The sequence below is a fragment of the Bos taurus genome, chromosome 20, assembly GCF_002263795.3.
Source record: "Bos taurus isolate L1 Dominette 01449 registration number 42190680 breed Hereford chromosome 20, ARS-UCD2.0, whole genome shotgun sequence".
NCBI lineage: Eukaryota > Metazoa > Chordata > Mammalia > Artiodactyla > Bovidae > Bos > Bos taurus.
Genome location: NC_037347.1, coordinates 62,974,010 through 63,118,188, shown reverse-complemented (window position 1 = coordinate 63,118,188; position 144,179 = coordinate 62,974,010). Strand labels below are relative to the sequence as shown.

The window sequence follows — 144,179 nt, the reverse complement described above, 5'->3', positions numbered from 1 at the left end:
ATCCCCTGGAGGAGGAAATGGCAACCCACTCCAGTATTTCTTCCTGAAGAATTCCTTGGACAGAGGAGCCTGGTGGGCTACAGTCCTTGGGTCTACAAAGAGTCGGACACAACTTAGTGACTAAACAACAACAATATAGTTTAATTTACACTTTGTGGTGGAGAAGCACAAATTCAAGGGGGCAGATTTCTATGAGATGGTACCTTGGATCCTGTATCAGTCAGCTTGGGCTGACATGACAGAATACCACAGACTGCGGGACTTATGCATTAGAAATTTATTTTCACACAGTTCTGGAGACTGGAACTCCAAGAATAAGGTGCAGTCAAGAACAGTGTCTGGTGAGGCTTCTCTTCTTGGCTTGCAAATAGCCCCCTTCTTCCTGGTCTCTTCTCTGTGCATGTATTCAGAGAGAAAAAGAGGCACTTCTGCATGTCTCTTCCTCTTCTTATGAAGACACCAGCCCTATCAGATCGGGGCCCCACTCTTACCTCATGAGAGCGTACTGAGTCGCTTCAGTCGTGTCCGACTCTTTGCAACCCTATATACTGTAACCCACTAGGCTCCTCTCTTTTTGTGATTCTCCAGGCAAGAATACTGGAGTGGGTTGCCATTCCCTTCTCCAGGGGATCTTCCTGACCCAGGGATTGAATCCAGGTCTCCCACATTCATTTAACCTTAATTACTTTCCCAAAGGCCCCATCTCCAAACAGTCACACTGAGAATCAGGACTTTAATATTTTAATCAAGAGAGAAAGAAAGAGGGACACAGTTCAGTCCAAAACAGATCCCAAAGGAGTCCTCAGACAATGCAGGTATACCCTGGCAAGTCCATACTTTCCTGTCCTAGAGGAAGCAAGTCTCTAGGTATAATGGAATTAAAAAAAAAAAAAGAAAGAAAGAAACATGCTTTTATTTACCAAATACATACAAAGTTTTCACCTCTGGGATGCTCTGTACAAGGTGCAGGGGAAGCAATGATGAGAAAATCAGACATGGTCCCAGCCTCTTAGATCTTCTGATCTGCTTATCACCCAAGTACTGGATAAGGATGTAGGGGGGAAAGTGGGCAGCTGCTATGATAATAATCCCATAGAGCTAGAACTTTCCAGGCACTTCCCTCTGTCTATGCCCACTTCACTTATTTCTCCCAAATTAATCAACCAAATAGCTGTTCCAGTCTACACACTCTCACCAGCAGGATTCAAAGGGTTCCCCTTGTTCACGTCAATATTTGATATTTTCCAGCTCTATAGCTTTCTGCAGCTGGATGGATGTCTTGACTTAATTTGCATTTCTTTGATGGCTAATGAGATTTCTTACAACCCATTAGCCTTCTCCTCCCCGAATTGCCTCTTTTTGTCCTTTGCCATATTTCTACTGGTTTCCTGCCCTTTTCTTGTTGATTTACGGGTAAATATTCTAGAAACTAATTATTTATCAATTGTGTCTTTTACAAATGTCTTCTCTCAGTCTGTTAACTCTGGCTATTATGTCGGGATAAAGTGCTGCCCCCCACCAAGGGAGTGTTACACATGCCTGTCCCATTGATAACAAACTTGGCCATATGACTTTTTTTGGCCAGTAAAATGTGAGCAAAGCTGATATGTGATCCTTTCAAGCAAAAGCTTCATGATCAGCATGGGGCTTCCCTGGTGGCTCAGTGGTAAAGAATCCACCTGCCAATACAGGAGACAGGGGTTCAATCCCTGGTCCAGGAAGATCCCGCCTGCCATGGAGCAATTAGGCTGGTGTGCTACAACTACGAGCCTGTGCTCTAGAACCGGGGAACCGCACTATTGACACAGGGACTCCACGTGTCACAACCACTGAAGCCTGAGAGCCTAGAGCTGGTGCTCAGGAGTGAGAGAAGCTACCACAATGAAAAGCCCGCAAACCACAGTTAGAAAGTAGCCCACGTTTGCCACAACTAGAGAAGAGCCTGCAAAGCAACGAACACCCAGCACAGCCAACAAATAAATAAATAGAATTTACAAAAAAACAGGGCTTCCCTGATAGCTCAGTTGGTAAAGAATCTGCCCGCAATGCAAGAGACCTGGGTTCAGTTCCTGGGCAAGATTCATGGCATGAAACTGCCATGCACTTTGCTCTCAGAGAGGAGCTGCTGCTTTGGATCCTGGAATGAAGCAGACTCATGGAGCAGATCCCCACCCACCCATCACCTCTGCATACATAAAACTTCGCTATTATAAGTCACAGTTTGGGTGGTTTGGTTTTGATGTTGACGTTATGGCAAAAGAGCTGAACAATTCGAAGACAGATACCTGGAAGTAAGGTGCCACTGTAATAAACCCAAGATACGTGCATGAGTCCTCAGGTGGAGTGGCATGTGGTCAAAAAAACAGACTTGATAGTAAAGGCTTTTTATGCAGGGGTGAAGCATTTGATAAAACCGTCACCTGAGATCATCTGGGAAGCAGAGAGCGGCACGAATGAACTTGTGGGTTTAGTGGGAAAGGAGAATGTTGGTAACGCTGGCTATTTGCTAATGGCTGTTTTTGACAAGGCACAGTAAGAAAGAAACAAGCTCATAGAAGAAATGGCCATTTTGCAGCAGAATCAAAAGAGTTTGGAGAGGCCATAAATTTCACGATTTGCAGATTAGAAAATAGAACTGCTTCTCATCTCTAACCAGTAAAAGATAAAACTGGGGAGGCCCTCAGCTACTAAACCCAGTTAAGACTCATTCTTGGGGCAATGATGAAATCAAGTAGCCTGGGCAGTGCACTGTTTAAGACTCTACCAGGGTAGAAATGCAGGGAGGAAATCAAGTCTTGTGAGGGAGCTACTCTTCATCCATCAGGGAAAGAAGTGATACAGGAAACCAAACTGAACAGTTCCATAAATGGAAACAAAAGCCATTTTGTTTAGAAATATGGAAGCATAATTGCTTTCTATTTCTGTGTAACAAGTGTCACAAGCATGGTTGCTTAAAACAACACACACTGTCTCACACTCCCCATGGGTCAGGAGTCTTGGCATGGGCTAGCTAGATCCTCCACTCAGGTCTGCATCAGGCTAAACCAAGGCTGGGGGCGCATCTCCAAACTCACTGGTTGTTGCCAGAAGTCAGTTAGCTGTGATTATATGACTAAGGCTCTCAAAGATTATCTACCATAGAGTTCTGCTGCACATCATTACCAAAAAAACAAAGGTAGAGGTAACTTTCATGAGGAGATGGCATATTCATTAACTTGATTGTAATTTTGATTTCACTGTATATGAAAGTGAAAATGTTAGTCACTCAGTCGTGTCTGACTCTTTGCTATCCTATGGACTGTAGCCCCCAAGGCTCCTCTGTCCGTGGGATTTCCCAGGCAAGAATTCTGGCGTGTAGTGCCATTCCCTTCTCCATGGGATCTTCCCAACCCAGGGATCAAACCTGGGTCTCCCTCATTGCAGGCAGATTCTTTACTGTCTGAGCCACTAGGGAAGCCCTAACCCCATGCGTATGTATATCAAATCATCATTTGTACACTTTCAGTTCAGTCCAGTCACTCAGTCATGTCCGACTCTTTGCAACCCCATGAATCGCAGCACGCCAGGCCTCCCTGTCCATCACCAACTCCTGGAGTCCACTCAAACTCATGTCCATCGAGTCAGTGATGCCATTCAGCCATCTCATCCTCTGTCGTCCCCTTCTCCTCCTGCCCCCAATCCCTCCCAGCATCAGAGTCTTTTCCAATGAGTCAACTCTTCGCATTAGGTGGCCAAAGTACTGGAGTTTCAGCTTTAGCATCAGTCCTTCCAATAAACACCCAGAACTGATCTCCTTTAGAATGGACTGGTTGGATCTCCTTGCAGTCCAAAGGACTCTCAAGAGTCTTCTCCAATACCACAGTTCAAAAACATCAATTCTTCAGTGCTCAGCTTTCTTTACAGTCCAATTCTCACATCCATGCATGACTACTGGAAAAACCATAGCCTTGACTAGACGGACTTTTGTTGGCAAAGTAATGTTTCTGCTTTTTAATATGCTGTCTAGGTTGGTCACAACTTTCCTTCCAAGGAGTAAGCATCTTTTAATTTCCTGGCTGCAATCACAATCTGCAGTGATTTTGGAGCCCAGAACAATAAAGTCTGACACTGTTTCCCACTTCTATTTCCCATGAAGTGATGGGACCGGATGCCTTGATCTTAGTTTTCTGAATGTTGAGCTTTCAGCCAACTTTTTCACTCTCCTCTTTCACTTTCATCAAGAGGCTTTTTAGTTCCTCTTCACTTTCTGCCACAAGGGTGGTGTCATCTGCATATCTGAGGTTATTGATATTTCTCCTGGCAATCTTGATTCCAGCTTGTGCTTCTTCCAGCCCAGCATTTCTCATGATGTACTCTGCATAGGAGTTAAATAAGCAGGGTGACAATATACAGCCTTGACATACTCCTTTTCCTATTTGGAACCAGTCTGTTGTTCCATGTCCAGTTCTAACTGTTGCTTCCTGACCTGCATATAGGTTTTTCAAGAGGTATTCCCATCTGGTATTCCCATCTCTTGAAGAATTTTCCACAGTTTATTGTGATCCACACAGTCAAAGGCTTTGGCATGGTCAATAAAGCAGAAATAGATGTTTTTCTGGTTGCTTTTGCTTTTTCAATGATCCAGTAGATGTTGGTAGTTTGATCTCTGGTTCCTCTGCCTTTTCTGAAACCAGCTTGAACATCTGGAAGTTCATGGTTCACATATTGCTGAAGCCTGGCTTGGAGAATTTTGATCATTACTTTTCTAGCATGTGAGATGAGTGCAATTGTGCAGTAATTTGAGCATTCTTTGGCATTGCCTTTCTTTGGGATTGGAATGAAAACTGACCTTTTCCGGTCCTGTGGCCACTGCTGAGTTTTCCAAATTGTACACTTTAGATATCCACAAAAATATGTAATTAAAAGGAAGCAAAACAAACAGTATGGCTAAAATAGAATACATGGGTAGATTTATCATTGGATAAAGAGAGTTATTATATTTTAAAGGCAGATAAAAATCCCCAGAGGACATGTTAGTCTTTGCTATGGGACCAACCATGCCAGAATATAGTGGCCTAAAACAGCGATTATTTGTTGAACCCACCATTCTGAGTTGGTGATGTGGGTTGGGCTCAACTGGTCAGTTCTTCTCATGGTTTCAGCTGGGCTCAGTCTGCATTTGTGATCAGCCACCAGGGGCTGCAACTGGGGCTTGCTGACTGTGGGCAGGGCCACCAGCAGCAGTGGGGATGGGGGCCACGTGTGTCTCCTCACCCACCAGGCTAGCCAGGGATGGTCACATGGCCGTGGTGGTGGGAGTCCCCAGAGCAGCGAAGCTCCAGCAGGCTGGTGCTTTTCAGTCTATGCTTCTGCCATGTTTGCACCATGCATATTCATAAATAACTTAGCATCAAAATAACTCAAACTAGAGGGCTTCCCAGGTGGCTCAGTAGTAAAGAACCACCCGCCAATACAAGAGACACAAAAATATGGGTTCAATCCCTGGGTCAGGAAGATCCCCTGGAGAAGGAAATGGCAACCCACTCCAGTCTTCTTGCCTGGAAAATCCCGTAGACAGAGGAGCCTGGTGGGCTACTGTCCATGGGGTTGCAAAGAGTTGGACATGACTGAGCAAACATACACAAAAAGTCAAACTAGGGCTCTCAGAAATAGAAGAAACAAAACACCACGACCATAGCTTTATCTTGAGTTTTTAATCTTCATATGGACAAAAGAATTAGGATTCAAATAGCATAATGAATAAGGTTACCAAATATCAAATTTTGTTTTCTACAGAGAATATGCATCCTTTTTCCATATCTTTGAAACATTTTCAAAACTTGATCATACTTCAAGGCCATAAAAGAAATCTCAGTAAATCTAAAATAAAGAAAAGGAAAAGTAAGTTGTATAGGCAATATTCTCTGGCCAAATGCAATAAAAGTAGAAATTAACAAAAGTATAAACAAGAGAATTCAAACCACATGGAAATTTAAGACTCTTTCCTAGATAATATGTGGGGTCTATAATTACAGACTATTTAAAAATAAAAATAACGACAAAATTATATATCAACGACTACAGACTGCTCTATATTAGAGATCAGCAAACTTTTTCTGTAAAGGACCACACAGTAAATATTTTAGGTTTTGTGGCCCATGGCTGTCTATCAAGTGTCAAGTCAAGTGTTAGTCATTCAGTCGTGTCTGACTCTTTGCAACCCCACAGACTTTAGCCGGCCAGGCTCCTCTGTGCATGGAATTCTCCAGGCAAGAGTACTGGAGTGGGTTGCCATTCCCTTCTCCAGAGGATCTTTCCAACCCAGGGATTGAACCTGGGTCCCCTGCATTGCAGGTGGATTCCTTAATGTCTGAACCACCAGGGAAACCCACGGATGTCTGTGTGTGCCAAGTCACACACAGACACACAGCTACTCAATTTTGCCATGGGAGTGTGAGCAGTCATATACAACACACAAATGAACAGATGTGGATGTGTTGAGTAGAACTTTATTTACAAAAACAGGCCGCAGGCTGGATTTGGCCCATAACCTTGGTTTACCAACCCCTGCCTTATATTATGGAGAAGGCAATGGCACCCCACTCCAGTATTCTTGCCTAGAAAAATCCCATGGACAGAGGAGCCTGGTACTGCAGTCCCTGGGGTCTCTGAGAGTTGGACACGACTGAGCGGCTTCGCTTTCACTTTTCTCTTTCATCATTGGAGAAGGAAATGGCAACCAACTCCAGTGTTCTTGCCTGGAGAATCCCAGGTATGGGGGAGCCTGGTGGGCTGCCATCTATGGGGTCGCACAGAGTTGGACATGACTGAAGTGACTTAGCAGCAGCAGCAGGTTTATATTAATTGTTAACCACTTAGAGAGCAATTCCTAACTTTATCTGTTTTTATTACTAAACACAAAGGAATAGAAATCAAGGAAGTAAGTAATGTACTCTAGAAACTAGAAAAATAAAATATCAAGAACAGCAAAACAGAGAAAGCAAGAATAAAAATATAACAGTAAAAATAGAAATTAATGAAATAGAAGACAGAAAAACAATATCATTGATAAATAAATCCAATATTTGAGAAGACCAACAAAACAAACTCCAAACACAGCTAATCAAGAAAAATGAGGCAGAAAGCACAAATACATATTGTTAAGTGTTAGAAAGAAATCACAGCCACAGATATAGAAAATACTTCTGATAATCATAAGCAAATTCTATAAATGATAGTATGGTAATAAACATTTAACTCTCAATGAAATAGTTAATTGTCTAGAAATAGTCTATGTACTGAAGACCTTGCTCTTTAAAGGGGAGCAAATCTGAACAGATCAATAATAAGAACAGGGCTAATGTTTCTCCAGCTTTTGCTGGTATCAGATACTCATTGGTTGTCTCAATTGGTACTGCCTCAGTTTATCTGCCCGTCAACTTTATGATGTAGATCCTGTCATTATGCCTGTTTGTTCAGATGAAGACAGAGAAGTCAAGAAAAATTAAGACACTTCACACCCTCCAATAACTGGAATTGGAGCACTTGACCCCGGCAGTTCAGTGACTGGCACCATTGTTACTTCTGCAGTGCAGAAGATATTGAATGTTATGTCAAAGAGCACCCCCCAAGGACACAGAGGGATACATGATTTCCCCAGCAGGCTACTGCAAACTCTTGAGCAACTGATAAAGTCTATGGGATTAAACGGGTTCAGAAAACAGCAAAGGAAGAAGTGTTCCATTTTAAGAAGCCTGAATCACATTAAATCAAGACATGACAAAGATAACTGCAAACCAAATCTCACAAACATAGACGCAGAAATCTTATTATATAAAATCTAGAAATACATTAAAATAATAATATTCCCTGAACACATATAATTTACAATAGGAATGTATAAATATTTCCTAGTGAGAACTAAATTCTGGACATAATACATTATATTAACAGATCAAGGAAGGAAAATGATTCTTTCTCAATAGGTGCCAAATTTAACCTCCTTTCTGATTTTTTTTTAATTTGGAAAACATAAGAGTAGACCCATACTTCTTTTTAAATGATTTCTTTTTAACCAACAGCCTGCATGCTGCTTACTGTTAAAATATCAGACTAGCATTTCTCAAACTATGATTTATATAATATTAGCTTCAAAAGAAAGAAATTCTTATTCTACTATTGAAAGAATTCTATATTTCAATGAATACAGAATATAATACATATTGTATTCCCATTTTGGAGTTTCAAAATGTACCTTACTGGAGTAAATCTAGAAGAATAGCAAAATAGCAAATAGATTCTGAAAGGTAGACATAAAAAAGCAGATTATAAATATTCAGTATTAAAAATCTGTGGTAACAGTAACTGAAGGAATAGACATAATAATACATTCCACAAGGAGTAAATACAAGATTGTAGCCTATGATAAATATACCATTTCAAAACAAGGAATAAAGATCAGATTATTCAATACAAAACAAATTAGAACAACTAGAAAAGAAATATATCAGACCTCAAGTTCACATACACACAAAAAAATGCCTGATGGCTTAGCTGTATGTCAAAATGAAATCATAAAGATTTAAGAAAACATAGATGGACTTCAAGTGTAAGCATGATTAAGTCTGCAACTCTGTTTCCTCCTCAAAATCATAAAACAACAAGCAGCATTACCAAGACAATGCATAAACTTCATTTTCAGTGAAATTTGAAGAACAATATAATCAATGAACTTTAAAATATGTGTAAACACTGGAGAATGCAGTTGAAACTGAGCAGAAGTTGCAGAGAGGAAGGAAAAGGAAAAGCACGGAGAATGGACAGGGTTCAGGGTGCAGCCAGAACTCAGAAAATGCCACCAGGACACACCTCCTGAGCAGAAAGGATTGATACCTCACTATAACAGGCATGTCCCTCATCTACAGCAGTTGTGAAAGATGGGGAGGTGGGCAGTCAGTTCAGTTCAGTCGCTCAGTCGTGTCCGACTCTTTGCGACCCCATGAACTGCAGCACACCAGGCCTCCCTGTCCATCACCAACTCCCAGAGTTTACCCAAACTCATGTCCATTGAGTCAGTGATGCCATTCAACCATCTCAACCTCTGTCATCCCCGTCTCCTCCCACCTTCAATCTTTTCCAGCATCAGGGCCTTTTGAAGTGATTCAGCTCTTCGCATCAGGTGGCCAAAGTATTGAAGTTTCAGCTTCAGCACCAGTCCTTCCAATGTCTATTCAGGACTGATTTCCTTTAGAATGAACTGGTTGGATCTCCTTGCAGTCCAAGGGACTCTCAAGAGTCTTCTCCAACACCACAGTTCAAAAGCATCAATTCTTTGGTGCTCAGCTTTTTTATGGTCCAACTCTCACATTTATACATGACTACTGGAAAAACCATAGCTTTGACTAGATGGACCTTTGTCAGTAAAGTAGCATCTCTTCTTTTTTAAGAGGCTGTCTAGGTTGGTCATAGCTTTTCTTCCAAAGAGCAAGCTTCTTTTAATTTCATGGCTGCGGTCACCATCTGCAGTGATTTTGGAACCCAAGAAAATAGTCTCTCATTGTTTCCATTGTTTCCTCATCTATTTGCCATGAAGTCATGGGACCAGATGCCATGATCTTCATTTTTTGAATGTTGAGATTTAAGCCAGCTTTTTCACTCTCCTCTTTCACTTTCATCAAGAGGCTCTTTAGTTCCTCTTTGCTTTCTGCCATAAGGGTGGTATCATCTGCACATCTGAGATTACTGATATTCCTCCATGCAATCTTGATTCCAGCTTATGCTTCATCCATATGCTACATCACATGATGTACTCTGCATTTAAGTTAAATAAGCAGGGTGACAATATACAGTCTTGACATACTCCTTTCCCAATTTGGAACCCGTTCATTGTTCCATGTCCGGTTCTAAATGTTGCTTCTTGACCTACATACAGATTTCTCGGGAGGCAGGTAAGGTGGTCTGGTATTCCCATCTCTTTCAGATTTTTCCACAGTTTATTGTGATCCACACAGTCAAAGGCTTCAGCATAGACAATGAAGCAGAACTAGATGTTTTTCTAGAATTCTCTTGCTTTTTCTATGACCCAACAGATGTTGGCAATTTGATCTCTGGGTCCTCTGCCTTTTCTAAATCCTGCTTGAACATCTGGAACTTCAAGGTTCATGTACTGTTGAAGCCTTGCTTGGAGAATTTTGAGCATTGCTTTGCCAGTATGTGAGATGAGTGCAATTTTATGGTAGTCTGAACGTTCCTTAGCATTGCCTTTCTTTGGGATTGGAATGAAAATTGACCTTTTCCAGTCCTGTATTCACTGCTGAGTTTTCCGAATTTGCTGGCATATTGATTGCAGCACTTTCATAGCATCATCTTTTAGGATTTGAAATAGCTCAACTGGAATTCCAGCACCTCCACTAACTTTGTTCGTTGTGATGTTTCCTAAGGCCCACTTGACTTTGCATTCCAGGATGTCTGGCTCTAGGTGAGTGATCGCACCATGATGGTTATCTGGGTCATGAAGATCTTTTTTGCATTGTTCTTCTGTGTATTATTGCCACCTCTTCTTAATACCTTCTGCTTCTGTTAGGTCCATACCATTTCTGTCCTTTATTGTGCCCATCTTTGCATGAAATTTTCCCTTGGTATCTAATTTTCTTGAATTTTCTTTCCCATTCTATTCTTTTCCTCTATTTCTTTGCAAGATCACTTAGGAAGGCTTTCTTATCTCTCCTTGCTCTTCTTTGGAACTTTGCTTTCAAATGAATATATCTTTCCTTTTCTCCTTTGCCTTTTGCTTCTCTTCTTTTCTCAGCTATATGTAAGCCCTCCTCAGACAGCCATTTTGCCTTTTTGCATTTCTTCTTTTGGGGATGATTTCTGGTCTCTACAAAGGAAGATCAGAAACACAGGAACCTAAAAAAGATGTGAGTATTCAACAGAAAGAAATAAAACACTAGCTAGTATACTCCAAAAAAGAATAAAGAAAAAATACTGAAAGGAACAGAAATGAGTTTAGATACTCTAGAAACTCAATAAGAAACATAAAGAATAATCATGAGAAACATGAGCATTAGAAAACAAAATTAGAGAAAAGCTTTTTCTGCTCTTATTAAAGAAAAAAATAATATATCTGAAAGATAGGTAAAGGAGAATAATCATATACAGAATTGAATCCTGAAAAAACCCAAAGCAATGATTAAAAAGTGAATATTTAATGATATAGTCCACAAAATGCTCATGAAATCTAAAAAGAATAATGTAATCTGCAAAATCAAAAGGGTACCAGGGAAAAAAATAGTTGACCTAGTGTGGTTAATACTACAGCTCAATCATAGTAAAACTTTTGGAGTTTAAAAGAAGAAAAAAAAAATCCAGACAAAAAAATCTGTCTGGCTTCAGATTTATTCACCATTAAACCCAAAGATAATGGACCAGCATTTATAAGATACTCATACAGAAAGTTCAACCTGTCCTTTGGGTATAAAGGGTAGGTTTGTGTTTAATTGCAAGAAATTATGGAATATTATTACCATGAGCCCTTTTCGAGAAAGTTGCTAGAGGATGAACTTCTGCCCATCCGACGAAGACCAGGAAAGCCACAGACAAAGAGCCTGGCAGTGGCGTTGGATTTATTTAACTGTAAAATAAGACTAAAGCAAATGTGTAGACTGGGGTCACAGAGCAGAAGTAGACGCCATATGCCACCATTGTGTAGGGATGACACAAAAACAAGACTAGGCTGCAGGCGATGAGAAGGTAAAAGGCACAGTAAGTTTGTCAATCACCTCATTTAAAACAGCCAAAAGACAGCAAAGGCATCACAGCTGACAAGTCAAGTGGTAGAAATATAAACATATCTCCTTACAAGGATAAATACTAAGATAGACGGGTGTGACTGACCAAAACTGGGTATGTGTGTGTATATGCAGTTACCCCATCGTGCCCAATTCTTTGCTACTCCATGGACTGTAGCCCACCAGGCTCCTCTGTCCATGGGATTCTCCAGGCCAGAATACTGGAGTGGGTTGCCATTTCCTTCTCCAGGGGATCTTCCCAACCCAGGGATCGAACCCAGGACTCCTGCATTACAGGTACATTCTTTACCATCTGAACTACCAGAGAAGTCTGATTAATAGAGGTAAACAAGCTTAACTCATCTATGATGAATGGAAGGAAGGGAGAGAGGGAGGGGGCAGGGGGAGGGAGGGGAAAGGGAGCGGGGAGGGGAAGCAACCAGATACCAAAAGCAAGACCCAATTCTAGGCTGTACACAAGAGCCATTCCAAAAACAAAATACTTTATAAAGACTGGGAAGTCTTTTGACTTTTGAATAAAATGTTTCCAAAACTCGAGTACAAACAAACAAACAAACCAAAAACAAGACTTGTGACCTTAATAGCACAAGACCACCATTTTGTATTTATAAAAAGACAAAAATGAGCACAATGGTACAATTTCACAGTACAGGTGTAACAGCCCTAAGCACACCCATCTGTCCTTGATACATAAAAAGGACAAGTAAATAAATAAATTACCGAAGACCAAAATAGTATAATTAGTAAAGTAATTAAGTGAATCATTAATAAATAAGTTTGGTTTGAAAAGTGAAAGTCGCTCAGTCGTGTATGACTCTTTGCAGTCCCATGGACTATACAATCCATGGAATTCTCCAGGCCAGAATACCAGAGTGGGTAGCCTTTCCCTTCTCCAGAGGATCTTTCCAACCCAGAGATCGAGCCCAGGTCTCCCACATTGCAGGCAGATTCTTTACCAGCTGAGCCACAAGGGAAGTCCAAGAATACTGGAGTGGGTAGCCAATCCCTTCTCCAGCGGATCTTTCTGACCCAGGAATTGAACTGGGGTCTCCTGCATTACAGGCAGATTCTTAACCAACTGAGCTATAAGGGAAGCCCAGAAAGTGAAAGTCGCTCAGTCATGTCCGACTCTTTGCAATCCCTTGGACTATACAGTCCATGGAATTCTCCAGGCCAGAATACTGGAGTGGGTAGCCTTTTCCTTCTCCAGGGGATCTTCCAAACCCAGGGATTAAACCCAGGTCTCCCACATTGCAAGCGGATTATTTACCAGCTAAACCACCAGGGAAGCCCAAGAATACTGGAGTGGGTAGCCAATCCCTTCTCCAGCAGATCTTTCTGACCCAGGAACCGAACCAGGGTCTCCTGCATTGCAGGTGGATTCTTTACCAACTGAGCTATCAGGGAAGCTTTTGTGTATACACAAATATATTCACACATACACTCTGAAAATAAAGAAAACACCTTCAATTGAAATGCCCATGAAATTATCATAAAAACTGGACTCATGCCAAAAACAAAATCTCCAGAAAACAAAAACAGGGAAGAAAACTTTCTATGATCACAGTGAAAGAAAGCCAGAAACTGAAAATCAAATCAAAACACACAAAATCTCTCCACCTAGAAGGGAAAAAAAGATACTCTTAAGTTCCCTTTGAGTCAAAGAAAGTGGACAAACTGAAATACATAACATCTGGAAAACAATAATGAAATGGTCAGAGGTAAAAATCCACAGGAAAGAGCTAAGCAAACTTAGCAGAAAACACTTACATTCTATCCATTAAAAGAGAAGAAGAAAAACAAAGGGAAGGAAACTAATGGATTAAGTGCCCAATTCACAAAGGTGGAGGGACACAAAGCAAGCTAAAGGGAAGTTAAATAAAGAATTATTTAAGAAAAAAGTAGAAAATAATAAGTTAGAAGACAGAAAAACAATAGAGAAAATAAATCTGCAAGCCAGTTTTGCTCAGAGAAGAGCTTCTGGTAGCTGAGTCATTTTTTATAGTAGTGCTTGGACTTAAATGTCTGCACAATGTTAAATGACCCTGCAGTACAGCAGGGAAGAGGAAGAATTTCCAATAGAGGGACTTGACAAATAGGGAAAGTCAAGCGAAAGCTTCCGGGGAGAAACCAGGGCAGGCCAGGGAGATAAAGAGAGGACTGGATTGCCTGGTATAATAAAGTGAGGCGGCTTTGTAGGGGCTTCCCCGGTGGCTCAGATGGTAAAGTGTCTGCAGTGTGGGAGACCCAGGTTCGATCCCTGGGTCAGGAAGATCCCCTGGAGAAGGAAATGGCAACCCACTCCAGTATTCTTGCCTGGAAAATCCCATGGACAGAGAAGCCTGGTGGGCTCCAGTCCATGAGGTCGCAAAGAGTCAGACACAAGCGAGTGACTTCACACACTTTCAGATGAGGAATGAGGGTTCTAAAGAGGAGAGGAAATGGGAAATATGAAAAGCAGAGAGAGAGAGAGATGGAGACAGACAGAGCAGTAACGATATAACAAGAGGGCTAAGGAACAATGTGGGTTTCCCCAATGGCTCAGTGGGTAAAGAATCAGCCTGCAGTACAGAAGACATAGTGGATGAGGTTTCCATCCCTGGTTGGGAAGATCGCCTGGAGAAGGAGATGGCTACCCACTCCAGTACTTCTTGCCTGAAAGGTTGGTCTGAGTTAAGGCTTCAGCATTTCTTACTTGAATTATCACATCGACTTCCTGGTTTCTCTGTCATTCACTATTCTGGGGCTTCCCAGGTGGTGCTAGTGGTAAAGAACCCACCCGCAATACAGGAGACATAGGAGACTCAGGTTCGATCCCTGGGTCGGGAAGATCCCCTGGAGGAGGAAATGGCAACCCACTCCAGTATTCTTGCCTGGGGAATCCCAAGGACAGAGGAGACCGGCATGCTAGAGTCCAGGAGGTCGGACAGAACTTAGTGACTAAACAACAACGACAAGGAATATTAAGTGTCTGGGGGACTCCGTTTCCTCCTGCTTTGTTGCTTGCTTGCTTCTTCCTCTTGGAGCGCACCCTTTAGTAACGCTGGAAAGCACACTCTGTTCTTGCACATCTGAAAATGTCCCCTTTTGGCACAGAATTCAACAGTTATTCTAGTGCAAAGTCACTTTCCCTCAGGACTTTCGAGGTGCTGCCCTATTTGTCTTCATATCCTGAGTGGAGCAGTTAGAAAGAAAGCAACAGATCGATTGGTACTAAAATGGATAGCGCTCCAAAACCACGTTGAATGAAAACTACAAGGCTCATAGTCATTTATAAGGTGTAACACATTTTATATCAAAAGAATCTGGAAAGGGACCCACCACTGGATCCTGGCGGCACTGGCCTTATGAGAATCTAGTCAAAATAGGTGCTAGTCTGCATATTGCCTGTGTATTTCTCAGTTTATCTTGCAAATACAATTTCCTCACAAATCCAAACAAACGTTTGAACAAAAATAAGAAAATAATATTTTAGAGGTCTTAAAACCAACACTAATCCCAAAAGTTTCAACAAAAATTTCCTTCCACTAGGAGCGCTGAAGAATGGATGCTTTTGAATTGTGGTGTTGGAGAAGACTCTTGAGAGTCTCTTGGACTGTAAGGAGATCCAACCAGTCCATCCTAAAGGAGATCAGTCCTGAATATTCATTGGAAGGACTGATGCTGAAGCTGAAACTCCAATACTTTGGCCACCTGATGCAAAGAACTGACTCACCAGAAAAGACCCTGATTCTGAGAAAGATTGAAGGCAGGAGAAAAAGGGGACAACAGAGGATGAGATGGTTGGATGACATCACTGACTCGATGGACGTGAAGTTGAGTAAGCTCCAGGAGTTGGTGATGATCAGGGAGGCCTGGTGTGCTGCAGTCCATGGGGTCGTAAAGAGTCAGACATGACTGAGAGACTGAACTGAACTGAACTGAGGAGCTCAATAAGTATGCAATACTATTTACTTCAGCTTGCTACTTTTATCACTTTTCACTTGATTTTTAAAACTGGAAGTTACTCAGTTGTGTGGTATGACTTGTCCTATGGTGATATTCTTCCTATTTCCTTACCACTTTTCCCCACAACATTTATTGAATATTCTTCCCCTTCCCTACTGATCAAAAACACCTTGTCATGGCATGTATCAAATTGAAAAAATATGTCATGCAGAACCCAGGCTTCCTGATTCCCAACCTGTTGATCATTCCACTACTTCACCAAGTTGTTACTAAATTACTTTTGATTTTTTAAATTTTTAACTTATATTAGAGTATAGCTGATTAATAATGTTGTGTGACTTTTGATTTAAACATTGTCTTTTTCTCAAGTTTTAAAGTATTTCACATTTCTAATACTCACTTTTGTTCTTGAACTTGAATCTATTTAGATTTTTAGCCTCTGCTTTGGGAGATGTTTTTCCAGGTTGTGGACAAGCAGTGGAGAGGAATGTTTGGGTTCATTTATTTATTCATTCAGCAAACATTCCTTGGGTCCTCAACAGGCTCCAAAGACACTTCCCAATGCTGGGGGACATTAGGAGACGAGAACAAGGAGCTACCTCTTGCTTTTTTTAGTTTGCCTTTTATTTTATTTCAAGGCATGTAGCCTTTCCCCAAGTCTTTGCTGTTTTATTCCTCACTCCTTCTACCCTATGGTCATGACTCTCCTGACGAGCATCTGATGATTCCTGCTCCTTGGTTTGGGAAGATGGGTAGTTTTGACATTTAGTGATTATTCCTTTGGTCCTCCCACTTCCCCAATAAGCTAACTTTATCCAAGAGTTCGCAAGACCAAAGCCTGTCCTGCTCCCAGGATGTAGCTCACTTTGTAGAAGTGGGGATCCATGGTGTTGATGCCGAAACCCCGTCCTTTTCCACCTCTACCTCCACAAAAACAAATATGATTGCTAAGGAGATCTACTGTGCGCTTTCCACAGAGGAAGTGTTCTCTGCAGCATAGATAACAGTCCAGGACCTTCTCCAGTTAGTTCTGATTTATCATACAAACTCCAGGCCTCCCGAATCACGTGGTTTCATGGAACTCTCTGTGGTCTCCTGGATCTATAAACCAATGAATAGATACTACACCTAACCACAGGAACCATCTCCACTTCTGCGGTGAGCGTCACATGGATGGGCAACATTTTTCATATAATAAGCCATCTAGAAGCAATAAGTGGCCAAAGCAAGGAGGAGACACTCTCCATTATAGCTTAACTCTTGCTTGGATGAACTCAACTCAGGGGAAAATAAGGCAATAGGGGATTTTACATTTGGATGAAGGACAAATCTAAAAAATTAGCACAAAATGTCGGTGAAGTCACTACACTTCCTTGAACAAGCAGGTTACCGTTTTCCTTCAAGATAAGGACTTTTTGCTTAATGGTACAGACATTGACTATGTGCATGACTGTCTGACTGATAAATAATATTGATACAACTTAATAAATATACAGATTTTATCCTGAAACAACCCCTGAAAAGAGAGCTTCCCAAGTGGGGCACCATAGCTCAGTGGCTTTTGGCAAATGGATTAAAGATGATTGTGGGATCTGGTTTCCCCAGTCCCAGGACTGAGTCCAGATCCCTCACCTCTGGCCATGGGCAGCAGCCTCTAGTTACCCCAGTGTTGGTACAAATGCTGTCATTTTCTGCACATACCATGATGTGAAAAGAGGTTATGAAGCACTGCTACAACATAAGGTAAGCTAAGGATATTCACATGAAAAAAGATCTTTATTACCCAGATAACCACAATGGTGTGATCACTCACCTAGAGCCAAACATCCTGGAGTGCAAAGTCAAGTGGGCCTTAGGAAGCATTGCTACAAACAAAGCTAGTGGAGATGATGGAATTACAGCAGAGCTATTTCAAATCCTAAAAGATGATGCTGTGAAAGTGCTGCACACAATATGCCAGCAAATTTGGAAAATTCAGCAGCGGCCACACGACTGGAAAAGGTCAGTTTTCATTTCAATCTCAAAGAGAGGAAATGTCAAAGAATGCTCAAACTACAGCACAATTGCACTTATCTCACACACTAGCAAAGTAATGCTCAAAATTCTCCAAGCCAGGCTTCAACAGTACATGAACCGAGAACTTCCAGATGTTCAAGCTGGATTTAGAAAAGGCAAAGGAACCAGAGATCAAATTGCCAGCATTTGCTGGATCATCAAAAAAGCAAAAGAGTTCCAGAAAAACATCTACTTCTGCCTTATTGACTACACCAAAGCCTTTGACTACGTGGATCACAACAAACTGTGGAAAAATCTGAAAGAGATGGGAATACCAGACCACCTTACCTGCCTCCTGAGAAATCTGCATGCAGATCAAGAAGCAACAGTTAGAACTGGACATGGAAAAACAGACTGGTTCTAAATCAGGAAAGGAGTACAACAAGTCTTTATATTGTCACCCTGCTTATTTAATTTACATACAGAGTACATCATGTGAAATGCCAGCTGGATGAAGCCCAAGCTGGAATCAAAATTGCACAGAGAAATATCAATAATCTCAGATATGCAGATGACACTTATGGTGAAAGTGAAGAGGAACTAATGAGCCTCTTGATGAAAGTGAAATAGGAGAGTGAAAAGGCTGGTTTAAAACTCAACATTCAGAAAACTAAGATCATGGCATCTGGTCCCATGATTTCATGGCAAATAGATAGGGAAACGATGGAAACAGTGACAGACTTTATTCTTGGAGGCTCCAAAATCACTGCAGATGGTGACTGCAGCCATGAAATTAAAAGATGCTTGCTCCTTGGAAGAAAAGCTATGACCAACCTAGACAGCATATTAAAAATCAGAGACATTACTTTACTGACAAAGGTCCATCTAGCCGAAGCTATGGTTTTTCCAGTAGTCATGTATGGATGTGAGAGTTGGACTATAAAGAAAGCTGAGCGCCAAAGAATTGATGCTTTTGAACTGTGGTGCTGGAGAAGACTCTTGAGAGTCCCTTGGACTGCAAGGAGATCCAACCAGTCAATCCTAAAGGAAATCAGTCCTGAATATTTTTTGGAAGGACTGATGCTGAAGCTGAAACTCCAATACTTTGGCTACCTGATGTGAAGAACTGAGTCACTGGAAAACACCCTGATGCTGGAAAGATGAAAGGCAGGAGGAAAAGGGGATGACAGAGGATGAGATGGTTGGATGGCATCACTAGCTCAATGGACATGAGTTTGAGCAAGCTCCAGGTGTTGGCGATGGACAGGGAAGCCCTGCGTGCTGCAGTCCATGGGGTCACAAAGAGTCAGACACTACTGAGCGACCAAACTGATCTGAAGGAAATTTACAGGTCAATTTCATAGAAAACAGAAATACTATTAAGCAAATTTCCAAAGGTTGGGACATTCCCTATGTATTAATACAATCAACTTCCCATTTTTCCTTCTCACAGTAGGTACTCTAAGAAGACTCCTATGTTAGATGGTCTGGGGCCTGGAGGTACAGTTGGATGACGCGCCCCGCCAACTCTTTGATGGGCGTTTGTTAGTCTTCCCATCACTCCTCCACGTGTCCTTTCTTCATTCAGTAAATGTCCACTCTCCCCTCCCCCCGTCCACTCTAACCATGTGTTTCAAGAAGGGGATGCCAATTGTTCACAGACCCCACCTCCTGTCTGTGCAGATGGGTCCACAGGGCATACCTAACCTGCAACAGCAAATCCAACGCTTCCCTCACAGATGGAGCCTGGTCACCAAGGCGGGAACATTTTTTGACAATAAAGTTTTTCTTAGTTAAGGTATGAGCCTTGATTCTTTTAGACATAACACTATTGCACACTTAATAGACTACTGTATAGTGTAAACATACCTTTTACACACACTGAGACACCAAAAAAATCATGCAACTCATCTTATTGCAGTATTCACTTTATTACGGTGGTCCGGAACCAAACCTGTAATATGTCCAAGCTACATCTGTGCTGATACAACACAGATAAAAGCCAAAATTGCTATACTGAGAGAAGGAAGACTGGCACAAAGGGATGTCTGATTCCAACTGCATGAAATGTCCAGAAGGTGAAAATCCATGGAGAAAGGAAGCAGATTGGTGGGTGCTGGAGGGTACAGGAGGGGAGAACAAGAGCCACAACTTAATGTACGAGGTTCCCTTTTAGGATGTTGAAATTGTTTTGGAACCAGATGAAGGTGATGGCTGCATAGCATTGTGAATATACTAAATGCCATGAAATCATTCACTTCTAAAACTTAATCCACAGTGATAGCCAAGGGGCAGGGGCAAGAGGGGCAGCAGTTTGCAAAGCCAATGAAAACTTCCAGGTGAGGGTGGTGGAGTGCTCTTCCTCTTGACTGTGGTAGTGAGGATCGTTGTTTAGTTGCTCAGTCGTGTTCAACAATTTATGACCCCATGGACCGTAGCCCATCAGGCTCCTCTGTCCATGGGATTTCCCAGGCAAGAATACTGGAGTGGGTTGCCATGTCCTTCTCCTGGGGATCTTCCCAATCCATGGATCAAACCTGCGTCTCCTATATCGGCAAAAATATTCTTTACCTCTGAGCCACCTGGGAAGCTGGTGGTAGTGATTATCAGATGTATGCACACGCATGCTCATACTTCAGTTGCATCTGACTCTTTGAGACCCTGTGACGGTAGCCCTCCAGGCTCCTCCGTCCATGGGATTCTCCAGGCAAGAATACTGGAGTGGATTGCCATGCCCTCCTCCAGGGGGTCTTCCCCACCCAGGGACTGAACCCACAGCTCTTACATCTCCTGCTTTGGTAGGCAGGTTCTTTACCACTAGCGCCACCTGGGAAAACCATCAGTTGTATATATTTGTCATCAATAGGTATATTTAAAAGGGGTGCATTTTATACTCCAATAAAATTCATTTGTAGTGAATTCACTTAAATAAGAAACATTTCACAGTAAATAGTTGCAATAATGTTGAATTTTTTTTCTTTAAAAAAAAAACACTTTTCCTAGTGTGGAGTTTCAGTTTGCATTTCATAATCTATAATATTCCTTTAAATAAAATTGTTGTTTAAATATTTAAATTTATGTAAAAAATTTAAATCAGGTATTGATTTTGCATATATTTTTGACAAAATGATATCACATTAGAATACGGTATTCTTCATCTGGTTTGATTTGAACATTTGCAAAACTTGTCCCCCAAAAAAACTTTCTTAAGTGAATTTCACATAAATTTTTTTAAAAAGGAAAAAATAAAAGCACCATCATCAATGACAACAGCAAAATTAAATCAGGCACCCAGCCATGAGCATGATGGTAGTCCTATGATGATACCCATGGCACAATCCCCATTCATGACCCCGCCTCACAGGGGTTCACATTTGTCTTTCCACACCTCTGCAGCTTCTCAAAAACTGTAGAAGCTTTGCAGAGTCTGATTCTGAAAAATATGGCAATTTATATGCATATAACCCTGCTACACTCCTTGTCACTTCCAAGGGGCTCAAGGATGTAGGAAATTTGTCCTTAAAGAGGGAGCTACAAAGGAAATGGAGAGGGTGTAGGTCCCAGAGAGAAGAGATACGTGTACACATGTAGCTGATTCACTTCACTGTACAGCAGAAACTAACACAACGCTGTAAAGCAACCATCAGATCAGATCAGATCAGATCAGTCGCTCAGTCGTGTCCGACTCTTTGCGACCCCATGAATGGCAGCACGCCAGGCCTCCCTGTCCAACACCAACTCCCGGAGTTCACCCAAACTCACGTCCATCGAGTCAGTGATGCCATCCAGCCATCTCATCCTCTGTTGTCCCCTTCTCCTCCTGCCCCCAATACCCCAATTTAAATAATTAACATTCACCCTCCTCTCACCAAAGAAAAAAAAAGAAAGACAATTGACTAGGAAAAACAAACCAGGATCCTTACTTCAGTACAGAAGAGCTCAAGCTTGTGTTCAACCAAAAAAAAAAAAAAGTGAAACTTATTTGTAGTCTAAATATTCAGGGAAAGGCCAGTGGAAAGCTTTGCAGAAAGAAGATACTGCCAGGCTGGCAGCATCCTAGGACCCACCATTTATCATTTCTTGATAATTTACATTTCCAGCCTGCTTTATGATCATTTATGTGCTGCTTGAAACTGGATGTGACAGTGGGTGATTTATTATTTTAAGGAAGGAAAGAAAGGCACAAAAAGGTCAGTGAGACTTGCTGAAACCGTAGACTGAGAACCAGAACTCAGAACCCTAAGCAGCAAGGTTCTGGGCCCCATTTGCCTTTCAGCAGCCAGGACCATCTGGGTGGTGATGTTTTTTGGAGCTGGCAGAGCTTTGTCACAGCACAGAACTTGGGGACACTAGATGCCCATGGGGATATCTCTTCCTTCTTATTTGCCAGCTTTCCCCTCAGCTGACCCATCCAGCAAACCGCTGTTGTTCAGTCACTCGGTCGTGTCTGACTCTTTGCGACCCCATGGACTGCAGCACGCCAGGCTTCCCTGTCCTTCACCATCTCCCGAATTTGCTCACACTGATGTCCATTGAGTTGATGATGCCATCCAACCATCTCATTCTCTGTTGCCCCCTTCTCTTCCTGTCCTCAGTCTTTCCTAGAATTAGGGTCTTTTCCAATGAGTCGGCAAACTGATACTAAGACAATTCTTCAACACCTCTTCCGGCAAGTCAGGCTTCCACAGGGACTGCCCAGGCCCTGTGCCCTCTAGCCCATCCTGACTTCCTCCAGCTGATGGTACGTCCCCCTCTCTTGACTTGGAGAGTACCCACTCACCTCTGCACCACACACCTCTGTTTGGCACCCTTCACATATGTCTGCCCATCTAGCCTCCTCCTGAAACCAGGAGAAACCCCATGGCACTCGCTATGGAACCAAGAACCTCATTAAATACTTGAGTAGCTGCTTCTCTCACATGACTGAAAAGCCATCGGAGTCTCAGCTCCAGCGAGCCCTCGAACAAGAGAAAGACAAAACAATCTTCCACCTCTGAAACAGACCTGACAGTTCAGCAGCCTTGATCCCCAACCCGCCTGTGATCAGCTCTACAACCCACCTGTGAGTGCAAATAAGACCTCCCCTTGGCTTCCCAAGAAGAAAAGGAAGTTTCTGATCTTTTAAACTATATCCAAATAGCTACCCCATGGACAGAGGAGCCTGGTGGGCTACAGTCCACAGGTCACAAGAGTTGGACCTGACTGAGCGACTAACACACACATATTATTTTCCTGCGTGTGGGTGCTTAGTCCTTCAGTTGTGTCCAACTCTTTTGCAACCCACAGGCTCCTCTGTCTGTGGGATTTTTAAGGCAAGAATACTGGAGCGGGTTGCCATTTCCTCTTCCCAAACCAGAGACCAAATCTGTATCTCCTGTGTCTCTGCATTGTAGTAGATTCTTTACTTGCCAAGCCATCAGGGAAGCCCCATTGTTTTCCGAGGGATACCAAAAAGAATGATTACCACCTGGGCGGCTGGAAACAACAGAAATTTTTTTTTTTGCTTGCAGACCTGGAGGCCAGAAGTCCAAAATGAAGGTGCCAGCAGGGTCGTGAGCTGACTAGAGATTCTGGAGAGATTCTTCTTTGCCCCTTCCTGGCATCTGATGATGTTGTCAGCAGCACTTAGCATCCCTTGGCTTTTAAATGCATCAGCCAGTGTCTGCCCCCGTCATCACATGACCTTCTCCCTGCATATCTGAGCACCCGCTTTCTCTTCTTATGAGGATCAGCCATTAGATACTCATATTCCGGCCCTGCTCCAGTATAACCTCATCATAACTAATTATAACGGCAAAAAATTCTATTTCCAAATAAGGTTACCTTCTGAGGCTGCAGGTGGACATGAACTGGGGTGGCAGGGGGGACACTATTCAACCCCATATAGAGGCGAAGGTAAGAGGAAGGAAAAATGTTTGGCATTAGGATTGACAGCAAGGTTGTTCCAGTTTCTATAACTTCATTTCCAGGGCTAAGAGCCCCCCAGGAGGACCCCCTGAAATCCTGAGTGACATCCTGGCCTTGGCTGTATCGTCCCTCTGTCCTTTGCTGTCCAGATGAGTGACTGCCTTGGGTCGCTGGCTTCCTTTTCCATCCTGAAGGAATTTCCAGCCCCTGCCTTCCTCCCCACAGTGCTCAGTTTGCAGACAGGTATTAAATCAGATTTTCACCTGGTTCATTACATCTGGGTGATTCTGAGCTACTGGGATTTTCAATTTGAAAGAAAATATTTTGATGCAGCAATGCCCACAGGACAGCTCTAGGATGAGGACACTTGGAGCATCCTGGGGAGCCGCAGAGTGTGGAGTGTGAACAGACACGCCCCCTAAAGCCCACCGTTGACTTGTTCCTTGGCCCATGGGGACATGTAGTTGTGTCTAAGAGTTATCATCAGAATTCTGGTGCTAAATGAGAAGCCTCAAAGGAAATGAAGCCATTCAAAATCTGTGTTGCCTCCCTCTGATTCGGTGCAGCTTGTTTTCATGCAAAGTTTACTAAGAGCGAAGAGGCAACACAGGGCCTTGTGTGCAAATCACAGACTTTACGGTATGATTCACAATGAGAGCCTTGACTGGCTGGCCCATGCTGTTCCAGAGGCTCCAGCTCTTTTTTACACTAATTGTCCTTAAGAGGATGGGCCATGGCATCTTTCATCCAGGGATTATTCTGGAGCAGACGCTCCCCACTGATGACATGACGCGGGACGTGCACAGGCGTCTTTTCCCAAGTCCCCCATCTTCTGATGACGCTGTCCTCAGTGTGATTCCCTCCTGTTCCTTACAGCTTTTAACAGACTTCCTGCCATAGTGCCTTGTGCCCAGAAGGGGTTTAGCAGATGGGGTACAATGAACAGAAGGAATAGGATGCGCTGGTGGGATTGTATTCACAACCAGAAAACCATATCAGCGCACCCTGTATTCAACAAACAGTAACAAGTGATGGGTTTCCAGCAGTGGAGAGGATGCTGAGAAAAGTGGGGTGTCACTAAGATGCAGGCTTCATCTCTCTCTCCTGTCTCTGGCCACCAACTCTTTCACAGTTTGTAGGGCCTCTCCTCCGGTGGTTCTGGGGGTGCCTACCAGAAGTGAATGCCTGGTGAGAGCCAGGAGAACAAGCCTCAAGCCCAGCTGCCAATGTGAGCAAGGCTAGATGAAAAAGAAGCTAAGCTATGCGGCCAAATAGATGGAGTCCAGACACAGGGCTCAAGGCAGATGCAAGGTAAGCCTGGAAGAACTTAAGAACTGCTCAAGAGCACACAGACCCCTGTTGTTATGGGTGGAGTGGGGCCCACCCCTTCCAAGTCATATGTTAGGTCCCAGCAACCAGTATCTCAGAATGTGACCTTATTCAGAGACAGGGTCTTTACAGAGGTAATCAAGTTAAAGTGATGTCACTGAAAAGTGAGTCATTCACTCAGTTGAGTCCAACTCTTGGAGATCCCTTGGACTGTAGCCCACCAAGCTCCTCTGTCCATGGGATTCTCCAGGCACAGGAATGGGTTGCCATGCCCTCCTCCAGGGGACCTTCCTGATCCAGGGATCAAATCCGTATCTTCTTCATTGCAGGCAGAGCAGATTCTTTACCATCTGAGACACCAGGGTGGCACTAATCCAATATGACTGACATCCCTATAAAAACAGGAAATTTGGACACAGAAACGCACAGAGGGGAGATGATGTGAACAGACAGGAAGAAGACAGCCATCTACAAACCCAGCACAGAAGCCTGGAGTACATCCTTCCCTTACAGCCCTCAGAAGGGACTAACCCTGCAGACACCTTGATATCAGAGACTGACCTCCAAAACTGTAGACTGATACTTTTCTGTTATTTAAGCCCCCAAGTCTGTGATACTCTTTTACATCAGTCCAGATAGATTAATACACCTACGATGACTGTTCCCATGATTCCTGCTCCACTGTAAGGCACGTGAGGTGCTTAAAGGGCCTTTGAAAATGGGATCCATGCCCAAGAAGCCTCCAACACACCCTTTGGTGGTGATGTCTTCAGCCTCCATCAGTGATGCTAATTTCAACCACATTTTATCTTAAGACATACAGTGCAACAAAAACTGCCTGGCAATTTGGCAATATCAACCAAATTTTGTTAAGTGTGACTATTTTTTGATCCAGCAATTCCATGTCCAAGAATCCAGAGAATTTTCCCCAAAAAGTACTGACCCAAGGGCTCGAAGACATGTGTGTGCACGTTTCCTGCAGCCTTTTTTTTGTCCCTTGCTCACTTTTTCTTGCCTTTTATTTGCAATAATTCAAACACCCAGAAAAGTGGCAGGAATGAAAATAGTATATAGAATGCTCATGCACCATTTACCCCGAGTCTCTGACTGATAACATTTTGCTTCATTTGTTTTATCATCTTTAACTCTCTCTGCCTCTCTCAACCCTTTGAACAAAGACTGCTTACATCATAGCCCTTTAATCCTAATTTCTTCTGTGTGTATTTCCTAAATGTAAGAATACTTACTGTCTTATATAATCACCACAGTTATCAATCTCCAGATGGAAACAGTATTTTTATCCAATCTGCTTAGTTCAGTTATATCAACTAACCCAAAAGTAACATCTGAGAATTTTTTCCTCCATTACAAAATCCAACCCAGCTCAGGTATTAGTTACTAGGATTCTTTAATTTCTTTCAATCTGTAATAGTCCCACAGCCATTCTTTGTCTTTTATGACATTGACACTTTTATGGAATGAATGTTTGTGTTCTCCTAAAATTCATTTGTTGAAATCCTGATCCCCAAGGTGATGGTATTAGGAAGGTGATTAGGTCATGAGGGTGGAGTGCTCATGAATAAGATTAGTGCCCTGATAAAGAGACTCTATCAGGTCAGAGCCTCCAGGAAACCAACAGGCTGGGGAGGCTGAGCTCACTTCCCACTAGGGAACCATCAGCCTCTGGCAGGCATAAGCATAGGACACACCCAAAGCTGGGGAGCATCTGGAGAGGGACCCCTGAAAGAGGAAGGAAACAAGGACCCAAAATACCAAGCTGGGAGGAAAACCCCAGGAAAGCAGCGTCTGCCTGCCTATGACATCTGGCGGCCAGGGCGCCTCTGTTGTAAACCTCAGTAGAAAGAATGATGCTTGGCAGGGGTCCTTGTAGAGGAATTGTACATAAATGGGTTTGATCTTCCTTTTAAATCCAGATAATGAAACATCTGTGTGGGAGGAGAGAGAGAGAAAGAAAGGGAGTGAGAGACAGTATGTTGGTTTCTGAAGCTGAAGTAACAGAAATTAGATGTTTAAATGCATTATTTAGAGTGACACAGTTAGGGGCAGAATGAAATACCTGATGTAGCTGTTGGGATGGGGAAGAAGGGAGAGCTGAATTCCCCCCAGGCCCCACCCCATCTCTCTCAGTAGGAAGCCAGTAGACGGTGTTCAGAACTGATAAATCAAGAGAGAGCCAGGTCAGTGCTTTGTTGAGAGACATAGAGGAACCACCAGGAGATTGAAACACAGAAACGCTTCAAAGCAGTTCTGTTTGAAGCATTCAACTATGGTGAAGGGGGGCCAAGCAAAGCACTGTCCCTTTTCATTATATGGCCCCCTGTACTATTTGGTTTCCTAATCCTGTGTTTGAAACCCATTTTTATATAGCAAAGGAGATGGAGGGAGAGAGAGAGAGAGCAAGAGGAACCTCATTTACTGCTGGTGGAAATGCAAACTGGTTCAGCCACTTTGGAAGACAGTTTGATGGGTTCTTAAAAAATTAAATACAATATCACTATACAATTCAGCAATCATGTTCTTTGGTATTTACCCAGATGAGTGGAAAGCTTATGCCCACACAAAAACTGGCACACAGATGTTTATGGAAGCCTTATTAATAACTGCCAAAATTAGGAGGCAACCAAGATGTCCTGCAGAAGCTGAATGGATAAATAAATCATGGTATATCCAAGACATATACCTGGATATGTATACATGAAATGGAATATTACTCACTCCATGAATAATGGACAATGGAATATTATCCAGCACTAACAAGAAATGAGCTATGAAGCCATGAAAGACATAGAGAAATGTTAAATGCATGTTAGTACATGAAAGAAACCAATCTGAAAAGGCTAAATACTGTATGATTCCAACTCTATAACATTCTGGAAAAGTCAGGTAAAAAGTAGTTGTCAGAAGTTGGGTGCTGCGGGTGAATAGGAAGGAATGAGTAGGTAGATCATAGCATATTTTTAAGGCAGTGAAAATATGGGAAATCTCTTTACCCTCCTGTCAATTTAGCTGCAAACTTAGAATTTCTCTTGAAGTCTTTAAAAATATTTTTAATGTATTATGCTGAAGATTCTAGGGATCAGGAATCAGACAGGGCACAATAGGAACAACTTTTTTCTGCTCCAGGATTTCTGGGACCTCGTCTGAGACACCTCAGAGTCTGGGTGTGATTTAATAACTGGGGACTGAAATCTTCTTGAGATATCTTCACTCATATGTCTCATTCAGTTCAGTTCAGTCGCTCAGTCATGTCTGACTCTTTGCAACCCCATGGACTGCAGCACACCAGGCCTCCCTGTCCATCACCAACTCCAGGAATCCACCCAAACTCATGTCCATCGAGTTGGTGATGCCATCCAGCCATCTCATCCTGTCATCCCCTTCTCCTCCTGCCCCCAATCCTTCCCAGCATCAGGGTCTTTTCCAATGAGTCAACTCTTCGCATGAGGTGGCCAAAGTATTGGAATTTCAGCTTCAACATCAGTCCTTCCAGTGAACACCCAGGACTGATCTCCTTTAGAATGGACTGGTTGGATCTCCTTGCAGTCCAAGTGACTCTCCAGAGTCTTCTCCAACACCACAGTTCAAAAGCATCAGTTTTTAGGCACTCAGCTTTCTTTATAGTCCAACTCTCACGTCCATACATGACTACTGGAAAAACCATAGCCTTGACTAGACGGACCTTTGTTGACAAAGTAATGTCTCTGCTTTTCAATATGCTGTCTAAGTTGGTCATAACCTTCCTTCCAAGGAGTAAGTGTCTTAATTTCATGGCTGCAATCACCATCTGCAGTGATTTTGGAGGCCCAAAAAATAAAGTCTGACACTATTTCCACTGTTTCCCCATCTATTTCCCATGAAGTGATGAGACCAGATGCCATGATCTTAGTTTTCTAAGTACATCATGAGAAACGCTGGGCTGGAAGATGCACAAGCTGGAATCAAGATTGCCAGGAGAAATATCAATAACCTCAGATATGCAGATGACGTCACCCTTATGGCAGAAAGTGAAGAGGAACTAAAAAGCCTCTTGATGAAAGTGAAAGAGGAGAGTGAAAAAGTTGGCTTAAAGCTCAACATTCAGAAAACTAAGATCATGGCATCTGGTCCCATCATTTCATGGCAAATAGGTATAGAGATATTGTTTCAAGGTAATGGATGGCAGTTACATCTACAAAGCTGTATTAATACTTTACTCCAAGCAGGGGGCAAAAGTATTCAGTGAGTGAGTGGATAAATAAATGAATGAGTCAAATATGAACTAACAGCCAAGACATGGAAATAACCTCATTACTTGGAATTGAGTGTTTTAATGTTATTCATTAAAATAGATTCTGTCTGTATTTGTGATATATGTGTGCTTGAAATTCACGGAGAAAATGAGCATTTTAATTACAAAGTGCTGAAATCATTAATAATTTAAAGATCATCATTCAGCATCCCTTTCTAAGCAAGTTCACTAGGCCCTTATAGACAAATCAGACAAGTGCAAGGGCACAGCTAAAGGGCAGGTATACGAGGAGGGAGGAAGGGACTGGGCCAGTTGTCCCCCTGTGCGTGGACACAGAAGAGTTTAACCCACCATACCAAGTGTAAGAGGGTGCTGTGGGAGAAGGGGAAGGACCAGGGGATTCACAGGGCCTGTGACTCCCGGGGGGTCTCAGGGTCTACTAAGAGACCATGGCCACATCCCCTGGTCTAGACAGCCTCCCCCATTTTACTGTTGAGGGCAGCCTGCCTTCTCCACCTCGATTCCTTTGTCTGCTTTGCTTTGTCAACTCAGAGGAAGACTCCTCTCCTCAATCCCTGTTAACTAAATCAAACCCACCTGTTGGGACCCCATAAAATGCCACATTCCCCCAAGAAGCAAAAAGGCCCCCAATCCCCGAGCCGAGTGCTGACTTCATGCCTCTGGGCTCCCCTGTCCTCTATACTCTCTGATAGGACAATGACCTTGTTCTCTTGTCTCTAAAGGATCATAAAGGCCCAGCATTCAAGCCTTACTTACTTGCTGAGTTGTCTCCATATTGGCTCCATCTCATCCACTCAGAGGCACCAGGAAGCACTCTGACTTGATGGTCTTCATGTCATCGAACTCAGGCCACAGAGTGGGTGACTTGTTCAAGGCCACGTGATCAGTGTGAAATACAGGTGAATCCTGGGGAGCCCACTTATTCCAGTGATGGCCAATCCCAAGGTCACCTGGAGTGAGGAGAGGTGGGTGGACACGCTGGGGAGGTCAGGCCGGTAACCTACATGAGGGCTCCTGTTTGGGGTCTGGTGGCTCAATAGTTATATCTGCCCAGTTAGAGACATGGACATCGCACTCCTTCCAAGAGCAGAATGAGCAATGAAATGAGGTCCACGAGGCCCTCTTGAGACCTCACAGAGACTGATTAGCCAAGGCAAAGCGCTCGCGACAGTTGTCAATTATAAAGCGGTTAGTTACACAGTACTTGCACCAAAAAACTACGTTTTCCCAATTTAAAAAACCACTTTAAAAACCACTAGTATGTAATCCACTATCATACTTAAGAAAAACTAGACACATTCCATCTGTCCCTTCAAAGTAAAAGTAACATTTTTAAAATGTATATGAAAGAAAGAGCCATGTTATACAGAGAGCTTCTGAATAAAGATAAATGGAAATGTTTTCATTATTACATGACTTTACTGCCCCAAATGAGATAATACATCATCCACTAAACTCTCCTATCTGTACACTTAAAACAGAATTTTCTAATCTGTTTAAAAGACTTACAAAAGAATATTTTGAATGGATTTTTGATTCCACAAGTTTTCAATTGCATAACTGGTAGATGTGATTTTTTTTTTAATTTTTCACCATGGACAGGAATTCAATTTCTGGAATTTATTGTAAAATGGAATTTTTATAAAACTTTGCCAAACATCCATTAATGCCTTAAACATGACTTTTCCTTCTTCATGTGAAGGAAAGATGATGTAAATGATAAAGAGGTATCCTTCAACTATAAATGAAAATAGATTAACAAAGCTGGCTCTATGGTAAATTACATATAAATAAGACAAGATCGAATTTTTTAAAACTCATTGACAAATTTGCAGAAGTTATGGCTTAAGAGCAGAAAATTTAATTATACTATCTGCCACTGAGGGGGAAAAAAACTATTATGTACATGTAAGTTTTCTCTTTTTCCTAGAAGTATCTTAATGGAATTTTAAACATATGAGTCCATAATTTTTTCTTCTTCATTGCAATTTTTATTTTTCACTTTTTTAAACATTTACTAACATAACCATATAGACAAAGTTCAATAAAGGAAAACTTTCACTGTCAAAAAAAAAATGAATCTCATGGTTTAGTAAGCAAAACCATTTGGATCTACCTATATTTGGAAAATCTCACTCTCAGCTACTACTGCTGCTAAGTCGTTTCAATCGTGTCCGACTCTGTGCAACCCCATAGATGGCAGTCCACCAGGCTCCCCCATCCCTGGGATTCTCCAGGCAAGAATACTGGAGTGGGCTGCCATTTCCTTCTCCAATGTATGAAAGTGAAAAGTGAAAGTGAAGTCACTCAGTCGTGTCCAACTCTTTGCAACCCTTTGCAACCCCATAGACTGCAGCCTACCAGGCTCCTCCATCCATGGGATTCTCCAGGCAAGAGTACTGGAGTGGGGTGCCATCGCCTTCTTCGCCCTCTCAGCTAAGACAACATTAAAATCCTTGTCAAAATAAACTGAACTTGGAATCTAGCCTTCAGATCACTGTATCACAACAAAGTAAACAAGATTTCTTTCATAATGAATATTTGATTATATTACTATTTTTAGAAGTTCTTTTTGCCTTTTCATACTGTTCATGGGGTTCCTGAGGCAAGGATAATGAAGTGGTTTGCCATTCCCTTCTCCAGTGGACCACGTTTTGTCAGAACTCTCCACCATGACCCATCCGTCTTGGGTGGCCCTACATGGCATGGCTCATTACTGCATTGAGTTACACAAGGCTGTGGACATGAGTCTGAGCAAACTCCAGGAGACAGTGAAGGACAGGGAAGCCTGCCATGCCGCAGTCCATGGACGCAGCTTAGCAACTGAACATCAATAAAGTTCTTAATGTACTCTAATGAGAGCAGAAAGAAATGGTCTAGAAAGTTTCACACCATTAATAAACAGGAATATGCTATTCTTAATATTACATATTTTGGCTCACTTTTAATTTCTATTTCATATATTTCACATACATGTATTGTCAGTGCCATCCAGGCAAAGCCACCAGAAATATACTTTGAATTTCTGGTAAACAAGTCATGTTTATTACTCATTGTGAGGAGAGAGACCATGCACTGTGGAGAACTGGGGGAGGTGGGATGGTCAGGAAGAGGGTGTTAGAAAGAACCACCTATAGGATTTGGGCTTTGATTTGGTGATCTGCATGAGGACCTAAGGGAGGGGTCCTCTTGAGATAGGATGCTCTTAGAGAGGACAGCAAACCTATGAGGGGCACCTCAACATAACTTGTCCAAGGAGACGGCCAACTAGAGTGCAGATGAAGATGTAACTGGTAAGAAAGCGATCACTCATGCTGTCCAGGAGGGGTCTGGGGCTTCCCAGGTGGCACTAGTGGTAAAGAATCCACCTGCCAATGCAGGAGACAAAAGAGATGTGGGTTCAATCCCTGGATCGGGAAGATCCCCTGGAGAAGGAAATGGCAGCCCACTCCAGTATTCCCAGGGACAGAGAAGCCTGGCAGGTTAAAGTCCATGGGATTGCAAAGAATCAGACACAACTTAGCAACTCAATAACAACAACCACCTCATTACCATGTGGAATCTTTCCATTTGGGATCAGAGTACAGCTCTCCATTTTTTAGGCTACGTTTCATGTTCTACTATGAAATTTTATGGATTTGTTCATCTGGGTTTTAACATTTTTTAGTTTTTGCATCAGTTAGCAATGTGTTCACTTGTGAGGTAGAGAAAATCTAAACACCAGTGACTATAACAAGTGAGGTTCTCCCTCCCTCTCGCCCCTGTCCTGTCCCCCCGCCCCTTCCTCCTTTCCACCTCCCTCCAACATGCCCAAGGCAGTCCAGGCCCAATGCCTTGCCCCAGGAAATCATCAAGGAACAGAGCATCTTCTGCTGTTTTTTCCACCATCCCCAGCAGGAAGCTTTCATGCTGTGACCACAAGAAGGCTGCTGTGCCTCCTAGCATCTTATCTGTCTCCCAGGCAGGAAGAAGGTGACATTCTCTTCTTATCTGGTAAGGAATGCCCTCCCATGGAATTCTGTACGTTTCTTGGAGCGTGTGACTGCTATCCCATGGGCAACCCTAGCTACAAAGTATGGTGGGAGAGCAATTTTTTTTTTTTTTTTTAGAATATTGCCAACAGAAACATAATTTGCGGTTGTTTAGTAAAGAAGGAAGGAGGCTGGCTATGCCCCTGGCATGGTGGCCACAAGTCTATTCTCAGGTACGTAATGTACTTCATTGCTATTATGAAGGAGATCATTTTTCTTCTATTGTAATCTCTAGCTACGTATTGCTAGCTAAAGAAAAATTAAAGCTCTTTATATACTCAGCTTACATTCAGCCTTTCTGCTAAACTAATTTATTGGTCTTCATCATTCACTAGGTGATTCCTTTGGTTTTTCAACTTGAGCAATTATAACATCTGAACATAATAACAGTTTTGTTTCTTCCTTTAAAGTTTTATTTCTTTTCTTGAATTGTAGCTAAGACATATAGGAGCAGTAACTACTTAAATTTTGTTATGTCACTAAGTAAGGGGACTCCTATGTAAGTAAGGGGGTATATGTTCTTTATTATTAGTTCAAGGAGCTTCCTTCTATTCTGTTTTCTCAGGGTTTATGTGGTGAATGAATATTTTTTGTGGGTGGGGGAGAGAGGTTAGCATCTATTATGAAAATCATGGAGGCTTGGGGTTTTTTCTTTTAATTTCAGGCAGTTAACCACACTGATTAATATTCTTTGTTGAAGCAACCCTAACTGGCTCAAGGTGTATTGTCCTATTAATAAACTGTAAAATTCAATTTGCTAATATTTTTATGGTTTCTGCATACACATTCATAAGTGTAATGAGCCTTTGGGATTTTTTATTCTTTCCTTGTGTAGTTTTGATAACATGTTTTCTACTAACTTCATAAAATGGGTTGGTAAGCATTCTTTCTCTTTTTTTAATATTTTTATTTATGTGACTATACCAGGTCTTCCCTGGGATCACAGAGTGTGAGCCACCGGATGGCTATGAAGTCTTTTTTCCATCTTTTTCTATACTCTAGAATAGTTTCCCCAAATCTAAGTTATCTTCTCCTTGACTGTTTGGTAGAACTCATTTATTGGGGTTTCTCTGGTAGCTCAGACAGTAAAGAATCCACCTGCAATGAGGGAAACCTGGGTTTGATCCCTGGGTCAGAAGATCCGTTGAAGGAGGGCATGGCAACCCACTCCAGTATTCTTGCCTGGAAAATCCCCATGGTCAGAGGTACCTGGCAGGCTACAGTCCCTGGGGTCACAAAGAGTCGGACACGACTGAGTGACTAAGCACAGCACACAGCACATCCATTAAGCAGTATGGACTTGGTTTTGTTGTTCAGTCACTAAGTCATGTCCGATCACTAAGTCATGTCTGACTCTGCAACTCCTCTTGCTTATTGATCTTTGTCTATCATTTCCACTTATGATTGTTTCACTACTTGTTCTTGGGTCAATCTTGATTATTTGTATCTTAGGAACTTTTCAGTATCAGCTACTGAAAGTATTAGTATAAAGATATTTAATTCTTTAAAATATTTTGAGTCAAAAATATTTACAACTATAGATCTTTTCTTGTTTCCTCATAATATTTATTTATATTTTTTCTTTTTTATTGATCATACCTGCCCAAAACTCACTGGTTTTCTTAATCACTTTAAATAACTTGCTTCTGTTTGTTGATTAATGCTACTGGACTTTCTGGGTTTCTACTTCATTAATTTGTGCTCTAATCTATATTATTTCCTTCCTTCTCTCTTTAGATTTGTTTTGCTGTTCTTTTTTTTTTTTTACAGCTAAGAAAGCTTAGATAATTTCTTTTCAATCTTTATTGTTTTCTAATAAATGCATTCCTAGCTTGAAATTCTCCTTTGAGTAACACTGTGGTTTTATCCCACAAGTTTATATGCACAGCTCGGGTAGTCATTTGCTTTTAAGTACTATAACTTCCATTTTGATTTTCTCATTAAAACATGAATTATTTAGAAGATATTTTTTAATCTCCCAATGCATTCAGGGGATGTTCTGTCCATCTTTTTGTGGGTGGTTGCTGTTTTTATTGCACTGCCCCCAAAAGAATGAAGACTCGATGACTTCAACTTGGGAAATTCACATTTCCTTTGTGGCGTAGGTCAATTTTAATAAATTTTTCTATGTATGTATTAAAAAGGAGCACACTCAGTTGGATGTAGAGTTAATTCCATTTTTCAAATCCTTGATATTCTAATTAGTTTTTCTTTTTCTTAATCTGTTCATTTTTGAGAATTTTGTTTCCTATGGCTGCCATAACAAATTACCACAAACTTAGTGGCTTTAAGGGCTTCCCTGGTGGCTCAGGAAGTAAAGAATCCACCTGCAGTGCAGGAGGCCCAGGTTCAATCCCTGGGTCGGGAAGATCCCCTGGAGAAGGGAATGGCAACCCACTCCAGTATTCTTGCCTGGGAAATCCCATGGACAGAGGAGCCTGGTGGGCTACAGTCCATGGGGTCACAAAGAGTCGGATATGACTGAGAGACTAACACTTTCACTAGTAGCTTTAAACAACAGAAATTCTTTTTTCTTTTTTAAAATGTATTTATTTTTAGTTGGAGGATAATTGCTTTACAATTCTGTGCTGGTTTCTGCCATACATCTGCATGAAGACAACAGAAATTTATTCTGTTGCAGTTCTGGAGACCAGAAGTCTGAAATCAAGGTGTCATCAGGATCTTGCTTCCTCCTGAGACCCTTGGTGACAATCCATTGTCTATGGCTTCCAGCTTCTGGGGGCTGCCCACCCTGGCTGGAGGCCACCTCACTTCAGTCTCTCCCTCCATCTTCATGTCGCCTCCGCCTCTGTGTCTCCAATTCCCCTCTGCTTCCTTCTTACAAAGACACTTGTGATGGCGTTGTGATGGTGCTTAGAGTCCACCTGGGTAATTCAGAAGGGTCTCATCTCAAGATTCTTCACTTTATTACACTTACAAAGACTCTTCGCGAGTAAGGTAGTATTTAGAGGCTCGAGGGATCAGTATGTAAGCATATCTTCAGGCCACAGTTCACAGTTCTCCCCATTACAAGAGCAGTGTGTTAACATCTCTTCAATTCTAGGTTAGTCAATTTCTTTTTCAAAGAAACTTAGCTGTAAATATTTCAAAGATGTGGCAAGATAATGGCCCTATTATCAGGTTACTTTAAGCCATAAGTAGACACTGGAATTTAAGAGGAGATAAGTCAAATTGATCCATGGACTATTAATTATACAAGAATAAGGCATGTATACAGGGCTTCCCAGGTGGCACCAGTGGTAAAGAACACGCCTGCCAATGCCGGAGACGTAAGAGACACAGGTTCGATCCCTGGCTTGGGAAGATTCCCCTGGAGGAGGGCACGGCAACCCACTCCAGTATTCTTGCTTGGGAATCCCATGGACAGAGGAGCCTGGCGGGGCTCCCGTCCATAAGGTCACAAAGAGTCGAACACAACTGAAGTGCCTTAGCACATGTGCTTGCAAGGTATGTATACAAAAATAATAAAACTTTTTTTGTATACGATAGGAAGGTATGTAAGCTTATCACCAGAAAATCCCTCAGTGTCTTTTAAAAGTAACTACTTCAGGAGCTTTCCTTATGTCTCAGTGATAAAGAACTCGCCTGCCAAAGCAAGGGACATGGGTGTGACCCCTGGCCTGGGAAAATCGCACATGCAGCAGGACAGCGAGGCCCTCGTCCAAAACTCCTGGGGCCTGTGCTCCACAACAAGAGCCACTGCCCCGAGCAGCCTCCGCGCACAGCAACTGAGAGTCCACAGGCAGTGAGGCCCCAGGACAGCTGTAAAGAAAAAGAAACAAAGGCATCTTTTAAAAAATAAAAACACTCCAATTTTTACTTGTTCAATAGGAACTAAAAAAGGCTAAATGAATTGAGGATGTTGACATGGGCGGCACTAACAACAAGAACAAAAAAGTTGTGGTAGTAGGTGTTTACAATGTCAAAGCTGTTATATTTCTTTGGTGCAACTTCACTTTTATTAATATGAATTGTCTGTCTCTGTCCTTAACACTTTTCATTTCGAGTTCTAATTTATCTGTATGAATATTGCTACATTCTCTTTTCAATTAATTCTAAAACTTTCAGAGTCGTTTTATTTCAGCCTTAGTTTTTATTTTATCTTTGCATCATCACAGCTGATAAAGTTGGGCCTCTCTCTGACCTTACAACATGTTTTTTTTCCCTTTGCCCCACTTTCTCTAAGCTCCTTTTGACCCTATCTTCCCCAGACCTGACTTCTGTTTACCCCTCTGCACACCCGAAGCCTTAGCTTCAGGTGTTTTCAAGTTCAATTACAACTCCCAAGGTAGATTTAGGTTCTAGGAAGAATGCCATTGTTGTTGTTTAGTTGCTAAGTCGTCTCAGACTCTTTGGCCACCCCATGGACTACGGCCTCCAGGCTCCTCTGACCATGCGATTCTCCAGGCAAGAATACTGGAATGGGTTTCCATTTCCTTCTTCAGGAGATCTTCCTGACCCAAGGGATCGAACCCACATCTCCTGCATTGTAGGCGGATTCCTTACCACGGGTGACCAAAGTCGTCCTGAAGAATGTCATAACTGCCCCCAAAGTACATAAGTTCTGAGAACTGTGTGAATGACCAGTTACTTTTCCATTTCGTCAGAACCCCACCATTATTTCCAAGGCTCTAGCAACAAAACCTCTGGCTTGATATTTCAAGTGTGCAAGCTATTTTTAAATGCATCTGGTCGCACTGTTCTTTTGTTAAAAAAATAATAATACTTTTTAAAACATCCTGTAGACACAGCCAAAAAACATACTTTGAAAGTTAGTTAGGAAAGGGATGTGATTTTAAGGGCAGCTAAAGAAAGGTGAACAAACCCAGTCATTTGAAATTGTTTTGTCATTCGCTGACTTTTTTTTTTTAAAACCAAGCTCAAGCAGAACTGATTCTGAAAAGGACAGAGTTACAGAAGGGCACCAGTGTGCCAGGGAGAGAGGGCCTCGGAGGCGGTGTGAGACCATCTCTCGGCCACCTGAGCAAATATTCTTGGCTCAATTAAGCTGCAGCTGCTGAGCTAGTAAAATCCACAAAAAGAAGGAACAGGGTGAATAAAGAGACAGCCATGAAAGAAGAAAGCGCAGCCAAGAGAATCTCCAGATAAGGCCAAGGCATTAGAGAGAAAAGGAATTTATAACCTAGAGAACAGACTTCGCTGAGGCTTCTCACATTTCTACTATCTGGGCTGGAATCATCTGGGTTCACATAAAAGGCTGCTGTGTCCCAGTCATCATTCATGTGTCTCTAAAAGGCACAAATTCCAGCATAGGCAATTTCGGTGGGAACTGAGCGATTTATTTACTGGAGTCTTGCTTACGACTGTTGTATCAGGCAAGAGAAAAGATCCGCTCACAGGGAAAGTGGGGGGCCGGCGTCCTCTTCCTACGACTCTGGAGGGGGTCTCTGCCGGACCCGAAATGAGAGCCAGTTATAAAACCTCGGCGAGGCCAAGGGCAGAGCCACTCAGCGAAGGAGGCCGTAAACCAGATGGAAAGATACCCTCGCCCCACGCTTTCCTGGAACGTAATCCTCAGGTCTGGGGTTTAAATCACTCTATGAACCAGTTTCCATTCCTGTAAGCAGGTGACCGGGCATCCACGAATTCAGAACTGCCAGACGAAAAAAAAATTGGTAAGGTGATGAGACCTACCCAGCGTCTTCACCTGAAGACCAGATGCCTCCGGGAGTGCGCTGAGGGATGAGAAGGGTTCAAGGAGGAGGACCGGTCCCGGGAGGGCTGTGGTCCCCACCTGTCACCCCCGCTCCCTGAATGGCCCAGGCAGGACCTTTCTGGGGGCCAGTATCCCCAGCTATGAGAACAAAAGAGAGCCCGCCTGCATTCCTTGCGCATGCGCAGCAGAGCAGCTGCTGCTTGCGATGCCCTGTCCATCTCACCCCTGAAACTCTTAGCTAGAGACAGAAAGGGAGCCAGGTAAGGGCTAGCAGTCTCCATCTTCAAGGAGCAAGAAGCTAAAGCCGCAAGGCGCCGCCCTTCCAGTGTGCTAGGTCCTTCAAACCTCCGTGAGAGGTGACTCCAGGGCACTAGGTTCTTCCAGCACATTCTCCACTCCTCTGCAGGAGGTGAAGCGGTCTCTGAGGGCTCTTCTTCTTTCTACACGTCCACACCCTCCTCCTTCCTGATCCCACCCAGGCAGTCAGGACCCAGGTGTGCTCACCTGCTTCCCTGACTACCCTCTGGCTCTGCCTCCCCTGGGGAAGCCGTGACCTCACCCCGACCTCAGGAAACCACCACCCACCTCCTTCCAATGGGACTCCTGTCCCGGGTCCCTGGAATCCACATCTGTCATTTGGATGATTAAGCAGTCATCCCCTTTCTAACAGAAGCCAGGTCTCCTTCCGAGGAACAGCCTCGCGCACCACCAGCCTCACCACGTGTGGTCGCAGCGGGTTGGCAAACACAGGTGCAGTGAGGTCCAGGGCTCCTCCTCCGGGAGGGACTCTCCCAGGGCTCTGGGGACACTGAGGAGAGTTAGGGACCTGTCTGCAGGGCAGGAATAGAAACACAGATGTAGAGGACAGACTTGCAGACACAGCGGAGGGGAAGAAGAGGGTGGGACAAACTGAGAGTGGCGTTGCCATATGTACACTAGCATGTGTAAAATGGCTAGCTAGGGGCACATAGTATCAGTAGTGTTAGTCGCTCAGTCGTGTCCACCTCTTTTCGACCCCATGGACTGTGGCCCACCAGGCTCCTCTGTCCATGGGATTCTCCAGGCAAGAACCTACAGGAGTGGGTTGCCATTCCCTTTTCCAAAGCTAGCAAGAAGCTGCTGTATAACACAGGGAGCCCAGCTCTGTGCTCTGTGATGACCTAGAGAGGTGGGATGGGGGTTGGGGGGTGGCAATGGTAGAGAGGCTCAGGAAGGAGGGGATATATGTATACATATGCTATGGTTTTTCCAGTGGTCATGTATGGATGTGAGAGTTGGACTAGAAAGAAAGCTGAGCACCAAAGAACTGATGCTTTTGAACTGTGGTGTTGGAGAAGACTCTTGAGAGTCCCTTGGACTGCAAGGAGATCCAACCAGTCCATTCTAAAGGAGATCAGTCCTGGGTGTTCATTGGAAGGACTGATGCTGAAGCTGAAACTCCAATACTTTGGCCACCTGATGTGAAGAGCTGACTCATTGGAAAAGACCCTGATGCTGGGAAAGACTGAAAGCAGGAGGAGAAGGGAACAACAGAGGATGAGATGGTTGGATCGCATCAGCAACGTGATGGAGATGAGTTTGAGTATGCTCTGGGAGTTGGTGATGGACAGGGAGGCCTGGCGTGCTGCACTCCATGGGGTCACAAAGAGTCGGACACAACTGAGCGACTGAACTGAACTGAACTGATAGCTGATTCACACTGTTGTAAAACAGAAACTAACACAACATTGTGAAGCAATTATACTCCAGCAAAAAATTAAAAAATACAAACCTCAGGAATGGATGCTCTCACAGTCCTAAAAGCCAGATATCTGACATCAAGGTGCCAAGCTCCCTCCAGAGGCTCTTGGAGAGGATCCCTGCTCGCCTCCTCCAGCATCTCGGGGCTGCCAGCATTCCTTGGCTTCTGGCTGCATCACTCCAGTCTCTGTCTCCTCACGGCTTTCTTCTCTGTGGTCCACCTTTTTCTCTTCTGCCTTTTACAAGGACATGTGTCACTGGACTTAGGGCCCATTCAAATAATCCAGAATGATCTGATCTCAAGATCAACTTAATGACATTAGCCATGACCCTTTTTCCAAATAAGGTCAGAGTCAGGGGTGCATGGATTAGCATTACCATCCGAGAGGCGGCCACTCAGCCCACCTCACCCAGTGCTCACCCTGTGCCTGGCCCTGTTCTCAATTCAATTTCGTCCTCCCAACCTGTTTATAACATAGGACTGCTACTGTCCCCATCTAACAGATGAGTAAGTCACGTTCCCGAGACAGCACGGAAGGGCAGACCCAGGATTCAGGTCCAAGCTGCCTGGTCCAGAGCCCACAGCATTAATCACCATGGACACCCCAGCCCTAGGGCAATGTGGGGGCCCTTTGCTGAGTGCCTTCTCTCCTCCCACTGTGTGTGAGTGTGTCACACCCTGTGTTCCTTCCAACCATAGAGGCGCTGGGGGATTGTTCTTTGCATTTTATAGGTGAGGAAATAGGACTTTGGGGTTGAAGACTCAAGCCACACAGCTGATGAGTGGCAACGTTAGGGCTTGAATCCATGTCCATCTGACAAGGAAGCTGTGCTCACGTTGACTGTTCTCATCAGGACTTTGTGTGACCACAGGCCAAGCTCCGTGGCTCGGCCTCCACAGGCCACTGAGGCTTGTGCATCCACCTGGGTGGGAAGAGGAGTGGGAGCAACACCTCTTCGCAAATGCTTGGCCCAGAGTCACACGCTGCTCTTCCTGTTCATGGTCTGCTGGCCAAAACTGGACCTGCCCTAGGGGGCCTGGGCCACTAGACAACGGGCCACCCCTCCACCACATGGAGTGGAACTGCTCACAAAACCTCCCAAATTCTCAGGGTTTGGGCACACAGTGGGCACTGGATAACTGTCAGTGAATAAATGAATGCATGAACAAATGATGTTAACCAGGGGAAAATGAAGGTGCCTCCACAGCTTGGCCAGCAGAGAGTGGGCAGGTGTAGCTCAAGGCACCGCTAGCCTATATGGCTATTTCCTGCAAATTCTTAAAAGGTGCCCCCTTCTTCAAGATTTCCGTTTATTAAAAAAAAAAACAAATAATCATAATACACAGATCTTTTTTAGAACAAGACAGTTTAGCGCCATCTGCTGTAGTGAAGTATCTGCACGGTCTGTGACGTGAGTGGCGCCTCCTTGGAACAGGCACCGCTGTGCAGTGCGCAACCTGCACGGCTGTACAGGGCAGCTCTGAATCTGACAGTGAGTTGACTGACCAGGCCAGTCAGGAAAGTGGTCCAGGGCTGCGAGGGGACCTCAGGAAAGACCACATGCAGCTGGGATCGACCCCTCATGCTTCAGCTGCTGGAGGAGAAAAGATACGGGGAGTGAAGCACAGGCTTCCTCCACTACCAGAGGGGCAAACATGTCTAATTTCCAGACACTATGGTCTGGAAATGGGCCAACCAGATGTGCCAAGGAGCAAAGAGATTCATGCTGGTGGGTTGTCAGCCCTGACTGGGCTCTGGTTCCAGGAGGGCAGCCTGGCCAGCGGATGACTCCCACCAGGTGGTACCATATTGGTCTCACAGGTTTGGTGGAGCAGTGGTAAAGAATCTTCCCACCAGCGTAGGAGACGCAAAAGATACAGGTCGATCCCTGGGTCGGGAAGATCCCTTGGAGGAGGGCATGGCAACCCACTCCAGTATTCTTGCCTGGAATATTCCATGGACAGAGAAGTCCATGGGGTCACAACACGCCAGACACGACTGGGCACCCACACAGGCTGCCAGAACAGTGCTGATGTGCCCATTTTGGAGATTCTTACTCATGTCAGACACAGGGCAAATTCAGGGTTCTGAGCTCACAAAGGGTCCCTGCTGATCCTTGGACTGGCGCCAAGTGTGTAGGTCTGTGGATTGGCTTTTGCCCATCTGTGTTCCAACTACATTGCTGCCTCTGGTCCTTAGCACCCAGGAGCAGCTGGGGTGGTGGCAGATGTCTTTTAGTCTGGTGTCCCTCAGTCTCCAGGTCATATGTCTGGCAGTCCTAAGAGGCGGCTGCACCCATGTCCTGCTAGGACTTTTCATATCATTGCCCCACACACTGTGTGACTTTAAAACATCCTCTCCCACTTCCATTAACATGGTGACATCACAGTCTTCTGAGTCAGTATTTTCCTTATGTTACTTTTTTTTTTTAATTTTAGATTCACAGCAAAATTGGGCTAAAACTACAGAACATTGCAGAGGATGAGATGGCTGGATGGCATCATGAACTCAATGTACATTAGTTTGAGCAAACTCTGGGAGATGGTGAAGGACAGGGAAGCCTGATGTGCTGCAGTCCAAGGGGTCACAAAGAGTCAGACACAACTGAGCGACTGAACAAGAGCAACAGAGCATTGCACATACTTCCTGCCCCCCCCCACCCCACACACAGAGCCTCCTTCACCATCAGTATCCATCTGGAAAATTATTATGCCCATTATTATATTTTTTCACAAAGGAAAAATAAAATCAACATCAAAGTACACCACAAATGGGTGCAGAAAATTATGAGAACCGCTAAGCATTTAGATCTTCACGACCAAGATAATCACAATGGTATGATCACTCACCTAGAGCCAGACATCCTGGAATGTGACATCAAGTGGGCCTTAGAAAACATCACTATGAACAAAGCTAGTGGAGGTGATGGAATTCCAGTTGAGCTATTTCAAATCCTGAAAGATGATGCTGTGAAAGTGCTGCACTCAATATGCAAGCAAATTTGGAAAACTCAGTAGTGGCCACAGGACCGAAAAAGGTCAGTTTTCATTCCAATCCCAAAGAAAGGTGATGCCAAAGAATGCTCAAACTATCGCACAACTGCACTCATCTCACATACTAGTAAAGTAATGCTCAAAATTCTCCAAGCCAGGCTTCAGCAATACATGAACTGTGAACTCCCAAATGTTCAAGCTGGTTTTAGAAAAGGCAGAGGAACCAGAGATCAAATTGCCAACATCTGCTGGATCATCAAAAAAAGCAAGAGAGTTCCAGAAAAACATCTATTTCTGCTTTATTGACTATGCCAAAGCCTTTGATTGTGTGGATCACAATAAACTGTGGGAAATTCTCAAAGAGATGGGACCAGACCACCTGACCTGCCTCCTGAGAAACCTGTATGCAGGTCAGGAAGCAACAGTTAGAACTGGACATGGAACAACAGACTGGTTCCAAATAGGAAAAGGAGTTCGTCAAGGCTGTATATTATCACCCTGCTTATTTCACTTCTATGCAGAGTACATCATGAGAAACGCTGGGCTGGAAGAAGCACAAGCTGGAATCAAGATTGCCAGAAGAAATATCAGTAACCTCAGATATGCAGATGACACCATCCTTATGGCAGAAAGTGAAGAGGAACTAAAGAGCCTCTTGATGAAAGTGAAAGAGGAAAGTGAAAAAGTTGGCTTAAAGCTCAACATTCAGAAAACTAAGATCATAGCATCTGGTCCCATCGCTTCATGGCAAACAGATGGGGCAACAGTGGAAACAGTGTCAGACTTCATTTATCTGGGCTCCAAAATCACTGCAGATGGTGACTGCAGCCATGAAATTAAAAGACACTTACTCCTTGGAAGGAAAGTTATGACCAACCTAGATAGCATATTCAAAAGCAGAGACATTACTTTGCCAACAAAGGTCCATCTAGTCAAGGCTATGGTTTTTCCAGTAGTCATGTATGGATATGAGAGTTGGACTGTGAAGAAAGCTGAGCGCCGAAGAATTGATGCTTTTGAACTGTGGTGTTGGAGAAGACTCTTGAGAGTCCCTTGGACTGCAAGGAGATCCAACCAGTCCATTCTAAAGGAGATCAGCCCTGGAATTTCTTTGGAGGGAATGATGCTAAAGCTGAAACTCCAGTACTTTGGCCCCCTCATGTGAAGAGTTGACTCATTGGAAAAGACTCTGCTGCTGGGAGGGATTGGGGGCAGGAGGAGAAGGGGACAACAGAGGATGAGATGGCTGGATGGCATCACCGACTCTATGGACGTGAGTCTGAGTGAACTCTGGGAGTTGGTGATGGAAAAGGAGGCCTGGCGTGCTGTGATTCATGGGGTCGCAAAGAGTCGGACACGACTGAGCGACTGAACTGAACTGAACTGAACTGAAGCACTTAGAATAACTCGCATAAACACACATGCACAATGGCTGGGACATAAGAATGAGATTCTTTATCAACTACTGGGCTCTTGGACAATTCAGGATTTGTCAAGATTCCCAGTTATATGGGAATACCTTGTGCACTGTCTCTGGGATAACTCAGGAGACTATCTGCAAACCTTCAGGTTGACATTTTTATAGAAGTAACAGTAAATCCAAAGGAAATCTTTTATGGCTGTACTTTCCTAGGTGAGTGTAGGAAAAGGGACAGATGCTCTCTGAGCCAGGAGACCACTCCTCTCCCCCGGCCTGGCCCCTGGGTTGTGGAGTAGAAAGCTGTGAGCGACACTGCGAGAGAGCACATCGAAGCTTGCAGAGATGAGCATCTAAAGAGTTCAAGACACAGAAGATGTGCTGTTCTACCGTATACTATAAAATCAGCACATTGAACATGACCACAAAGAAGTTATCATCCAAGCGTTACTGCATCCTCTGGGGAAGGGTTGCCTTCATAACCATCATTGACAAAGCACAGTAACACCTTGAGATTGCCGCTGGAAGCCAGTGTTCCTGGATGGCTGAAGGGACAATGTCCACTGTGTGTAATACAGCGTGGCCTTGGTTAGCGCCCCAGGAAAGCACACGGGCAAGGTGAACTGTGTTGTTTCAGTGTAAACAGGTTCCAAAGAGCCATGTACTGTGTGTGACAGCAAGGTGGGGGGTGTGAAATCATCAGGAACTGGTGCCTTGGACCATGAACACAATGTAGTTATGGTCCCTAGACTTGAACAGATAGAGTTGGTGCCTGGAGAGGAGGAAGCAGCTTCACGTGCACTGATTGGGAAAAAAAAAAAAAAGTTCCTCAGTATCTCTTCTCTGCATGATTCTAAACCTTCATTGATAAATCAATACACCTCAATGGAGCCATGCATTTTTTAAATATTTATTTATTTGGCTGTGTCAAGTCTTAGCTGTGGCATGCAGGCTCTTTGATGGCTGTGCATAGACTCTCAGGCTCTGGTGTGTGGGCTCAGGAGTTGTGAAGTCTGGGCTTAGTTGCATGTGAGATCTTAGTTCCCCACACAGGAATTGAACCCACGTCCCCTGCATTGCAAGGAGGATTCATAACCACTGGACCACCAGGGAAGTCCCCTCATGCATTTTTGAACACATGTTTCAATCGAACTGTTAACATGGCCAGAGGCCTCACAAAGACTATTTACCCCGGATCCCACACAAGCTAGGGGAGGCCTTGGTAAACACCACAGTAAATACCACTTGATGGGCTTGAGGAAAAGGAATTAATGGGCTCACAGATGAGAGCCTGGAGAACAAGAGCATACATCTTTGGAAAATAGACAATGTGATGATACAAATGAGATTTTTAAAAAATAATAATAAAGAACTGGAAAAAAAGAATTATAGTATGCTTTGCATTTAAGAACAGTTTTGTTGTCCCTACGTCTTATATTTTGGACAGAAGAGAAGAAAATCAGTTCTACACCTTGTCAGAAAAAAAAATACATTGAGATTTAGAAAGTATACACACAACTGGGACATTTTCTACTCCAATAATATATCACTAACCTAGACAACAAAACCAAGAGAGAGAGACATTAATAGAGGTTTAAACAAGTGTATCTCTCAGGCAGATCCTTTAATTCCTTTAATTTTACATTAGGATATAAAATTGCTCATTCTAATGGGTTCGTAAATGCCTAGTCCTTCCGAAGCCCCATTGACAAATACACAACACAGGCAGAGGGAAATATACTGTGGTTTCTGCTCCGGCTGTATTTCTGTTTCCTAATACCAATGATGAACTTGAAGCCTGGTGTTTGCATACAGATAGGTCTAGATCTCCATTTTGCTGCGGCTGTACAGTTAACATGTCACTGATGTGTTACTTCCCAGCCTCAAAACACAATTTAAAGACCACTTGATGGAGAGTGGAATTACAGCAACGTGCTTAAAGCGTTATGGCTGAGAGTCTTCCCAAAACTGCTGGCAATAGGGCAAGGTTCTATGGCACATAAAAGTCAATCCCACAGTCCTGAGCTGTGACAGCTCATGGGTTCTGACTCTTTTTTACACTTCTTCATGCCCCCCGCCATGGTACACTGCCACCATCCCTCCCTCCATCCAGTGACCGCCGGGGCCACCCACAGTGCACACAGCAACGCACAGGGCCTGCCTTCCAGCAGCTCAGAGACGACATAAGCCACTGGCAGAGAAGCAAGTGCAATACAAAGGGAACATGAGTGCATTCCTGTCACCATGAAAACACAGAGGAAGGAATGTCTGCCAGCTGGCTTCCCGATGGCTCAGTGGTAAAGTATCCGCCTGCCAATGCAGGAGACTCCGGAGATAGAGGTTCAATCCCTGGGTCAGGAAGATCCTCTGGAGTAGGAAATGGCAACCCACTCCAGCATTCTTGATTGGGAAATTGCACAGACAGAGGAGCCTGGCGGGCTACAGTCCATGGGGTCAGAAAGAGTTGGACAGGACTGAGCGACTGAGCACACACACATGCCCCTTTGAACCAAGCCTTGGTGAACACGAATTCAACCAGCAAACAATGAGATGGGGTATGAGAAACGGCATCCCCCACAGGTATAAAAGCACAGAGGTGCGTTTAAAAACAAAACTAACTCACAAATGCACAGCTTTCTCAGGAAACAGGGGCAGAGAGGCAGGTGGAGTGGCTGCATTGTAAGATGGGAAAGACCCTGGAAAGTCAGGGCCAGATGACAAGCGTCCTTCACTGTGAATCCAGGAGTTCACCGTGCAGGCAGTGGAGGGCCACTGAAGAGGCTTCGTGGGCTCCGTGGGTTAGCTGGTTGCTGCGGGTGGTGTTGCTTCCCCGTATAGGAAGCAGAGATGGCAAGTCATCTATGGAGCAGCAACATAGAGCATGACTGTGCTGGAGATAGGAAAGAGGTGAGGGGACCAGCTAAAGGCCACCCCTGGGCATGGGCACCAACCCCAAGTTCTAAGTGGAGGTGATAAAGATCCAGGGCTGGGAGTGATATTTAAGAAGAGCTTTCACCAAGGGCTTGGTGTCCAAATGAATGGGAGGAACAGGAGAGTGGAAAATGTCCACAAGTCTCTACCTTGAGTAAACAAACAAAACCTGTGTGCATGTTAGTCACTCAGTCATGTCCGACTCTTGGCTACACCATGGGCTGTAACCTGCCAGGCTCCTCTCCATGGGATTCTCCAGGCATGAATACTGGAGTAGGCTGCCATTTCCTCATCCAGGGGATCTTCCCAACCCAGGGTTAAAGCCTGAATTTCTTGCATTGGCAGGTGGATTCTTTACTGTTGAACCACTAAGCCCAGACCCAGACTTACAAATTCACAAGGAGAAATACAACTGTCACGTGGCCTAAATCCTGTTTCATGTGGCCATTGCAGTCTCTGCTGCGTAACCTGGGGAGAAAACTTATGAGTGGTTACTGGTGAGCAGGAGGTCAGGCCCTGTGACCCACGTGGTCTCCTGCATGGTGGGCACAGACTGGGGGTCTGATGTGCTCCAGCCTCCAACCTCCTACCTGGGCACCCTCACAGGCACTGTGAGCATTTGTCTCGCTCTGGTCTCCTTTCTCTGTTCTCCTCTGGACAAGGTTTCTATTGTCCCTCCCCATCAGATCACTTCCTAAATCCTACCGTTTCACACCAGCATCATCCCCGCTCCCTAGTGCCAGCAGAAATGGAGCCCAAACGCTGTGCTGAGGCTGTCTGGGGTCGGGCCACATCTCCCTTCCAGACTCGCTTCCTTCAATAAGATTGCACACGTCTGATGCACTACGGAGGGGTTAGCTGTGGTATCTGTCTCCTGCTCACTCCCGAGCCCAGGGTCCTCTTTGGTTGTAGTAGTGATGACTGCCTGCATCAGTTGAGCCCTTTCTCTGCACTAAGGGCTGCTGAATACCTATTGATCCATCTAGTCTTCAACCCTGGGGCATTACACAAGCCTTTGAATCCAGCCCTGAGCCTGGAGTCTACACTCTCAAAGATTCCACCATCTGTAACTTCCACGTCTGCGCAGCCCTTCCACAGTCCACATGGCACTATGTGAAATCAACACTCGAATAGGTCGGATTTCTACTGTGAAAAATCATGGATTAGAATCACGAAAGGTGGTGCTAGTGGTAAAGAACCTGTCTGCCAATGCAGGAGACATAAGAAAGGAGAGTTCGATCCCTGGGTAGGGAAGGTCCCCTGGAGAAGGAAATGGCAACCCACTCCAGAAAGCTTGCCTGGAAAATCCCATGGACGGAGGAGCCTGACGGACTACAGTGTACAGAGTCACAAACAGCCAGACACGACTGAAGCAACTTAGCACCCACTTAGCATCGAGACCCTTAAAATTAAATGCTTCAGTATTTTTAAAACCAGATACCTTCCTTTACAATAAAATGAGACTGTCAAGACTTCTTGCCTGATTCTAAAATCTGTATTTACTTTACACACATATCTTGGATATGTCAGATGGCATTTCTTTTCAAACACCCTGTCATTCAGACCATTCCTTCCCAGATCTCCAAAGCAGTCGGAATTGACAAGGTTTTACTGTGTGAAGTGATCTCCAGCTGTGGCATCAAGTAGGGTTAAGCATCTTAACTTCCGTTTGCCTTCTTGAGTGTAAAAGCTGGCTCTGCCACAAACTTGCTGAGTGATCTCCTTGTCATTGTTCAGTCACTGAATCGTGTCCGACTCTGCAACCCCATGGACTGCAGCATGCCAGGCTTCCCTGTTCCTCACTATCTCCCAGAGTTTGCTCAGATTCATGTCCATTGAGTCCGTGATACTATTCAACCATAACTTCTTTGACTCACATTTCTGCATCAGTTTCTGCATGGGTGATAATCATGACCATCCACCCATCATTGGTGAGGTCAGCTGATAACCTTGGTACAGAGGGGCAGAGAATAAATACTCAGTAAACACCGGCTGTCACTATTCTACACTATGTTCTAAAGACGTGGTTGAATATTTCATTTTTTTGGAATGAGATGTAAAACTGTCTTGGTTCAATTCTATTCAAGAAAATATAATAAATAAATATTAAAATGAGGTCAAATCACACACTTGTTTTGGATGGATGGCTAATCTTTGTTTTCTCCTGCATGGGTCTCTTGAGGACTTCCCTGATAGCTCAGTTGGTAAAGAATCCACCTGCAATGCAGGAGAACCTGGTTCAATTCCTGGGTTGGGAAGATCTGCTGCAGAAGGAATAGACTACCCACTCCAATATTCTTGGGCTTCCCTGGTGGCTCAGCTGGTAAAGAATCTGCAGGCAATGCGGGAGACCTGGGTTCGATCCCTGGGTTGAGAAGATCCCCTGGAGAAGGGAAAGGCTACCCAGTCCAGTATTCTGGCCTGGAGAATTCCTGTGGACTGGGTAATCCATGGGGTCTCTTGAAAGAAGGAACACCGTGCATCTGTGCCGTTAGCAGCAGCGCTGACTCACTACTAAAAGAGAGGAAAACTCGGGACTCTAAATTCTGAATCTTTCAGACAGTCTCACTATCTTCCAAACACTGCCCCCACATCTTGAGATACTTTAAAATCGATAAGAATAGATTTGGCAGCAGAAGCACATAGTATCTGAAAACAATAAGGTAAAATATACTTCCCATTCAACTTTTGGGACTCTGTGTATTACAGGTGGGTTTTTAGTTTTAGCTAACTTTCCCCCTCTTTCTTCCCTTTTTGCTCCAGTTGTTAGTATCCGAGGGTCAGAGAGAGTTCAGTTGCACAGAGGAGAAAGCGCTCAGTGCTGAATGGCTCTGTCAGGCTCCTGTATTTAAGGGGACAGAATTGCATATCACAGGAAAATGATTGTTCTGCTGCCTTTTCATTAACAATTTGTCTAAAAGGAGACAGATTTAACTGCTCCTGTTGAAACTGGGAAGCAACCAATTGAATGTGTTCCATAAGGATTATGTCATACTTCAAACATATGGTGAGCTACAAACACCAAGACGGTGCCTTTGGAAATACTGGTGAATTCCTTGTTATTTGGTGACTGTTTAATTGAGCGGCCATATATACTACTTTAAAAAAAAAGGAACTTGTCAGTATCTACACAATCTCACATGAAATATTGTAATGATTTTCTTTTATATATATATTTTTGGTCCCTGACACATCACAGAAAAATTTCTTTGGGAGACCTGTACAGAAGGTTATTAAGAAAACGGTAGCTACAAAAGGCATCCCAGGTCAGCATTATCCAGGGCTAGATCACACCCATGGCCTGAGGAAAACATAGGGTATTTTCAGCCATAGGAAAAGTCCCTTGGGACATTAGGAAGTCCGGCAGGACACCAGGCGATCCTTCCACAGACAGGACTGACAATGTCCCTGGGCCATGCACACTAAATGCTATCAAGAGCACAGGCCCTTCTATTCACGCCTGGAGAATCCCATGGACAGAGGAGCTTGGTGGGCTACAGTCCTTAGGGTCACAGAGTCGGACACGACTGAAGTGACTTAGCACACTCCCCATCATTGTGACAACCAAAAATGCCTCCTCCAATTTCCACAGTGTAGCACTGCTCAGGGAAAATCACTCCTACAGCAAGCCACGAGAAATGGCTTGCTAAGATCTAAACCATAAGATCCAGAGAGAAAAATCAAGAAGGTGGGAGGTGGGGTGCATTTATCTGGGATTCTGCCTCCTGCCAATCAAACAGCTCAGGCTCCACCCCCAAGCCCTTGCCCCGGGAGTCTCACAAGTCTCGGAACACAAGCAAACGTTCCTCTTAGCAAAGCCATCTCAGGACAAAACTCACATTTTATGTTCTAATTTCTTTGACATTCAATTTATGCTCTGCCCCACATACATCCCTACCATGGAGGTAAATTTACTTAGGACTCTCTGATGGCTCAGCAGGTAAAGAATCCACATGCAACACAGGAGATGCAGGTTCCATCCCCGGGTCAGGAAGATCCCCTGGAGCAGGGCAGGGCCACCCACTTCAATATTCTTGCCTGCAGAATCCCAAGGACAGAGGAGCCTGGCGGGTTGCAGTCCATGGGGTCACAAAGAGTCAGACGGGCCTGAAGTGGCTGAGCGTGCACTTGAAGATGAAAGGTGTCCACCTCAAAGGAGCAAAGCACAAAGCTGATGTGCTGTTACACCAGTGAGGGAACGATCCTTGGTCTTCTTGATGGTCCCCAAATAATCCCCAGCCTGGAGACACTCAGTCTGCCAACAACTGGCACTGATCCCGGATGGAACTTGAGTGTCTGTGCATTTTCACTTTGCGGTTGGCATCTCCCTTCCTGCTTTGCAGAATGCGCAGCCGCCTGGAGGTGGAACATAACTGCCACAGTTGCGGTAGCAGAACCAGGCTCTGTAACTTCCTCCACAGAGGCACCTCTAGTGTTCAGAGGAAACAAAGGGCCAATGAGGAGTTACATCAAGGAGAGAATTATCATAAAACACTCATCAGACACCAGTTATCTTACCCACGTGCTCTACACAGGACAGGGGCACTGGGCTGCCTTTCAGGGCTAAGTCCATGTGAGAAGGACCTTTAGAGGCCCTAATGCCAGCCATTTCTCCCTGCCCTCACGCATTAATATGCGTTTCTTGCACAATGATGTGTGCTGCTACTAATACTAAACACATGATAAAAACGGGACCCAGTCCCTACGTCTAAGCAGTGCCAATTGAGGCTGCTGATGCTGTAACAGAGATAAACACAGCATCCTCGAGAACATCGCGGGTAGGGCAGGGCCAGGGGTTGGCAGGAGGTAGTGATAACTTCCCCCCAAATAAAATGCCTGAGATCCTGAAATGATTGGGGCAAATGGGTGTCATATGCCTGAATGCCCGAGAACATTAAAAACTGGAAGCAAGTTTTGTGTCTAGACCGAGCTGAGTCTAGGAACCTATTTGATATGCAATTTTCTACTTAGCAGAGCAGGTACACAGAATTCAATTTGGGGGTGATCTGTATTCTATTCAGTTTCCACAATAGCATTCAAAGGTAGGCAGGGACAGGGGAATTTATCTTCCTGCAAATTCACTCCCTAGGGGTCCGCTGGCTCACAGCGGGTTTCAGTGCAAGCTAGGAGGATGGCAGAACAGACAACAGCAAGAAATTACAGCCACAAATCGCCCTGCGGGAGCCTCACTACCAAAGCCACTGGCTTCTGCCTGCTCCTGTAATTGCAGACCCCAAACTGCGGGAAAAGGGATAACTAACCTGGACCAAAAAAAAAACAAAAAACAAAAAGCCTCTTCCACTACCTACAGAGCTGGTGTTGCTCTAGTCTAGGGCAGAAAACCTTTTCTAACATATTTCCTTGAGCTAAAATATTACCATTTCATCACATTTTATCATTTCTAAAATTTGGAATGTGTTTTGCAAACAGCCCATTTTAAGCAATAGTATTTAGTTCTCATCATACCAAAAATACTGTTGTTTAACTGATAATGCATTTTACAATCAGTGATATCTGAGGATCTAGGAAAATCAGTAATTGCCATGAGTTAAGAAGTATCTTACAGAACAACTAGAAAAATAATACTGAATGGCTAAGTGTTGCTTCCCACATACATCCATGTCGTCAAGAGTTTTTCCAGCAACCTTGAGGTTCAACTTTTGGGATTTCCAGGGAACTATTAGACCTACCCTACACTTGGGCTTCCCAGATTGCTCAGTGATAAAGAATCTGCCTGCAGGTGCAGGAAACTCAGGTTCAATCTCTGGGTCGGGAAGATCCCCTTGAGGAAGAAATGGCAACCCACTCCAGTATTCTTGCCTGGAAAATCCCATGGACAGAGGAGGCCAGCAGGCTACAGTCCATGGGGTCGCAAAGAGTCGGATATGACTCAGCAACTAAAAAACAACAAAGCCTTCACTCAAGTCCTTGCAAGATAGACCTCCTGCCCAAGTTCTCCCCACCCCTCGAGGAATAGCCCATCTCTCATCAGTCAGAGGGCACACCAAGCAGAGACAGAGGGGTGGAGTTAAACCTCTGAGCTCAGCCCATGTCACATTCTTGATTTTAAGAAAGGAGTGCCCCAAGGCCACCACTGCCTTCTGCCTCTGTTGGGGCCCTGGGGACAGTGAGTCAGCATCCCTGCAGTGCTGCAGAAAGCTCAGCTGCCTCCTCATTCAGCAGCCCAGCTTCAGGAACGACCAGGCAAAATGGTCCATTTCTTGGAAACGCCTGACTGACAATGATCGTCTTGGAGAAAAGTATCCAGAGCCCAGGCATGATGTTGATCTGGTGCTGGGATGGAGCTAATAGCAGGGACTCACTCACCGCATGGTGGGGTCACCTGTTACCTTTCATCCTCTTGTTCATTCATCCTCCATGGCTATTAAATCTCAGACCTCGCATCTTGGGCCTCAGCATAACTCACTAAGAAAAATCAAAAACGATGCACTGTAGACATCTCTTTTCAAAGTCTTCATCCCAGGACTAGGCGGAAATTTTTTCCTTCTAACCAATCTAGGATTTTCATGAAAGTGTTAGCCACTCAGTCAAGTTGAACTCTTTGCAGCTCCATGGACTGTAGCTCGCTAGGCTCCTCTGTCCATGAGATTTCCCAGGCAAGAATACTGGAGCGGGTTGCTGTTCCCTTCTCCAGGGGGTCTTCCCAACCCAAGGACTGAATCCAGGTCTCCTGCATTGCAGGTAGATTCTTTACCGTCTGAGCCACCAGGGGATCCCAGGACTTTCATGAAAAGCAGCTAAATGCCGAACAAGGTTCAGAGAGCTTTAGAAAGGGCCAGAAACTTCCCCACCCATGGCCAACAACCTTGAAAAGGCCAGTGGTGACTTGAAAGCTGAGTCCATTTAAGGAGCTGTTAATAGCCTGAGCAGTAACACAGAAAAGCCAGGAAATATCCATTCTCCACGGGAGCCTGGCCAAGCTAGGCAACTGTCAAAACACCTACAGAAGCAACCTTTGAGGTGGGAAATGAGAGGAGAGCGATGAAAAAAACAGACGTTGTCAAGAAATACAGTTTTACTGAAAGAAAAAAGCTAAAGGGAAATACAAGGCTAATATTTGAGAGTGAGAAAAATATATGACTTCTCTGCTATTGTTTGGGAATTAAAAATTGGGAGACACAATAAACCTACATTAAGTTTTACAAACTTCGTTTTTAAAAATGTTGTTAATGGCATTGTTTACCAGACACCGTGAAAAGATGAAAGTCATCGTGTGCGAGTATATTCATGGGGAAAGATGCTGTTGCTGGTGTTCAGTCGCTCAGTCGTGTCTGACTCTTTGCAACCCCATGGACTGCAGCACGCCAGTATCTCCCGGAGTTTGTTCTAACTCATGTCCATTGAGTCGATGATGTCATCCAACCATCTCATTCTCTGTCACTGCCTTCTCCTCCCGCCTTCAATCTTTCCCAGCATCAGGGTCTTCTCCAATGTGTTGGCTCTCCGCATCAGGTGGCCAAAGTATTGGAGCTTCAGCTTCAGCATCAGTCCTTCCAATGAATATTCAGGGTTGATTTCCTTTAGGATGGATTGGTTGGATCTCCTTGCTGTCCAAGGGGCTCTCAAGAGTCTTCTCCAGCACCACAGCTTGAAAGCATCAATTCTTCGGTGCTCAGCCTTCTTTAAAGTCGGACGATAAAGGGAAAGATGGGATTCCAGAATAATGAAGAGGCCTGACTGTGTGTGGAAGGCAGCTACATGCTGAGTGCTCCAAGGCCCCAGAGAACCGCAGAAGAACAAGGCAGAAGGTGCGGGGGGACAAACGCCACCCACCACCTGGGAGCCCCCCGGTGGGTTGTCCCATGAATGAGCAACAAATGCCTGAGACTTAGACATCTGCTTGGCCAGCAGCTGGTGTGACCCGAACAAACACACAGCTCTCTCTACTGAGGCACCATCTTGACATGTCCCATGCTTCCTGGGCCCACATCTGTAAAACGGAAGTATTAATATTTACAGGTGTGTTGCTGTAATTGATGGGAAGGGGATGGGAATCTGAACCTGGAACATTACAAATTTTCAGTACAAGCTTGGATTTGGTTTCTTCCAAGGAATAGAGACAAAGACAGAGAACAGGAACTGCAATGAGGTAAATAAAATTTAACAGCATCACTAATAACAAGAAATAGCTTATTAGAAACAGATATAAGGGGGAAATAAAATGTTTACATATGGCCTTGTTCTATATAACGGGAGGCATTGTGTGTGTGTGTGTGTGTGTGTGTGCACATGTGCGTGTGCTTAGTCATGTCTGACTCTTTATAACCCCATGGACTACAGTCTGCCAGACTCCTCTGTCCATGGGATTCTCCAGGCAAGAATACTGGAGTGGGTTGCCATTCCCTTCTGCAGGGGATCTTCGCCACCCAGGGATTGAACCCAGGTCTTTTACGCCTCCTGCATTGGCAGGCGGATTCTTTACCACTGAGCCACCAGGGAAGCCCCACTGCTCTGTCATTAACTGAATAACCCAAACGCAACACCTGTACCTTTGAAGCTATCCACAGTTTCTCCCAGGTCTCAGAGAAACAAAATAAGACTTATACTTTCCATTTGAAGGAAAAGGTCATAAAGAAATGAAAACACCGAAGTCTGGGAGTATCTGGTCCAGCCATCTGATGAGCACATAAAATCTAGAAAATACGCATCAGTGAAGCAGACATCCACCATGTCTCCCCTCCCCCAGCACTATTTCCCTTCTTCAAGGCACAGAATCCTGAAGGCCTTTACAAAATTTTCCACCACTCAACTCTGTGGTTGAGAGCCTGACTCCACCCTCCCCGCCCCTCACTCAAGATCCATGCCTGCCTGGCTAAAGTCAAACAGATTATTGCATCCGCCAGCCATGGAGATTGATTTGCGCATGGATTTGGGAGCTGGGCCAGACCACGGAGTCTAGCCAGGGTATTAAGACTGCCTGGAATGGAAAGCGTGAGTTCAGTCCCCATCAGTATGCTACTGCAACAGCAAAGAGGGTGGCTACGAGCTCCAGCAAGCCTCTGAATTCTCAAAGGATTGCTCGAGTAAGATGAGGGCTGGGGTGCAGCGCGGGTGAAGTCCTCTCCACTGGGACTCCCACACAGTGTTGTCCTAACAAAGGGTAACTGTCCCGGTGTGCATGGAGTTACTCAAACCAGGAAGCAGTGATGGGAGAGGGAAGTGGGGTGACAGGAGCCTGCCACTTGCCAGGGGACTTTGACAGCAACCCTCCCCAGGTGCGCTGCAGGGGTTAAAAGGTGAAATCTCACCTCCCTAGTCTGTGCTTTATATTTGGGGGTTTCTTTTTCTGATGACAGGAAATAGCACGTGCTCATCGTATGTTTGTGTGCTTAGTCGCTCAGTCGTGTCCCACTCTGTGCAACCCCATGGACGGTAGCCAGCCCAGTAATTAGTAGATGTATACCCAGTAGCACTTTCTATACCTGTATCAATATATGTGACTTTTCTATGATCAAACGATCATTGCGTTTTAATGATCCAGAAGTAATGTGGGCTTGCAATACTGTGAAAATGTAAATTCATAATTGCTATTCATAAGTCCATGAGGTTGCAAAGAGTTGGACACAACTGAGCAACTAACACTAACTAACTAATTAATATAAGCATAACTCAACTTTTAATAATAATCTTCAGGCTCCTGATACTTTCCCTATAGTCTTTTTGCAGTATTTATTTATTTACTTGGCTTTGCCCAGTCTTAGTTGTGGCATGTGGGATCTAGTTCCCCAACCAGGGATTGGACCCAGAATCCCTGCATTGGGACTCTTAGCCACTGGACCACCAGGGAAGTCCCTTCCCTATAGCTTTTTCTTTCCTACCTACCTCCACGCAAAGCAAAATGCTTGGTTTCCTCATCTCTGTGCATAAAGGTGACATGTTTGGCTGAGGCAGTTGGATGACACAGACTAAGCTGGGCCAGTCACCCCCCTGAAGGACAGGAGTGTCTTCCGAATGCTGGGGTGTCGTTGGCCTGGGTGCTCCTAGAAGCAAGATGAAGCCACGGTACCTTTTGGTTGATGATGAGTGACGCTGCCTCTGGTCTCAGAGGACAGATCTCACTGCCCAGGGGTGAGGGATGGTCCTAAACCCACCAGTTGCAGGAAGTCTCTTTGTCCTCTAAAAGATGGAAGAAAGCCATGGGAGCATCACATCAATGCCCGAGGCCCAGCTTAGAAATGGGAATCTAGAACCTGCCCTGGACCCTGAGGATCTGATGTGAGTGGGGAAGGGGGCCCCTGGAGACATCACAGTGCCCCATGGGCAGGCAGGGGGGAACCCCATAAGCTGCACACCCTCTCTGCGCTGAAATAGCTGCAGTGTCCAGCTAGGTGCCCAATTCTCGCCACCATTATTTGACTCCATGAATACAAACTCCCTTTTAGAAAATGGGCTTCCCTGGTGGCTCACACAGAAAAGAACCTGCCCACAATGTAGAAGACACAGGTTGGATTCCTAGGTTGGGAAGATCCCCTGGAGAAACGCATGGCTACCCACTCCAGTATTCTTGCCTAGAGGAGACCATGGACAGAGGAGCCTGGTGGTCTACAGTCCAGGGGGTCCCAAAGAGTTGGATACGACTGAGTGACTAACACTTTACAATTCTAGAAAATACACTCATTTTTCTTTTAATTTCATGCCACATTTAACTGAGCCTGGAGGCCAGTGTGTGTTGGAGAGAAGTCAGACTGTCTGGATTCCAGCATCAATTCCATCACTGATTAGGTACAACACAGGCTGAGTTATCTAACACCTGTCCTGAGGTTTCCTCATCTGTAAACTGAGGATAAAATACATCTCTCAGAGACACTTTATTAAAATCAGGAAGAATACATTTTTTAATGCAGGCAAAAAACAACAGAATAAAACCACACATAAAGCTGAGAAAGTGAAGTGAAAGTTGTTCAGTCGTGTCCGACTCTTTGCGACCCCATGAATACAATCCATGGAATTCTCCTGGCCAGAATACTGGAGTGGTAGCCTTTCCCTTCTCCAGGGCATCTTTTCAACCCAGAGATCGAACCCAGGTCTCCGGCATTGCAGGTGGATTCTTTACCAGCTGAGCTTTAAGGGAAGTCCAAAAATATTGGAGTGGGTAGCCTATCCCTTCTCTAGGGGCTCTTCCAGACCCAGGAATCGAACCAGGATCTCCTGCACTGCAGGCAGATTCTTTATCAACTGAGCTATCAGGGAACCCCCAGCTATCAGGGGGCTCAGCTGGTAAAGAATCCATCTGTAAAATGGGAGACCTGGGTTCAACCCCTGGGTTGGGAAGATTCCCTAGAGAGGGGAACAGCTACCCACTCCAGTATTCTAGACTAGAGAATTCCATGGACTGTATAGTTCATGGGGTCCATAGGGTCGCAGAGTCAGGCACGACTGAGTGACTTTTACTAAACTTGAAGAAAAAAAAAAGGCTGAGGAGGTGCTCAGTAAATGGAGCTACTCTGAAAATGAAAGTATTTGCAGGGAAGCCAGGCACAGGGGCTTCCCCTATGGCTCAGCAGGTAGAGAATCCTCCTGCAAAGCAGGAAACACAGATTCAATCCTTGGGTGGGGAAGACTCCTGGGAAAAGGAAACGGCAACCCACTCCAGTATTCTTGCCTAGAAAATTCCATTGACAGAGGAGCCTGGTGGGCTACAGTCCAAAGTGTCCCTAAGAGTGGGACACAACTGAGCAACTACACACACACACACACACACACACGCACACGGGCATGTGAAGGTAGGAGGCAGTCACTTGAGAAGGGAGACCTCTTCTGGCCTAAGATGAGGGTGGCTCCAGAGCTGGCCAGCCCTTAGTTCAAGTCCACACTCTACTCACCAGCTGTGCAACCATCAGCCAGCAACTGAGCTTTTCTAAGTCTCTGGATCCTCATCTACAAAAGGTTTATCAAGAGTACCTACCCCTAGAGTACTAATGGAAACTATATCAGGCCATGCGTTTCAAAGTCTAACAACAAGTAGCAAAATGTTGATGGTGATTGAAGCTGGGTGATAAGCACATGGAGAATCATATTTTTGCTTTCCCTGTTGTACATTTGCAGTTATCCATAAGTTTTTTTTATTTTGTAACCAAGTACTTAGGACAGTCCTGGCACATAATCACATACATTATTATTAATAATATGCTTAATATCAACATCATTGCTTGTTGATCAGTCTCTAAGTTTTGTCCAACTCTTTGCAACCCCATGGACTGCAGCATACCAGGCTCCTCTATTCTCCACTATCTTCCAGAAGAAGTGAAGTTGCTCAGTCGTGTCTGACTCTTTGCGACCCCATGGACTGTAGCCTACCAGGCTCCTCTGTCCATGGGATTTTCCAGGCAATAGTACAGAAGTGGATTGTCATTTCCTTATCCAGGGGATCTTCCTGACCCAGGGATCAAACCCAGGTCTCCCGCATTGTAGACAGACACTTAACCATCTGAGCCATTTGCTCAAATTCATGTCCCTTGAGTCAGTGATGCTATCCAACCATCTCATCCTCTGCCACTCCTTTTTCCTTTTGCCTTCAATCTTTCCCAGAATCAGGGTCTTTTCCAATGAGTCAGCTCTTCGAATCAGATGGCCAAAGGATTGGAGTTCAGCATCAGTCCTTCCAATGAGTATTCAGGGTTGATTTCCTTTTAGGATTGACTGCTTTGATCTCCTTGCTGTCCAAGGGACTCTCAAGAGTCTTCTCCAGCACCACAATTCAAAAGCATCAATTCTTTGACGCTCAGCCTTCTTTATGGCCCAACTCTCACATCCATACATGACCACTGGGGAAAAACTGTTGCTTTGACTATACAGACTTTTGTCTGCAAAGTGATATTTCTGCTTTTAAATACCCATTCGCCCTTTTGTAATAATCAAAATAATTTCTAAGAGAGTCTTCCGTAAAAGAGAGATGCTTTTACACTCCACTCTTGGCATCTGGAAGATCATGGACCCCTTGAAGAATGTGATGAAATCTGTGGACCCACGTCCCATAAATAGGAAGTGCCCTGCTCCCTTGGTCACGAAGCCAGCCCAGGGAACCCCAGGGACTCCAGGGACCCAGGCTGACGATGGGGAAGGAACAGAATGGCAGTGACTCTCTGCCGTCTTGCACAGAGCTTCCTGGCTTCCCTGGGGCGACAGTGTATTGTGGGCTATCACTGAAGGAAGAAGGACTCAAATGATGGAGCAGCTCTCAGTAGGAGAACAGCCAATCTAACAGAGATAACAAGCAAGACTTGTCTCATCTGTATGGTTGCTATTTCTTTTCCTACCTCAGGACATTTATCTGAACGTATTTTCCTTTTCATTTCCAGTTAGCATATGAAAGAAGTTTTAGTGCCATAATTTTAGATATCTGAAAATTTGGTCTAACTGTATTAGCCATCACAGTCTTGGGTTGAATCTTCTCCACAGCAATAAATCTCAGAAAACAATAAAAGTAAGATGATGCAGTCTATCATTTCTGATTCCAATACTATTCCAGGTTTAACATATGGCTTTTATGTCTTTGTTAACATTTTTATCTAGCTTTGTGAAAAATAGATGAAAAAATATTTAACATGGTACAAAATGTAACCATGAAATAAAAGCTCTAGGTAAAGCCATAAGCAAGAATAATCAGCTAAAAAATACCTCTCAAGTTGAATAAAATAAAGTTTCAGCTGAACTATCGATTTTGAATACAATTACAGCCCCGTAGTTAGCAGGTCGTTCAGAAATAGATATTTTAGTGTTCTACTTTTCAAATTACAATGTGGAACTTCAAGCAATAAAGGGCAGTTTGAAGAAGTGAAAAGTCATAAAATGGGAAATGTAACATACCTAACATGAGCAAGGGGAAAGGAAAGTGTGCGGAGCGTTAAATGGGACTGGAATCACTGCAAAAATTTTAGGAACAGCAGTACCACCGATCAGCAACTCCCAAGACAGTGTATGGTAAGGAAGGCTGGATGAGTTAAGCTTAAGGAAAAAAGACTAAGTATTCAAATAAATGTTGAGAAGTAAACATAGACAGTGTTGGTTAAAATTAAAATCAGTGCTGTTAAATGGAATTATCAATAGTTAATTGCTATGACAACTGCAACTCCAGGATTAATTACATTATCTTAAAATTAAATTAAACACTCAAGAAAAGTTCATTAAAGTGATTATTTACACAATTTGGTAAACTTCTTGTCTAAATGGTACTCACTATGCTCCATGAAAAAAAAAAAGGCAAAGCTGAGCTCACAACATCAATAAAAAACACCTACAACCAACAAGGAAAAAAAAACTCAATGCACGCAGGAGAGTTAAAGATCCTGAAACAAACCTACCCGTGGCTCCAGAAGAAGACACCATATCTATCTCCGAAAGCAGTTTTTTTCTATAAATACCCTTAAAAAGATAGTCTGGAACAGAAGCTGTCAGTGTCTCCTTTATGAGATGTGCAGAAACACAAATGACAATTACAGTGACATAGACTCCTCTTCAACAGGATGAGATGTTGGAAGACAGAGGAATAATATTACTGAAGTGATGAAAAAATAATAACCTAGAAGTTTATCCTCTCAAGAGGAAAGGCAAAATAAAAAGATTCTCAGATAAATGTAGCTATTAGGATGAACTATTCAGATTCAAATATACCCATTTATGCAGAGTTCCAAAGAATAACAAGGAGAGATAAGAAAGCCTTCCTCAGTGATCAATGCAAAGAAATAGAAGAAAACAACAGAATGGGAAAGACTGGAGATCTGTTCAAAAAAATTAGAGATACCAAGGGAACATTTTATGCAAAGAAGGGCACAATAAAGGACAGAAATGGTATGGACCTAACAGAAGTAGAAGATATTAAGAGGTGGCAAGAATACACAGAAGAATTATACAAAAAAGATCTTCATGACCCAGATAACCACGACGGTGTGATCACTCACCTAGAACCAGACATCCTGGAATTCGAAGTCAAGTGGGCCTTAGGAAGCATCACTACGAACAAAGCTAATGGAAGTGATGGAATTCCAGTTGAGCTATTTCAAATCCTAAAAGATGATAACGTTAAAGTACTGAACTCAATATGCCAGCAAATTTGGAAAACTCAGCAGTGGCCACAGGACTGGAAAAGGTCAGTTTTCATTCCAAACCTAAAGAAAGGCAATGCCAAAGGATGTTCAAACTACTGCACAATTGCACTCATCTCACACACTAGCAAAGAAATGCTCAAAATTCTTCAAGCCAGGCTTCAACAGCATGTGAACCATGAACTTCCAGATGTTCAAACTGGATTTAGAAAAGGCAGAGGAAACAGAGATCAAATTGCCAACATCCGTTGGATCATCGAAAAAGCAAAGAGTTTCCAAAAAACATCTACTTCTGCTTTATTGACTACACCAAAGCCTTTGACTGTGTGAATCACAACAAACTGTGGAAAATTCTTAAAGAGATGGGAATACCAGACCACCTTACCTGCCTGCTGAGAAATCTGTATGCAGGTCAAGAAACAATAGTTAGAACTGGACATGGAACATCAGACTGGTTCCAAATCAGGAAAGGACTACATCAAGGCTATATATTGTCACCCTCCCTATTTAACTTATATGCAGAATACATCATGCAAAATGCTGGGCTGGATGAAGCACAAACTGGAATCAAGATTGCCAGGAGAAATTTCAATAACCTCAGATACGCAGATGATACTACCCTTATGGCAGAAAGCAAAGAAGAACTAAAGAGCCTCTTGATGAAAGTGAAAGAGGAAAGTGAAAAAGTTGGCTTAAAATTCAACATTCAAAAAACGAAGATCACGGCATCTGCTCCCATCACTTCATGGCAAATAGATGGGGAAACAATGGAAACAGTGAGAGACTTTTTTTTTTAATTTATTTAATTGGAGGCTAATTACTTTACAATATTGTAGTGGTTTTTGCCATACATTGACATGAATCATCCATGGGTGTACATGTGTCTCCCATCCTGAACCCACCTCCCACCTCCCTCCCCATCCCATCCCTCAGGGTCATCCCAGTGCACCGGACCTGAGTGCCCTGAGAGACTTTATTTGGGGGACTCCAAAATCACTGCTGATGACTACAGCCATGAAATTAAAAGCACTTGCTCCTTGGAAGAGAAATTATGACCAACCTAGACAGCATATTAAAAAGTAGAGACATCACTTTGCCAACAAAGGTCCATCTAGTCAAAGCTATGGTTTTTCCATAGTCACGTATGGATGTGAGAGTTGGACTATAAAGAAAACTGAACGCCACAGAATTGATGCTTTTGAATTTTGGAGAAGACTCCTGAGAGTCCCTTGGACTGCAAGGGGACCCAACCAGTCCATCCTAAAGGAAATCACCCTGAATGTTCATTGGAAAGACTAATGCTAAAGCTGAAACTCCAATCCTTTGGCCACCTGATGCAAAGAACTGACTCATGTGAAAAGACCCTGATGCTGAGAAAGATTGAGGGCAGGAGGAGAAGGGGACGACAGAGGATGAGATGATTGGATGGTATCACAGACTCAACAGACATGAGTTTGAGCAAGCTCTAGGAGTTGGTGATGAACAGGGAAGCCTGCCATGCTGCAGTCTATGGGATTACAAAGAGTCAGACACGACTGAGTAACTGAACGAAACTGTCTGGGATATAATCACAAAGCAACTGAAACTTACTAATATCTACTCTCATTTTCCTTTTCAAACCGCTAATGGACAAGTTCTTCTACTTCTGGGTAAAAACTCAGTCTCCTGAACTTTCTGGCCACTGTTAAATTAAAAACTTTAAAAAGACCTTAATCACAAAATAAAAGTTCAGTTCCACATTTTAAATATCCAGTCCCACATAAGCATCAAAATTCAAACCTTGATTCCAAGTTCAGGTTTCTTTTCCTTCTCCAGGTCAGGTTGCTGCAGTCAGGAGGGGAGCTGCCCTTTTTCTCTTTTTTCAGCTTGTGTTTCTTCTCCTGTTCATTAAATCCAGCTCTGAATCCTCTGGGTCAGGAAAGAAAGAAGAGGCAAGGAGACTAGGAAAGCGCTTCCTGACAAGTATGAGAGGTGAGCTAGCATCAGCACTCTCAGGGATCAGCACTGTCCACATCTGACTCTTTATCTCATGATGCATTATGGGCTGAATGTTGATGGCTCCCTAAAAATTCATATGTCAAAATCTTAGCCCTCAAGGGATGGTGTTGGGTGGGGCCGGGGGGGGGGTGGTCTTTGGTAGATGATTTCCTCTTGAGTGTGTAGCCCTCCTGAATGGGATTAGTGCCCTTATAAGTTATGACCAACCTAGATAGCATATTGAAAAGCAGAGACATTACTTTGCCAACAAAGGTCTGTCTAGTCAAGGCTATGGTTTTTCCAGTGGTCATGTATGATGTGAGAGTTGGACTGTGAAGAAAGCTGAGCATCAAAGAATTGATGCTTTTGAACTGTGGTGTTGGAGAAGACTCTTGAGAGTCCTTGGACTGCAAGGAGATCCAACCAGTCCGTCCTAAAGATCAGCCCTGGGTGTTCTTTGGAAGGAATGATGCTAAAGCTGAAACTCTGGTACTTTGGCCACCTCGTGCGAAGAGTTGACTCATTGGAAAACACTCTGATACTGGGAGGGATTGGGGGCAGGAGGAGAAGGGGACGACAGAGGATGAGATGGCTGGATGGCATCACTGACTTGATGGACATGAGTTTGAGTGAACTCCAGGAGTTAGTGATGGACAGGGAGGCCTGGCATGCTGCAATTCATGGGGTCACAAAGAGTCGGACACAACTGAGCTACTGAACTGAACTGAAGAAGAGACACAAGAGCTTTCTCACTCTTCCTGCCATATGACGATATACTAGAGAGACATTCATGAGATTGCAGGAAGTAAGATGTAAAATTCCAGTAGTGGGACAAGGACATCCCAGGAAAAGTGGGGGCACCATAGCAAGATCTGCAGACACTGACATTTGGAGGCTCCCCATGAACTGGCTATGTCCCCCACACAGTCACCATAAAGTCTCCAAGCCCCATCCAAGCACCCAGGGTCTCAGGTCCCTTTTCAGTGCGTCATTCTTTTTGGGGGGTGGGGAAAAAAATTGCTTTACCTATTTTTTTAAGTTATGAAAGCATGACAACACATTTACAGGAGACTTGGAAAATAAAAAACAAAGTTACATACAGTTCCACTATATATTACAATTATTTTTAAGTAGATAAATTAAGATTTTTAGCTGGAGTTTCAATATCCAACCCTCAAAAATTAACAGAATGAATATACAGAAAAGTAAAAGAATACAGTAGACCTGAAAAGCACTATGACCCAATTCAACATAATTAAGATTTATACAACTTTCACACAACAGTAGGATACAAATTCTATTCAGGTTCCCATAGACTATAAACTAGAAGACACTGGAACATATTCACAGACATAAAACAGGGTGCAAAAATTTCATGGTCTAAAGGTATTAAAATCATACAGAGTATGTTCTCTTGAGTGCTCCATTCTTAAAAGTGAGCCACCAGCCAGAGACCTCTAGACATATGAGGAAAGCCTCTTTATCACTCAGGTATTGCTGTAATAATCCCACATGGAAAATAACCACAAAATCTCAACTGACAATTAGGTAAGAAAAATAAATAAAACGCATTCCAATCAGAAAGGAAAAAGTAAAATTGTCTCCATTTTCAGACTGCATGATCTTATATAGAGATAATCCTAAAGACCACCAAAAAGTTGTTCAGTTCAGTTCAGTCGCTCAGTCTTTGCGACCCCATGAATCGCAGCATGCCAGGCCTCCCTGTCCATTACCAGCTCCTGGAGTTCACTCAGACTCACGCCCATCGAGTCAGTGATGCCATCCAGCCATCTCATCCTCTGTCGTCCCCTTCTCCTTCTGCCCCCAATCCCTCCCAGTATCAGGGTCTTTTCCAATGAGTCAACTCTTCACATGAGGTGGCCAAAGTACTGGAGTTTCAGCTTTAGCATCATTTCTTCCAAAGAACACCCAAGGCTGATCTCCTTCAGAATGGATTGGCTGGATCTCCTTGCAGTCCAAGGACTCTCAAGAGTCTTCTCCAACACCACAGTTCAAAAGCATCAATTCTTTGATGCTCAGCTTTCTTCACAGTCCAACTCTCACATCCATACATGACCGCTGGAAAAACCATAGTCTTGACTAGATGGACCTTTGTTGGCAAAGTAATGTCTCTGCTTTTCAATATGCTATCTAGGTTGGTCATAACTTTCCTTCCAAGGAGTAAGTGTCTTTTAATTTCATGGCTGCAGTCACCATCTGTTAGGATTAATAAATTCAAGTACAGTTGCAGGATACAAAATGAACAAATCAGTAATCAGTTGCACTTCTATACACTAACAACAAAATATCGGAAAAAGAATAAACAAAACAATAGTATTTATGATAGCATCAAAAACAATTAAACAATTAGGAATAAACTAACACCAAGAAGGTGTACACTGAAAAGTACAAGACTTAATGGAAGAAATTAAAGGAGACAGAAATAAACAGAAATATATCCTGTGCTCATGGATTGGAAGAACATTGTTAAAATAGCCACACTACCCAAAACAATCTATAGATTCAATGCAATCAAAATTCCAATGATAATTTTTATAGAAACAGAAAAAAAAATTGTATGGAACAACGGAAGACCCTGAATAGTCAGAGAAATCTTGAAAAACTGCAAGTTTCACACCTCTTGGTTTTTTAAACTTCATTACAAAGCCATAGTAATCAAAACTGGACACTGCTGGCATAAAAATATACATATAGACCGTGGAACAGAATCAATAGCCCAGAAATAAACCCATAGATAAACAGTCAACTAATATTCAACATGGAAACCAAGAACACTGATGAGGAAAGGATAGTTCCTTCAACAAATGGTGTTGGGAAAACTAGATAATCCCAAGCAGAAGAAAGAAATTGAATCTCTATCTTTTTCCACTTATAACAATTAACTCAAAATGGATTTTAAAGATTTAAATCTAGAGCTGAAACTGTAAGACTCCTAGAAGGGCGCTGGCGCGGGTGTAGAAATGGAGGCCCTGTGTGCTGTTGCTGGGAACCTAAGTTGGTACATTATGTAACCCAGTATGCAGATTCTTCAAAAATTAAAACTCAAATTATCATACGATCCAGCTATTCTAATTCTGGGTATAAATACACAGAAAATGGAATTGATATCCTTTTTTTGGAAAATACAGTTTTCAAACTGTATTTTCAAAGCTCACAGTTTTCAGGATGCCAGTTCCCTGACTGGGGAATGAACCTCGGCCCCAGCAGTGAAAGTGCCAAGTCCTAACCACTGAACCACAAGGGAATCCCCCAAATCAGTATTTTGATAAGGTGTTTGCACCCCCGTTTTCACTGAAGCATTGTTCACAACGGCCAAGATATGGAAACAACCTAAGAGTCTATGGATGAAAAGATAAAGATGCGAGAGACACACACACCATGGACTGCTAATCACCTATTAAAAAAGAAAACATCCTGTCTTCTGCAACAAAATGGATGGATGGACGGATGGATGGAACTTCACGGCATTATGCTAAATGAAGTAAGTCAGACCGAGAAAGACAAATATCGTCTGATCTCACTTACATGTGGAATCTAAAAAAGCAGAACTCACAGAAGTCAAGAGAAGGATGGAGGCTGCTAGGGGCTCGCTGGGGTGGGGGAAGTGAGAAGTTGGTCAAAGGGTACAAACTTCCAGTTATGAGTAAGTCCTGGGCCCCTAATGCACAGCGTGATGACTACAGTCAACTACACTTGACAGTATATACATGAAATTTGCTAAGAACGTAGATCTTAAACATTCTCGCCGTTTTTGGGGTGGGAGGTGAGAGGGAGGTTCAAGAGGGAGGGGACATACACATACCTGTGGCTGAATCATGTTGATGCATGGCAGAAGCCAACACAGTATTATAAAGCAATTATCCTCCAATTAAGAATAAATAACATTCTTAAATAGCAATTATGTGAGGTGATTGAGGTATTAATGAACCTCTTGCAGGCATCATTTTGCACATGTAGGTGTATCAAATCATCATGTTGTGCACCTTAAACTTACACAATGTGACATGTCAACTGCAACTCAATGAACCAGTGGAGGGGAGGGAGAAAAAACATAACATCTCAGTGGCTTACCCAAACAAATATCGAGAAGTTATCTGAGAGGTTTGACCTCATGGAAAATTGTAATAAAAGTTGGGGGAAAAAACTGGTTGAGAGTGTGAAAAGATAAGATCAGAGAGAGAGAGAGAGAAATGAAGAAACACAGAAAAGAGAGAAGAAAACAATTTCCAGGAGAAGGAGTGAAAAAATGCACAGGAAATGAAATATAATCACTGATATAATGTGTCTCACTTGTAAACAAGATTTACACAGCTAAAATTATGACAACACTAGATCTCCAAACCCATCCAACCCTGAATGTGGAGAAAAAGAGAATCACCACACACACACACACACACACACAGAGTGTGTTCAGCATTTTAAGGCGAGATATGAGAAAGGGAAACATGTTCATGTGATGATTGTATGATCATGTAACACAGCTAAGTCCTGCATTTTCATAATATAAATTCAACAGTAATAAAACTGTAATCTATGCTGAAAGTGAAGAAACAGCAGTAAAAGCATCCTATTTAGAGTTATGGAGGGAAATACATGAGAAAACAGTAAAAAGGGGTGGAAACTGTTTGCTGACGGAAGTGTCGGGGCTGGGAGGAGAGGGCGGCCTTTTTCAGCATAGCCTGTGATGGTTGGTTTTGTGTATTCACCTCACCTGGCTAAGGGATACTCACAGAGCCAGGAAAATATTGCTTCTAACGCGTCTGTGAGGGTGTCTCCAGAGCAGAGTCACTTTGGAACCGGTATACGGAGTAAAGAGGATGGTCCTCACCATGGCAGGTGGGCTTCATCTGAGATCCTGAACAAAACAAAAAGGTAAAGGGAAGGTGGATTCTGTCTCTCTCTGCTTGAGCTGAGACACCCGACTTCTCCGACCCTTGGACAAAGGCTCTCCCGGTGCTCCGGCTCTCTGACTTAGACTGGGACTGACCTTGTCCCACCATCATGACCACCGCCCCGGTCTCAGGCCTTGGGACGCAGCCTGAAATACACCATCTGCTTCCCTGGTTTTCGAGTTTGCAGAGACAGACAATGGGGTTTCTCAGCTGCTGTAACCACGCAAGTCAATTTCTCTGATAAATTTCCGCTTGGAGAAGACAATGGCAACCCACTCCAGTACTCTTGCCTGGAAAATCTCGTGGGCAGAGGAGCCTGGTGGGCTGCAGTCCACGGGGTCGCTGGGAGTCGGACACGACTGAGCGACTTCACTTTCACTTTTCACTTTCATGCATTGGAGAAGGAAATGGCAACCCACTCCAGTGTTCTTGCCTGGAGAATCCCAGGGACGGGGGAGCCTGGTGGGCTGCCATCTATGGGGTCGCACAGAGTCGGACACGACTGAAGCGACTTAGCAGCAGCAGCAGCAGCATACCAATGTACATCCTGTTGGTTCTATTTCTTCAGAGAACCCTGACTGATAGAGCAGAGCACAACAGTCTCCCCATTTTCTACTTCCCAATGGTCAAAGCAAGTCACGTGGTCAAGACCAGCTTCAGAGTGGGAGGAGCCTAAAAGGTTAGGGGTGAGGCAGGCTCATTCATTGGTCCATTCACATGATCAACGTACCCTGCTACCTTACTTTCTGCGGTTGTTAGAAGAAGTAAATGAAGAAATATCATGACAAGACTGAAAAAGTAGATACTCAAGACCTGAAGAATCTATACGGATGTCAAAGCTGAAATATCCTAGCTCAGCAGCCCCCAGACTTTGGAACCAGGAACCAGTTCTGTGGAAGACAAGTTTTTCCCTGGACCTGGGGAGGGGAGGTTTTCTGGATGGTTTAAGCACATCACATTTGATTGTACACTTAGGCTTCCCTAGTGGCTCAGAAGGTAAAGCGTCTGCCCACAATGCAGGAGACCTGGGTTTGATTCCTGGGTCCGGAAGATCCCCTGGAGAAGGAAATGGCAACCCACTCCAGTACTCTTGCCTGGAAAATTCCATGGATGGAGGAACCTGGTTGGCTACAGTCCATGGGGTCGCAAAGAGTCGGACATGACTGAACAACTTCACTTTTACTTTATTTCTGTTATTACATCAGCTCCACCTCAGATCATCACGCCTTAAATCCCAGAGATTGGAAAAACCCGTCCTGGGACACCTCTGGCCTCTTCTCTCCAGTTCCTTTGTTCCGCTGAACACTGCCCTTGAACTGTTTCAATATTCTGCGGTACCTTTCACCATAGAGAACTTTTCACTCTTCCTGTATTTTTGTGCTCTGAGGAATGCTTAGGTATCTAAGTAAGCTTAGGTTTTGACACTGGAAGGACCATACATGGATCTAAGCCAGGAGCTTATGAGCTTTTCTCTCTAGGATCCTGGAGGTGGGAGGGCAGGTGGGATGCAGCAGTGGAGGCATCTCTGCTTCAACAAGCACGAGTTTGTTTTATGTTTTATCTCCTGAGCCTCCAAAAATGATTTAACATGAACCAGATCGAAACCCCACTCACCTAAGTGCTGTCGTCGGTGCCAGGCTGTCAGGAGAAACAGGATCCTCCTGGAAATTCTCCCTGTGTTAATGGACAGGTACCATATATCACAAGATACAAAGAGCCCCAAGGAGACAGGCTCACAGAATCTCGGAGGATAAACAACTGCGAGTTTGGGGCAAAGGTCCTAGTTGCGAGCTTGTTTCTCCCATCTCTCTCAGTAACAGCCCTGCTACTTTAATTACAGGTTGTGGATGGTTACAGCAGGGCAGAGGGCAGAAAGGTTCCAGAGGTGCCTGTAGAGAGATGCGGGCCGCCGCCCACATAATACCTTAGCAGACTGGCTCCCTGCATCTGGGAGAATGAGGCCATCACTGGAGGTCAATAAAGTATTCTGTCCCAGGTTTCTGCAAGCCCCCTCACCACGTCATGTCAGGCAGGAACATGTGTGTAATTTGCAGGACCCAGTGCGGAAAGAAAATGCAAGGTGGGACTTCCCTGGTGGTCCAGCAGTTAAGAATCTGCCTTCCATTGCAGAGGATACGGGCTTGTTCCCTGGTCCGGGAACTAAGATCCCACGTGCCACCAGGGCATCTAAGCCTGAGTGGTCACAACAACTGCCAGGGCGCCACGACCAGAGAGAAGCCTGCACACTGCAACGAAAGACCTTGTGCACCACGACGAAGACTCGATGCAACCAAAAATGAATAAACATGAGTAAAAGGAAACACAAGGTTCCTTATGCAAAACTTTTAAGACAGCAACAGTGTTAAACCAAGCACAGAGTCCTTCTGAGCGGGGGACCCTGTACCACCCCCCCCCCCCCGCAGAGCCCTTCTAAGCGGGGGACCCTGTACCACCCCCGGGGGGTGGTGTCCCAGCAGCCAGCCCTGGTTTCCAGACCTCGGGAAGCCCGCTGCTAGTGAAAGGGAGGGTCAGAGTTTGCCGAGAAAGGGCTGAGAGACTGCTGAGAGACTCCCTTTCACAGAAACACGGTCAATCTATAACTTTGGTTTTCTTATCAAATAATTGCACAAAAATAGCGAGTGGATGTGAAAGCTAAACACTGCTTTAAAAGCCACCTTTTCTCCTCCTATATTCTAGAAAAAATAATCAAACCGCTGCTTCGTGTGCCCTGCAGAGGACGTGAAGGGCACAGAAGGACACACAGCCATCCAGCTTTCAGAATAAAACTTATCTCTTACGAAAGCCCTGTCTCCTCTGAAGGAAAGACTGGCATCTGTGAGAAGCTGGGACAGGCAATTCGGGAAGAAGGGGATGACTGCCCCAAAGAAGTTCCTAAAAACCTATGGAGGCACTGACTTGCTCAGACTGGAATGTATGTCAGCAATTCCGTTCTCATACAGCCCAATATCTAGGTACATTTTAAATTATAATGGAACACTTTATACATGTACATGAATCATAACCAAGAGCAGAGAGAAACATTAGCTGACCTTGAGTCACAGACACAACTTCAGAGCAGTTAACAGCTCAGTTCTGGCCTCAGAGACACTTTTCTCAAGTTCAATGTCTGTGACGTTGAGGGAGTTAAGCCTCAGTTTCCCAATCTGTCCCAATCCCACTCAGCTTTCCCGGTAGTAGCAGAATTGTTGTATGTGCTGTCAGTTGCTCAGTCGTGTCCGACTCTGCAACCCCAAGGGCTGTAGCCCTCCAGGCCCCTCTGTCCGTGGGATTCTCCAGGCAGGAATAATGGACTGGGTTGCCATTTCCTCCTCCAAGGGATCTTCCCATCCCAGGGATGGAACCCCTGTCTCTTGCATCTCCTGCATTGGCAGACGGATTCTTAACCACGGTGCCACCTGGGAAGCCTAGCAAGTGAGGATACAAGCAGGTGATAACAGGTGAGGATGCAAGGAGATGGTGAATGGAAAGCCCACCTACACCCTGGCACAGCGAAAACACCACATCAAATATATTTAGTCTCGTTATTGAGCCACGGATCCCACAAGGACGCTTGGTCTGATGCGAAGTGCTCAGGGGCTGAGTCTGGAGAAGAAACAGAACCCCAGGCCTGCAGCCTCCCCCACCCCACCCCAGGATGCTGCACTCTTGACTCCAGGGATGCACCTGAGTGTCCTGGTTTGAAACGTGCCCCTTGTCTGCAAGCAGCTCCTCTGTCTCAGCCCTGAGGAAGAAGCCCCGAGTCGGTGGCTCAGCCTGGCGCTGGGAGGGCACGTCCACTCAGGCTCCCCTGCTGTGTTATCTGCCCTCCCCTCAGTGCCCAACCTGGCCAGACTTCCCAAAACACAGTGACTGCAGCTGTCTGTTCACAGCCCCGTTCCTTCACCTTGGGCTGATGCTGAGGAGCATCCTTCCGGTGGACCCATCTGCTTCCTCTCGCATCACCAGCCCCATCCTCGGCCAGTCTCACTCCCAGCTGTGACTGTGAGGAGCTCACTTCTGCCTCCAGCTCTGCCCCAACCCCAAAACTCCCTGTCCTCTGCCTGCACTACCCGACCTGGGGCTGCTCAAACCTGCCGGTGGGATGTCTGCAATTCACAACTTCTACAAAGAGTACAGTTTAATCTAGAACTCTCTGCTTTCCTTTAGTCCATGTGGAAAATATTAAGTTAGATCCCTGTGACACTTGTTGTACCAAAATAAATCACAAGTGGGTCAAACATTTACATTTTTTTTAAAATTCATAAATATTGCTGAAGAAAATTCAGGCAAAGTCCCTTATGTTCTCAGAATAGGGGAGGACTTTTATGGATGATGCAAAATCCAAAAGCTATAAATAGGAGATTTTTTTAAATCTGGATAAAGAACATTAAAATTTTATGCACAGCAAAAAAGAAATCAGGACTGGTATATGTTTGTAGCACCATGACAAAAGGCTCCTATAAATCAGTAAGAAAAAGTGCAACAGCATAATATAAAAACGGGCAAAGGATATGAATAGACTTGTCACAGGGGGAAAAGTGTGCTAGTCACTCAGTCCTGTCCGACTCTTTGTGACCCCATGGACTGTAGCCCACCAGGCTCCTCTGTCCATGGAATTCTCCAGGCAAGAATAGTGGAGTGGGTTGCCATTTCCTTTCCCAGTGGATCTTCCCAATCCAGGGAAGAAAAAGTGGTTTTTAAAACCATGAAAAATAATCTCATCATTTAAAAATACAAATTAGAAACTACAATAGAATATTATTTTTTATTATCAACTTAGCAAAGTTAAAATCTTTTGTAGAATCCGTTGTGTTGGCAAGAGTGTAAGGAAAGAGGCATTCTTATAAATACTCTTCTATGCTCTGGGCTGGAGGTGTAAATGCGTACAGCCTCTCTGAGCAGCAGTTAGGCAGTCGTGATTAAAGTGTTAAAGTTCACGTACCCATCAACCCAGCATTTCCTTACACATCACTTACATTACACATCGCTTACACCGGATGGTCTGCTGTCAACTCTTCATCACCACCTTCTAAAGTCTCTGAATCATAAAAGAAAAGGGAGGGGCTACATCCCCCAGAAGCCCCTCCCAGGTTCTGACTTACTCCTCCAATGAGAAACCCTTGCAGATAAGAGAAGGGGAGGGGCCGCCACTGTTTTGCATTCACAGGTGGAACCAGGCTGGGGGACAGGGTGCCTGAGGCTTGCTCCTGGCGCCTCTTGAGAACCACCACCTTGCACTACAGTGTGAGGTCCCTGGTGAGGGTTTCTGGGAGCTTACAGCAGTTTCACGGTGAGCTTGTAAGGACCACCCACTCAAGGGCTTCAACCTGAGATTGCTTTTTGCATCTTCTCTAACCTTAGCTCCCTGGTGGCTTAGAGAGTAAAGAATATGCCTGCAGTGCAGGAGACCCAGGTTCAATCCTTGGGTCAGGAAGATCCGCTGGAGTTAAGGGAATGGCAACCCACTCCAGTATTCTTGCCTGGAGAATTCCATAGCCTGGCGGGCTAGAGTCCATGGGGTCGCAAAGAGTCGAATATGACTGAGACACTAACATTTACTTAATCTTCGCTGACCTGAGTGTGCCAAGGATGTGTAAGCCCTCACTCCCTTTATTAAAATCTTTAACAGCAAAACTACATGGACTGGTTTCTGTTTTCCTACTGACCCTGGTCTGACATATTTATCTTGAGAATGTATCCTACAGGCATACTCATAAATGTATACACAAAACATTATTTCTAATAACAAAAGACCTAAAATATATATATATATAAATAGTGGACAATTAAAAATATCGATGCATCTACACGACAGAGTGCCATTTCCAGTTTTAGGGGGTGAAAAGCACAGTGCTTCATGGGTCCATGTGTGCCAATCCGCAATGAAAAGAATTTCAAATTAGTTTATCTCGTCTGCTACCATTCGTGTAGTAAATACAAAGAAGATTGCCAGGTATACGTATACACAAGAAACCAGTGACCAAGGGTACCTTTAAGGAAAAATTAAAGAATCAGGAGTGGGAGGTAGAGCTGCTGCTGCTAAGTCGCATCCAACTCTGTGCGACCCCATAGATGGCAGCCCACCAGGCTCCCCTGTCCCTGGGATGCTCTAGGCAAGAACACTGGAGTGGGTTGCCATTTCCTTCTCCAATGCAGGAAACTGAAAAGTGAAAGTGAAGTCACTCAGTCGTGTCCGACTCTTTGCGACCCCATGGACTGCAGCCCACCAGGCTCCTCCACCCGTGGGATTTTCCAGGAAAGAGTACTGGAGTGGGGTGCCGTTGCCTTCTCCATAGGTAGAGCTATATTACCCCAAAGACATTTTCTTGAAAGACTCTTGAATATTCTATTATGTGCACATATTTCAAAAAATAAACTACTAATTAATCAGATGACATAATCATCATGAAAGGCCAGTGAGGAATCAACAAACTGGACAACATACTTTCTTCCCTTTTCCTCTCTTTCTGTTTTTCATTTTTCTTGAAATTTATAACGAATTGGAGATGAGGACTTTGACCTTCTTGTTAGACCATTTTAGAATAATGTCCATTCACTCTTGTGAGAATAATTTTCTACATCCGTTCACACTGTCTAACACTTTCTCCTTATACCCCAAAGATGAGGTAGAAACTGCATGGACACCTACATGCTCCCTGTTCTAACCCAACATAGGATTAGTACTTAAATTTCAAATCCATGCTCTTTACCTTGCTGAGCTGAAGTTCCTACTGTCGTTTGGTTGATAAATTTAAGAGACTGATTTCACTGCTCTAATATCTTACCTCTAATGAAAAAAGAATGAACAAAAAAAGAGGTACCTTGACTAGTTGGGAATAGAATCCACATTCTTTAAATTTTGTCACCATTCTCATCCTTGTCTAGAGACTGGACGACTGATGGATGCCTTCCATGGAATGGTGATAATTTGAATTCCAGTAACACTGAAACTGGGTTTCAAATCACGAGCCCTGAAAAATTCCAACTTCAAGTCACTCTTTACAGCTCCAGACCTATGATAAATATCTAATGTAATTCATCAGACAAATGATAGCTGGTATTTTAACTCTTCCTGAAACCATTTCTATTTCAGCAAAAACCTTTCTTCTTTTTTTAGACCCTTGTAATATTATGTATAATTGAAGTAATCATTGTTGTGTCATACTCAGTTTAAAAAATGGCCATTCAACAACGTATTCAAATATACACTTTTAAAATGATTATTATTGCTATTACTCATTTCTAGACATAATAAGATATTTCCTGGCTCTTTTTGACATTTCCACATAACAGAGCACTGGCTATGTTTTACTCTGGTTTATACACAGTGTCCCCTGTCTTCCCAGCTACACGTGTCAGTAACCCCACCTCCCTTTTCTTTACTTAAGCAGTTTTGAGCTGGGCTTCTCTCTCTTCTGAAAGCAAGAGTCCCAGTAGCTCTAACCCTGTCTGTCCACCTCTGCAGGGCCAAGAGATAGACAGCCTCACACGGCTCTCCTTTGAGTTATTCTGTTAATTCAGCTCCTGATCACACATCCCTTCCCAATACAGGTGGGGGGGGGGTGTTCTATATCTCAGGTCAGCGCTTCTTCCCCTATACCTGCTCTGCCTCCAGGCCCCCAAGGTCTGCCTCAGGTCCCCCCTCCGTCACCGCCCCCCGCAAACCCAGGTGACACTGCAAGAGACAGAGATCACGTCCAGGAAGCTTAAGGGAAAAGATGAATACAAGGCATTATGGGTTGAATTATGTGCCCGCCCGCTCCCCCCCCCCCCCCCGCCACACTCCAACCAGAAGATGCATTCAAGTCTGAACCCTAGCACCTGTAAATGAACCTTATTTGGAAATAGGGTCTTGGCGGACATGGATCAAGTCAAGATGAGGTCATTAGGGTAGCCCTCCTCCGATATGACTGGTGTCCTTATAAAGAGAGGAGAAGGAACTTCCCTGTGGTCCAGTGTTTAAGAATCTGCCTTCCCCAATGCAGGGAGTGTGGGTTCGGTCCCTGGTCAGGGAACTGATGTCACAGATGTCTCGGGGGCAAAAAAAAAACAAAACGTAAAACAGAAGCCATATTGTAATAAATTCAATAAAGACTTTAAAAATGGTCCACATAAAAAAAAAATCTTTAAAAATAAATAAATAAATAGAGGAGAAGAGACAGACGGAAGGCAGTGTGAAGAGACACAGAGAGCATGTGCGTTACAGCAGAGGCAGAGACTGGCGAGTCACAGCCCCATGCCAGGGACTGCCAGGGACAGCCACCCATCCCCTGGAGCCAGGAGAGGCGCCTGAACTGATTCCCTCCCTCAGAGACCTCGAAGAGAGCCAACCCAGCTGACACCTTGGCCTTGGGCTTCTGGCCTCCAGAACTCTGAAAGGCTACATTTCTGTTATTTTAAACCACTTAGTTTGTGGGCTTCCCTCATAGCTCAGTTGGTAAAGAATTCACCTGCAATGCAGGAGACCCTGGTTCAATTCCTGGGTTGGGAAGATCTGCTGGAGAAGGGATAGGCTACCCACTCCAGTATTCTTGGGCTTCCCTGGTGGCTCAGCTGGTAAAGAATCCACCTGCAATGTTGGGAGACCTGGGTTCGATCCCTGGGTTGGGGAAGATCCCCTGGAGAAGAGAAAGGCTTCCCACTCTAGTATTCTGGCCTGGAGAATTCCAGGGACTGTATAGCTCCTGGGGTCACAAAGAGTCAGACATGACTGAGCAACTTTCACTTTCACTTCCAGTTTGTGGTCATTTGTTACAGCAGCCACAGGAAACTCATGCATAAGGACGCTGGGTTGTCTTTGAGTTCGTCAAGGACAAGACTAGAGGAAGCCAGCCCCTTGTACCCTCCAGGCTTTGTCTCCAGCCCTTCCCCTCTATAGCTCGCTTTCTTCTTCCCTCTCTCACCAGAGGCCTTCCAGAGGGGCAAGACTGCTCGGTCAGCTCAACTCCAAGCTTCATCTCTCACGACTTCTGCCTCTAGAGGCTCTTTGGGTCAAGAGCCCCCTTTGACAATTAGCTGTGGGCAGAGGCGGGAGGGCCACACTTCACGGAAGGACTATTGAGAAAAACGTGGCCAAAGACAGCTTCCAGGAGACAGGGACAATGCTCTGACTGAAGACTACAATTCTGCCTTCTAACCTCATATGCCTGCATGCATGCTCACTCACTCAGTCCTGTCCGACTCTTTGTGACCCCATGGACTGTAGCCCGCCAGGCTCCCCTTGTCCATGGGATTTCTCAGGCAAGAATACTGGAGTGGATTGCCATTTCCTTCTCCAACCTCATATGCAATCTTTCCCCAAAGTTTCCTTCTTCTAGATTCTTCTCTCTGTCTCTGTCTGTCTCTGTCTCACACACACACACACACCTTACACAGCACACACACACACCTTTGAAATTTTCTGCTTTCTGAAGCATTGTTAGAGAGCAAACAACCTACCATACAACAGACAACCATGCAGTCTACTCCACAGAATGTGTTCAGCTAGTCGTAACTCCTATTATAACAACACACCAGTCTACATGCTAAGAGTTTTATTGATAACTTATTGGCAATGCACATGGTAAAACTTCCTTGCAAGCTCATTATTCACAAAGGTATACAACAGATATTCCTCAGGTCACTACACTTTGACCTTGCAAATGTCTGCAATCTGTAGGTGGTCATACCTTGCCCTGTGCTCCTGGCTTCCGGTTCCTGTTTAAGCTAAACAGGACCTGAGGATTCCCTGGTGACTCCGCCTTGTTGCTATCAACTGGTGGTGCCCATTTATTGAGGCATAAAGTGAATGGAACTGACATGCTGGATTTGAGGCCCCGACTGACTCTGATGACATATAACCCTTGCCTTCCTAGAGGTAGCTGAGTAGAGAAAAGTGAATGGTTATAAGAGAATCCATTACCACTACTGACAAATTAACCTAAAACATGTTCTTCCTATAGTCATTCAGCAGCATCACCTTTGAAGACAGAGGACAATGCAGTGATGGATGGGCATCCTCCAATATCAGCTCTACTTCTTTATCTAATGAAGGACAAGCTCCAATATATTGAATTAATCATATGACACAATCAAATTTTCTATGAGCATTTTGGAGATCTTTCCTACCCATATTATTGATTACATCAATTGAGATAGACTAGGTTATGCTGCAGTAATAAACACTCTCCGAAATCTCAACGACCGTAAACATCATTTTTCACCCTGCTTGTGACTATTATGGATTGGCTGGGACCCTGCTCCGTGTCATCAGTATTCAGGGACACAGGTTGGCAGACACTCTACCATCTGGAACATCACAGATGCTGTGGCAGAGGGAAGGGGGGTTGGCACATCATGCTTTAGCTCTTAAGGGACTCTGCCTAGACAAACACCAGGTCACATCTACTCACATCTGATTGGCCAAGGGAGCCACGTGACCATGCCAATCTTCAAGGGGTTGTGGAAGTACCATCTTAATGGCTGAAGAGTTCTAATGGTAATCTGCCTCTCTGGTGGCCAGTCAGCTCTGTTTTCTTCCTTTAGACAAAATTCACTTATTCCCTCCCCAAGAAGGACGTAAAGATCCCTGCAGTCACTGATCCAGCACCTCTGGGTGATGTACACTTGTCCCTTCATCCAAAGGTATATTAGGCTCTTCCAGCTGGTGTGAAAAAATATTGCCGACTTGGGACTTAAACAATAGAAGTTTATTTCACACAGCTCTGGAGGAGAGCTGTGGTGTCAGCAGGGTTAGCTGCCCGAGACTGATCGTATCAGCTTAGGACCTCACTTAACCTTAATTCCCTCTTTTAAAGTTCCTATCTCTGAGTGGAGTCTCCTTGGGTGTTAAGGCTACAACATTTGATTTGGGGGGACACAGCTTAGCCCATGACAGCAGGTGGTACACAGCAACTAAAGTGGTCCCGCATACGGCTTCTCTCTTTCTGGAGACTTACAAAACAAAAAGACACAGACACCCAATTTACAAAGAGAAACAAGGAACAGACAATACCAACAAATATTTCTCTTTGGAAAGAAGGAAAATAGGAGATATATAACAGACAGTGGTCTTCACCAGTCCTGAAATCCCCTGGACAAATATTGGGTTGGCCAAAAGTTTTGTTTTTTTGGCCAACCCAGTACTATGAGTCCCACCCTGGGGGTGGGGGACATCAGTCCCTGCATACGCTCCCTGCAAGAAGCCTCATTATCCCTCATCTTCCACAGGCCTTGGCTTCACACACGGGTCTTTGACCCATCTGAAGTAAGCATCAGGGAACATGCTCTGCTTGGGAGCCGTGTGGTTTACTCAGCCCACTTCCTGACCTAAACGTTTAGGGTCCAAGGGTCCTAAACAATTTTTATTTTAATCCAATTTTAATCTGGCCTGGTGATTCTTTTAGAAGTATACTTCTTGCAACAACTTCATCAGTCTTTTATCTATTTGATTCCAGAAAACTCCATGTGCCAACAGGCACAACCAGTTACTTTTAAGACCTGTCTTGGGACTTGCCTAGTACAGGGGGCATGGGTTTGATCCTTGGTTGGGGAATTAAGATCCCATATGGCATGGCCAAAATAAATAAATAAAAATAAATACTCTACAAGATGAAATAAACCTTGCAGAGGTTTTAATAATGGTGTGATAGCCAAGGAAATATCATTGGTTGAATGGTTTTTAACAGTAGGCACAGAGGTCACGCCCTGGGCTGCAAGACTCAGATTTAATTCCTTTTTATTACTAAGAGGTTTTCTCGATTTTATCTTCTGCTGTTTGGATTCTAAAAATCAGTCAGCTTTTTCAATATTCCAAAGCCTCAAATCTTCCATGAACTCCTGCTTGGAATCCAGCTAATTCTTTTCTGACCTTGTTTCTTACAATACTTTGTCAAGTGCAACCAATGGAAACCATGTCAGTAATACAGCTGACCCTTGAACAACACACATTTGAACTGCGCAGGTCCACTTATACTCAGGTATTTTTCAACAGTAAATGCTACAGTACTACACAATCCATGGTTGTCTAAGAGTCAACTGTATTGTCTTTCTGCATCTTTTTCTAGCTGTAAATTCATTAGGCATATAATCTGCCTTCCAAATAACTGTGGGCAACAGTTTCACCAAAATGTTTCCACCTGCATAACAAGGATTGTCATCTTTCCAGACGTCCTCACAGTTTCTTCACTGCCTACGACTTGTCCTTCAAGCCAATAACAAATTATCATTTTCCTGCTCTTAGCATCAAACTCCTGGTAGCAATTTCTGTTACAGTCAGAATAAGATAAACTATGCTACAGTAAGTAAAAGACCCACACTTTCACAGCTAGAAAATATAATTAGTTTTCTCATGTTACCTGTTCACTATGCATTGGCTTGGCCTGAGCGCCGAAGAATTGATGCTTTTGAACTGTGGTGTTGGAGAAGACTCTTGAGAGTCCCTTAGACTGCAAGGAGATCCAACCAGTCCATTCTGAAGGAGATCAGCCCTGGGTGTTCTTTGGAAGGAATGATGCTAAAGCTGAAACTCCAGTACTTTGGCCCCCTCATGCGAAGAGTTGACTCATTGGAAAAGACTCTGATGCTGGGAGGGATTGGGGGCAAGAGGAGAAGGGGACGACAGAGGATGAGATGGCTGGATGGCATCACTGACTTGATGGACATGAGTCTGAGTGAACTCCGGGAGTTGGTGATGGACAGGGAGGCCTGGCGTGCTGCGATTCATGGGGTCACAAAGAGTCAGACACGACTGAGTGACTGATCTGATCTGATCTGATGCAATGGCCAGTAGGGGGTGCAGAGCAGACACTGCTCCATGTCATTTTTGCTAAGAGATAGGGTCTGACAATGGAGAGGAAATGGCAACCCACTCCAGTATCCTTGCCTAGAGAATCCCACGGACAGAGGAGCCTGGTGGGTGCTGTCCATAGGGTCGCACAGAATCAGACACGACTGAAGTGACTTAGCATGCATGCATGCATTGGAGAAGGAAATGGCAACCCATTCCAGTATTTTTGCCTGGAGAATCCCAGGGACAGAGGAGCCTGGTGGGCTGCCGTCTATGGGGTCGCACAGAGTCGGACATGACTGAAGCGACTTAGTGGCAGCAGCAGCAGGGTTTGACAAACATAACACCATCTGGAACTGTTGTGGTAGAAATAAGTAAAAGCGAAAAAAGTGCTAGTCGCTCAGTCATGTCCGACCCTCTGGGACCACACAGGCTCCTCTGTCCGTGGAATTCTCCAGGTAGGAATACCAGAGTGGGTTGTCATTTCCTACTCCAGGAGACCTTCCCAACCCGGGGATTAAACCTGTGTCTCCTGCATTGCAGGCAGATTCTTTACCATCTGAGCAACCAGGCGAGTGTAATAATTGATGCACTAAATCCTAATGATTCTGTCCATATTTTATTGACCACATTGAATCCCATGGCCATACCTAATTTAGAGGAGCTGGGGAATTCCAACCCTACTATGTGCCTGGAAAAGTGAAAGTGTTAGTTGCTCAGTCGTGTCCATCTCTTTGAGACCCCATGGACTGTAGCCCACCAGGCAACTCTGTCCATGGGACTCTCCAGGCAAGAATACTGGAGTGGGCTGCCATTCCCTTCTCCAGGGGATCTTCCCGACCCAGGGACTAAACCTGCGTCTCCTGTACTGCAGGCAGATTCTTTACCATCTGAGCCACCAGGGAAGAAGACTGTGAAAATAAGTCAATAGCCCTTATGATTATCATACTCATTTTTTTAGATCACGACACGTGAGAATAAGCTCGAATAAACTTTCCAAAAGACTGCACACAAAAAGAAGACACCAGGATTTCCGTGGTGGCACAGTAGATAAGAATCTGCATGCCAGTGCAGGGGTCCTGGGTTAGATCCCTGGTCAAGACAGGATTCCACATGCCACAGAACGACTGAGCCCATGAGCCATAATTCCTAAGCCTGCAGGTTACAGCTACTGAGGCCCCATGCGCCTAGAGCCTGTGCTCAACAAGAGGAGCCAGCACAATGAGAAGCCCACTCACCACAAGCAAGAGTAGCCCCTGCTCGCCTAGAGAAAGCCCACGCAAAGCAACGAGGACCCAGCGCAGCCAAAACTTGAATAAATAAATTATATATTAAAAAAGAAGACACCAGTCTTCCTCTGTGGTTCTATATGCAAGAGAATACCTTAGGCCATCTCCCAGTCTTTAAAATGTAGTTTCCACTGGATTTTAAGAGATGATACGTGAAAAAAAAGAATTCTGTCTTCCAACAAAGTTGAAAAAAATGGATCGAAAGTTAAAATGGGTTTCTTCACTGCAGAACTTCTCAGGAGCATCTCATGGAATGAGAGGACCTTGAAACCCATTTGGAGAGAAAATGGCTTTCATTTCTAAGAATGTAAGGCAGTAAGTGAATTATCTGGGTTGTGTTTAAGTTTTGTTTCTCAGGTGAATTTATTCTAGGCTTGGTTATTTTTTGAGGATATGAGCCATGGAATCCAAAAAAAAAAAAAAATGACCTCCTACAGAAGGAGATCTCTGTGTTATGGAACCAGCTCTAGCATGTCAGAGCTTCGTGGTCTGTGTTTCCATGATTTTAGGAGGCTCCTGGCAGTTAACATAGGAAAATATTTTCATATATGTAGATAATTCTTCTAACACAGATTCTATTCTCTACTTCTATGCCTTAATCAGGAAAAGGGATGGAGTGGGTCTTCTCTTCTCAAGCTGCCCTTTTTTTGGAGTTCTTTTCCCATAAAGACTATCTTGTCATTCATATTCATGCCATTTACTCACCTAACAGCAGAAGAAAGCGTCCTCCAGATTCCATAAGGTCCATGGACCAGACCCAGACTCACTTGTGCCGCTTCACGGATTCCAGCCTGTTCCACACATCTTACCAACTGTCGCTAGACATTTCTTTGCTTTAGACCACAGTGTAACTTCCAAGCCCTGGTTTTCTGTTTGGAGGACAAGGAGGCTGTGTACCTGTTTACATCATTACCATTGTGTTTACAACTGGTTTTTGTCACAGAATTGCTTTACAATGTTGTGTTAGTTTCTCCTGTACAAGGAAATGAATCAGCTATATGTACACATATATACCCTCCCCTTGAGACCTCCCTCCCACTCAGTCCCATCCCACGTGGTTACAACTTTAGAAATGCAAGACTGATTATTATCTCCAGACACTAAACTGCATTGTGAGCAATTTTATGTGTGACACACTCTCAAGAAGGAGTCTGCTCGCTTGTTGTTCTCTTGCCTTATTTACTTCAAGAAGAACACTGGGAGTCTGCTCGAGAAGGATGATGCTCCGTGGTTATATCTTCTCTGGGAGCTGCAAACAAGACACCATCAGCCTGCCAAGCATATGCAGGGCTGTTCCAATGTGAAAGAGAAGCTTCGCTGATCAGTGAACAGAACAAACCACAGCTGCTAGTTTAGCTCTGGCTTGAATCAGAAGATACAACTTATCCCACCTCCAAGGGCTGATTAAAGCTCTGATTCACGCATGAACTACCCAGCCCATATGGGATGGGCCACTCAGCTCAAGCTAAAACTTTCTTAGAATTTTATAGAGTTCAGGAAGGCTTCCTTGGTGGCTCAGTGATAAAGAATCCACCTGTAATGCTGGAGACGAGGGTTCAGTCCCTGGGTCAGGAAGATCCCTTGGAGGAGGGCATGCCAACCCACTCCAGTACTCTTGCCTGGAAAACCCCATGGACTAAGGAGCCTGGTGGGCAATAGTCCACAAAGTTTGGGTCACAAAGAGTGGGACTGAAGTGACTGAGCACTTATGCAGAGTTCAGGAAAACTGCTTCTGATAACAACCCATTGCTGTTTTCTGATCATTACTTGAATAATGCCATTTAAAGCCATACTCTTTTCATCATCACATTATGACTTCAGCTCAGTTCAACTGCTGTCATGTCCAACTCTTTGCAACCCCACGGACTGCAGCATGCCAGATTTCCCTGTCCTTTACCAACTCCCAGAGCTTGCTCAAACTCATGTCCATTGAGTCAGTGATGCCATACAACCATCTCATCCTTTGTTGTCCCCTTCTCCTCTTGCCTTCAAGACCCTGATGCTGGGAAAGACTGAAGGCAGGGGAAAGACTGAAGGCGGTATGACTTGCTCAGAGGTAAAATTTGTAAAGCGCTGCTAAGTCATCCTCCCAGTCAGACTGCCTGTTCCATCTCCTTAAATGAAGTCTTAGTCTCTGGAAGTTCCCCGTCTGGGCATTAAAAAGCCCTCAGAACAACCGATTAAAATGTTTCCAGACTTCCTCACTAGGGTACCCCTAATAGAAGATAAGGAAGGTATCTGGAAGGAAACGCAGGAGGCATTTCTGAAAGGGTGCCAAATTCCTTTGAAGAAGTCCCTGTTTTGTCTTTTAAATGTAAATAATTCCTGTGCTATACTCCACAGATATTTATCCTTAATGTAATTGTAAATACAGACTGAAGTACTTATATCACTCATAGTTTGATAGGGGAAACAAACCACACCCATTATTTTAACTGAGAATTTAACATAAAAGCTTGATAACCAAGCACTGGTATGACCTAAAAAATGCAAATAGGGGACAGTGAGGTTCCCAGTCTAGTCAAAGCTATGGTTTTTCCAGTAGTCATGTATGGATGTGAGAGTTGGACTATAAAGAAAGCTGAGCACTGAAGACTTGATGCTTTTGAAATCTGGTGTTGGAGAAGACTCTTGAGAGTCCCTTGGACTGCAAGGAGATCAAACCAGTCCATCCTAAAGGAAATCAGTCCTGAATATTCATTGGAAGGGCTGAAACTCCAATCCTTTGGCCACCGGATGCGAAGAATTGACTCATTTGAAAAGACACTGATGCTGGGAAAGACTGAAGGCAGGAGGAGAAGGGGACGACAGAGGATGAGATGGTTGGATGGCATCACCGACTCAATGGACATGAGTTTGAGCAAACTCCAGGAGTTGGTGATGGACAGGGAGGCCTGGCATGCTGCAGCCCATGGGGCTGCAAAGAGTCAGACACAACGGAGCTGAACTGAACTGAGGTTCCCAGAGGTTGTAATGCAGAAAGCAACTAAACACCCCAGGGCTGGGAAACAAAAGGAAGAGGTTGGGATCATTAAACCCTAGAAGCAGAGAAGCGAGTCCCACGGGGGATGAAGGTCTCTGGGGTGGAGACACGAACAGCAGTGTGGGTGTTTCTAAGGGGATCAGTGAAACAGGTTGTGTGCACATGGGAAAAACTGCAGTTGTTATTACTGCAACATCGGATGCTGAGGGGTAAGGAACCATCAGCAGGCAGTCAGTCACTGGGTGGTCACTAACAGGAAAAAGCAGCAAGGAGGACCCTTCTTCCTCCTCCAGGCTAGCAGCCACCCTCTGGCACTCCCTTTTGGCAGTGCCTTAAAAGGAGCAGCTTGGAAACAGAGAGACTCAGGCTTCCCTTGTGGTTCAGCTGGTAAAGAATCTGCCTGCAATGTGGGAGACCTGGGTTCAATCCCTGGGTTGGGAAGATTCCCCTGGAGGAGGGAATGGCTACCCACTCCAGTATTCCGGCCTGGAGAATTCCATGGACTGTGTAGTGCATGGGGTCGCAAAGAGTCAGACACAACTGAGCAACTTTCACCCTGCAGACACTTAGCCCAACACCAGCACACTGACCACAGAAAGGTTGGGGGAGCTGAGAGACAACAGCTTCATCAACACAGTCCTTAATTTTTTTTCTCCAGTATCAGTTCTAGTTGAATTGATGCTCCAAGAAGATGTACCATATGGATTCATCCAATGGCTCTACATTGTTCAGTCACTCAGTTGTGTCTAACTCTTTGCAACCCCATGGACTGCAGCACGCCAATCTACCCTGTCCTTCACCATCTCCAGAGTTTACTCAAACTCATGTCCATTGAATCGGTAATGTCAACCAACCATCTCATCCTCTGTCATCCCCTTCTCCTCCTGCCTTCAATCTTTCCCAGCACCAGGGTCTTTTCCAATGAGTTGGCTCTTTGCATCAGGTGGCCAAAGTATTGGAGCTTCAGCGTCAGCATCAGTCCTTTCAACGCATATTCAGGGTTGATTTTCTTTAGGAATGACCGGTTTGACCTCCTTGTAGTTCAAGGGACTCTCAAGAGCCTTTTAATTTCATGGCTCTACACACTTCTGAGAAAACATCTCCTGAAACAGTTCTGAGAAACATGAGAGGCTTCCTTGGTGGCTCAGATGGTAAAGAATCCACCTGCAATGCCAAAGACCTGGGTTCTATCCCTGAGTTGGGAAGATTCCCTAGAGGAGGGCATGGCAACTCACTTCAGTATTGTTGCCTGGAGAATCCCCATGGACAGAGAGGCCTGGTGGGCTACAGCCCATGGTTGCAAAGAGTCAGACACAACTGAGCCACTAAGCCCATACACTTCTGAAAAAACATCTTAGAGACTTGACAACACACCAGCATTGCTATGACCAGTCTGGTGTGAATTAACTCATCAGGCGTTTAGGAAGGTCCAAGGGCCCTGTGTTCCCACTCCAGTCCAGCCACTTCTCTGTGACCGGGGGGCACACTTTCTCGGTTCTCTCATCTAACCTGAGGGTGTTTGATGAAATTTTCTTAAAGTCTGTTCCAATTTTATAATTACTGGAGATCGCTATGGAAAAGCTCATAAGCATGGTTTTTGTGAGAGCGGAGTCAAAAACAGTGAGATTTCTGAGATCCTGTGGACAAAGAGTGTCACCAGCCATTTCAGTAAACAAAGGATATTGCAGTCATCAAGCTGTCAGTCACTGCAGCCGCCTGACGGTGCACCCTGAGGGGAATTCAGGATGGAGATAAACAGGATACTGACCACAGATACTGAATGTGCACATCAGAGGAGTAATCGCAATGAGCCAGACTCCTGCCTCTTCCCTTACGTAGAAAAGCACTAAAATTGTTAACTTGAGATATCCGGGTTTTGTGATTAGCAGCTATCTTTTGATGTTCTACGAGGGTTGTTTTTATTTTTTCCACCAAAACTGTGTATCCTGGCTCCTCCCTTTCCTCTTTGGAGCCATCCTCAGAGATACCTGAGACACCACATTCCTGGCCACCGTCCTCAGTAATTTCCCAGATAAAACCTAACTGACAGCTTTTAGGCTGTGAATTTGTTTTCAGTCGACAGCACTCAGAAGTAACTTAGGGGTCCTGGGAGGAGGAGAACTTTGAAAAAAGGAGATGAGGCAGAAGGATGTGAAACAGGAATGAAAGAGCAATGAAGAGAAATCCGTAAGGATGTTGAGGGCAGAGCAGATGGAGCAGGAGTTGTTCAGTCACTAAGTCATGTCCGAATCTGCGACCCCATGGACTACAGCATGCCAGGCTTCCCTGTCCTTCACTATCTCCCAGAGCTTGCTCAAACGCATGTCCATTGAATCAACGATGCCATCCAACCATCTCATCTTCTGTCGTCTCCTTCTCCTCCTGCCTTCAATCTTTCCTGGCATCAGGATCTTTTCCAATGAGTCGACTCTTAGCATCAGGTGGCCAAAGTACTGGAGCTTCAGCTTCAGCATCAGTCGTTCCAATGAATATGCAGGGTTGACGATTGTTGGAGCAGGAGGGCACCTGATATCTCTGTGATTCTGATTACCTGCATTTTGCTCAGTGGCTCCTCTCAGGCTTTCCTGTGGTTTTGAAATGTAATCATTGTGAGCTCTACAATCCTGTGTGTCAGCAAGATAAAATGGGCACAAATCTCCGCTGGGGAAGGCAGCCTTTCTTCTGTGGTTGGGGATTAGAGTCCAAGGGTGGACACTTAATCGACTTCTCCTGCCAGGAACAGGAGCTCCACCCGTGGCAAAGGTCATGAGGAAGGAGGCTCGGCATATGCAAAGGCGGGATTGAGCCTCAGGAGTCCCCCTGGAAATTCTCAAGCATCTACCCCCAAAACCAGAGTCTGCCTACTTTCTGTTTTGTGCTCTCACCTACACCTCTGACTTTATGGGGGGCTGTCCCCCACTACCTCTCTCTGAAAAAAGTTAACTTTTTACAGCTCCAGTTAATAATTCCTGGGTGTGACAGTATTTCAACCTACAAACTCCTTTGGAAGTCCTCTAGCCTGCCTGAATAGGTTTTTCCGGCCACATGTGATTGTTCAGAGCCTCCCAACTGTGAGAGGCATGAGATGTTCTAAACTGTCTACATACAGATTCCTTTGAGCAGTTAAAAGATAGATTAGAAATTGTATTGGTGAAGGGTTTTTCACTTGTTGGGCCAATGTTTGCTGCTAAGTTTCTATATCTCTTACCTGCTGTGTCCCTGGCAGTGTATTGATTAATATAATTGGTGTAAGTAGTAGCTTTAATGTTTGTAACCTGGGACCCTTGAGTTAATTCTTTTTCTTGTTGTAGCCCACCACACCTTTGCCCTATAGGAATGCAACTTTATCTAATGCTTTTGGAGGGTGGCGCCTGACTAATCACCTTTAGAGAAAAATAAGTTTTCTGAAGAAAGGGTCTTAAAATGTTAACAGGCCTCCAGGCCAGAAGATGATGCAAATCACCTAAGCTTTTGCATATGATAAGTTTGCAGGAAGAAAGCCTGGCTTACTGCATGACTCTACCCTTTCCCCCATTATCCTCTATGCATAACTTAGGTATAAAAACTACTTTGGAAAATAAAGTGCGGGCCTTGTTCACCGAAACTTGGTCTCCCCATGTCGTTCTTTCTCTCACCTTCTGGCTGAATTATTCAGCCTCTTTTCTCCACTAAATTTTCTCACTGAGCTATCCTTATTTAACCACTCTTTATATCTTTAATTAACATTTAAATAAGTTGTTGTTTCCTGATCACCGATGCCGTCTCCCCTTCGAAACCCCTGACTCCACCGGGGCTGGACCCCGGCATTCTCCTCTCCACTTTTACAGTGGGGAAGGGAAGAGACCTGTATGTACTGCCATCTGCCACAGTGCGTTTCTTGACATCAAACTCCCTTCATAGAGATGAAATACCTTGTCCTTCTTGGCACGATGGTGGTATTTCAATGCATCGTATGTGTAATTCACTGCCTTGCAGAGGCAAGAACTGCTTCTGTTTGGGTCACAGAAAAAGCACTGAGTACCAAATATAGACAATGTTTGTGGCCAGACTTTGTGTGTGGTGTTGATGTCAACGTGTTTACAATTCTTCCTATAATTCTCCAGTGAATCTGGTTACAAATCACTTGGTAATTAAATACCCTCTTCAAGATATCATGGCTGATTTAATGAGGGCCAAACCCATCATAACAGATTGTTAATCTGAGCTGGTGAGTTTTTGTTTTTTTTTTTCCTTTGTTTCATTTTCAAAGATCTTTATTACAGTAAGATATTTGGTAATATTCTTTATTAGGCTGATAAGTTTTGAATTGCTTTTCATTTTAGTATCACATTAGTTCCTTTTTAATGGTTTTGCTAGAACTCAGAAGTCTCCCGAGTTTTAATAACCTCTCCTTTTCAGTACTTATAGTCATGGAATTAATTGCATAAAATCATGATCCTTCACTGAATGTGTCACTGGGCCAAAATAAGAAAATGCAACAGGAAGAATTAGACCTTGCAGAGTGATTGACGATTCATCTCACTACAGATTTTTCACTTTGAGACTTTCATTTGCTTTGCTGTATGTTGCACGATTTCCTTTTTTTTCACCTCTAAGTATATCCTTCAGACTGAAGAGTACTTTAGAATTCTCTGAACTGGGGGGTAATACAGTTAAACTTTTTGTTGATGTTTTAAACATAGGAAAGGACACGTTTTTATTCACCTAAGAATATTTTCTTTGTAACTGGTTTTGTTTAAAGGAGAGACAATGATAAGGTGAATTATAAGAAATCATCAAATTAGCAATTAGAAAATTTTCTTAGGATCATATTTTCATGTTCATCTTCCTTGATTCATGATGGTACCAAATCTCTTAAAAACAACTGTTACTTAAAGTCTTAAGGTGAGATCACCCTTGTTAAATCACAATTAATTACTTAAAGAACAAAATGTCAGCTATAACAGACTTGGAAACAACAGAAATTTTAAATTGCTTTATCTTGAAGTGAAGTGAAGTGAAAGTTGCTCAGTCATGTCCGACTCTTTGTGACCCCATGGACTATACAATACTAGAATTCTCCAGGCCAGAATACTGGAGTGGGTAGCCTTTCCCTTCTCCAGAGGATCGTCCCAACCCAGGGATCGAACCCAGCTCTCCTGCATTGTAGGCAGATTCTTTTCTGCTCAGCCACCAGGAAAGCCCTAAACCTAAATATAGTATGTATGTAAAAATAAAACATATTTTATTTTCTTCTAAAGCATCGGGTAACCATATGGCTTCACTGGTGAGTCTTATCAAATGTTTAAAGAAGAATTAATGTCAGTCCTTCACAAAATCTACCAAAAAAATAGAAGAGAAGGGAACATTTTCCAAACTCATTCTATGAGTCTAGCATTTCCATGGTACCAAAACCAGATAAAGACATCATAAGAAAAGAAAACCACAAATTATTCCTTATGGCTATAGGCATAAAACTCCTCAACAAAATACTAGGAAACGGAATCCAGGAACTAAAAACAAAGATCACAAGGTCACCTGAATAAAGAAAAACCATACGACAAAAGCTAGCACCATTCATCATAATATTCATTAAACTAGGAATAGAAGGAAGCTTTCTCATCCTGACAAATGATATCTACCCAAAAAGCCCACAGATAAAAGCATAGTTAATGCTGAAAGACTGAAAGCCTTCCCCTCTAAGACCAGGAACAACACAAGGACATCCACTCTCACCACTTCTCTTCAACATTGTACTGGACATTCTAACCAGGACAATTAGTCAAGAAAAAGAAATTAAAATATCCAGATTAGATGATATGATCTTGTACACAGAAAATCCTAAGGTATTCACAAGGACACAATCAGAGCTAACAGACAAGTTTAGAAAGGTTGCAAAGTACAAGATCAACTGCATTTCTATACACTAACAATGAACAATCTGAAAAGGAAATTAAGAAAACAATTCCATTTACAATAGCATAGAAAAGAAATATGGAGGAATACTCTTAAGAAGTGCAAGATTGAAACATGAAAAACTATAAAACATTGTTGAAAGAAGTTAAGATCTAAACCAGCACTGAGCCCACAGGTTCTAGAGCCCCCCATGCTACAACTAGGAAAAACCTGGGGGCTGCGAGGAAGAGCCCGCTCACCGCAAAGAGCCCACGAGCTGCAACTAAGATCCGACACAGCCAAATAGATAGTTTTTAGAAAAGAAGAGATAGTTCTCATGCTCCCTTCCCCTCCTTTTGTCCCTACACACCTGGAAAAAGGCAAGGCCATGTAGGCGCACAATGAGGAGGTGGCCTCCTACAGAAGAGTCCTCAAAAAAAAAAAAAAAAAAAAACAGTGAAAAGACAACCCACAGAATAGGAGAAAATAGTTACAAATTATACATCTGATAAAAGTCTAGTGCCTGCTTAGTCACTCAGTCGTGTCCGACTCTTTGCGACTCCATGGACTGTAGCCCGCTAGGCTCCTCTGTCCTTGGGATTCTCCAGGCAGAACACTGGAGTGGGTTGCCATTTCCTTCTCCAGGAATCTTCCCAATCCAGGGATCGAACCTGGGTCTCCCACACTGTGGGAGATTCTTTACCATCTGAGCCACCAGGGAATCAGCTATAACCCAATACAAAATAAAAAGGTTTTCTTTAATGTTAAAAAAAGAAATAATCAAAATAAAAAAGATTCTGTACATTAAAAATCCCAAAGAATCTACAAAGGAGCTATAACTAATAAGTGGGTTTAGCAAAGTCATGGTCAATATATATAAGTTGTACTTTTATGTACTAGTAATAAAAAAAAAATTGGAAACTGAGATCTTTAAAGCATTATTTACAATAGTACCCCAAAACATGAAATACTTAGGTACAAATCCAACAAGATCTGTGCAAGATCAGTACACCAGAATACTGATGAAAAATGTAAACACTTAAGCAAATGTGAGACATACTGTGTTCATGAACTGGAAGACTCAATATTGTTAAGACATCAATTCTCCCAAATTAATCTATATATTTAATGAAAATTCCTTCAAAATCCCAGTAGACTTTTTTGTAGAAATTGACAAGCTGATTCTAAAATTTACACAAAAAGCCAAAGGAACCACATGGCCAAAACAATTTTTACGAAAAATAAAGTTGAACCTTATAAAGCTGAAGTCCTCAGGACTATATGAAATTAAAGAAAGGACAGATACATAAATTAGTGGAAGAAAATACACAGTCCAGAAGAGACTCACATATATTTTGTCAATTGATTTTCAACATAAATGCAATGACAATTCAAAAGAGAAAGAACAATTTTTTCAACAAATGCTGCTGGAATAATTGAATGGCCTAATGCAAAGAAGGGCTTCCCTGGTGGCTCAGACAGTAAAGAATCTGCATGCAATGTGGAAGACCTGGGGTCGATCCCTGCATTGGAAGATCTGTTGACGGAGGGCATGGCAACCCACTCCAGTATTCTTACCTGGAGAATTCCACGGACAGAAGAGCCTGGCAAGCTACAATCCATGGGGTCGCAAAGAGTCAGACAGGACTGAGCCACTGAGCTACTAACACACACACACACACACACACACACACACACACACACACACGCAAAGAAATGGGCTTCCCTGGTAGCTGGGATGGTAAAGAATCTGCCTGCAATGCAGGAGACTTGGGTTCAATCCCTGGGTTGAGAAGATACCCTGGAGAAGGGAATGGCTACGCATTCCAGTATTCTTTCTTGAGAATTCCATGCACAGAAGAGCACTGGCGGGCTTCAGTCCACGGGGTCACAAAGAGTTGGACATGACTGAGCAACTAACACTTTCACACTTTCACATGCAAAGAAACAAGCTTTAATCCATACCTTACTCCACAATATTTAACCCAGAATAAATCACAGACCTTAACATAAGACCTAAAACTCTAACACATCTAAAAGCAAACATAGGAGGAAATCTTTGTGACTTTAGGAAAGATTTCTTAGATGTGACATGAAAGTACAACTCATAAAAGATTAAGTTGGACTTCACCAGAATTAAAAACTGCTTTGCAAAATATACTGCTAAGTGACGGAAAAAAGAAAAGCCACAGACTAGAAGAAAATATTGGCAAAACACACACATCTGATGAAACATGTCTCATATGTATTTGTATCCTAAATATATAAGGAACTATCAAAACTCAGTAATAAGTAAACAAACAACCCAATTTTAAAAACAGGCAAAATACCTGAATAGACACTTGATTAAAGAACTGATGTGTTATGGGTAGCAGCTAAGATTATGAAAAGATGCTCCCCATGACATCATTTAAAAAAATGCAAAATGATGCTCTAATAAGAAACCAATACAATATTACAAAGTAATTGGCCTCTAATTAAAATAAATAAATTTAATTTAAAAAAAAAAAAAAGAAACCAGTACAAACTTATTTGAACAAGGGGAGAAAACTCAGATAACCAAGTGCTGATGAGGACGGCAAGCTACCAGAACTCTCCAAAGCTGCCAGTGGGAACACGGACAATATTAATATGCGCACAGTCTGGCAGTTTCTTAAAACATAACATACACCCAGCAATTCTATTTCTAGGTATTTACCCAACTTCAACAAACAGTTGTGTTCAAAAAAGAAAACACTATGCAAATTTTTACACTGACTTTATTCATAATCACCAAGAACTGCAAAAAAAAATCCAAATGTTTTTCTACTGGTGAATGATAAAATCAGGTGTATCCCATACAACAGACCCCTACTCAGCAATCAAGATTAATAAACACACGACACAGATGAATCTCAAATGCATAATGCTAAGTCAAAGTAGCCAGACTCGAAGGTTTACATTCTGTATGTGTTCAGTCGCTCAGTTGTATCCCACTCTTTATGGCCCCATGGACTGTAGCCCACCAGCCTCCTCTGTCCATGGGATTCTCAAGGCAAGGATACTGGAGTGGGTTGCCACTTCCTACTTCAGAGGATCTTCCCAACCCAGGTATACAATCCACAGATGGAACCCACATCTCTTGTGTCTCCTGCATAGGCAGGTAGATTCTTTACCACTAGCACCACCTGAGAAGCCCTTACATCCTGTAAGGTTCCATCTACAGGATATTCTGGAAAATAGAGGGGCAGGAAATAGATGAGTGGCTGCCAGGGAGCGGGGGTTGGGAGAGGGTCTTACCACAGATGGGCACAAGGGAATTTTGTGGATAATGGGATTATTCTATATCTCATTGTGTGTAATTATGTGACCCGCATGTATTTGTCAAAACTAACAGCCCTGTAAACTAAAAAGGGTTTTCTTTTTCTGTAAATCATACTGCAAATTTTTATGCATGTAACTTTAATATTTTACCATTAACACCTTGAAACATTAGGTCAAAACATTCTGAAGAGTTCTTTTATATGGTATCATTACTGGCCTACCCTTGGAAGTTATTTCTATTTCCTTAGGCCAGAATATTGGTTTTTTCTGAACAAAGCATTGAAAACTGAAAGAAAAAAAAAAAATATCAAACCCACTTTGAAACTTTCTCCTGCTGTGGGGGAAAAATTGTAAATAGCAAATTGCCATCCTTCATCATTTCCCTCCATATACAAATCAAGCAGTAAGATCCTCCTCCTTGTCTTAATTCTAGCAATAGTTCATTTCTTCTGGGACAGAATTCATCATAGTCCGTCTAAATTATTTGCACGTTTGCTTAGCAGTTTGTAGGATTTGACCAATAGTCATATGGATAATTTGAAGTATTTGTTTGTTCCTATTACTCTAAACATAATCCACTGCATTCGGTATCAAAGTAATTCTTTATGCTTGAAAAAAAAAATCAGAACTTTCTGTTTTAATAGAAACTCTTTTTAAATAGATTCAAAATCCATGTCTTAAAAAGCATCAGGTAAAAACCTTAAGAGACAATCACCAAACTACTGAAGACACAAAACACTGACCTGTGAACCAAACAGTGAAACAGAATAAAATGTAAATCCACTGCGTACTTATCTCAGAGAACTGCTGAGCACTCAGGCTTTTTTCCTTCTCTCTGCCTAACTACTAAGTGGGTGGAAATGTTTTCCTTTCATTTACTGGAAACAAAAGTGATGCTGCGTCAGCAGACAGGCTACGAAACAAAACGTGAAGAAACAAGATGACACCCAGTTAAATGAGAACAAAACAAAACAAGAGGCTTCGTCACAACGTGAATGTCAAGATCAAAAACTGTATTTGGAAACATTAAAATGTGGAAGGAAAAGACCCTTTCAAGAACAGAAAGAGGACACAGCAAATGCCAGGTTCCAAGATGCCAGAGCCAAGGCAAAAAGTAAGATGACGGTGATGGTCCAAGGGAAGAGATTAAAAAAAAAATTATTACTTGGAATAGCACCACCTGGCAAGTCCACTACCCAGAAAGTGATTTGTAAATTGTAAATACAAGCAGAATCATGTGGTAAATGTGAAATCCATTGTTTTATTTTGGAATCCACCACTCCCCAAATACTTAAGATTTTTGCACTGAAATACTGTAAATGAAAAATTGTTCATAGGGGTAAAGCTTATCTCAATTAGCAATTATAGTAAGAAACATTTTTTCATTAGAAATTTCAAATTTAGACTCATTTAAATGGCAACCCACTCCAGTATTCTTGCCTGGAAAATCCCATGGACAGAGGAACCTAGTAGGCTGCAGTCCATGGGGTTGCAAAGAGTCTGACACGACTGAGTGACTTCACCTTCACTCTGGAAGAAATCAGCATTGTGAGAATTCTATAGTCACCAAACTATATACAGTTTATATATAAACGCACAAAGTTTTAAAAAACAGAATGGATAGCAAAATGTAATCCAACTTGGGCTTTTTTAATATACAGACAGCCAGGTGAGTTAACGGCTCTTAATGAACCCGTGTTAGAATAAAATATTGTCCAGGATAAAATATTATCCCTGCGGATGTTGGAGAAATTGTGTACGACAGGAGAGAGATGGCGATCTCCTGGCAGTGTGCAGACATTAGTCCTGAAAAGGGGAGGAAGGTCGACTCTGGAAACTGTAGACTGACCAAGGCTGGACCTCAGGAAAGAGGTGGGTGGAGGTGTAGGTACCCCAGCAAAAAGGAAGCAGAGATTCCTGCCACCTGTGAGTACACGGATGAATCCGGAGGACACCGTGTCAGCACAGAAAGACAGATACTGCATGTTTCCACTTTCGTAAGAAATTTAATAGAGGCAGACTCCCAGAGGCAGAGAGTAGAGAGGGGACTGCCAAGGGCTTGGTGGAGAGGTGAAGGCGAGACATATTCAATGGGTATAAAGTCTCAGTTGTATAGGATGAGTGAATTCTAGAAGTCTACTGCCCAAAACAGTGCCTAGGGTGAACAATTCAGTACTGTACACGTCAGTCTGTTAGAAGGGCAGACCTCAAGTGTTCTTCCCACCAAAACAACAACACAAAACACAGAAGAACCAGAGACAACCCTTGGAGGTGACGGATATGTTTATCACCTTGACTGTGGTGATGGTTCCACAGGTATGTACACATGTCCAAACTGTATACGTCAAAATGTCCTGTGTTTTGCTGGGGTGGAGAGGGTTGAATATCAACTAGACCTCGGTTAACCTGTTTTTTCTTAAAGAAAAATGTGAGAAAGCACATAATAAAAAAATAAAAACAGGAGAGACTGCAGGAGACACTGTGGATGGCTAGGAATGAACCTTGCCAGGGGAGTGAGTTTTCTTTCTTAACCAGGAAGCCAACACCACGGGGTGTGGGATAAAGGCAAACAGACCACTTCAGTAAGACGGCGGGGCGGGGGCCCAGCCTCCCCCGACACCTTCATTCACCCATTTATTCAACAAATACATATGGACCGACCACTGAAGACATGCCCAGACTGCCCTCCCAGCTGGGACACAGCGACAGAGCCCAGGTGGAAGTGACTCGGTTTCCGGAGGGGAGGTTTCAGGGTTCTGCCTCACTGGGAGGCTGTGCCTGCTCCCTTCACCCAGGGTGGATGCAAACACTGATGGCATGGCTGGCACAGCTGCCGGTGGTTCAGGGACAACCAGATGACGGATATGGAGATGAAGATCCTGCAGTCCCTTCAAATCCCCTGGCAGGTGGGCAAATCGAGCTCAATAAAAGATTTCAGAACGTATCTAAGGTTATTCATTGGCTTCACAAATGAAAACACACTTGGGTCACAAACACACACCAAAAAAATCCATACATCAACACAAAAGCCATAGGTATATACATGTGTCCCCTCCCTCCTGAACCCCCCTTCCACCTCCCTCCCCACAACATCCCTCCAAGTTGTCACAGAGCACCAGCTCTGGGGTCCGAGTCAGGAAGTAATGTATCCTCTAATTAAAATAAATTTAAAAAAAATGTTTTAACTCCATGAATGTGGTTTGTATAACTGGGGACAGATCATGACTAAGGAGCAAAACTAAAAAGTCCACATGAGTGAGAGTGTCGTGTGTTCAGCTAATTTGAAGATAAGGAAGGAGCCTGTTTTCTGCGCTGATCTGGCCATGCCTGGGGCCACGTCTGGGTCCAGCAGCCACGCTTAAGAAAGATCACACCAAATCTAGCTTCTGCAGAGGGCGGTAACCAGCCCAGGTTAATTTTTATCAAAAACAATGAGAATAGACGATAACCAGGACGGGAGACAATCCTTCAAATCTTTGAAGCTCCAGCTCATGGACAAAGTAGTGTTCAGGGTGGTTCCCAGGGTGTAAAATTAGACCAGTGTGTGGGACATGCCAGGGAACCAGGTTTCAGCCAGGTTTAAGAAAGGCATTTCTAACAGGGGTGTCCACGGTAAACGGGGCTTCCTGAAGGGCTGGGAGCCAACCTCCAGCCCCGGGGATCATCCCCTCGGGGCTCCCTAGACACAGAGGAAAGGCTTCAGACAGGAGTTATGGTTACTTAGAATCAATAACCTAAACGTTCCATTCAGCACTGTTCGTGTGTGACACTTGCTAATCTACCCAGGATGTCCTTTTTCAGACGGTACAAAAGAGAAAGCGACCAGGCCAGCTGGGCATGACCTGTTCTAGAAGTTAGCGGCCACCTCCCAGAGGTGGCAGGAAAGGACGGCGAGGATGGAGGGGAGAGGAGGGGCTGGACGTGACCTACAGTGACCAGGAGGGGGCAGGGAGGAAGGGGAGGGCTGGTACAGCAAAGGGAGGCTCTGTCCAGGCTGCCCGCTCTCCTCCTGGCCCACCAAGTCCACCGCCTCGCCCACCCGCCTCCTTTCTCCATCTCTAATTTTGGGGACCACTGGCCTAAAATCTCACAAATCGTATGTTTCTGACTTTCATTTTATGGTAAAGACATATAACAGGGGGGAAAGAAGGAAAAAACCTGAAGATGAAAAAAAAAAAACCACAAACAGTATGTAACCAACACAAACCACTGAAACTGAGTTCTCCATCTTCACAAAAGCTTGACTCTGACAGCCAGTAGATTTGCCCTGGAAGGTCCAGTTCTCCGATTTTCTGCTCTTATTTACCAGCGTGGCTTCCCAGCTGGCTCAGTGGTAAAGAATATGCCTGCCAATGCAGGAGATGAAGGAGACCACAGGTTTGATCCCTGGGTTGGGAAGATCCCCTGGAGCAGCAAATGGCAACCCACTCCAGTATTCTTGCCTGGAGAATCCTGTGGAGAAAGGAGTCTTGCAACAGCCTGGCCCACTTCGGTCCCACACTGCTGAGCCGTTCTCTCTCCAGTGTGCTCTAAAAAGTGGTGTCTGGTATGTGAATCAGAGCTAATCCATTTGCGTGAACTTGTAAAAAATAACTCTTCATTAAAAAGTTATGTATGGTAAAAATGCAAAAATGTATATATATTTTAAAATATGTAATGAAAGATGTCTTCCTTGTACATCAAGTTCCAAACGCCACCCACCCTCCTGAGACGCAAAAGCTAGTACCAGTTTCTCATATATTCATAGATTACTTCAGGTAGGGTACGCATGTGTGTCTGTGTGTGTGTTGGAGCGAGAAGGCACGTGTGAGTGTGTGAATGCCCCATGATGACATAAATAGAAGCAAACCATGCTGTTCCGCCTCCTGTTCATTACTCCTGACAACAGCCTGCACTGCAGCAATACCTGTTGCTCTAACACCAGTCAGCTGGCAGACCACTGGTGCAGAGAGGAGAGGATCACCTGGAAGTCATGCTGGTTCATATCGGATTTTCCTGCAAGGGGAGCGTAGCTTTGAATGATGAGAGTAGAACTGGAAGCTTCGGCTGGAAGGGACGTGGCTCTCAACGTGAAGCCCTTTCTGTTGTATTTCAAGAAACTGTAACAGCAGCGTCTGCAATGACCCGGGGCTTGTGCTGTCCCAGGCTGGTAGCAAGTAGAAGCCCTTTGGGGCTCATCGTGGCTCTACGCTTCCCCCAGAGCAGCGTTCCCATGCTGTTTGTATAAATTACTCTCCTCTGGGCAGTCTCCAGCGCCACAGAGCTGCCTGTCTGGGCGGCCCAGGGATCTCCCCAGGTACCAGTGATTCTTTCTATGGATGCTCTGGTTTCCAAGTTGCACCAACTGAGTAGTTTAGGTAAGACTGGGGTAAGGGCAGAGAGAAGCAAGGAATCTGACACGTCTCCATTACAAATTCATCTCTTTCAGCCTTACTAAAATTCAAATTTATATTAACATTCTCCTTAACAAAATATAAGTATCTTGTTTGTATATATACAAGCAAATATAATGCTTAAAAGCAGAGGTGCAAAAAAAAGGGGGGTTAAGTGATGAGGGGTACGGATAAGTTAGGAGTTTGGGATTAACAGATACACAGTATTGTATATAAAATAAATAAACAACAAGAACCTACTGTGTTGCACAGGGAATTATACTCAATATTTTGCAATCACCTATAAATAGAGGAAAAGAATCTGAAAATATATATATGTACAACTGAATCAGTTTGCTGTACACTTGAAACTAAAACACTATAAACCAACTATACTTCAATTATTTTTTTAAAAAAAAGAAATTTTAAGTGTGAAAAAATGTGCAAAAAAAGGGGTGGGGGTAGAGATTTGCCTGGAGGTTCGGGGGTTAAGACTTCGCCTTCCAATGCAGGGAGTGCAGATTTGATCCCTGGTCGTCGAGCTAAGATCCCACATACCTCATAGCCAAAAAACCAAAATGTAAAAAAGAAGCAATATTGTACCAAATTAAATAAAGACTTTAAAGTTGGTCCACTTGAAAATAAATAAAAATTTTAAATATATTATTTTCTTTTAAAAGATAAAGGATTAGAGCCTGGGACAAGGTCGGCGCAGGGGGAGGTAAAGGGAAGACAGGGAACCATCAGCCTCACTCGCCTCACGATTTTGCTGATTGCCAGCTACTCGGTATCGGCATTTCGCCTAATGTCCTGTGACTCACAGAGAAGGCAATGGCACCCCACTCTGGTACTCTTGCCTGGAGAGTCCCAGGGATAGGGGAGCCTGGTGGGCTGCCGTCTATGGGGTCGCACAGAGTCGGACACGACTGAAGCGACTTAGCAGCAGCAGACTGTGACTCACTGTCCCTTCTTCAGCTGTCACGCTCTGCATGGACAACACGACAAAGCTGTATTTATAGCAAACCCTACAAGATTTTATCACGCAAATGCATCCACCAAGTTTGGGATACAGATGGAGTTTCTGGGAAAATCATTTGACATTTGCATTCATTCGTAGGAAAAATAATTTGGCTGCCCAATTGCTCATCCTACAATATTAAAGAGAAGAAAAATCACTTGATTCCTCCCTCGCATCCTTGAATTGAAGCCAGTGATTGACGAGCTACTGTTTTATCCATCCTTCTCGGATAACGTTCACACTATAATATTAAGTTAGAAAAAGACATCTAATCTCCCTCACCTAGAAGAGCCAATGTATTTTTTGTCGTCGTTCACATTCAATTTGCATCAGTCCACAGGGTCACAAGTGGGACGATTCCAACACAATCGTAACTTGGTGTTTTTACAGGAACACTCCCCTCTAAAGGGAGACGGAGTCCTGCTCAAGGGGATCCTGGACCACTCAAGTTTTCTACCTGAACTATATTGTGTTACCTAGATGGAAATTTTCTTACATTTATACAAATATCCACTTCTTCCATCCAAGTATATAGTTTGTGGGATTCCCTGGTGGCTCAGCGGTAGAAAACTCTCCTGCCAAAGCAGAACACGTTGGTTCAATCCCTGGGTCAGGAAGATCCCCTGGAGAAGGAAATGGCAACCCACTCCAGTATTCTTGCCTGGCAAATCCCATGGACAGAGGAGCCTGGGGGGCTACAGTCCACGGGGTAGCAAAAGAATCGGACATGACGTATCAGCTAAATGACAACAATAACACAACTTGCAACATATTGGGGGAAAATTATTTCCTTGTGTTTAATACCCACTATGACAAGTGGTATTGTCAACCATCACAAAATAACCCTGTTCCTAAACGGAGTTCTTCAAGGAACCGACACTCAGTTGAATCCAATGAAGAGGGAGCTTGGACATCCCAGGGACAGTGACAGCTCCTCCAGCCAACCAGAGGTCGGTGGTTGAGGGCAGGCATCTGGTAGGAACTCCCACCCCCTAGGACCATGGCCAGCCCCCTGCACTGAGCCCTTGACCAGAGAGAAACCTGTCTCTTGTCTCTCACACCTCTCCAAGGTCCTCTGACCTCAACCTCTTGACCTGAGCTCCCACTTGGCAGTCCCCAATCCTCCTGTTCCTCAATTAAAATTTTCAACACAAAACTCTACAGCTCAGCTCCTATCTACCAGCCAGCTGTTCCAGATGCCAAACCTGGTCAGACAAGCTGGGGAAGGGTCGGGGGGTGGTTCCTGGTCTTCAGAAGGCTGCTCCTGGGACAAGGTCCCAAGGTCAGGCGATGTCAGAAGGGAGTGAGGTGTCATTAGTGTCCTGTTTCCACCAGAGGCTTCAGAAACAGTCCCCCGGGTTAATCAGTGCCCAGTGAACCTGACCACATTCTCTCCAGCTGAGGCCTTGATGGGTTGTAGATTCCAACCTCCTTCTCTGCTCCTGCACGTCTCCCAGCTGGAGGCCCTGGTACGTTTCTCTTTACTCGCCTGCACCCCAACACTTCAACTACCTTGTCAGCACATCCCAAGGTGGTTGTGTTTGGGATGCTGAGTTCTGTGGAGTTGTGCGACTCGCCTTCACAGCTGAAGCCTGACGCCTCCTAGACCCCCAGAGATTGGCAGACGGGACGCAGGCGGCCCTGCCAGGACTGGGGAACTCGTCATCAGCACAAGTCATCTCAGCACTCAGTCTGCTGGAGGACGGATCTCTTCTGCAACATCTCCACCCAGTGGCCAGCCTGCCTCAGCTCCAGCGTCTCTAGTGACCAGCGACTCACCAGGTCCTGAAAGGACTTCATCCTGAGCGTGAACTTCACATCTGTCCGGCTCCCACCCGATGACCCCAGTTCACACCTTGGAGCCACAGAACAGGTCGAACTGCAGAGAAGCAGCCAACTGTAGTAAGACCCTGAGCTCCCGAGGCGGGCTGTAACTGAGCAAGTTAATGATCTCTCACACACACACACACACACACACACACACACACTGGGGGGGGGTTGTAACTGAGCAACTTAATGATCACACACATATACATATACACACACCAGAGCAGTTTGTAACTGAGCAAGTTAATGATCTCACACACACGCACGCACACACACACACTGGGGGGGGTTGTAACTGAGCAACTTAATGATCACACACATATACATATACACACACCAGAGCAGTTTGTAACTGAGCAAGTTAATGATCTCACACACACACGCACGCACGCACGCACACACTGGAGTGGGTTGTAACAACAAGTTAATGAAAACTCACACACACACATACACACACACACACACACATACGCACACATACATACACACACACCAGAGCAGTTTGTAACTGAGCAAGTTAATGATCTCACACACACATATACCCACATAAACATACATACAACCGGAGCAGTTTGTAACTAAGTTAATGAACACACACACACACACACACACCCACCCACACACACACACACCCACCCACCCTTGGCTAAAAAGGAAAAATAAGTACAATGCCGCCTCCCTGAAGACGAGACCAGGACTCTCCCAGTGCATGGAAACCGCACGACCGTGTTGTCACTTTGCTTTCTGCTGCTGCTTGGCAACCCTACGAACTTTGAAGGATCTTTCCTCTGAACCATCTCTCACCCAAGGTAAATACCACAGCCTCATATTTTTTAATATAAATCTACTTATTTTTTGGCTGCACTGGGTCTTCGTTGCTGTGTGTGGGCTTTCTCTAAGCTATGGCCAGCAGGGGTTACTCCCTTGTTGCTGTGTGCAGCTTTCTCATAGAGGTAGTTTCTCCTGTGGCTCACAGGCCCCAGGCACGCAGGCTCATAGTCTTGGCACGTGGACTCCAGAGCTGTGACATACAGACTCAGCTGCCCCTTGGCATGTGGGATCTTCCCAGACCACGGGTCGAACGCGTGTCTCCTGCATTGGCAGGCGGATTCTTTATCACTGAGCCACCGGGGAAGCCCGCATCCCCACCTCTATGACTGTGCCTCTTTGGGTGTGTTCTCAAGACCCTTTACCACCCAGAATTCACTCTGCTTCTCAGAGCAGTTTCTTCTGTTCCTTTTTCTATTTCCAGTTCTATCACCCACATTAGTCGAGGGACAAACTGTGTTCAAAGCTTCCCCGCAGTGAGTGTCAGGAGGGGAGATCCAGAGAGAAGACCCCTCCCAGGGAGGCCGCCTTCACTAAGAGCGTCCACCCACAGCATCCAACCGACCGGGAGCTTACTCGGCCCCACTCATCAGGGCAGTGGGCTGGTTTCCCGCCCTTCCCGCGGGTTCCCAGGAGAGTCCTCTTGAAGCCAGGCTCCCTCCCACTTCCCTTCCTCGCTGGGGCTAAGAAAATGTTGGCTGGAGCCCAGACAGGTCTGGGAAGGGCTGGTGTGGCTCTTCTCAGCGCTGGCTGGTCTCAATCAGATCGGGCCACTCTGACGGATACCACAGAAAGGGGCTGAAACACCAAGCGCCTACTTCTCACTGTCCCAGAGGCTGGGGAGTCCAGGATCAAGGTGCTGGCTGATGTGGGGTCTGGTGGCGGCCCTCTTCCCACTGTGACCTTCTGTGGTGGACCGGGCGAGAGAGCACTCTGGGGTCTCTTTCATCAGGGCACAAATCCACCCTCATAACCTAAAGCCAAGGTCCCTCTTCCTGATGCCAACACACTTGGGGAGGTTAGGATTTCAACACAGGAAACAAACATGCAGCCCATAATAGCTCCTCTACGTGCTAAGAAGGGCAGTCCAAGGTGAGTTCTTCCCTTCCTTTCCCCAAGTCCTTTCCAAGCCTGAGAAATCATCTCTCCTCCAACAGAACTCCCCAGGGTCAAGGATACAGAGGAGATTCTGCTTCCCATGTCCCCAAGAACAAGATGCTCTCCTGGGATGTCGGCTGTGAAGGCCGGGCCCAAGGTCATAGACCCCGTGACTTGGTACCATTCCTAAACGCCACTCTAGGAGTGGGTGGGAGTTCCTGGGGGCTCGCCATCCCTCTAGGAACTCCAGACACGCCTTCCAACCTCGCCAGCAGGCTTCCCCCCTCACCCCTCCTGTCTCCATCAGACTGCTGAGGTTGCAAATATCACAGCACCCACGTGAAAGCAGCTTAAGAACAACATGGGTTTATCACTTAAGAAGGTAGCCTGAGGGCTTCCCTGGTGGCTCAGTGGTGAAGAATCTGTCTGCCAATTCAGGAGACACGGTTTGATCCCTGGGTCAGGAAGATCCCCTGGAGGGGGAAATGGCAATCCACTCCAGTACTCCTGCCTGGGAAATCCCAAGGACAAAGGCGCCTGGAGGGCTACAGTTCATAGGATCACAAGAGTCAGACAGGACTCAGCAACTCAACAACAACACGCTACAGCCCCAGTGGGGGACAAGACACACTACACAACCAAGGGATGTGCTTCTGGTCTGTCCGCTCTTCTGTCGAGACTTAAGGAGACTCCTGCCGTACGTTCTGCATACTCTGCCATACGCTCTGACGAATGTCCACAATATCCCACCCTCTCACCCCAGACACACTCGCTTCTTGTTACACCATCACACCGCTTATGTCTTCCAGAAAATTCATACATGGTAACATTCACTCACCTGTTTGTCTCTCTTCTAGAACATAAACCCCGTAAGATCTGGGGATTTGCACGTCACTCACCATTGAATCAGAGAAGTTTATTACACAGTAGACAGTCAATAAGCATTTGTTGAATGAATGATTCCCCACTTGCTGCTCATGAAAGTGAAGATTATCAAACTGATAGTATTTTTATCAGTTTAGTTAAAAATGCTAACCATCTCATTTGATCAAACCTCTCTTAAGATGGTTTGGTGTTCGGGTTTCAGGTGTAATATTACTGGGAGTTTAACTCCTTTCTGTGATACACGGGGATTGTGCGAGCCAACAGTCAATATTCATTTTTCAGATATGTGAGGTTTATCTACTAATATTCAAAGGTTTTCCTTGACGTGTCTTTAATCTAAATCAGTTAAATCTCTTCTCACAAATGAGAAATATTAAATAAATGGCTGCTTTCATAAAATAAAGAGGTGACCAGCAGAAATAATCTGCAGCTTCTGTGAACAAGCTTTTCTTTAGTGTCTGAAATAATAAACACCACTTACAGGCCTCAGACTCCATGCTGAGAGTTCTACAGATCGGTCTCCAGCCCCCTGTTCAGCATACCACTATCCAAACGACAGTGATGCTCAGGAAAGCAAGGCCCAGCCACTTGGACAAGGCCCTGCTGCTGCTGAATTGGGGCTCTGAAGCCAGGTCTGCCTTCGCAAAGTTCAGGATGGTTTATTTCACTATCAAATCATACCAACTATTCCACCACAGCATGTATCTTCTCTGAATACCATAGTTCATCAAATCTGAGACTCTGCCAACAGTGGCTGACATACAACTGTGCCATGAAGCGCCACACTGCCAATTAGGTTACAAAACACCATCAATTGGAAGGTATGTCACAATTCAAAAATGTTAAAATGTGTATGTATGTACACAGATTTACACACACATATATATCTTAGATTGCCAAAATACAGTAACCCAACAGCCTTGCAACAAGTTATTCCAAAAAAAGTGTTATAAAATATAACACTTCTCTAAACCTTTAGAAAACTAATCTTGTCCTCAAGCACAGAAAGAAAGGGAAAAAAAGAGTGATAAATCTAAAGTATGAATACAGTTACAGGAAACAGCAAGTTGCATTTACAATACATTCCCTCTTTAAAAATTACTTCTTGTCATCTGTGGCGTCAAATCACATCCTTGACAATGTGCAGAGCTGCTAGTGTCTTTCCCAGCCATCAACGTGAGCAGAGCCTACTCGAATCTTCTCACATCCAAGTAGCACCGTTGTTAGCATACACCGTGAAAGGGGGCTTTTCATCTACCTGCTGGCCTCAACTTCTGCTTATTTTCTCCAAAAGTCAGGGAAAGTAATTGTCATTTCTCATTCCACAGCGGTGAAAAATACAATCTCTGCTGAAGACACAGCCTTAAAGTCTCTAGAAGATCAAAGACTCCAACACCTCAGAAAACTCTGGGTAGAGCCTGTACGGGAACAACCGACAAGAAGTGCACAGATCTTCAGGGCCTCCCATCTCCTCCCCTGAAAGAGCGCGCGTCGTAGGCCCACACGGTGTCTATCCCCTCCCCCGTGACCTGTGCCGGGGTCCAGTGCGGGAAGGGGAACCGGCAAGCAATGACCCGCGCGTCGTCCTGAAGCTCGAGCTCGAGCTTCTTCTCCAGCTGCGCCATCTGTGGAGAATGACAGCCATCATTTCAGGGAGTGGGGATCACAGGAAGGGGGGGTCACAGAAGGGGGGTCACAGGAAGGGGGGACACAGGAAGGGGGGTCACAGGAAGGGCCCTTCAGTGTCCTTCTGTACTGTCTCCCTGAAAATATCTGCGCCAGATTATTGACTGTAAAACAGAGCACTCCTGGGCGACAAGCCACCAAAATACAGAAGTCACGTGAACCACCGTTTTAAAACTATTTTCTATCATCAAATATAAAATCTGTCATTTTTAGCAAATGTGTATCACAGATTTCCACTTTCCTAACTAAAGAAACATGGAATTAGACCATGAAAAAAAATACACATTCTACCAAATTGAAATATGATCAAACATTCCACAATTCTTTTAAAAAGATATCCATAATACCCCAATAATTAATTTCTTTATAGTCAACATAACTTATGAAAAGTAAAATTCTGTTACGTATCACTTATACATAACTTTATAAGTAATCTATTTGTGAGGAGTTTTACTGTTTACTGCAAGTACTGACACTGTGATTATATTAGCAAATTAACAGCTGCTTAAAATTTTATCTTCAGGTCCTAAAAATATATTACCAGCTTCACCTCTTAAATATATTTTTCTCTATTCTTTATTTTCAAATAATTTCACATCTACAGAAAGGGTACAAGAATAGAGCAAGAACACTGCTGTACTCCTGCACCCGGGCTCACCAGTTTCCAGTTTGTCACAGCTGCTTTATCTGACTTGCTCTACGCCCCCCTCTCTCAGAACACTTTTTCTAAACCATCTGAGAACACGCTGCCCACAACATGCCCCTTTACTCCCTGGTACTTCAGTGTTTTCTGAGAAAGAGCCTCAGCACAGTTATCAAATTCAGGAAACTTAACACTGTATCCCAACAACAATCATCCCAACAGCACCCGATCAAATGCCCTAGGAATGTCCTCCACACTCTCCCCTAGTCCAGGGTCGCGCAGTGCACAGAGTTGTAATGGTTCCTTGGTTTCCTTGAATCTGGAACAATCTCTCGCCTTTCTTCGTCTGTCATGACAATAACCTCCTTTAAGAACACAGGCCAGTCGACTTGAAGCAGTTGATCAAATATATACTCCTGTATATGGTCAATGATTGTAATGGTGTAACGGGAAGATACAAGAGGGAGTTTTGCCCGGACCATGAAAGATCGAGTAAGACAGCTGGTCCAGAGCCCTCTGGTTACTGCTGATAGACCTAGTCCAGTAAGAGCACACTGAGTGATCTGTCTGCAAAATCTTCGCTGGCCCTTGGAACGAGCCTTCCTAGCGTCGTCAGATGAAATGGTCACGAAATGCTGCCCAAAGGACAGTCGAATTTATGACCATGAGTAGGCCCTGTTGACTGCAAACTGGCATTTGCCATCTACCTCTACAAGGGTTAAATCACATGCTGCTGCAGCTGCTGACCACCAACATCCCCTGAAAGGAGTTCAGGGTGGACAGCAGAAAGGCATTCTGTGCTTGGGAAAAACTGACAGGAAATGCCTTCAGAGACAGGTGTCTTCAGGAGCTGATTTCATGAGCCCAATTCTTGCACCTCCTCATATCTAAAAAAGCACAAAAATCCTTCGTGGTGATGACTGTCTCTTGTGACCAGCAGAAACCTTCTGCAAAAAAGCCTATGTGCTTGACTGTAAGTATTCCTCCTTCACCAAAATCACATAAATACTACCCTATCCCTCTGCCTCTTTGGAGCAGTTTCTCAGAGCTATCTGAGGGGCTGTCTCCCAGGCTACAGTCCTCATTTTGCCCCCAAATAAAATTTTAACTCAAAAAAGCAGCACACGGGCGAGTCCCCCTGGTGCCTGCTTGTGATGAGCGGCATGTGCGTCCGTGGCAACGACCCAGCACAGGGGTTGTGAACTTCACACACTCGACAGTCCTGACCCCGTGGGGTCCTTCTGCTTTGAGGGTAACACACCACTCGGCTAAGGAGGCATCTCAGCGTCTCCACACTGTGGTTACTATTCCTCCTTCAAAATGAACAAGATACTGTGGGCAGACACCTTGAAAAGATGTAAATGTCGTTACTCGTCTAACTGGCCCCCACTGAGTGCTCCATCTTGATGACTCTGCCTGAGTCAATTTCATACCCAGGTTGAAAGCAGCAACTTGCCAGACCCATCCTTTCTTTCAGATCAATAGTCAGAATCTCAAGGAAGAGCGTTCCCCTGTCTCCATCACTGCAAGCATGAACTCCTGGATTCATCAACGGGTTACGATCCGCTGTCGTCCTCATTTCTTCTAACGCTCAAGTTGTCCGGTTTGTCATCCGGAGCCCCTCAAGCTGGCTTCTCTCCTGTGCATGTGCCCCAACCAAACCTTCTGAGCACTTCCTCACATTCACACTCGACTAAATGTTCCAGGCTTTCACATCTTCCCTTCCCAGGCCCGGGATCAGCCACTTCTCAAACGTTCCTGGTTCCTCTGAGAAGTGATGTTTAGAAACCAAGACCTGTGCAAAAGCTACTCTCTTTAAAAGTAATCAAGCAGGACTTCCGTGGTGGCTCAGGTCCAGCAAGGCTTTGGCCCCTTCCCGGATGATCTCAGTCCCCCCTTGGCTTCAGCTCCTGGGCGCGGATGCCTCAACAAGCCCCCTACCTTGAGCCCACACCTCCGGGCATCAGCCATTGCCCACTTGACATGCCTACATGTGTCAACCCACATGTGTCCCAGACTGTACATGCCAGATAGGACTCTGCCTGCCCATCCAGGGGACACGGGTTTTGATCCCTGGTCCAGGAAGATTCCACAGGCCACAGAGCAACTAAGCCCATGCACCACAACTACTGCGCCTGTGAGCTGTAACAGCTGAAGCTTGCGCACCTAGAGCCTGTGCTCACAACAGGGGAAGTCAGTGCAATGAGAAGCCTGTGCGCTCCAACTAGAGAGCAGCCCCGCTCACCGCAACTAGAGAAAGCCCAAGCACAGCAGTGGAGGCCCGGCACAGACAAACATTAATTAAAGTAATCTGTTAAATTAAGATGAACAAATTTTCTATGACAGTTTGATTCCTCACCTGTGTCTTTAAAAAGCAGTTTGGAAAAAAACTCCTCTACATGACCTGTGGCTGGAGTGAGCCAAACTTCTGATTCTTTATTAGAATCAATACTGAGGTAACAATGAATAAATTCCACTAAGGATGGAATATTTTTATTCTTATAACAGCTAGTAAAAGATTACTCTTTATTTTTTGTGTGTGTGTATAATAAAGTTTTATTAAAGTATAAAGGAGATAGAGAAAGCTTTTGACATAGGTATCAGAAGCGGACAGAAAGAGTACCCCTCTGCTAGTCTTCAGCTGGATATTATATAGTCAGTAGACAAGTGAAGTCGCTCAGTCGTGTCTGACTCTTTACGACCCGCGGACTGTAGCCCACCAGGCTCCTCCGTCCATGGGATTCTCCAGGCAAGAATACTGGAGTGGGTTGCCATTTCCTTCTCCAAAAAGATAACTCTTTTACAAAAAAAAAAAAAAAAAGCAAAAATTTTGTTCCTTGAGGGAAAAATTAAATAAGCAAAGAATAAGACAATATGTGTTCTTCCAAAATGTCAGGGGTTTCTTATGCTAATTTTGTTCATAAAAAGGACAACTGTAAATTATTCAGATTACTATTCTTTTCTCTTTTACAGACCTTTTATTTCCAAATGACTGTCATATGCTAAGTCAAGATAAACCTATGAATGAAAGGCTCTATTTCAATCATAAGAAATTAACGGACTAAATTACACATAAATATGCAACAAACCTGGGTCTTGATATCTTACACAAAGAGAAGCCGTGATGTGTCATCTCTGCCTAATCAAACTCAAAGTAATTCATACAATTATACGTTTCAAAGTGACATGAACTCATCCTATTTTAATTACCTCTTCAAAACTTGAAACATAAGCTGAAACCAGCTAAAGGCACAAGACAACAGCCAGGTCCGTCCGTAGCTCTGAGCCACTGGGTCACTCCACCTCCCTTTTCTCCGCCCCAACTCCTCTGTGTCCTTTGCTGGGGGCCGCGCATGTGTTTGAGGCCAGGGCTCAGGTCCAGCAAGGCTTCGGCCCCTCCCTGGGTGATCTCAGCCCCCTACGGCTTCAGCTCCTGGGCGCCGATGCCCCACAAGCCCCCTACCTTGAGCCCAGACCTCCGGGCACTGCCCGCCTGACATGCCTACACGTGTCACCCCACACGTGTCCCAGACTGTGTGTGTCATGAGGAATTCCTGATCCCCCCACCCTACCCCTACCCAGTCTGCCTGCAGCTTCCCAGCTCAGCAGACTCCAGCAGCTCAGGTCAGGCACTGGGGGGGGCCCCCCACTGGATCTGCCAGCTCACCCTGTTGTTCCTGTACTCATCGAGCTTCCAGAGTCTCACCACCTGTCACCAGCTTCTCCACCCTGGCACTGGCTTCCCCCACTGATGGCCTGGATGCCCGCAAGAGCTCAGACCCGTCTCCCAGCATCTCCCCCACTCTCTGCTCCCCACGGCAGGCCCTGTCTGTCCCACCTGGACCCCATAACTCTCCCCCGCCACCCCTGCTCACCCCCTCCCACCACGACCACCCCCTCGCTGCTTCTGGACCCACAGGCACATACCCCTCAGCACCTTTCCTTTCGCAGTGGCTGTTCCTCGACCTGGAGCACTCTTCCAGACATGGCCGCACGGCTGCCCCTCACTTCCAATGTCCCATCTTCGAAGACAGTCTCCCTCTCCCGCTTTGGTGAGCCCACGGCACTGACCCCCTTACTGTACCACACAGTCCTCGCTGCCGTCTCACTGAATACCTGCTCTCCCAACTAGCACGCAAATACCTTGGGGCAGGGATGTTTCCTTTTTTCTCTTTATTCACTGAAGTACTTGAACAGGGTCTGATGCTTAGTGGACCCTGAGTAAACACTTGTTTAATGAATGACTGAATGCAGGATTCATGGTCATGAATCCTGTTTCTTTATCAGAACACTATGACACTATTTTCACTCATGGATTCATAACAGAATCCGTAACTAAAATTAAATGAGTCATCCTTTGAAGTTATGAAACTTAATAGCCCACGGGCAGAGTGTACTTAACGCGCATGTTTACACCATATTCATCCATTCGTTTAACAAATGTTTCCTAGGTGATCACTCTGAGCCAGGAGCTGGGAGTCTGGCAGAGCTCAACAGGTCTGCCCTGTTCCTGAGCTCACAGTGCAGTGCACACAGCCAATGCCACCAAAGCCATCACATGAGGAGAAGTGCAGTCACATGTCCACAGGGAAGGGAACAAGCTTTAGAAATCGTGGTGTCGGGGCTCATCACACAGGGCAACCAAGGATGGCTTCTTGGAGGAAGAGACATCTGACCTGAGTGGTCAGCAGACGTTTGCTAACCAGGCCCAGAGTTGGGGGCACTGGAGTCTTGGGGAGGATATGGCCCCACACAGTGTGGTCCAGGAGCCAAGAGGAGGGCAGGGCCAGTGCGCAGAGAGCTGGGGGCAGCCAGGTACCAAGGCCAGATGGAAGGCTGGGCCTTATCATCACTGGTTTAAAGCACAATGAAGTCACCGGAGGGTTTGCAACAAGGACGCGACCGATCTGTCCCACCCTCCTGGCAGCTAAGTTCACGGTGAACGTGAAAGTCTTTCAGTCCTGTCTGACTCTTTGTGACCCCATGGACTGCACAGTCCACTGAATTCTCCAGGCCAGAATACTGGAGTGGGTAGCTGTTTCCTTCTCCAGGGGATCTTCCCAATCCAGGGATCGAACCCAGTCTCCCACATTGCAGGCAGTTTTTACCAACTAAGCCACAAGGGAAGCCCAAGAATACTGGAGCGGATAGCCTATCCCTTCTCCAGCACATCTTCCTGAGCCAGGAATTGAACCAGGGTCTCCTGCATTGCAGGCGGATTCTTTACCGATTGAGCTATGAGGGAAGCCCCAGATATTAAACTGCTAAGGACAGATACTACACTTGATCTTAGCCAAAAGGCCGAGAAGCGATCTCCCATCCAGGCACTGGTCTACCAGGTCCACTGGCACTCTCACTCCTGCTACTCTGGACGCACACGCATGATGCAGGCTCAGGCCACTGTAAGCCGAGTGCTGCTGCGCTAAACTGTGAAGAACCACCAGTCTGGCACCGGAAATGCAAGGCTGTAAGGGACTCCCAGTCCGGCACCAGAAACGCAGAGCTGTGAGGGATGACCAGTCCAGCAGGAGAGGGAGGCCACGTAACACCAGGGTCTCGCCCTCTGACACTCCCAATGCCGCCTCCGGCTTCTCATGGCCCACATGCGCCCCAGTGGCCACAGGAAACCCTGCCATGCTGGCTCTGTCCAGCCACCAAGCCCCTACCGGGACACCGGCTAGTGAGTGGAGAAGTAAAATACGTTCTAACAGGAGATGGCATAATGAGCCCAGACAGCCTAAAAGAATTTCCCAGGAACCTAAGGACCCCAAGGGCTGACCTGGCAGCCCCTGGCAGCCCCCTCCCTCCTCTCACTGTTTCCATGCAGGCAAGGCCTGGGGAGGGCGGAAAACAGGGACCTCCACCAGGGAAACCGAGCCTCTCAGACCCACCGAGGCCATCTGAGCCTCAGCACCCTGCTCCGTCCCCCTGCGTGGAGAACTCCAAGTTGGCTGAATCCCTCTCGTGCCAGGAGACGTGGGCACTTTGTGCATTTCAGCTGCTTCCTTCTTCCTGAGAATGGTGAAATGCTGCAAGTGCCTTATTTAAGGTTTCTCTGTGTACAGAAGAATGGCTCATAATCACAAAAGTATTTATCAAAATAACACTCTTCCCTTGGATGAACAGTTCCCAAAACTGACTACACTTCAAATGTGGTGAGAAGCCCAAGGAGCTGGAGCCAGGAGAAGGCCAGTGCTGCCCCCTGCTGGGACAGCACCTCAGGGCCTCTCAAGACAGCGCAAAACATATGTCAGCTTTCTATTTGTATAAAGCATGGATTTTAAATTAAGGTTCTTTGCCTCAAAATGCCAATTATCCCAAAAGAATGCTCAAACTTCACAATAAGTAGGAAAAAAACCCATCAGATTCCATAGCAATTCTGATACCAAATACGTTTTTAGGTGTTTTTTTTAATGATCAAAGATCATGCCTTTCTACTTCTTTTCATTTTTATAACAAAAGTATAGACAACCAGGTTTCATCTTCATGTTAGGCTTGCTGAGAATTATGAACATACAGAATCCTATCACTTTCAAGAGTATTTAACAAAAGCACTTCTAAATACTTTTTTTAAAAACGAGAGAAAAATGCATTTTATGGAAAACTCGAATAGAAAAAAATTTCTCCAGCATGAGATATCTTAAGGAAAAATTAAGATATGAATAAGAAAGCATAACAACAAAAAAAGTCCATTTTTTAAAAAATAAAAACCGTTATCACTTACTTAGTGGCATTTTGGCAAACAACCGAAATCTGCCAGGATTACTATGCCTACAATTATAGAGCTTGAAAAGTGGAGGAGGATTTCTTTCTACAGTCAGTAAACCAACAATTACAACGAAAGCCTCGCATTCTGGTCATCTTTCCAAAGGCTAAATTGTGGACCATTTGCAGTCCAGTGCTGCAGCATTTTTACTTTCCAAAGTACAGAGTCAGAATTCAATACAAATCAGCCAACTGAGGTCAACAGAAACTACTCAAGGCTTGTGTGTGCATGCTAAGTCGCTTCAGTTGTGTCCAACTCTTTGTGACTCCATGGACAATAAATTGCCACACTCCTCTGTCCACGGAATTCCCCGAACAAAAATAATGGAGCGGGTAGTCGTTCTCTTCTCTAGGGGATCTTCCCGACCCAGGGATTGAACCTGCATTGCACACACATTCTTTACCACTGAGCCATCAGGGAAGGCCCCTCGCGTTAACTTTCCCAAGTGATTTCAGCTGGATATAATAAGTGAGCAACTGTGAAAACCCACATTAGACACCAGGAGCTCATAAAGCAGTTTTCAGACTCAAATTGTTAGGGCTTAGGTAGATCACTGAGACCTTCATCTAAAGCAGAACTTTTAAACGACAAGACTGAATCTTTTATGATTAAACTATCAAGGCCCTCAAGTACTTTGTTAAACCAATGATCTGTCATTCTGCACACGGGGGAGCAGGCCAGAAGCCCCCTCCTAACCTAGAAAAAGACACTTGGGTGGCAGGAAGGGCATACTCACCATCTGGGGCACACCAAAGATAACAACATTTGAGTACTGCGAAAAAGTGACCTGAAGAGAAGGGAGAAAACAATTCATAGATTAATTCTGGAAAGTCAAACATCAGCTTAAGCTTTATTTCGGAATGAATAGCAATTTCCCATTTCAAAAAATAGTTGGTTTTCCAGAAAGAGACTCACAGACTTAGAAAACGAACTTCTGGTTGCCACCGGGGAGGGACAGTTAGGGAGTTTGGGATGGACGTGTACCTAGTGCTATATTTAAAGTGGATATCCAACAAGGACCTACTGTGCTGCACAAGGACTTCTGCTCAATGTTACGTGGCAGCCTGGATGGGAGGGGAGTCTGGAGGGAAATGGACACATGTCTATGTATGACTGAGTCCCTCTGCTGTCCACCTGAAACTATCACAACATTGTTAATCGTCGGCCATGGTTGTTATTCAGTCGCTAAGCTGTCTGACTCTTTGTGACCCCGTGGACTGCAGCATGCCTGTCCTTCACTACCTCCCAGAGTTTGCTCAAACTCATGTCCATGGGGTTGGTGATGCCAACCAACCATCTCATCCTGTGTTGCCCCCTTGTCTTCTGGCCTTCAGTCTTTTCCAGCATATATACCCCAATACAAAATAGAAAGTTCAAAAAAATAGTGGGTTGTCACAAACAGTGGCCCTTTTTAAGATTTCCCGTATTAATACTTTCACCCGTGTTAGCGCATCTGTTACAGTTTTCCAGAAGTTTCCACAGAAGCTATCCCAGCTCATCCTCACAGCCACTCCACACAGGGCCACCCAGATTGATGGTCAGAAAAGCAGGGACTCACCAGTGACCACCGGTGGTCACCCTGGTAGACTGGGCCATCTGCACCCCGGCCCACTTTCTACTCTGCTCTACACAAAACAAGCTTAGCAAGAATTCGAGGTTTTTCAGAACCACCTGTTTCTCCTATGGAGTCATCCTTAGAATTCTGGTCCCCCTCCTCTTCTCTAAAACACTTAAGTAAAAATGGCAATAAAATGGTCTTTAGTTGGAAAACTGGGGGGAAAAGTGCTTCGCCAGTCAAAATTCTTATTACCCAATAAAAGTTTTATTTACTCTATAGAGAGATCATTTACGTATATATGGAATAAAAAACAATGCAAACAAAACTCAAGTGAATTTTTATAAGCTACTGATGACACTATTACAAAGGAAAATTCTTATTTAAGAAAAAGCATTTTATGGAGCATTCCTAAAGCAAAATTACCAGGCACTTTTTAGAAAACAAGTAAACTTGGAAATATCTTATACTTTTTGAAGACGCAAAGGAGCATCACAGCACGGTTGGCGGGTCCTTTCCTTTCTCCTGCACTACTTCTGTCTCTCCCTAGGTATATATACACATACACACATGTACCCACACACACTCACATTAGCGTGCACACACTCACATATACACACACACATAAACACACATACAAACTCAGACGCACAGTCTCAAACACACTCAGACACACATATTCATATGCGCATATAAATACACTCACACACACAAAACTATTTACCAAGAATGACATTAACAAGTTAATGCCTATATGACAATGTACAAGACTTACAAATGAGATAAAAAAATCTTTATCACTGCATAATAAAGAGAAATGAGAACATTTTAAATTGAGTAAATAAAGCCTTAGAAGTCACATGACCTGTAAAGTTATAAACCTTAAGTTTCTACTCTAACATAGGGCTGATTTGTAAAATCTATCAATTTAAAAGCTGTTCACATTTCATAATGCCGAAATATACACTTCAACTCTCTATTTTAATTCAGTTTTCAGTCATACTAATCAAAAATCATAAAGTTTGGGGGTGGAGTGCTCTAGCATGTCCTCAGCCATACGTACCTTCCACAAGTCTGAGATGTAAAATCTGGCAGATGCCTGCACCCCTTCCCGCCGAGCGCGGTACCTGGAGTACCAGACGAGCCAGGGGTTCAACTCATAACCCACAGCTGTGAACCCTTCCTTTGCAGCTGCGATCACCTGCGGGGAGAGGCTGTGCTCAAGATCAGAAAAAGACATGAAAACTCCCTACTTATGTTGTTACTGTTGTTGAGTCCCTACATCATGTCCAACTTTTTGCAAACCCATGGACGCTGGCCTGCCAGGCTCCTCTGTCCATGGGATTTTCCAGGCAAGAATACTGGAGTGGGTCACCCTTTCCTCCTCCAAGGGATCTTCCCAACCCAGGGATTGAACCCACAAGAAGCAGAATTAATTCAATACGAACTAAAGGGTTTTACAGAAAATTATTCAATACTAATGGAAGACTGAAATTTTTTTTCCCCAAAATACTGATTTTTTTTTTTCCCTAGGAGTCACCCTTGGAAAAAAATGTAAAATAGTCAAACTACATGACTTAACATGTTTCTGTTGGCCTAAGTTTTTTCATGAACAATTTCATAATCATCAATCAATTGTTGCTTTTTACCAGACATCCAGAGCACTTTCCCCTTTAAGAACAATTAATCTGAGAAAAATAAATTCCAAAGTCCTGCTGAAGGACTTAGTAGTTCAGCCAAGAAAACACAAAATTAAATGAACACTTTATTAGGCTATCAATTTAACAAGGCTTTGCATAAGCCTCATAAGAAATGTGAAACAGAAATTTTAAAACATAAAACCCCAAAAAACGTAAACCTTAAAACGTCTTCGAGTAACTCACAATACGTCCGTCACCACTACCGATGTCCACCAGGGGTCCTCTCCTGCATTCCAACATTTTCACAACGTTTTCGATCTGTTTCGTAGTGGCGGGTACAAATGGCAAACAAATTCTTCGGAGGGCTGGTGTTACAAATGGTGTGGCCACAGCATACACAGCCACCAGCGTCCCCCCAACAATGCCAGTAAATAAGACCCCCCAACTGCTTTTCTTCAAACTGTTGGCTTCAAGACTTGCAGGTGGAACACATTCTGATGGCCTTCCTTCTTCAAGTGTTGCTAGGTGTGTCCCTGGGTTGAGAGCAGGAAAAGATTTATGAAACATCAAAATCAGAAATCCAACAAATAAACTCGTGCTTTTTAAAGGCTAATTTTGCTCAATACAATTAGAATTACAAATGTAGAATTCCACAATGAGTTCTAGAGTCTATCAACTAGAGTGTTTAACAGAAAATTATTCAATACTAATGGAAGACTGAAATCTTTTCTTTCCAACATACTGATTTTTCCCCCTAGGAGTCATCCCCAGAAAATAATGTGTTCAAATCTATTTATGAATCAGTATCCAGTATGAATCAGTACCCATGGCATCACCGACTCAATGGACATGAGCTTGAACAAACTCCAGGAGATAATGACGGACAGGGGAGTCCGCTGTTCTGCAGTTCTTGGGGTCACAAAGACTTGGACACGACTTAGCAACTAAACAACAATCCATTAATACAAATATTAACCATGTACTCTGTACTTTTGTGGTTCAGAACAAAACTCCATAATAAGCATAAAAATGTCTAATCATTATCCTATTTCAAATAGGAAGAAAGTATTCTACATCAAAATTGGTCAGGCATCAAAAATCCAGTGGTACAAATTCAATTCTGAAGTTAACAGAGGAGACAAAATTTTACTAAAAATCTTAGTCATGGTAATAAGCAGATATTTAAGGCAGATCGTAAAGGACAAATATATACTCATTTCAGTGCTATCACAGTACAGAATAAAACAAACTCCAATCACTGATTACCGAGGGAATAAATGGTACCTTAAACATCCTCCTGAGTTTTATGCTTCAGAATGGATTCGTAATAGGATCTCACATTTTTTACGATGAAATTTATTTGAAATTAATTCTGAAATGGATTAATGATGGGCAGAGCACAGAGGGTAAGGGCACAGATGCAGAGCCTACCGAGGTCGGACCCTGGCTCCACTCCTTACTAACAGCGGTGACCCTTCACCTCTCGGAACCTCAGTCTCCTCATCTGTAAAGTGGGGATCACGGGATCATTGTGAGGATGAGACAAGGGGATACAGGAAGAGCATGCACAACAGCGCGCAGCACTGAACCCCACGGGAACGAGACCACCCTGCCCTGAACCAGCTCTCGATCTAGCTGAGGCGCTAAAACCAAAACCACAGGAATCTGCAGACAAACGGAGTAAGAGGAAGGGGCACAGAATAGTCTCATCATTTGAAGACGTTTCTGTTCAAAAGGTCACTGTGTTTAGTCTCCTACTGCTGTGGTAAGAAATTACCATAAACTAGGCCAGTTAAAAACGATACACACTTATTAAAAGCACAGTTCTGGAGGTCAGATTCTGAAACAGGGTGGGCATACCTGTCCCTTCTGGAAGCCCTGGGGTAGGACAGGCTGCCCGCACTCCTCGGCCAGTGGCCCCAGGCCAGTCCAGCCACCGGCTCCACAAGACACCTCCTCTGACACCCCTGCTCCCCTCTCCTTCTTAAAAAAGGAATCCTTTCCTTGGGAGTACACTGGGCCACCCAGACAGGCCAGGATAAGCCTCCCATCTTGAAGTCCTTCACTCAACCACATCCGCCCAGTGGCTCAGGCAGCGTCCTCACAGGTGCTGGGATTAAGAGATGGACTTCTGCTTACCATCCCAGTGTGTGCACGCTCACCGAGCCATATCTAACTCTTTGCGACCCCACGGACTGCAGTCCACCAGGCTCCTCGATCCATGGAATTTTCCAGGCAAGAATACTGGAGTAGGTGCCATTTCCTCCTCCAGGGGATCTTCCCGACACAGGGATCGAACCCGCATCTCCTGCATTGGCAGGCGGGCTCTTTACCCGAGCCACCCAGAGAAGCCCATGAGATGTGGTAATGTGTCACAACTGAAGTGAGGCCCAAACGTGGACACAGGACACACCGGAAGCCCACGGCTGACCCACCTCAGCATCTCCCGTTCAGCGTGGCTTTGTTATTGAAGGCTGAGGTCCCCTAAAGTGAGTTTTACAACTGGTGTCATGGCAGAAGACCAACTCAGAAACAGTAACAGAAGTCTACTCGTGCTGCCAGTGATGGAGGTCAAAGTTCAGAAAAATGATGGTGTTTGATAGAAAGCAGGAGTTTTAAGTACATTCCCATTCATACTTTTCAGCATTGCGCGGAGGAACTTAACATGCCAACGGAAGATTTGCTTTTTTTCTTTTTTTAAAGGCAGGCACATCTGCCTTGCCTCGTATGAAAAAGTCCTTCTGCAGGTGTTTCAACTGTAGAGGACAGTGATCAGAAAGATCTCACATAGCTCTGGAGTCTCAGAACTTAAGAGTTGTGTAGCACGAGATGAGTTGCTGGGGCTTTCCTAGTAGCTCAGTTGGTAAAGAATCTGCCTGCAGTGCAGGAGACCGGGCTTCGATTCCTGGATTGGGAAGATCCCCTGAAGAAGGAAATGGCAACCCACTCCAGTACTCTTGCCTGGAGCATCCCATGGACAAAGGAGCCTGGTGGGCTACAGTCCATGGGGTCACAAAGAGTTGGAGATGACTGAGCGACTGAGCACTCAGTAAGCATGGGCCTCCACAGTCACAAGAGCCAATTCCTTAAATCCATCACCAGTCAAATTTAGAACTTCTTCATTACTTCCATAGGATGAACCCTTATGCTTCAGCCATTACCCTCATCCTCCCCGCCCCCTCTAGCCCTAAGCAAACACAAATCTTTGTCTCTAAAGAAAGCAGACTTTCCTGCTGTATAATACTGGGAGCTCAACTCGATACTCGATACGATACGATACTCGGTACTTAAGACAACCTACAAGGGTGGGATGGGATGGGGCGGGGTGTGAAGTTCAAGAGGGAGGGGACATACATATGTCTGACTCTTTGCGACCCCATGGTCTATAGAGTCCATGGAATTCTCCAGGCCAGAATACTGGAGTAAGTAGCCTTTGCCTTCTCCAAGAGATCCTCCCAACCCAGGGATCGAACCCAGGCCTCCCGCATTGCAGGCGAATTCTTTACCAGCTGAGGCTGGAAACCCACAACAAATCAATTTAAGCCTACAAATGATTAGGTCGTAATCAGCGCTCGTTAGAAAAAAGCAGCTGGAGGGATTCAGAGGACCTGGGACTTCGCTAGGGTTGCCAGAAAAAAACTTTCAGAAGCAGCACAACTCCGGGCTTCAGGGGGTGGAAATTCAGTGCAAGGCCAGGTCCATTTTCTTCTTAGGAGCTGCGTAACTCTGGGCTAGTTACCGAAGTATCAGTGCAAAATTAAACACAGCTTGCCAAAGGTCAGGCACGGTTCTCCCTGAACCCGTAAAGACAGACGCTATTACTCCGAGAAGGCAATGGCACCCCACTCCAGTCCACTCCAGTACTCTTGCCTGGAAAATCCCATGGACGGAGGAGCCTGGAAAGCTGCAGTCCATGGGGTCGCACGACTAAGCGACCTCACTTTCACTTTTCACTTTCATGCACTGGAGGAGATGGCAGCCCACTCCAGTGTTCTTGCCTGGAGAATCCCAGGGACGGGGGAGCCTGGTGAGCTACTGTCTATGGGGTCGCACAGAGTCGGATGACACGACTGAAGTGACTTAGCAGCAGCAGTGTTATTACTGCCATTGCTGCAGACAGGTCACTTCCCCAAAGACGCAGCTAGAAAAAGAAGCGGAGCTGTGATTCCCCAACCGGGACAGCGGGACTCCAGGGCCCACATCTCGGAATATCGTGCCAAACTGAGTTATTCGCCGTAAGGCGCTAGAGAACAGCTCCGGGCGGTCAGAAACCAGGGCCAAACACAAGCACGCACCGCAGGCGCGAGCACTGAGCACCGAACGCCAGGCCGCGAGCCCGGAAACCGGCCCCGCGGATCCCCGCCCCGCCGCGTCCAACTCGGACGGGCTGCTTTGGAGACTAACCGCGAGTCCCACGCCGGGACCGACGCCGCCCCCGCGCCCCAAAAGAGCCCGCCGCCCCCGGCGGGCCTCACCTCCTCCTCCATCCATCGCGAGATTTCCGGCAGTTAGAAAACCGGAAGTGGACTCTACCACCTTCCCAGAGCCGGGAGAGGAACGAGGGAGAAAATAATGTTCTAAGTAAATGAGCTCCTCGTTGGGGAACACTATCAAGAAACAGTCAATATTAAAGCTTTAATGAATGTATAATTTACATCTATTCCTGGCTTTTGGATTTTAAAGTTCCCGTCCGTGTCTTCAAACTTCCACCCCCCCCCCACAGCTTCCTGGATGATAGAAGTTTCCGAAGGCCGTTGCTTCCAGAAGGTACTGTCTGGCGTTAAACTAGTCTCAAGTGAGAAATAGGTCTCGGGCGGCCTGCACTGCGCCTGCGCGAGCTCTTGCGCCCTCCCGCGAGAGGAAGGCGGGCTCTGGGTTCCGGCGTGGTCTCCGCTGGTTGAGGGAGTGTAACTCTTGCTGCCGCATCATGGCTTCCGTGGGGACCCTCGCCTTCGATGAATATGGCCGTCCTTTCCTCATCATCAAGGATCAGGACCGCAAGTCTCGTCTTATGGGACTTGAGGCCCTCAAGGTAACGGGCCCGGGACGCACTGGCGGTGGGATGAGGGGAGGCGGCCGAAGCCGGTGGTTCTGCGCCTGCGCAATGTCTGAGGGGTTCTGCCATGTGCTCCAGGGGGAGCTTGAGGGAGCCCCCTCTGGTCTCCAGTCCCTCGCCCCGCGCCCGGGAAAAATCGACGTATAAGCCTTTAGTCTCATTTGGGGGTTCAGGTGTCCCGCGGGCGCTCTTCAGAGTTGGGTGGGGAGGCTTGAATTCTCAGGCGGTGAAGGCGCGTCCCCACTGGTTTCTCCAACCTGCAGGCATTCCAAACAGTGTTTTCGTCAGTAGGATGCAGGGGGGTGTTCTCAGGTCACCTGGCCGGTTAGGACGCTGTCGGTGTCCCTGCAACGACCTCAAAGGAAATGAGAGTCATTTTCGTCGTGGCGTCCTAAAGGTTTAGCCATTGACAGCATAATTTCATTTTTGAGTTCCTTTATACATGGCGTGTTCTGGGTGTGGTCTCGTAAAAGTGAAAAACGTACACTTTTAAGGAAGAAAATACAACTGTAAGAGTGAAAAGTGGTCACCAGTAACCGTAGTACAAGGCAGTGTGTGACCTGAATCACCAGCTTTGGGAGGGCGTGCGTGCTGGTAAAAAGTCAGAGAGGGTCCTTAATACTTTGGGTAGAGGATTGGCTGTCCCGGGATGGAGCACTGTGGTGAACGGGAGAGAGCTAGCTGCTAGGGAGAGGAACAGCAAAAGCAGGAGAACGCGTGGTACCTTGGAGGAGGAGGCAGAGTCTGGTTTTAGCAACATAGTCTAAGTTGCAGGGGTTCACACAGGTGGAAGTTCTTGAGTGCCTTGACATGACCATGTTATCCTCAGGGATGGGAGGGAGCCCGTTGAAGGGCGTTTGGACAGAATAACAATTTAAGTAGAACTGTACCTGAGGAGGTGGCATTTGGGGTGGAATCCATGAAGTTGGTGTGTATGACCGTGTCATCAGGTCTGAGGTGCCCCTTAGTGTCTTGAGGTTTTACTTAAATTAAGTGCTACAGGTCTGTCCTGGGCTGTTTGACTTAGAGCGAGTTACACCTCCTTTCCCAGTGGGGGCAATACATCCCTGTCAAGCGGAGGACAAGAATTAAATGGGGTAACTTAAGTGGTCACCCAGCCTTTGACCAGTGGTAGGTACTCAAGCCACTTGGGTTACGTGTTCAGTTCTGTTTTTCATGGGAAGCAACCAGCAGAGAAACTAACACCCAATACATGCACCCAAAATGCCAGTATAACAGAAGCCACAGGTGGTTTTGCCTCTGCCACATCTTTGTGATCCTCGGTCTCTTGAGACAGGTCTTAGAGAGAAATGTGGCCCCAGAGCTAGTAAAGAACAGGACCAGGGTTCATACCCGCCTTGCCTGACTCTGCAGCCAGTGGTCTAAAGCCTGCTCCGCGGCCTTGGGGGCTGATCCTGCTTTGTTGTGGGGTCTGTCCTGTACAGGATGCATAGCAGCACCTGGCCTCCACCCTCTGCAGTCCCCTCCCTGATTGTGATAACCAGGGATGTCTCCAGGCATTGCCACATGTCACCTGGGGGCACATTGGCCCCTGGTTAAGAACCCCCTGTTTGCGGTCATTATTGTTTACATATTTCATCATGTAGACCTATCAGTCAAAGGTGTATTTTAAGAATAACCAGTATTTTTACAAACCTAGTGAACTTTGTGTCTCGTTAACCTGTGAGACGGGGTGACAAGGGAAGGCTGCACAGAACATTGCATTTGAACTGCTTTGTAAACTGGTCAGGATTTAATGAGCGGAGGTCTTCAGTGCATCAATGCTTCAGGGGTCAGAGGGCATGTTGGGGAGCAGGCCTTGGCCGCCCTCACTGGCACAGAGCGAGGTCTCAGACTTTGAAGAAAACCTGGAGCTTACAGACCTGAGAGTCGGAGTACTGGTGACTCATTTAAGGGCAGGGGACTGAGGAAAACAACACATTCAGAAAAATGGATGGCTTGGCTGGATGGAGGATGAATGTGAAGGATTGGTGAATGAGAGACCTTGGAAATCTCTATGGTGTAGTGGATCAGTTAGGTCGTTGACGGCAGGAATAGGAAGACAGGAAACGAAGTATTTGGAGGGAATATGAGCGTAATTATGTACGGAAAGGGAAAAGGATGCATTTGGGCTTCTGTTATTTTCAGGATTGACCCCCTTGGTGGGCGATTCTTGGTTGTGGGTTGTGTACTGACTGGACCTTTGGGGAGAGGAGTGTGCAGTAAACCATGGTGTGACAGTTAAGGGTGTTGTGTGTTGACGGCTGGACTCCTCACGTGGAGTTAGCTTCGTACGGTCCTGCACGGCCTCTCAGGTCAGACTGTCCCTGCTCTTGGCTATAAAACGGGCCCGGAGAACCTGCCTCATTAGATGTGTTGAGGGTTATAGAGAGAACACAGAGCACTTGGTTCTGTTGTTTTACACAAGAATTGTCTTCTAACACTAGGAGTTGTGCAGTTTTCACAGGTAGATGTGGACCTGTCTGCTGCCTTTTCTAGAGAATAGAAGCTGTGTCATAAGTGAGTTTTACAGCCATTAGTTATATGTTGTTAACTTAAAATTATGTCTAACTTGAATATGGGTTTTTTCTTTTTCATTTAGTCTCATATAATGGCAGCAAAGGCTGTAGCAAATACAATGAAAACATCGCTTGGACCAAATGGTAAGAGACTTAACATTCTGTGTTTTTCAGGAAAGTTGTATAACATAAAATAGTCAATTCAACCTGTTTACAGAAAGTTAGGAGACAGAGGAGGGCATCCTCCCCCTAATATGGTCAGATGTTTAGGGTGTGTCCCAGACCTTCAGCACAGTTAAAGTCATCATGCTACATCCAAATTTAGGTCGGGTGTTTTTTCCACTTAACATAATTTCATTAGCATTTTCCAAATCATAGCTATTGTCTTTTGCAACATTATATTTTGTGATATTACATTTAGTGATGCTCCATAATTATTATTTTTTTTTTTACAACTTCTCTGGTTTTAGACATCATTAAATTGTCCCAATGTTTTGCTTTAAATTAGCCAATCTAAAAAGGTATTCATGGAGATATTCCTTCATGTATGTTGAATTATTTGTAATAAGCTCGTAGATAGGTACTGGGTCAAGAAGTCAGGGTAACTGTTTTATAGATTTACTGTAGGTTCTTTTTTTTTTTTTTTACCCTCCTTTTAAACACATTTGTCTCTTAGGGCTTGATAAGATGATGGTGGATAAAGATGGTGACGTGACCGTGACCAATGACGGCGCCACCATCTTAAGCATGATGGACGTTGACCACCAGATCGCCAAGCTGATGGTTGAACTGTCCAAATCACAGGATGATGAGATCGGAGATGGAACCACAGGAGTGGTTGGTAAGAAAAGGCAAAATGTGCTTTCTCATTTGAGAGGAGTTATTTAGTATTAAGGGCTTTCTTGGTTGCTCAGACATTAAAGAATCCACCTGCAGTTCAGAAGACCCGGATTTGATCCTTGGATCGGGAAGATCCCCTGAGAAAGAGAATGGCTACCCAATCCAGTATTCGTGCCTGGAGAATTCCATGGGCAGAGGAGCCTGATGGGCTACAGTCTGTGGGCTCGCAAAGAATGTTACAAGCCTAACACACTTGCTGAATGTTTATTCTGAATCTCATCATGGGGAAACAGTGTGACAAATCCATGTGGAAGGACATGATACAAGACAAATGGCCCAGGCGCTTCAAAAGGGTCAATCAATATAAAAGAACAGGAAGGGGGTGGGGAGTCGAGTTAGGCAGCTCAAGTAGATTCAGGGAGCTCAAGAGAAGCGACAGCAGCTCTAATATGTGAAACCTGGGTGGGTGCCAGATTTCTTTTTCCCAGCTCTGAAGGATGTTTGGGACATGTGGGGTCATTTGTGGGTCGTGTATTAGTATCTTACCAATGTCAAGATTTCCTGAGTGTGACAGTTTTGTTACAGCGATGGAGGAAACTGTGCCTGTCCTTAGGAGCTGAATGTTAAAATATTCAGGAGTGACATGTCTGATTTTTGCAACTAATTTTCAAACCGTTGAACAGAAAAAGCAAGCGTACGTAAAGAAAACAAATGCAACAAAATATTAATAAGTAAACTAGTATTTATTATATTACTCTTGAAATTTGTTTTCAATGTTTGAAATTTTTTTAAGTTTGGGAGGATTGATGAGATGAATATCTTTAGTATTATTTTTTCTGCATTTGAAATTTGAATTAATTTATTCAGCAAATATCTTATACATTCATTGGGAACCAAACACTGTTCTGAATGTACTTGGAGTGCAGCAGCATTCAAACTTATTTTTGTGATGTTAAAATGAGAGGGGAAGGCAACAGGTTGTGGGAGGGATAGTAAACAAATTCTATTTAATACTGTATAATGCCAGCATAAATTTCACTGAATAGAAATCCTTGGCCTAGGAAACAGGAAGTTTTTTTCCCTTATAAAAATGTTTGTGTTACGTTCTTTGCGTCCTGTACGTCACTGAGAGTTGAGCACCTATCTGTGAGGGGTACCTGTTAGAACCAAAACATGGGGCTCCCATTTTTAGGGATGGCCTCCACCTCTGAGACCCTTTCAGCTTAAATCTGGAGCCTTGGTGTTCCCAGCGCAGCACCTCATGTGTTTGAGTTCCAGCGGGTCCCTGAGCCGGGTGTGCTGTCTCGTCCACAGTGCTGGCTGGCGCCCTGTTGGAAGAGGCTGAGCAGCTGCTGGACCGCGGCATTCACCCCATCAGGATCGCCGACGGCTACGAGCAGGCCGCCCGCATCGCTATCGAGCACCTGGACAAGATCAGCGACAGTGTCCTTGTCGACATGAAGAACACTGAGCCCCTGATCCAGACGGCGAAGACCACGCTGGGCTCCAAAGTGTGCGTGTGCAGTGCGGGGCCGCGGGGCGCGTCCGTGCGGGAGGCAGTGTGCTGTGTGCTGGGTCTTAAAGGCAGCAGAATTACCACGGTGGCTTCATACCAATTTAATGAGCTCCCTTCTGGTTTTGTTACTCGGGTTTACTTTCTCTTTACTGCAGATATAAACATAGGCATTTTGTAGTTTTGTTAGAGGCTGGATTTCCAGGTTTGGTTAAGTCCCCTTGATAGTTTTTGTAAGCTATACAGTTCTTTATTTCTCAGGATAGGCTAGGGTGGTAGGTCTTACGAGTGGGAAGTACCCATTTTTTCTAACAGTTTTCACCATTTCTTTACTAGGAAGCATTTTAATGGAGAGATTCTTCTCCTTATTCATTCAACAAGGAACAAATAATCCAGAATTTTAGTTGAGTATGACGGGGCAGGCTTGAAATTGTCTTAAACTGGCTGTTGCTAACATTTACATAGTGCTCATTACTTGCCAGGCCTAGAGCTGAGTCTTGGGGACACAAGACAGCTCTTGTCCCCTGGAGACTCAGCCATGGGACACACTCACCTTGAACAACAGTGGAGACTTAGGGGCTCTTGTTAAAATGTAGTATAAAAATCTAATGTAAGGTACCTTATTGTACGGTTTGTCTTCAGTTGAGTTCAGTTCAGTCGCTCAGTCGTGTCCGACTCTTCGTGACCCCATGAATCTCGAAGCATGCAGGCCTCCCTGTCCATCACCAATTCCCGGAGTTCACCCAGACTCAGGTCCATCGAGTCAGTGATGCCATCCAGCCATCTCATCCTCTGTCGTCCCCTACTCCTCTTGCCCCCAATCCCTCCTAGCATCAGAGTCTTTTCCAATGAGTCAGCTCTTCACATGACGTGGCCAAAGTACTGGAGTTTCAGCTTTAGCATCATTTGATCTTCAGAATGGACTGGTTGGATCTCCTTGCACTCCAAGGGACTCTCAAGAGTCTTCTCCAACACCACAGTTCAAAAGCATCAATTCTTTGGCACTCAGCCTTCTTCACAGTCCAACTCTCACATCCATACATGACCACAGGAAAAACCATAGCCTTGACTAGACGAACCTTTGTTGGCAAAGTAATGTCTCTGCTTTTGAATATGCTATCTAGGTTGGTCATAACTTTCCTTCCAAGGAGTAAGCGTCTTTTAATTTCATGGCTGCAGTCACCATCTGCAGTGATTTTGGAGCCCCCCAAAAGAAAGTCTGACACTGTTTCCACTGTTTCCCCATCTATTTCCCATGAAGTGATGGGACCACATGCCATAATCTTAGTTTTTTGAATGTTGAGCTTTAAGCCAACTTTTTCACTCTCCACTTTCACTTTCATCAAGAGGCTTTTGAGTTCCTCTTGACTTTCTGCCATAAGAGTGGTGTCATCTGCATATCTGAGGTTATTGATATTTCTCCCGGCCATCTTGATTCCAGCTTGTGTTTCTTCCAGCCCAGTGTTTCTCATGATGTACTCTGCATATAAGTTAAATAAGCAGGGTGACAATCTACAGCCTTGACATACTCCTTTTCCTATTTGGAACCAGTCTGTTGTTCCATGTCCAGTTCTAACTGTTGCTTCTTGACCTGCATAGAAATTTGTCAAGAGGCAGGTCAGGTGGTCTGGTATTCCCATCTCTTGAAGAATTTCCACAGTTTATTGTGATCCACACAGTCAAAGGCTTTGGCATAGTCAATAAAGCAGAAATAGATGTTTTTCTGGAACTCTCTTGCTTTTTCCATGATCCAGCAGATGTTGGCAATTTGATCTCTGGTTCCTCTGCCTTTTCTAAAACCAGCTTCAACATCTGGAAGTTCACGGTTCACATATTGCTGAAACCTGGCTTGGAGAATTTTGAGCATTACTTTACTAGCATGTGAGATGAGTGCAATTGTGCGGTAGTTTGAGCATTCTTTGGCATTGCCTTTCTTTAGGATTGGAATGAAAACTGACCTTCTCCAGTCCTGTGGCCAATGCTGAGTTTTCCAAATTTGCTGGCATATTGAGTGCAGCACTTTCACAGCATCAACTTTCAGGATTTGGAATAGCTCAACTGGAATTCCATCACCTCCACTAGCTTTGTTCGTAGTGATGCTTTCTAAGGCCCACTTGACTTCACATTCCAGGATGTCTGGCTCTAGGTCAGTGACCACACCATCGTGATTATCTGGGTCATGAAGCTCTTTTTTGTACAGTTCTTCTGTGTATTCTTTCCACCTCTTCTTAATATCTTCTGCTTCTGTTAGGTCCATACCATTTCTGTCCTTTATCGAGCCCGTCTTTGCATGAAATGTTCCCTTGGTATCTCTAATTTTCTTGAAGAGATCTCTAGTCTTTCCCATTCTGTTGTTTTCCTCTATTTCTTTGCATTGATCACTGAGGAAGGCTTTCTTATCTCTGGCTATTCTTTGGAACTGTGCATTCAGATGTTTATATCTTTCCTTTTCTCCTTTGCTTTTTGCTTCTCTTCTTTTCACAGCTATTTGTAAGGCCTCCCCAGACAGCCATTTTGCTTTTTTGCATTTCTTTTCCATGGGGATGGTCTTGATCCCTGTCTCCTGTACAGTGTCACGAACCTCATTCCATAGTTCATCAGGCACTCTATCAGATCTAGGCCCTTAAATCTATTTCTCACTTCCATTGTATAATCATAAGGGATTTGATTTAGGTCATACCTGAATGGTCTAGTGGTTTTCCCTACTTTCTTCAATTTAAGTCTGAATTTGGTAATAAGGAGTTCATGGTCTGAGCCACAGTTCAGCTCCTGGTCTTGTTTTTGTTGACTGTATAGAGCTTCTCCATCTTTGCCCGCAAAGAATATAATCAGTCTGATTTCGGTGTTGACCATCTGGTGATGTCCATGTGTAGAGTCTTCTCTTGTGTTGTTGGAAGAGGGTGTTTGCTATGACCCGTGCATTTTCTTGGCAAAACTCTTAGTCTTTGCCCTGCTTCATTGCATATTCCAAGGCCAAATTTGCCTGTTACTCCAGGTGTTTCTTGACTTCCTACTTTTGCATTCCAGTCCCCTATAATGAAAAGGACATCTTTTTTGGGTGTTAGTTCTAAAAGGTCTTGTAGGTCTTCATAGAACCATTCAACTTCAGCTTCTTCACCGTTACTGATTGGGGCATAGACTTGGATTACTGTGATACTGAATGGTTTGCCTTGGAAACGAACAAAGATCATTCTGTCATTTTTGAGATTGTATCCAGGTACTGCATTTTGGACTCTTTTGTTGACCATGATGGCTACTCCATTTCTTCTGAGGGATTCCTGCCACAGTAATAGATATAATGGTCATCTGAGTTAAATTCACCCATCCATTCCATTTTAGGTTTGTCTTAATCCACATCAATTCGGGAAGTATTTAAATTTGTGCCCTAAAGGATGACATGGGCTCAACTAAGAGGACAGGGCAAGTGCAGCAGAGACGCCTGCTTCCTTCTGTCCTCCATGGTGCCAGCTGTCCCCTTGTCGCAGGTCTGAGCCGAGACCACTCCTCGGCAGGGGTGACTGCCCGGGGTGGCCTTTATTGCAAGTACAGCACTCTGGTTCTCCTGGAAAGAAGGCGTTACCCTTTCTTGAAATGCACACATTCTGTGTTACTGCTTTCTAGGTTGACTCAGCTTTATTTGCAAGTCTTTAGAAAACTCAGGTATGCGTAGATCTTTTCTATAGACGTTCAAATGGACCAACAAGGGCCTGATACACTCAATAAAGGTGAAACATTGTTGGTCAGTTACTTAGGACACACAAGATTTGTGGTTTCTTGGCTATGTTTTCCAGGTAACTTAGGATTCCAGGCACTGTATTTGGAGGGCTGCAGTTGCCTTGTGATTTTTTCAGAATCAGATGTGAATTATCAAGCAGTCTCTTCAAATGTTAAGTGGTGCACTTCCCATAGATAAGATTGGCTTCTCCTCGGTGGGTTCATCTCTTTGCTGTTCTGTTTTGGCTTGAAAGTGTTAGTGGTATTACAGAGTAGTGGTCTTGGTAAATTTTTGGTTCTTGGCATACGTTAGTGGTCTCTTCATGTACATTCATAATGGAAGAAAATAGTACATTTCAGTTATTAACAATTTCTTTCCCATCCCAGTTTATGATTCCCTTTGGGGTCCCTGGACCTGGGTAAAGCGACCCTTCCCAGACTGTTGAAAGTACAGGTAGTGGTTACATTCTTCCCTGGGGACCCTGAACATGGTTAGTTCTGTAACATACCTGTGGGTCACACTGTCGTGTCATCTGAGTTTTGCAGCACGTGTTCTTTCTGGCTGCAGTCACTGTTGAGTAGACATGAAAGGTCAGTGTTGTGTCCCCCCTCAGGGTTAACAGCTGTCACCGGCAAATGGCCGAGATCGCTGTGAACGCTGTCCTCACTGTGGCCGACATGCAGCGCAGGGACGTTGACTTCGAGCTCATCAAGGTAGAAGGCAAGGTGGGCGGGCGGCTGGAGGACACCAAGCTGATCAAGGGCGTGATCGTGGACAAGGACTTCAGTCACCCGCAGATGCCCAAGGTGAGCCGTGCCTCCATGGCATCGGGCTTTTCCCTCTTGAGCCCTCCACGTAGTTCATACGTTTCTGTCTCTTCCTGCAGCAAGTGGAAGATGCTAAGATTGCAATCCTCACGTGTCCATTTGAGCCACCGAAACCAAAGACGAAGCATAAGCTGGATGTGACATCTGTGGAAGATTTTAAAGCCCTTCAGAAGTACGAAAAGGAGAAGTTTGAAGAGATGATCCGGCAGGTGCGCCTTAAGACAGCTCCTAGTGAGATTTAAACTAACTAGAGCTGACAGAACATAGCCACTTGTGTATTTCTTTCTCTTTTCTGTACTTTAATGCTCCCACCTACACACCCAACTATGTTTCTCGCCTTGGTTTCAACCTTTTTTCCAATAGAAGAACACAAAAAATACTTTTGTTAACGTGATTGTGGCATTTCTTTCCCAGATTAAAGAAACTGGTGCTAACCTAGCTGTTTGCCAGTGGGGCTTTGACGATGAAGCGAATCATTTACTTCTCCAGAATGACCTGCCGGCGGTTCGCTGGGTCGGAGGACCTGAAATTGAGGTAGGAGGCTACCTGCAAGGAGACTGCGCGCAGGGCTTGAGCTCACGGAGCACCTCTGCTCGAAGCCCTTGTGACCTCGCCCTGCTGTGGTTCCCACACCGTGCTGAGGCTCCACAGACCAGAGGCTGAGTCGCAAGGGGGGAAATGCTAGAATCTTTCTTGCTGTTTGTGCATGTGTTTGTGGTGTTCCATGGCATTTTCAGGTGCTTTCCTTTCTCACTGCTGTCTGGTTGGCCTTCTGAAGTGGCAGGCTGGTTGTGCGCTTCAGTGTCAGCCTCATAAACATTCAGAGCTGCCCAGACATGGTCTGTGGCCCCACAGACACAGCCTAGTTGGTCCTCATGGGCGCGGGAGGGGAAGGGGGAGAGCTGAGAGTGTGTTCAGGGTCATAGTGGCAGGTCGCCCGCTCTTCAGAACCTTGTTCCCTAAGCAAGGCGTTGGGCTGGACCTTGATTCTTAGGCTGCACCGGACATTGGTTCTAGGGAGCATGGCGGTCGTGGGTTACGTTTGGCTCATCTGTGGTCTGGTGTTGAGAGTTCCCTGCTCACCACGCTGGTCTTTCCATTCCTCCCGTCAGTTGATCGCCATCGCCACAGGTGGCCGCATTGTCCCTCGGTTCTCCGAGCTCACAGCTGAGAAGCTGGGCTTTGCGGGTCTTGTGAAAGAGATCTCGTTTGGGACCACCAAAGACAAGATGCTGGTCATCGAGCAGTGTAAGAACTCCAGAGCCGTCACCATTTTCATCAGAGGAGGAAATAAGATGGTAAGGACTCACTCACTTGTCCTGCATTTTTTCTGATTCTGGAATGTGATTGGGCTTTTCACATAATGTATTTAGCTGGGACACTTGAAGAAGGACAGGGTCATCTTTCTCGGAGAAGCAGGGACACCTCAGGAATTCCCTAGCAGTCCAGTGTTAGGACTCTGCTCTTGCACTGCTAGGGCTTGGACTCGATCTCTGGTCAGGGAACTAAGATCCCTCGAGCCATGCAGTGCGGGCCTCTCCCCCACCGGCCCAGCCCCGCCCCCACCCCCCAACCCCCCCCCAAATAAAAACCAAGGTCGCGTCACAGTGTAGAACCCTGAAGACCACGTTCCACTGTTGGGCCCACAGGACACACTTGCCTTTCCTCAGTCTCAGGTAGAAACCGGGACCTGAGAGAGCATGGGTGTGCTCTCCACTCCCCAGGGATGGGCTTCTGGCGCATCACGATGAGTAAGACTCATTGTAAGACTGTTGCTTTGTTGTTTTTGTTTGACCCCCTTCACCACTTGGTCATATGTCCTGGAGTGAGTCCTAGGCTGCCCGGTATTGTGGGAGTTTTTTCCCTAAGTACATTACAGGGAGGAAAAGTAGAATGAAGATAGAACCATTAACTTGGGCAGCGTTGCTTTCCCAGATCATCGAGGAAGCCAAGCGTTCCCTTCACGACGCTCTCTGTGTCATCCGCAACCTCATCCGGGACAACCGCGTGGTGTATGGCGGGGGCGCCGCGGAGATCTCCTGCGCCCTGGCGGTCAGCCAGGAGGCCGACAAGGTGAGGCCTCTGACCTCAGTGTGTGACTGACCACATGGTGTGTGGCGGGAGCTGGACTCCGGGCCTTTGCTCTGAGCTGATCTTTGTGCCTGAAGATGTGGATGTGGGTTACCACAGGCCAGCGTGTGTCAGCCTTTTTCACACTGCAGCCTTGGCACAGATCTCTGCACGCTTAGTGTTACCTGGAATTGAGAATTGCTTAGACGTTGTAACTAAAGGTGCGGCGGGAAGACTGGCTTTCTTGACTTCCGACGTGTACCTTCTGCATTCTCGCCCTGTAGCAGCACTCATGTGACAGCCTGTTCTGAGGACTCGTCCTGAGTTAGCTTGTCCAAGGGTGTCATTCTGTAATGTCCCCAGAGAGCTGCTGGGGGTGCTGTCAAGTACGCTGACGTAACCCTGTGCCCTCGCAGTGCCCGACCCTGGAGCAGTATGCCATGCGCGCCTTCGCCGACGCACTGGAGGTCATCCCCATGGCGCTGGCCGAGAACAGCGGCATGAACCCCATCCAGACCATGACCGAGGTCCGGGCCAGACAAGTGAAGGAGGTGAACCCCGCCCTTGGGATCGACTGTCTGCACAAGGGGACCAATGGTGAGGCGCTGGGCGCGGTCTGACCTAAGCTGGGGAGTTACTTGCCGCATAGCGTGTACCGTGAACTGGTCCTGGCTTTTTAAATTTTTGAACACGCTTCGGGTACCCAGGTCCTGAATTTTAGTGTTTGATATAGTTACCTGGGGAATTGTTAGGATGCTGGTCTTAGCAAGCTACAACAAAAAACTGCAGTGCAGTATTTATTCCAAAGGTGATTTCCAGTGTAGAAAATCATTCCCATCTCATTTCTTTTACATAAATGTCTGTCAGTGTGGGTTCTGAATGTCATATAAAACAGCTCTGAAATTGACTTTCAGTTTACCGCTGATCTGTGGGCGCGTCCCGTAAATCACAGGGTGTTTTATAAACGGAGTGTGTGCTGTGCTTCTGTAGCACGTCTGTCACTCATCGCTGAGAAGGGCGCAGCCCTAGCATGTGAGATGGGGGTCTGGTGAATCCCCAGATCATACTAGTTGGGCCATCTCTGGGGTTCAGTCTCAATCCTGACCACAGAATCTGATGGCTTATTTTTTTACTCAGAACTACAGGTGTGTTCTGGATTTTAGGTTAACAACCTAAGGATTTAGTAACAGCAGCAATTTTTTGTCAGACAATTTACATTGCTTTAATTTGAATGTCTGGGTTTTTGCTGAAGGAACTTTACATATCAGGCACCGTCTAATCTCACTTACTTCGGGCTTACTAACTGACAGCATAGGGAACTTTGTGGGGTGAGAAGTCACTGAATGATTCCCTCTTTAGCAAGTCACTGAGAAACTCACCCTGTCATTGAAGAGGGCGCCCTGTCCTCCACAGTGCTCCAGTAACCAGGCCCACATTCCAGAACGTCCTGGGAAGTAATGAAATTGTATTCTTCTGAAAACATAACCGAGACTAGTGGCTTTCAAAGTTGTATGTCTTTTAAGTTTTACTCTGATTCATAAATGGGAACAAGGTATTAATAATAACGGGCTTCCCTGGTGGCTCAAACAGAAAACCTGGGTTCAATCCCTGGGTTGGGAACATTCCCTGGAGGGAGGGTATGGCTGCCTACTCCATTATTCTTGCCTGGAGAATCACCAGGGACAGAGGAGCCTGGCGCGTTACAGTCCGTGGGGTCCCAAAGAGTCGGACACGACTGAGCGACTTTCACTTTCCATTAATGATAGGAGTATGCTGTTTTAGAAGAATGAATTTGTGTTTTTCAGATATGAAACATCAACACGTCATAGAAACTTTGATCGGCAAAAAGCAACAGATCTCTCTTGCAACACAAATGGTTAGAATGATTTTGAAGATTGACGACATCCGTAAGCCTGGAGAATCTGAAGAGTAAAGAGAGAATTTATAGAGTAAAATGAGGAGTAAGATCCACTACTGTGACTAAATAAATGGGTGTCTTGTGCTGCATCTACAGCTATTTATTGTTACGTCCCGTATCAGACACTGTAGTAGATGCTGTGACAACAGTAGCTGTTTGGTAACCATAGTTTCACTTGTTCAGAGACATGAAAGTGTAGAGGTATGATCTTACAAGGTTTTGTATTTGTTATATTAAAGGGAACTCTAAACAGCCTTTATATTCTGCTATTTAAGTTAAACATTCACTATAACATTCATCAAATGCCTTAATTGAAGGGGTTTGAGTTGAAATTTTTTTTTTTAATGTAGGACCTGTTTTTAACAGTTTTAAACGTTTGGGTTTGTTCTCAAGATTTACTTTAACATTGAGGAATATGGGCTTGGTCCTATTAAATTTATTTAAGTGCTGCATCTGTCTAAGTGGGTGAATCTTTGTGGAGACCCTTCAGAGATGAGTATCCAGCACACGACTGTGGGCTGTGTTCTGTGCTGTTCGGTTATACTGACTGGGGTGTTCCCACAGTGCTGAGTAGACCAGCATTAATGGTGTGATCTTCACACCGCCCCCTGGCGTTATCCTGGCCTGACTCCACCCAGAGCCCTGGCCAGCGTCATGCAGAGAAGGCCCGGGTGGGCACAGACTGGCGCCCCCTCAGGTGCTTAGAAGGTCATTCAGAAGCCAGTTGGGGTTTTCGCCAGGGAACGAAACAAGTGAAGGTTAGAGTGAAACAGAAACAAAGGGTCGAGTGGAAGGAAACACCTTGCGGTTGCCATGTGTGTAGGTTGGTATTGAATTAGTTCTACTCACTGGGGGTTTGATCCCTGGGTCTGGGAGATCCCCTGGAGGAGGAAATGGCAACCCACTCCATTCTCGCCTGGAGAATCCCCATGGATAGAGGAGCCTGGCGGGCCACGGCAAATCGACGTGACTTGGCAACTAAACAGTACTGGCTCACAGTGGCATAGCCCTTGGCAGAGGCCAGGCTGTGTTCCAAGCGCTTCACCTGTTACCACCCTGTGATGGAGAAAGGCTTCTTACTGTTCACATCTTACAAATGGCCTCACTGGCCAGCGTCTTCTGGCCAGCAGTCAGTGGAGTGGGGTCAGACCCTGGCCGACTTCTCTGGGGTCCCCTCTCCCTGTGCTTTTCTGCCCCCTGCTGGCTTGTGTTTGCTTTTCTAAAAGCATGCTGCTTAGAAGATGTGATGATGAAGTGCACTCTTGTGCCACCAGGGGAGAGGGTTTGGAGCTGTCAGTTTCTCCTGGGAACCTGGACCTGGCCCGTCTTAACTGTTGGGTTGTTGTGTTTGCTCCATGTTAATGCATTGGTGGTTTCGTTAGGAAACTTAGCAGGGAGTGCTAACATCATTCTTCCTGGTGAACATACAATCTAGTATGTATCTCATCATGAAATGGTCTCTGAAGTGGCTCGATTGTAATTTACTACCTATTGTGTGCAGCGTCAGAATGCACCGATTTCAAGTTTGGTTTCAGTGCAGACACAGACCCAGTCTGTCTTGACCTAGTCGTCTGGATGAGTTGATTTACAAGGGCGGATTTCAGCCTGTGAAGAACATCCAGCAGCTTGCTTTGAACCAGAGTCTCTTATGTGAAGTGGTTTGTGGTTGAATGAAGACTAAACCACTCCTCAAAGGGAACCACGGACGTTCTGGAGGGTTTTGGTTGAAAGAAACTACGTGGTTGATGAACAGACTCTTAGATGTGTTGCTCACATGCTTTTGATTCTTTCCAGGAAAAGCACCTCTTCTAGGTACCACATTGCCCTTTACCTTCCAGTTCCAAATGGCTTGTTTACATCCCTTGTGCTTTGGCTGACCCCCATCTCATGCCTGAAGAAGGAGATGGCAACCCACTGCAATATTCTTGCTTGGAGAATTCCGTGGACAGACGAGCCTGGTGGGCTGCTGTCCGTGGGCTCGCACAGTGAGACACGACTGAAGCGATGTAGCATGCATGCATGCATAGGAGAAGGAGATGGCAACCCATTTCAGTGTTCTTACCTGGAGAATCCCAGGGACAGAGGAGCCTGGTGGGCTGCCATCTATGGGATCACACAGAGTTGGACACCACTGAAGCAACTTAGCAGTAGCAGCAGCAACATCTCATCCGCTAAAGCCCTTGACCCTGAGGCCACATCCCCACACAGGACCCAACGCTGTCCTGTTGGTTCCCAGTTCTGCATTTCCAGCTTCATTCAGCGTCTCAGGGGTTGGAGGCAAGTTCGATATTGTTTTCTGGCCATGCCGCTCACCACCTGGGATCTTAGTTCCCTGGCCAGGGATGGAGCCTGGGCCCCTGGCAGTGAAAGCAGAGTTCTAACTACTGGACCACCAAGGAAGTCCCTATTTGATGTTGGTTGAATGGCTTGATCTTTAACTACAAGCAATCACACAGAAATGGAGCTTCCCAGGAGACTCGGTGGTAAAGAAACTGCCTGCCAGTGCCGAAGATGTGGTTTTGATCCCTGGGTCAGGAAGATCTCCTGGAGAAAGAAATGGCCACCCACTCCAGTATGCTTGCCTGGAGAATCCCATGGACAGAGGAGCCTAGGGGGCTACAGTCCATGGGGTCACAAAGAGTTGGACGTGACTGAGGGACTGAGCACATGTTAGAAGCAGATAGCAGAACTTACTGTCTGTCCTCTGTAAAGAGAGACATTGAGGTTTGCAAAAGTGGAAAATAATGCTGCTACTCACTTTTTCATTTTGGAAAATATAAAATTACATTAACACATTGAATGCCAGTCAGTGTAACTGGCATAAACAAGCGGCAGGGGTTAGGGCATTTCGAAGGTCTTGATTTCCAGCTTCCATGCTCCCACCTAGTCTCACCCACCCACCCCCTTCCCTGTGGTAGGCAGGATTCTACACCAGGGTTCAGCCTGGTGGTGCAGTCAGTCAGACACTAATCCAGGTGCTGCTGCGAAGGGACTTTGCAAGTGGAATGAAGTACTAGCCGGCAGACCTTAGAAAGCTGATGTGGGTGGGCCCCATGCAACCACAGCAGAAGGTGGGGGCAGGTAGGTGCGAAGGACTGGAGCCCACCTGCTGGTCCTGAGATGCAGGGGCCACGTGCAGGCCCTGAAGGCTTCTAGGTCCTGAGGAAGGAAACGAGAGCTCAGTCCTAAGCCGCAAGGAACAGCTGGCCCTTGAACAGCACAGGTTGGGGCGCTGACCATCTATGCCGTTGAAAATGTGGAAAAAAATTACAGGCTGTCTGCCATGGGCTTGGTTCTGCATCTGAGCATTCAGCCAACATCAAACACGTAGTGTTGGGTTTACTATTGAGAAATCTCGTTTGCAAAATCTGCAAGAGGACCCATGCAGTTCAAGCCTGTTGTTGGAAGAGTCAACTGTATCTGGAAGCTGATCCTCCCCAGAGCCTGGCCAGCTAGTACCTGCACTTGGACCTCATGAGACCCAGAGTGGAGAAACCAACTGAGCCAACCTGGGCTGCCAGTCCACAGAACCGTGGGGTCATACATTTGTCCTTAAGCCACAGGGTTTGTGCTCGTCTGTCACACCAGCACTTTCTGGGCACCCGACAGGGTCACACTTATGGATTCTTGTGGCCGGTGGGCCATGTAAGCAGCTCGGGCCCGTGAACAGAAAGAAGCGTCGTTCCCAGGTCAAAGCACTGGCTCGCCACTCAGGGCCCTGTGGGGCGCTTTCCTCTGGGCACAGCCAGGGCCTTGCTCCAGGGCGGCCTCCAGCCTGGCCCCTTCCTGCCAGCAGCCACGGGCACAGAGCAGGAGCGAGCTGCCCTAGGGCAGAGGTAGAACCTCTTCTCTGCATCCTCACCCTGCCCCCTTGAAAGTGAAAGTGAAGTCGCTCAGGCGTGTCGGACTCTTTGCGACCCCATGGACTGCAGCACGCCAGGCTTCCCTTTCCATCACCAACTCCCAGAGCTTACTCAGACTCGTCCATGGAGTCGGTGATGCCATCCAACCATCTCATCCTCTGTTGTCCCCTTCTTCTGCCCTCAATCTTTCCCAGCATCAGGGTCTTTTCCAATGAGTCAGCTCTTCGCATCAGGTGGCAAAAGTATTGGAGTTTCAGCTTCAGCATCAGTCCTTCCAATGAGTATTCAGGACTGATTTCCTTTAGGATGGACTGGTTGGGTCTCCTTGCAGTCCAAGGGACTCTCAAGAGTCTTCTCCAACACCACAGTTCAAAAGCATCACTTCCACGGTGCTCAGCTTTCTTTATGGTCCAACTCTTACATCCATACGTGACCACTGGAAAAACCATAGCTCTGACTAGACGGACCTTTGTTGGCAAAATAATGTCTCTGTTTTTTAATATGCTGTCTAGCTTGGTCAGCTTTTCTTCCAAGGAGCAAGCGTCTTTTAATTTCATGGCTGCAGTCACTATCTGGAGATGGTACCCAAAAAATAGTCTCTCACCATTTCACCTCACAAAACAGAGCAAAGCCCTCTGGGTCCTGAGCGCAGGCTTCGCCGCCCTTCTCCTCTGCAGCACCCATGAAGACAGGTTGACACATACAGTCAGAAGCAACCACAGCTGAGCCCCCTGACCGGCACCTGATGACACGCCCACACGAGACTGGGTTTATTCTGCCCATCTGCAAAATAATGTCATTTTCTTCATTTTGTAGATTTCCCATTGAGAACTAGAGGGTGTGGGTGGTCAAGAATCCGCTTGCCAGTGCAGGAGCTGTAACACACGAGTTTGATCCCTGGGTCGGGAAGATCCCCTAGAGGAGGAAATGGCAACCTACTCCAGTAGTCTTGCCTGGGAAATGCCATGGACAGAGGAGCCTAGCGAGCTACGGTCCATGGGGTCACAAAGAATTAGATGACTGAGCAACTACACCACCACTACCAGAGGTCAGAGCATTAGGGCAAGTTTCCCAAAGCCACAGAGGAGCTTGCATGCTGGGGCCTGGATACTGGGACCCCTCCCCGCCCACCTCACTCATCCTGCTCCACGCTTGCCTCTGCCCACGTGGGCACAGCCATCCGGCAGTTGGTTCCCAAATCCCAAGGTCCACGTGGGGCTCCTCCTGCCCACCCACCAGGAGGCCTCCACTGGGCCCAGCCCTGGGGTGCGCCAGGGACCAATCAGTCCTGACCACGGACCCCCTTCAGTTCAGGCTCACTCAGCCTCCTTCATGGCGGGAAGACAACTGGGGGGAGGAGGGGCTGGGCTCTGGGAGAGCTCCCTCCTAACAGAAATTGACAGGATTCCCCTCCTCCCCAGGAGGCCTGGAGGAGAGGGGCCCAAAGCAGCAGGCACCTACCACATCCTGACATCAGGAAGGCCCTGAGCCACTCCTGATCCATTTAAGGGTGTCTGGGGGAGACCTCACCATCACTCTCTACTGTTCAGAGTCACTCAGGCACATCCGACTCTTTGCAACCTCGTGGACGGCAGCACACCAGGCCTCCCTGTCCCTCACCAACTCCCAGAGTTTACTCAAACTCATGTCCATTGAGTTGGTGATGCCATCCAACCATCTCATCCTCTGTCATCCCCTTCTCCTCCTGCCTTCAATCTTTCCCAGCATCAGGGTCTTTTCAAATGAGTCCTCTCTGCATCAGGTAGCCAAAGTATTGGAGTTTGAGCTTCAACATCAGTCCTTCCAATGAATATTCAGGACTGACTGCCGTAAGGATGGACTGGTTTGATCTCCTTGCTGTTCAAGGGACTCTCAACGAGTCTTCTCCAGCACCACAGTTCAGAAGCATCAATTCTTTGGTGCTCAGCCTTCCTTATGGTCCAGTTCTCGCACCTGTACGTGACCACTGGAAACACCGTAGCTCTGACTGTCTGAGCCACTGTTTGTTAGAGGGCCTTTCTGTTATTTGCAGCCCAAGAAAACCTGATTTTCCAGGCTGGACCAAAACCAAACTCTGCTCCCCACAGCCCCACTTCTCTGTGGTATCCCTGCTCCTGCATGGTCTCTCATCGACTTCAGGTGACCCTGAAGTGACCCTCTGTCCTCCCAGCTCCCTTCCTAATGCTCTAGAGCACCCTTCCCCTCCCCGCCCCCACAGGGCCAGGCGGGCACCTCTGCTCCCTGGCCCCCTCGCTCTCCAGAGGGGTTGGCCCTCCAGGCCTCCAGCCCTGGCCCCTTGGGTTCCAGGAAGAGCTTCAATCAG

General features: G+C 45.0%; 2 protein-coding genes, 1 long non-coding RNA gene and 1 pseudogene across 6 annotated transcripts; 1 reads left to right on the top strand and 3 right to left on the bottom strand.

The window, feature by feature from the left end:
* Nucleotides 1-33,043: 33,043 nt before the first annotated feature.
* Nucleotides 33,044-77,729, bottom strand: LOC132343252 (uncharacterized). 2 transcript variants are annotated; one of them, XR_009491997.1, is made up of 5 exons: nucleotides 76,824-77,729; nucleotides 69,841-69,965; nucleotides 64,892-65,020; nucleotides 40,739-40,943; nucleotides 33,044-37,052 (listed from the first exon to the last, which is right to left on the bottom strand). It is a non-coding gene; the product is annotated as an uncharacterized lncRNA (long non-coding RNA). The 2 variants fall into 2 exon arrangements; XR_009491998.1 differs by lacking the exon at nucleotides 76,824-77,729 and adding an exon at nucleotides 74,979-76,813.
* A 21,414-nt stretch (nucleotides 77,730-99,143) lies between these two features.
* ATPSCKMT (ATP synthase c subunit lysine N-methyltransferase) lies at nucleotides 99,144-124,045 on the bottom strand. 3 transcript variants are annotated; one of them, XM_024981532.2, is made up of 5 exons: nucleotides 124,011-124,045; nucleotides 119,779-120,068; nucleotides 118,959-119,096; nucleotides 117,077-117,127; nucleotides 99,144-101,580 (listed from the first exon to the last, which is right to left on the bottom strand). In XM_024981532.2, exons 1-5 carry the CDS (start codon nucleotides 124,024-124,026, stop codon nucleotides 101,530-101,532), a joined length of 546 nt encoding a protein of 181 aa, XP_024837300.1. In that variant the 5' UTR covers nucleotides 124,027-124,045; the 3' UTR covers nucleotides 99,144-101,529. The 3 variants fall into 3 exon arrangements, with proteins under 3 accessions (XP_024837300.1, XP_024837298.1, XP_024837299.1); XM_024981530.2 differs by lacking the exon at nucleotides 99,144-101,580 and adding an exon at nucleotides 107,256-108,870; XM_024981531.2 differs by lacking the exon at nucleotides 99,144-101,580 and adding an exon at nucleotides 113,453-116,719.
* LOC112443044 (uncharacterized) lies at nucleotides 114,788-114,887 on the bottom strand (annotated as a pseudogene).
* Nucleotides 124,046-124,434: 389 nt separating the features above from the next.
* CCT5 (chaperonin containing TCP1 subunit 5) lies at nucleotides 124,435-138,443 on the top strand. Its single transcript, NM_001034595.2, is given in 11 exon segments — nucleotides 124,435-124,567; nucleotides 127,194-127,254; nucleotides 127,787-127,951; nucleotides 129,265-129,463; nucleotides 133,792-133,984; nucleotides 134,065-134,214; nucleotides 134,420-134,539; nucleotides 135,118-135,303; nucleotides 135,941-136,078; nucleotides 136,492-136,672; nucleotides 137,881-138,443. Coding segments are annotated over 11 exon segments (1,626 nt in total). The 5' UTR covers nucleotides 124,435-124,462; the 3' UTR covers nucleotides 138,009-138,443.
* Nucleotides 138,444-144,179: the final 5,736 nt, after the last annotated feature.

Bases quoted from the DNA above. Each gene is read 5' to 3' on its own strand.
- ATPSCKMT (XM_024981530.2), bottom strand. The intron at 119,097-119,778 runs GTGAGTTACTCG...CTCTCCCCGCAG, and splicing joins GTAGTGGTGACGGACGTATT to GTGATCGCAGCTGCAAAGGA. The intron at 108,871-117,076 runs GTGAGTATGCCC...CATTCTCCACAG, and splicing joins TCTTTGGTGTGCCCCAGATG to ATGGCGCAGCTGGAGAAGAA.